We start from the raw sequence: 127,920 nt of genomic DNA on the forward strand, positions 1-127,920 counted from the left end.
AAGCATGTCTCACTTAACATGTAGTCATGCTAGCCATTTCAAACTTTAGAAATTTCTTAATACTTTCATTTTTAGTTATACATTGACTAGTTAGCCTGAAAAGACCAATGTTAAAGCATTAGAAAAGACAGATAAAAATTAACTAAACTTCTTTTAACTGCATCAGATAGAGTTTTTAAATATACAAGAGAAAAAGAATATTATCCAATTAAAAAAATAAAATAAAATGTCAGGCATATTTGACAAAAAATAAAACAGAAGGTTAATTAGAAAATAAATGTACTTGTTATTGAAGAATCCCCTAAATATTCAAACTTTCAGGCTATTATGTTTATTCCTTTGACATAAATTTGTGCCTGGCAGGGTGTGGTGGTACACACCTGTAATATCAGCAGCTTGGGAGGCTGAGCAGAAGGATCACAAGTTCAAAGCCAGCCTCAGCAATTCAGCAATTTAGCAAATCCCTGAGCAACTTAACTAGACCCTGTCTCAAAATAAATAAAAAGGGCTAGGGATGTGGCTCAGTGGTTAAGCACTCCTGGAATCAATCCCTGGTACCAAAAAAAAAAAAAAATGTATCTGCAATTGTCTCTGCTATTGTGAGACCATATCAAGCTATTCTGACTATGTACCCTTTATCAGGAACTGAATCCCAGCCAGAGCCTAACATAGTGCATAAGACATGGCATACACCCAATAGCAGTTTGTTACTTGGTTTGAAATGATTGAATGCTCTGATCTAGTTTCCAAGTGTTAATTTGATTTGAGAGCAACTATTAATTAATTAAACAAAACAGAGTAGAACATATATATCCAATTTAATTTGATGAAATTGCACATCAAGTGTACCAGTTGTCCATTGCTTCAAAGCAAATTACTATAAACTTAATGGCTTTAAATAGCACTCATTTGTTCTATCACAGATAGGTAGGTCAGGAGACTGGCATGACATGACTGACATGACTCTGCTTTGGATTTCCCAGGACTGAAATCAAGGTGTTAGCAGCTCTGTCTGTTATTTGGAAGATGTGGGGGGAAAAAACATGCCCAAACTCATCCAGGTTGCAGGCAGAATTATTTCCTTTGCTGTTGTAGGACTGAGGTTCCCATCTCCTTCCTGATTGTCAACTGGAAGAGCTGAGCTCCTAGAAGCCATCCACATGGTTTCTTCCATCTTCAAAATCAGCAAAGAGCATAAAAATCCTAATCAAGCATTTGATCTCTGATTCCTCTTCTTCGCCAGTCAAACCTTGGTTTTTGCAGGGCTCATGTAAATAGATTATGCTTACCCGGAGAATTTTCCTTTTGTATATAATATAATCTATAGTTACATTTATGGTGTATAATTTATAAAATTAGAGTGGCATTTCATCTTATGCAGAGGTTTTGCCACTCTCAAAAGGTAATGAGATTATACAAAGATAAGGGTCATTAGGTATTTCATAGAACACTATTACACAAGTATATTAGTAGTTATGGTTTATTTTTAAAATTGAGCATACATGTATTAATTTAATGAGCATTTATGGCACTTCAACTATGTACCAGGTACTGTTCATGCAAAGTTAAATAAGCCATAGCCTCTGTCCTTTAAATGATTGATTTATGAAGAAATCTTTGTGGTGAGTACAAAAATAGAGGACTTTAAATGCAAGAGTACATAAAGAAGGGAAGGATGAATCTGGATTTTGATACAGAATTCAGGTGAATGGTAGCATGAGATGATGAGATCTAAGCAGCAGACCAGATGATTGAGGGCCTTGAACATCTTGCTAAGAAGGAGTTTTAACTTTGTTGTGTAGTTCAGATAGAACCATTAGTCATTATTAAGCTAGGGAATGACATGATATTCCTGCAACCATCAAACACCCAGACTTTGAAATTGTCACTAGCAATAAATAGTAAAATACTAGCTACAATATACGCAGACTGACTCACCATTACCATTACTGCATTTAGGAGAAGAGAATTTGATTGACCTACTGGCCAAAAATGTTAATGCAATTTTCAAAGGATTCTAATTTATAACTACATAGTTGCCTAGGCACTGAAGAGATCTGACTCAGCCTGGCATCTCCTCTATCAATAGTCTATGACAAATTTCTAATTTGCCATAATCTACTATGTCACATTTCAAAAATTCCATGGCTTTCTCGCCCACCCTCTGCCAGACTGTTCAACAACTCACAAAATAGAATTTCTTTTATACACTAGAATTAAAGCTTTGCATATGTGCATGTGTGTGGCACACACACACACACACACACACACATACACACACCTGCACTTTTTATACCTGCTGTTGCTTCCTGAGAAAAGGTTACAGGAATATCAAGTAAATTTTAATGAGTTAGCTTCTTGGGTCTCGGAACTGATTTATGTGGGGAAGCATCTGAGATTTTGTAATAAGTACATGGTTGACATGAATTATCACGTAGGTGTACACCATTCCACATACTTAGTCCTCTTAAAGAGTAGCCAAGTTACAGAAACAGAATAATTTTTAAATGTCACTGTTGGATCTCTGCTAACTACAAAGGATGAAGTATCTAGAAAATCAAATCACTGCCTCCTAGAAGTGACTCATCATTACATTACTTATTATCTGTGGAATTATTGTTTAAAGAAGTAAATATGGGTGGAGGGGGGAGGAAAAAATTAAGTAACTGCCTTTCCAGGACTTTGCCCACTGCATATCCACCCCATCTTTCCTCCTGTTACCAGACACGTGCATGACTCATGGATTTCTAGTTGGAGTTTTAACTTAATGATTTTTCCTCCTGGAATGGAGGTTTCTGTCAAAATCCACGAGCTAGAGAAATTGAGGAGCCTGTACTTCCAAGGTTCCTGACTGGCAAAAGGACAGGTCAATCTTTTTAAATGGAAAGGACAAAAATCAAAATATTAGTAATAACTTAAAGATCAAAATATCATCTTCTTTATAGGTACTGTTTTTAAAAATCCTAGCACTGTAAGCTTGTTATGGTTTATCTGCCATGTCTCCAAAGACTTCAACTCCAAAGATTGAAGGCTGGTCCCCAGTGCAGCAAAGTTCAGAGGTGGGGCTTGGATCGTGTCTGTCATTTCATCCTAGACTCTGACCTACCTGTCTGTGATATAACAAACAAGTGCTGTATAAAGTCACCAAGTTATGGTCAGTGGATTAATCCATTGTCACATTAATAATTTCATAACATTATTGGGAGGTGGTGGAAACTGCAGGAGGTGGAACCTACATGGAGGGAATATGCTCCTTGGGAACACATTTTTGGGGACTATAACTTGTTCCCATGATATCTCTCATCCCTCCTTCACCCCCCCTCCTTCTGCTTCTCCTCCTCCTCCTCCTCCCCCATCTCCTTCACCCTCTCTCTCTCCCTCTCCCTGGCCACCATAAGCTGGGAAGCTTTCCTCCATCATGCCCTTCTGCCATGATGCTCTGTCTCACTTCAGGCCAACTATGGACTGAAACCTCTGGAACCATGAACCAAAATAAACCTTTCCTTCTTTAGGATGTTTATGTCAGATATTTTGGCCACATTGACTAAAATATGACTAACACAAAGGCAATGAGAAAATTTAGAACTTCTATAAGTTAACTACTGAAATATCCAAATTTCTCAGAAAGAATTTTGTTTTATTCAACTAAAAGAATTTTTTCTGAGCATGTATTATGTTCAGGCAGTTTAGTTGAATGGAAAACTCTATTTTAATCACAGGATTTGGGGAGTCCATATCCTGTCCAGTTTCACTATAACCTTCCCCTCACGGGAAGCTTTATTAGTCTTCCCAACCACATGTTCCAACTTCTTGCTGTGAGGAATTGATTTTATTTGTTGCCTTTCTTAGAGCCTTTGGCCCTTTTTTCTTCACATTCAAATTATGTATACTGTTGTCCTTTTAATCACTACCATTTTACCAATACATTTCATTAAACCCTAGGCTTCCCTCCAACACACCCCTTCGCGAACTGCAAATCCTTTGCACAGCCCTCAATGCACACATGGGAAGGAAATATTTGTTCCACTGAAATGTTTCAGTTAGTGCTATTTAAATGCCCGAAACTTCAATGACACAATGAAGATCCCAGGTGTGTGATGTGGGGAAAGGCAAGCTCCCAAGGACTGTCATGTCCTCTCACAGCACCTATTCCTGTGGTCTTATTGAGTCATAGAGGAATCTATTATGTTGTCTTTTTCCAGGGTTGGCAAAATTACCTATACACATAAAGGCCATTGAATAGTACTAAAGAATAATATGCTATTTTCTGATATAATATTAGAAAATGGATGTTCTACAATTTAAGGGGTGTCTTTCAGTTCCAAGAAAACCTCCCATTCAGTTGGTTTCATAAAGCAGGCCAGACAAATTTCTATGCAATAAGGCCCCTGTGCAATTTCACAGGTTGAAAATTCAACCTCTTCTTGCTTTAAAAACCTGATAATTAGATAATTTTTTCACAACATACATAGGAATGCCTAAATATTCATTTCAATATATAACCCAAGGTATTGAGTATTTTGGAGAATTTGAAGAATTAACAAATCAAATGCTGCCAGCACTTTGGAGAATTAAATAATAATCTTCAAGAATAAAATTCAATCCATTTAGTCTATCAACATTGTTCAGATTCACAAACATTTAGCACAAACTGGAACACCTGTCTTTTCTTGGGAGTTCTGCTGATTGATAAATAATTTCGACTCTTGCTATCAAGAGCAAGAGAGTTATGGGAGCTGGTTTTTGAGTGATTGTCTTGTTTGTAATTTTTTTTAGCCTAATCATACATTTTGCATGATAAACATAGACATTGAAAATAACAACATAATCCCACACTTAATCACACTCCACTGTTCAAGCATATCAGGATTCTTATTGGATCAGCAAAATTTTTAACAGTGTTGTAATTTAACTGTATTCCACTAAGACTATTCATTATTCATTTTGGGGGAGAAAATCTTCCAGAGCTCCCTCAACCTGATCCTTTATTTTAAAATGTTCAGGGGTGAGAAGTTTCCTTAAAGGTACTCTCTAAGAGCCTTTGGTCCTTTCTTCTTCATATTCAAATTATGTATCAGTTGTTCTTTTAATCACCAATATATTTAGAGAAGAGGGTAGAATCTTTTCTAAGGTTCTAGCAGGAAAGAATCAATACACTCAACTAGTGTTTGCAGCGCAGGAACTTTTCTTGCATCCCAGAAGCCACTGTTTGGACAACTTGAGTTTAGGAAGAGACATGGTGAGGAAGAGTTATGGGCTGAAGTCAAGAGAAAGAAGGACTGAGAGGAACAGCTGCCAGGGGCAAAGACATGTGAATGCTACCCTGGGAAATTCTCAAGCTTCAAGTCCATCAGAGTTTCTCACAATAGTAATAAGTTGTAGAAGTAAATTATAAAACAAAATAAGAAAATCAGTTTTCTTTTGTTAGAGCTTTACAGTTATCCATAGTAGTTGGGGTTCATCCCGACAAACTCACAAATGCATGGAAATTTGTTTCATTTCATTATCTCCTCCACCTTTTCCCTCCCATTCTCCTTTTCCTCTCCTGTTCTCCTTCCTGTGCCACATTAGGCTCCCTTTTGTTGATCTATTAACGTATGTTTGATTGGTTCTTTATGTTATCCTATCCTTCCCTCTCCCTTTTTCTTTATTTTACTCTAGCTTTGGCCCGTGACAGAAAACACTTGACCTTTGAGTTTCTCGGTTTGGCTAATTTCACTTAGCACGATATGCTCCATTTCCATTCATTTACCAGCAATTGCCATAATTTTATTTCTTTTTATGGCTGATAAGAACTTCATTTGTGTATGTATAGGTATGTGTATGTGTTTGTATCACAATTGCTTAATCCATTCATCTATTGGGGCATTTGAGTTAATTTCATAATTTAGATACTGTGAATTGTGTTACCATAAACATTGAAGTGGCTGTGTCTCTGTAGTATGTCAATTTTAGATATCTGGGGAAATACTAAGGAAAGGAATAGCTGGATCATATGATAGTTCCAGCCTAGTCTTTTGAGGAATCTCCATACTGCTTTTCAGAGTGATTATATTAGTCTGCAGTCCCATTAACAATGATCAAGTGTTCCTTTCTCCCCACAACCCCACCAGCATTCATTGTTGTTCATATTTTGTGGTCTGATCTTGTGGTCATTGCTATTCTGACTGGAGTGAGATGAAATCTTGGTGTAGTTTTGATTTGTATTTCTCTCATTGCTAGAGACATTGAACATTTTTTCTATGTATTGGCCATTTGTGGTTTTTCTTTTGAGAAGTTTCTGTTTAATTATTTTCCCATGTTTCAATTGGGTTCTTTGGTTTTGAGGGTTTATTTTTTGAGTTTTGTGTATTCTGGATATTAATCCTCTATCAGAGGAGTAGCTGAACAAGATTTTATCCCATTCTGTAGGCTCTCTCCTCATGTTCTGAATTGTTTCTTTTGCTACGCAGAAGCTTTTTAGTTTGATGGCATCCCACTATTGATTCTTGGATTTATCTCCTGCACTTTGGGGGCCTTATTATGGAAGGCCATCACCTATATGATGGACTTGTGTGACCCTGTTTTCTTGTAGCACTAGTAAAGTTTCTGGCCTAATTCCTGGTCTTTGATCCATTTCAATTTGAGTTTTTTGCAGGGTGAGATATAGGAAGCTAGTTTCATTTTTCTATGTAAAGCTATCTAGTTTTCCCAGAATAATTGGTTTAAAAAAAAAGCTTCCTTTTCACCATATTTTGGCAACTTTGTCAAATATCAGATGGCTACAGGTATGTGGATTTGTCTGTGTCTTCAATTCTATTCCATTGGTCTCCATGTCTATTTTGATGTCAATGACATGCTGTTTTTTACCTCAGTTCTGTAGTATAATTTCAGATCAGGTATTGTGATACCTCCTGCTTTGCTTCTCTTACTTAGTATTGCTTTTGCTATTCTGGGTCTCATATTCCTCCAAATGAATTGTTTTTTTCTAATTTTATGAAGAATGTCATTGGTATTTTGATGGGGATTGCATCAAAACTATTGCTTTTGGTATTATGGCCATTTTACATTATTGATTCTGCCCATGTAAAAATATGTGATGATTGGGGCTGGGTATGTGGCTCAAGCAGTAGCATGCTCACCTGGCATGAATGCGGCCCGGGTTCAATCCTCAGCAAAACATACAAACAAAGATGTTGTGTCCACTGAAAACTAAAAATAAATAAATAAATAAATAAATAAATATTTTAAAAAAATATGTGATGACTTTGCATCTTCTAAGGTCTTTTTTAATTTATTCATTCAGTGTTCTATAATTTTTATTGTACCAGCTCTTTTTATTTATTTATTTATTTATTTTTATTGGTTGTTCAAAACATTACAAAGCTCTTGACATATCATATTTTATACATTAGATTCATGTGGGTTATGAACTCCCATTTTACCCAAATACAGACTGCAGAATCACATCGGTTACACATCCACATTTTTACATAATGCCATATTAGTGACTGTTGTATTCTGCTATCTTTCCTATCCTCTACTATCCCCCCTCCCCTCCCCTCCCATCTTCTCTCTCTACCCCATCTACTGTAATTCATTTCTCTCATTGTTTTTTTTTCCCATTCCCCTCACAACCTCTTATATGTAATTTTGTATAACAATGAGGGTCTCCTTCCATTTCCATGCAATTTAGCTTTTCTCTCCCTTTCCCTCCCACCTCATGTTTCTGTTTAATGTTAATCTTTTCTTCCTGCTCTTCCTCCCTGCTCTGTTCTTAGTTGCTCTCATTATATCAAAGAAGACATTTGGCATTTGTTTTTTAGGGATTGGCTAGCTTCACTTAGCATAATCTGCTCCAGTGCCATCCATTTCCCTGCAAATTCCATGATTTTGTCATTTTTTAGTGCTGCGTAATACTCCATTGTGTATAAATGCCACATTTTTTTTATCCATTCATCTATTGAAGGGCATCTGGGTTGGTTCCACAGTCTAGCTATTGTGAATTGTGCTGCTATGAACATCAATGTGGCAGTATCCCTGTTGTATGCTCTTTTAAGGTCTTTAGGGAATAGTCCAAGAAGGGCAATAGCTGGGTCAAATGGTGGTTCCATTCCCAGCTTTCCCAGGAATCTCCATACTGCTTTCCAATTTGGCCGCACCAATTTGCAGTCCCACCAGCAATGTACAAGAGTACCCTTTTCCCCATCCTCACCAGTAATTGTTGTTGTTTGACTTCATAATGGCTGCCAATCTTACTGGAGTGAGATGGTATCTTAGGGTGGTTTTGATTTGCATTTCTCTGACTGCTAGAGATGGTGAGCATTTTTTCATGTACTTGTTGATTAATTGTATGTCCTCCTCTGAGAAATGTCTGTTCAGGTCCTTGGCCCATTTGTTGATTGGGTTATTTGTTAACTTATTGTCTAATTTTTTGAATTCTTTATATACTCTGGATATTAGGGCTCTATCTGAAGTGTGAGGAGTAAAAATTTGTTCCCATGATGTAGGCTCCCTATTTACGTCTCTTATTGTTTCTTTTGCTGAGAAAAAACTTTTTAGTTTGAGTAAGTCCCATTTGTTTATTCTTGTTATTAACTCTTGTGCTATGGGTGCCCTATTAAGGAATTTGGAGCCTGACCCCACAATATGTAGATCGGAGCCAACTTTTTCTTCTATCAGATGCAGAGTCTCTGATTTAATATCAAGCTCCTTGATCCATTTTGAGTTAACTTTTGTGCATGGCGAGAGAAAGGGATTCAGTTTCATTTTGTTGCATATGGATTTCCAGTTTTCCCATCACCATTTGTTGAAGATGCTATCCTTCCTCCATTGCATGCTTTTAGCCCCTTTATCAAATATGACTTAAGAAATTTATCGATGATGTCTTCACTATCTTCTATTTTATTGGAATATAGGTTTTCAAAATAATTTCTAATTGTCTTCTGTATTTCTGTAGCATCTGTTGTGATATTGCCTTTTTCATCCCATATGTTAGTAATTTGAGTTCTCTCTCTTCTTCTCTTCGTTAGCATGGCTAAGGGTCTGTCAATCTTATTTATTTTTTCAAAGAACCAACTTTTAGTTTTGTTAATTTTTTCAATAGTTTCTTTTGTTTCAATTTCGTTGATTTCCGCTCTGATTTTAATTATTTCTTGCCTTCTGCTACATTTGCTGTTGTTTTGCTCTTCCTTTTCTAGGGCTTTGAGGTGAAGTGTGAGCTCATTTATTTGTTGGTTTTTTCTTTTTTTGAGGAATGACCTCCAGGTGATGAATTTCCCTCTTAAAACTGCTTTCATTGTGTCCCATAGATTCCGATATGTTGTGTCTGTAGTTTCATTTATCTCTAAGAATTTTTTGATTTCCTCCTTTATGTCTTCTGTAACCCATTGATCATTCAGTAACATATTGTTCATTTTCCATGTGATGTAGGATTTTTCCTTCCTTCTTTTATCATTGATTTCCAGTTTCATTCCATTATGATAAGATAAAATGCATGGTATTATCTCCACCCCTTTATATTTACTGAGGGTTGCCCTATGGCATAATACATGGTCTATTTTTGAGAAGGATCCATGTGCTGCTGAGAAAAAAGTATATCCACTTGATGATGGTTGATATATCCTATATATGTCAGTTAAGTCCAGGTTATTGATTGTGATATTGAGTTCTATAGTTTCTTTATTCAACTTTTGTTTGGAGGATCTGTCCAATGGTGAGAGAGTTGTGTTGAAGTCACCCATAATTATTGTGTTGTGGTCTATTTGATTCTTGAACTTGAGGAGAATTTGTTTTATGAATGTCGTAGCACCATTATTTGGTGCATAAATATTGATAATTGTTATGTCTTGTTGGTGAATGGTTCCTTTTAACAGTATATAATGTCCTTCCTTATCCCTTTGATTAACTTAGTCTTGAAGTCGATTTTATTCGATATGAGGATGGCCATCCCTGCTTGCTTATGAGGACTGTGTGTGTGGTATATTTTTTCCCAACCTTTCACCTTCAGCCTGTGTATGTCTTTTCCAATCAGATGTGTCTCCTGGAGGCAGCATATTGTTGGATTTGTTTATTTAATCCATGTTACCAGCCTATGTCGCTTTATTGGAGAGTTTAAGCCATTAACGTTTAGAGTTACTATTGATATATGGTTTGTACTTCCAGCCATGTTTGATTATTTATCTTTTTTTTTTAATTTAGTTTGTTTCTCCATTATTAGCTTTCCCCCTGCCCTCTGTCCTTACTGAGGCACTTCCCACTGATGGTTTTGGTTATTGTTTTTTATTTCTTCCTCGTGTAGTGTTTTGCTCAAGATGCTTTGCAATGCTGGTTTTCTGGCTGCAAATTCTTTTAACTTTTGTTTATCATGAATGATTTTTATTTCGTTGTCGTACCTGAAGCTTCATTTTGCTGGATACAGAATTCTTGGTTGGCATCCATTGTCTTTCAGTGTTTGAAATACGTTGTTCCAGAATCTTCCCGCTTTCAGCGTCTGTGATGAAAAATCCGTTGTTAACCTAACCTTACCTTACCCCTGAATGTAATCTGCCTCCTTTCTCTTGTAGCTTTTAATATTTTCTCTTTGTTCTGTATATTGGATATCTTCATAACAATGTGTCTTGGCATTGGTCTACTGTGATTTTGTATGCTCAGTGTCCTGTATGCATCTACAATTTGTATATCCATTTCCTTTTTTATTTCTGGAAAGTTTTCTGTAATTATTTCATTCAGCAGGTTACTCATTCCCTTGTTTTGAATCTCTTTACCTTCCTCTATCCCGATGACTCTTAAGTTTGTTTTTTTTTATGTTATCCCATATCTCTTGGATGTTTTTCTCGTGATTTTTTGCCAGCCTTTCTGACTTGGCTAGACACTTTTCAAGATGATATATTTTGTCTTCATTATCTGACGTTCTGGTTTCTACTTGCTCCACTCTGTTAGTGATACTCTCATTTGAGTTTTTAATTTGGTTTATAGTTTCCTGCATTTCTAGAATTATTTGATTTTTTTTATAATCTCTATCTCCTGATAAAGATGCTAAACTTCTTCTTTTATCTGTTTATGTAATTCATTTTCAATGTGTTCTTTCACTGTTTGAATTTGCTGTCTCGTATCCTCTTTATGGTTCCATTCCATCTGTCTAAGGTATTCCTTGAGTTCTTTATTTGACCATTTTTCTGATGACTCTAGGTCCTCCTGAATATTTAGGCTGTCCTGCATTGTTTATACTCCTTTTCTTCCTTGCTTTTTCATGCTGCTCATGTTACTTCTTGTTCTGTTTGACTGCTGAGTTACTGTTTACTCCTATAAATTTATTTGATGCTTGGGAGAAAAGGTATTAGGAGGGAAGGGAGGAAGTCATTAAAGAGAATGAGAGTAAGTAGGTAGAATTCAAGGAAGGGGGAATAAGAAAATTGAAAAGAAATGAAAAGACAAAAGGAAAAAAAATAGAAAAGAAAAAAAGAAAAAATTAAAAAAATAATTAAAAAATTAAAATTAAAAGAATAAAAAATTTTAAAAAATTTAAAAAACAACAAAAAATGAAAATAAAAAAAAACCCAAATTTAAAAAAAAATGTAATAAATGCAGTCTTAGAGTTTGATTAACTTCTCTTCCAGTAGGTGGAGCTGTGCCCACTGGGCCAAGCCTCTCCTCTCAATAGGCGGGAACCAATCCCTGTGCAGCAGCACCCTCCCAGACTGGGTGGGTCTCCAATCCTGAGTGCCTAGGGCCTTCTCCTGTGTCTAGTCACTTCCCCACTTTTCCTCAAGCCAGGCCCCACTCACCGGTGATGCTCACCACAATACTGGCTACACGCCAGGTCTGCTGCTCCCGGGAGCCCTGTTTTCATGAATGACTGGGCCCACTCTCCCTGTTTGCCATTCCCTCAGACCCTAAGTTTGTAGAGATTGGGGCTGAGAACCCTCAGCGAATTTTGTTTGCCCTCCGGTAGCCACGCTACCGATAGCTGGTGCAAGAGACCTCAGTTGTCAGCACTGGTGGGAGTGGTAGCCAGGAGTTCCGCACCATGGGTCCCGTGCCACTCCAGATTCCCTCCGTCTGGCTATCCCGCTCACGGTAGAGCTGGGAGGGGCCCTAACGGGAGAGCTGGGAGGGGCCCTTAAGGTGGGAAGGCTAGGGGGTTACACACTTGTCGCCGCTGGTTTCAATGAAGTTATCTCCTCCGCCACATTCTGGTGACGTCAGTTCTCTGCCATGGTGGTATCCCATGCAAATGGCGACAGTTCGTTTCCCTTTGCCGGGTGACCAATGCATCGGGTGGGTCCTGACTGGCTTTCCCAAGCCCCGTTTCAATCCTGTGGCCACTGCCTATGAAGGCTCTGTTGGCATTTACCTCTGTAGGTTCAGAAGGGCCAACCAGTTGTTTCAGCGGGATCGTTTAGTGCTGAGTCACAGCAGTTTGTCTGCGAGAAGCAAGCGAACGGGATCTTGAATTCAGCCAATCCCGGCTCGGTGTGTGTTCTGAGAGGCCCAGACTGTTCGCCCCAGATCCACGTCAGCTCAGCATTGCCTAGTGATCCTGAGCAAACAGCATTTAGACGGTTTACGACTCCCTGTGCCCGTGCAGCTGAAGAGGTCAGAGACTTGATCTCTCCGCGCCCACTGCCTTGTTGGATCTCTTGTAGAGCTCTTTTACCTCCTTGGTTAGATTAATTTTTTGAGGTTATTGTGAATGGGATGGCTTTCCTGATTTTTTCCTTGTCTGAATCACTGTTGGAGAATAGTAAAGCTACTGGTTTATGGGTGTTAATCTTGTATCCTGCTATTTTGCTCAACTCATTTATAAGCTCTGAAAGTCTTCTGTTGGTGTTGCTTGGGTTTTCTTGATATAGGATCATACTATCAGTAAACAGGAATAGTTTGATGTCTTCTTTTTTTATATGTATCCCTTTGATTTGCCTTCCTTACCTGATTGCTCTGGCATTAATATTTTGAGGACTATATTGAATAGATGTGGTGAGAGGGGACAGGCCTTATTTTGTTTCTGAGTACAAAGTAAATGCTTTTACTTTTTCTCCATTTAGTATGATGCTGCATTTGAATTTGTCATAGATGGCCTTTATGATGTTGAGATAAGTTCCTTTGATCCCTAGCTTCTCCAGTGTTTTTAATATGAATGGGTTTTGGATTTTTATTAAAGGCCTTTTTTGCATCTATTGAGATGATCGTGTGCTTTTTGTCCTTAATTACTTTGTTTTTAGAGAGAGAGAGAGAATTTTTTAATATTTATTTTTTAGTTTTTGGTGGACACAACATCTTTATTTTATTTTTATTGGTGCTGAGGATCAAACCCAGCGCCCCGCTCATGCCAGGCAAGCGCGTTACTGCTTAAGCCACATCCCTAGCTCCCTTAATTACTTTTAAGTGATAAATTACATTTATTGATTTGCATATATTGAATCAAACTTGTGTCCCTGGAATGAAACCCACTTGATCATGGTGTATCACTTTTTGATGAGTTTTTGAATGTGGCTTGCTCATATTTTATTAAGGGGTTTTGCATCTATGTTCATCAGGGATATTTTTTATTGGTTGTTCAAAACCAATATGGATATATATTTGTGGTTTCCTGACATTTTGATTTTTTGCTATATTTTGCTATATTTTATCCTGTCTTGATTCTCATTTAGTGGATTATTCTTCTATTGAACTTCCTATCTGGGAGCTTTGGGAATTGTATTTTAGTTCATCTCTGTGAAGTTTATCTTTGAGTATTCTTTGTAATTCTGGCTTGGTGCTCATGAATTCTTTGTTTATTCTTGTCATGGAAAGTTTTTATTTTCCCCTCGAATTTGAAACTGAGCTTTTCTGGGTATAGTAATCATGACTGGCAGTTGTTTTCACTTAGGGCTTGGAATATCTCATTCCAGGCCCTCTTTGATTTTAGGGTCTGAGTTGAGAAATCAGAAGTGAACCTTATTAGCTTTGCCTCTAAATCTGACCTGATGTTTCTCTCTTGTGGCTTTTAATATTCTTTCCTTATTTTCTATGTTAGGCATTTTGATTATGCCTTGATGAGCTTCTTATTTGATTGGGTCTATTTGGGGTCCTATAAGCCTTCTGTATGTGGATATCTATCTAATTTCTGATATGGGAAAAGTTTTCTGTAACTATCTCATTGAAAATATTCTTTATGCCTTTAGTTTATATCTCCACATTCTCTTCTATACCAATGATTCTCAGGTTTGGTCCTTTTTTTTTTTATTAGTTACACATGACGGTATAATGATCTTGACATATCATACATTTGAATCAAATGGGGTATAATTTCTCACTTTTCTGAGTGTACAGGTTGCAGAATCACATTGGTTATACAGTCACGTATATACATACAGCAATACTAGTGTCTATTTTATTCTGCTGCCAGTTCTCATGTATGCTGGTCATATTCTATGGTTTGTTCCCCTTTATTGCCTTCTGTGTACTCAAGAACAATAGCCTGTCTTCAATGTCTGAGGTTCTGTCTTCAATGTCTGAGGTACTGTCTTCAAGGGCTATGGTTCTACTGAGGTTCTATTTTTCTCCACATTTTAATTTGTTAATGATGCCTTCAAGTAAGATTTTAATTTGGTTGATTATGTCTTTCATTTCTAGGAGCTCTGTTTGGATTCTTTTCACCATTTCTATTTTTAAAGTGGCATTTCATCTCCAATAATTGCTCTTTTATTTCCATTTTAGATCTTTTTAACATTTTAACATTTTAATATCCATTTTTTATAATTTTTCTCTAGGTTTTTGTCCACCTCACTATCAGTGGGATCCTTTCTGGGGGATTGTAGATTTGGGGGGAAAATTTGTTTGCCTGTTTTCTCATATTTTCAGAGGTCTTGGCACATCAATTGAGGTGGATTCCACTACCTCTTTTACTTTTTTTTTCCGCATATTTCTTTTTGAGTGTAATTATCTTACTTGTTCTGGGACTTCTATTTTTGATATATGCATAGATATTAAGGGTGTAACCTGAGTTTCCTCTTATTGTTCCTCCTTGGGTCCTTGTTTTGATTTAGGGCTTTTGTCTCCTTATTTCTTTGAGTTGGAGTAATGTCATAGAATGTTAGTTCAATAGCAGAGTCTCTACCTGTGAATTTTTAGTGTCTCTGTAGGTTCCCAGGACCTCACAGAATAAAGTGAAATAAAAAATAGCAACAACCACTACAAAACAACAAACAATACGCAGTATTAAATACCCAATTCCTACTCTGATGTCTTCAACTTTAATTGCCACTGAAAACCAACTAACAGCAGTGAACACAAACACCAATAACTAGATCTGGCTTTAAAGCAAATCACAGGTATCGATTATATCATCCACAGCTGTAATGATTGTATTAGCATTAATGGTAGGGCATTAGTTATATAAGCCAATGAGTTTGGAAGGATGACAAATATACAGTTTTTTTTTATCTTTCCACATGTCAGAATTTAATTGAATAACAATTGAATATTGTTATCAATTTATTTATTAAATAACAATAAATTTGCAAGCTACATCACTTTCATAGCTTTTATTCATGGATTATTCATGGTTCACTTCATATTGGGACTGTGGCAATCACAAATTATTTTATTCCACTCCAATCTTAATTACTAATACCTATAGCACTCAAGTCACACATAAATGATATATATGTAATGATATATACCATTGATATATGCAATCACAAATTCTTTTATTCCACTCCAATCTTAATTACTAATATCTATAGCACTCAAGTCACACATAAATGATATATATATAATGATATATACCATTGATAAAATATATAGAAAGGCTAAGAAAGTGTTAAGGAAATGCACAACATGGTTTCAAGATGCAATGCCAAGAACAAATATACAGTTAATTAGGGAAAAGTAAACATGCTAGGACATTAGGAAAGAGTTTTCAGTTTTAAAAAGTGAACAGAGAATGCAGAAGTGACAAAGCGCATGATCTTTCTATGGGGGGAGGGGGAAAATAGAAGCAAGGTATTGGGAGAGAAGGAGAGAAAACAATAGAATTTGCTCATTATCAGGAGCAATAAGAGAAAAAGAAAAATGAGAAATAAACAAAAATAATACAAAATGAAGCCAAAATATACAGTCTAAAAAAACCCAAACCCTTAAAGACAACACTAGGAAAAAATAATTACATTTAAAAATGCCTAAAAATAAGAGATGAAATAAAGTAAGTGTGTTATTGTGTCCCTGAACCAATCAGCACATACAGAATTCTTCACACACACAGGAAATAAGAATAAAATAAAATATTGTTTTTTAAAAAAATCTAAAGTCTTAGTGAAGAATGAAGATAACTTCTCTGGTGAGATGGTCAAAATAGTTGATCAAATTGGGTGGTCACTGTCTGTGCCCTACAGTCTGCCTTTCCATTTCTTCTCGAGTTAAGTACTGATAGAGCAAAGGGTGGTGGTTGTTAACCTCCTCCTGTTTTGTGTTTCTGTCTGAACTGCCAGTTGGAACAGCTTAAGACTGAACCTCTTGATATAAGACTCAGCTTCCCTTCTCAACAGTAGGAAGTGTAATGGGTTAGGACATCCTGTCAGTTGGCATTTTGTCCATTTGGACCAGTTTGGTGCACTCCCAAGATACCACTAGGTGCAGTGTTCTGAGAAGGGACTTCCAGCAGGTGGTGCTGAGGCTAAAGACCTCAGGGGCTTTGTTGGGTGGTGCCTGCTTGGGAGAGATTAGATTGACCGGGACCTTGGGCTTGACAGTAGCCTGTGTTTGATGTGGTTGTCTGGAGCCTCCCAAGAAATCCAATCATGGGGCAGGAGGGAGCCCAACCTTCACTCACTGCTTCTGGGAGTCAAACATTAATGGGTTTAGTGCCTGAGGCTGTGCACCCTGCCAGCTCAGACTCCCACCTGGCTTCAGCTGGTCACTGAGCTTCCAGACACAAACAAAGAAGAGAGTTGGTCTTCCCTTTCCCCTTCCTACTGGAATCCTCCTGGGTACCATCAACTCTGGGCTTATTTCATTCACATTCCATCAGACCCAGACTTGGGCACTGGATATGTGCCTGCAAAGACATTGGGGCTGTGTGGTGGTGTTGTTTCTGATCTCCTGGTTCACATGGTTGCCAAGATGGCACACTAGCCCCCAAAATGGCTCAAACCTCAGTTCTCCAAGACCACCTGAGGTACAGAGCAAGCTTTTCAAGCACCAGCATGCAGTGCAGCCTCTGGATCAGCCAACATTAGGCAGCATTTCTGATCTCAGGTTTCTCTCTACCAAAACTCTGTTCCCCTTCCCTCTGCCTGCAGTGAATCTAACCAGTGCAGGTTAGCTCCCATGTATTCTTTCTTCTTTGTTTACTGAACCCAAATTTCTGATTCTATAAGCTTCTCTTAGTGTCCAATGTGAAATTGCTCTTTTCCCCACCTCACTAAGAAGCTGTATACCTGCTGCTAATCCAGAGCCACAGCACAGCTTCTGCTCTGCCATCTCTCATCTTTGAAAAACAGCTTTTAACAAGTATGTTAGCACTACATTACTATGAAAGAATACCTGGGATAATCAACTTATAAAGCAAAATAGTGTATTTTGACTGACAGTTCTGGAGGTTTCAGTCCATGATTAAATGGCGCTGCTGATTTTGGGCTTCTGATAAGGCAGCACATCATGGTAAGAGATCATGGCAGAGCAAATCTACTCACCTCATGCTCAAGAAGCAAAAGAGAGGAAGAGGAAGGAGGCTTTGGTGTCATTTAAGTCCCAAACTATAGCAACAAGCAACAAAACTTGCAGTAAGTGGACAGCTTCTAGCTCAGTACATTAATACCATGTATACTGTAATAGTGCATATGAAAATATATATACTTATATATGTAGTACAATGTATGGTATAGCACTTTATATAACAAAAAAGTGGATTTGTTAGTTTTATCCAACTCCTGCTAAGGAAACAGTATTAATTTTTGACAAATTTTGCAAAATAGTAGTAGTTTTTGGTAGAAATTAATTTCATATAATAGTTACACTAGGCCTTTTGTGTTTTAAAATTATTTTAGCTTTGGTTACATGATTTCTACAGACCTATTTGTTTAGGCTGCATTGTAAACTATGAAATTAATTTTATGTATTTGTATATTTGTTCTTTTTAAGATAAATATTTATTAAACCACTACTGCATGTAATTTTGGTAGAGCATTATGGAAAAATAAGTTTGTGATTTACAGGCTTTAATATATTTGGGATAAAATAATAATAATATGTTAGCAATATTAATGAGGATCATTTGTACAAGGTAAGTATCTATAAGTTTGTTTTCTATATAATTCATCTTTTTAATTTTACAACAAATGTGTACTTATTTAAGGATAGGAGAAAAAGATTCTGATATTCTATTGCACAATAGCTATCCATAATGATAATGTACATGTATTTCAAAAAAGCTAGAAGAAAGCATTTTTAATGTTTTCACCCCAAAGCAAAGAAAAGATGTTTGAGGACATTTCACCATAAAGAACTGAAAAAATGAGGAGATATGCTTATCCTAGCTTGATCATTACACAATGCACATTTATATTAAAATACCACATGACACCCCATATGTATAATCTTTATGTTTCAATGAAAAATAATTTTTTGAAGACCTTTAAAAGACCTACAAGAAGAGAAAAACTGGAAAAAACAAATGAGAAAAATTAAATTACATTATAAAAATCATCCATAATCTCACCTCCTGGGGATAATCAGCATTATAACTTTATTTTATATCTTTCAACCTTTCAACCTTTTTTGCATATATATAAGTGAATCATATGCGGGAGAGGAAGCCTATGATGTACCTAATTCTGTGCTGGCTCATAAGGACATGTGTCTGTCAGCAGAGTGACTTTGTGCTTTCTGTGTGGAATGAGATTGCAAGTAATGGGGAGATAAAAGCAGCAGCAAGGCTGGCTTGACTGATTACATAGGTAGGGGCATTGAAAAGCAATAAAAATAGATCTGGAATATGGAAGAACCAAGCGACAGAGGTTGAGAGTAAACAGACGAATGTTAAAGAATTGTATGTTGAACATGTCATGATAAAGATTGAAATTTCTTTTCAATATTTTGGAGGATGTTACTCTTCTAAATTATTTGAGTGAAGACCCATAGGTGATTTGACCTTATATGAATATGTTCACATGATATAATACTTGTGGGGTCTATGCATAGCCATCGTCATCCCTCTTTTCCAATAACAGCACCAACTCCCCAAACCTAGTGGGCTTCTGACAGCCACATTTTCAATGGTACAATTCTATTCTGCTGGCCCCACTTGAAACCCTAAGAATAGAAGTCACATATTCATAAATTCTTGGCCCAAAGTCTTTCAGAAATTTAGAGTCAGAATTTACAGAATACCAAGTGGTTTCTAGATATCTCTTGACTGCAATATATGAAGTTGCCTGGGATCAATGTAACCCACTACATGGATTCTGGAATTAAACAGGCAGAGTAAATAGAGATGAAAGATGAAAACTACTGACAACTTTTTAATACATGGTTTAGCCTTTTTTTTTCCAGATATTTCTCCTAAGTGGCCATGGACTCCTTGAGATATCTCTTCATTTTTATAATAAATTTCATTTGTTTTTTTTTTCTCTTTGCTAGTTCAAATTGGTTCTTCATTTGCCATTACATACATTTTTCACAGGAATCCATATCTTTATCTCATCTACATTAATTACCATAAAATTAGTTTTAGATTGATAAATGCTCTGCAATTTATTTAATTAATCCCTATTATTGTACTCTTGTACATTGTTTGCTCTTATAAACAATCTTTGTGTGTGTGGGGGGCGGGGGGTACTGGGGATTTAATTTAGGAACTTACTCATGCTAGGCAAATACTAGAACACTAAGCTACATCCCTAACCTTTTTCTTTTTTTGGTGGGGAGGCGGGTTTACTGGAGATTGAACCCAAGAGTGCTTTACCTCTATGCCACATCCCTATCCCCATTTTTATTTTTTTATTTTGAGACAGGGTCTCACTAAGTTGCTTAGGGCCTCACTAAATTACCGAATCTGGCCTCAAACTTCTGATCCTCCTGCCTCAGGCTCCCAAGCTGCTAGAATTACAGGCATGCACCACCACATGATCAAAGGTGATCAAAGGTACATTCCTTTGATCACTAGAATAATACAATATTCATTCATATGTGGGTCATTTTATTTCTCCAGTAGTAATAGTTACATATCTATCTTCTTAATTCACTTATCAGAGTATACAATTTTTCCTCATTCATTTTTAAGGTTCTTTTAAATACAAAAAAAATTAGTTGTTTGCTTAGCATATGAGTAACACATATATTTTCTAGCATGTTATTTCATGTTTAGTTTTCAGTATGGCAGGTTTATAACCATTTCGTTTTTAATTTTTCTTGATTTACTTCATAGAAATCTTTACCTTCCACATTTCTACCTTTAACCATGGGCTTAGAAGTTCCTCTGGCATTCCAAGATGATGCAGCAATTCAGTTGGTTCTCTAACTCTTTCCAGGGTAATAATCCAATATTCGTGTCTGTTCTACTATTAAATGGGTTCTCCCCCCTCCCTCCTTCTCTCCGTCCCTCCCTCCCTTTCTTCCCTTCTTCCTTCCTTCCTTCCTTCCTTCCTTCCTTCCTTCCTTCCTTCCTTCCTTCCTTCCATCTGTCCTTCCTTTTGTCCTTCTTTTCATTTCATTGCATTGACTAGAATTTCTAGGACAATTTTATAAAATAGCATAAATAGTAGGTAACTTACATTTGGTTGTATACTTTAGTAAACATTTAACAATGTTTTTCTGTTAAGATCTTTTACCTTTAGACTCCAAAGTACACTGTTTACATTAACAATGTAACTTATTCAGTTTCCTGGGAGGTTTTGTGCAGATTGGAAGCTGACCTTTGGTATAGTTTGATTCTGGAATGTTGCCCAAAGCCCCATGTTGTTAAAGGCTTGGTCCCTAGCTTGGCACTATCAGGAGATGGTGGAATCTTTAAGATAAGGGAGGGGTGGAGTTTAGGTTATTGGGGAATAGTGGAAATATACCTACTTCCTTTCTCCCTTTTGCCTATTGTGCACTCCCACCATGATGTGCTGCCTCACCACAGGCCCAGAAGCAATAGGACCTTTTGACCACAGACTGGAACCTCCAGCACTGGGAACCCAAACAAACCTTCCTTTTTTAAGTTGATCTGCATCAGGTATTTGTTGTAGTAAAGGAAAGCTGAATAATATAACCTTGCTCAAATGCCTTTTTAGCATCTCTGTAGCTATTTTTTTGTCCTTTGACATATAGATAAATTATATTAATAGATTTGCTGATATGATACCATCCTTAAAATAAATAATAACCTAGAATAAATCCAATTTTGTAATTATTTCAATATATGCTTTAGTTCTTTTAAAGAACCTTAATATTTATGTCCAAAATTATATTGTCCTATAGTTTACATTTTGCTACATCTTTATTCAAGTTTATAGTATGACTATATTAGCTACATAAAGAGAATTCAAAAAATGTAATATCCTAAGTCTAATAAGATTCAAATATGGAGTTGAGGTCTGTTGTAGCATTTAACCATATTTTTAATGATAGTTAACTCCCTCTCCCTGTTCTTAACCACGTGGTTTTATGGTGTGTGTTTTTGTTTTTTGTTTGTTTGTTTGTTTACTTTCTTTATGGAAGTTTTACTTTGTTATGGAAATTTTCAAACATACAGAAAAGTAGGGGGAATTATAATCTAAAATACCATGAACCCCTCACTTAGTGCCAATGTCAAAAATGACAGTGCTTTTACAATAGTTTTAAAATCTATCGCCCCTCAATTTCTTGCTGATTTTTATTTTGAAGAAAAATCAGGATACATCTCTAAATAATGCATGAAAATGAATCAAGGAAGCACCTTAGCTACTTAAGTTTCAAGGATGTTTGTTTACTTCCAGCAGAACATCTTAGCTGCTGTAGATAGCACAGATTATGTGCCTAGAACATTTGAGAGAACTTGCTCATACAATTGCTCAAATATGTTTGGATCATCACTCTTCCAAACACTTTTTTGCATTTCTTCTCTAATCATTAATCTATTTACAGTTACAATTATATGTTTTATGTGTTGTTCAAAAAAATCAATCTTTCTATTCACTGCTTTTAGTTAAATATTTTATGCTTTTCTGTTTGTACCTTCCCTATGCTTTTTGGTATATTTTAATATTCTTTTATTAGGACTTTTTGAAAGAGATTTTTAGTTTGTTATGTTTGTGCCTTCTTGAAAAATATTTCCTGAAGTTAGTCCTTTTACTTTATCCCAGAAATTGTATAAAATGTATTCTATATATTTTAAGTAGTAAGTTTTTATTAACCTTTGTTATTAATCTCAATTTTATGGCTTTGTGACTAAAAATGCTTCCTATAAAATTTACACTTACTAAGAAAAACATTTATGGCCTAATATACCTATGACTGTTTTAAATATTCTAAGGCACTGTGAAAGAAAGTACATAGACTTAATTTAAAAAGCAAAGTTTATTATATTCATGCATGCATAAATGTAATTTTAAAGTTGACATTCTTTGTTACATTAGTTACACTTATATTTCCAAAAGTATGATGGACCAGATATCCTGAAAAATTATCCCAAATCAAACCATCTAGAAATTATAGGTAAAATAAAACAACCCTTTTAAATGGATAGCTTCCAATAAAGTAAGGAAAATTCTTAGGAAATAAAATAGGAGGAGTGGACAATGGAAACCAGAGGAGAAGCTTAGGCTAAGATTTATTGATCAAGTGTTCTATGAAAATTTGAAGGGACACAATACAATATCTCACCCTACTCAAGGAGTTAGAAGTTATATACCCACCTCCTACACTATGGAGGGTTTATAACAGTGTAGAAGTAAAAAGTCCAGCAATTATAGCCCAAAGAATAGAAAAGAGAAAATGAAAGTACACTGTTGTGAGATATGAAGTCATGAAAGCAGACTTTGATTGGTTAAAAAAAAACACAGTATACCTAGAAGAGCCACTAAAAGATAAAATCAACTGAGGAGATTAAATGGAGTGCAAAAACAAACAAACAAGATTCAGTTGTTCCAAAAGAAGTCAAGAAAAAAGCCAAGGGAGAACAAAGGAAGGATAGGAGAAATAGAAAACAAATAGCAAGATGATAGATTTAAAACTCATCAAACTGATGATTGCATTAAATATAATTTGGGTGGATCCAGAGAACTCAGAGTGAGACAGGCCTCCACAATGACTTCATTTATTACCTTTCCCTCTAGGTACATGTACTTGAATGGGGAGTGGAGTAGAGTTTAGACTACTTCAGGTCCCTAGAAATTGTCACAAACTTAGGTCCTGTGTCCAACTATTTGGGGGATATCTGAGTATTTTCTCTTCCCAGTGTACATTCCCTAGGTGTCTTTGTTGAAGGATTAAGAGCATTTGTATTTTACACACTTGCTGCAGAATTACAGAGCAATTTCCCATGGGGACGAGACCTCTTTTTCAGGCAATAAGTTCAGAGTCTGAAAACCTGCTCAGGCCTAGATTCCTAATTTCCTAATTAGGGCATGAATCTCAGTTTCTGCTCATCCATGCTTTATGTCTTTTTATTGCATGTAGTAGGATGTGATGCTTGACTCAGATGCTCTCTCCATGAATGGCTTCACATCCCAGATGTGGGGAGCAATGTCTGTACACAATCTTCAGCTGCCAGTACCCTCAGGTGTTGCTTCAACTGCAGCAAGACCATCAGTTGAGTTAAGTTCATGCTCTTTTCCAGAACAGCCAACATCCAATAACTGCTTGGCACAAGACTATAAAGGCAAGGCATCCAGGCTCAACTTGGGACAATTCTGAAGGGTGATTTTGGCTTCAGAAGTCCCAAGTCAGCCAGGACTGGTAAGAGGTCTGCAACACAACTGGATCTCCCTCTGCCCAATCCTGCCTTCCCAACCCCCTTTCCACAGCTGTTGAATCCACGTTAACTACTAAGGAACATACTATACCCTCTGTCTCTGAACCTGATTCACAGAAAATCCAACCTGTAACATTGGAAGCAAGAGTAGTCTGTGCAAGAAAGAGATAAAATATGGAGGTTCAAAGCTGGTACTTGCCACTGTCAATGAGGAACCCGTCACTGGTGTTAGGCAGAGCACAGGTGCTCCCAGGAATGTTCACTGGTAGTGAACTGGGATGACTTATCAGTAGAAGAAAGTGTACTAGCTGGTGTGATATATCAGGAATTTGAAAAATTGTGTAGGGTGTAGCTACAAGGACAACCAAATAGGATGGATATAGTTAAACTGTATTAAACTCTGAAAAAGATGACAGAAATCTGAGAGAGACTGATGGCCAACTGAAAGCTAAATCAGAAAACCAGATGGCATCTGTACCACACCAAGCACAGGGAAGGCTGCGAAAGCTGAGAACTATGACAAAAGATAAATTATTGGGTAACAAAGCTCTAGAGAGAGTTGAACTCAAAACCCAGTCAGAGCCACTATGCTGAAAGCAGGATTTGGGTTGGAAAGAATGGGTCCTGACACATATGAAAGGGATATGTGGCTTGATGTCTCCTCCACATCTTGAATAACTAGATTCCTTTGAACTCTCATCCTGCATTCAGGCTCATCCTCTCTGTTAGAGCTAGAATTTCCCATTTGAAGACCATGAAGAAGTCTCTTCCCTGCAATACAACATGGGCCCCACTTAGGATCTACCTCCTTTCCTGGTCTCTAGGCCTATAACCAAGTTGAAACCACAGCTTCCTGGTCAGGAATATGCTGGTACAGGATAGAGGAAGAAAGGGACTGTACTTGAAAGCAGAATGTTATTGGGTCAGTGGGAGCTGTATTTGGACCCATAACACTCCTCCTCCAATATTCCCAAAGGGTGAGAGTGATGCTGCTTAGAGGAGAAGCTTCTGGAAAATACGTGATGAAGCAGATACAAGAGGTAGACTGAACTGAAAATTCAAAGGCATCACCCATTTGATGAAGGACTCATTGCTCCAGCTCCTAGAAGCAGAACTGGATGACCTCCAGGGTAGGTGGGCATCATCGAATCCATCAAGGGCCTGGGTAGACAAAAAAAAATTTGGAAGAGTTTAAATTTCCCCTCTGTCTGGTTTCTTGAGGTAGGACTCCAGTCATTCCTTAAGGCCCATTTCTAAGGCCTTAAGCCTTGAGCTGGTATACACAACACCAGCTTTTCTGGGTCTCTAGTTGGCAGAATTTCTAGATTTCTGGGCCTCTAGTCTGCAGGTCTCTAGAATTACATCTGCTTTCATAATCATTCTCCAAAGTTTCATAATCATGCAATGAATAATAAATCTCTCTCCAAAAGATAGATTTTTAGATCTCCTTTTGGTTCTGTGTCTCTGGAGAACCCTGACTAATTTTTGTCAAGGATGGTCCACATCCACTGACTCAACAATGTGGGATACAAAGCTCTGCCCATTTCAGCCTAACTGGGGCTATGCAAAAAGACCTTTGTAGTTTCTCAGTTCACAATGGGGTCAGACAAGCCTGTATGCACCTCATCTCCATCTGCAGAATGCTACCTTTCCCCCCTAAATTATCCAAGTTTCAATTTTTTAATATTTATTTTTTAGTTGTAGTTGGATACAGTACCTTTATTTTATTTATTTATTTTTATGTGGTGCTGAGGATAGAACCCAGGGCCTCACATATGCCAGGCAAGCGCTCTACCACTGAGCCACAACCACAGCCCTCCAAGTTTCAATGTTAAGGGCATACCTAAATAAACAACCTGTTCTCTAAATATCACTTTTTTCCTAGAAAATCCCACCTGTGAGACTACTCATCACTCTCTCCCTCAGGAACTCCATGTGCCATCTCACAAGACCCCTGCAGGGCAGGCTCCCCTAGAAGCAATTCCAATCTTTCTATCCATTACAGTAATTATGTATGTAATCTTGCTTCTGAGTCTCATAGGCTGCCTCCTGGTATCTACCTATCTATACCTGGTATCTAGCTCTCCTGGGATCTAGCATCCCTATTGTCACTAAAAAGCTCAGCTCTTAATCACTCAGTTCTTAAGCTGAAGGTACTTAAGTACCTTCAGCCTCAACCTACAAAAGACTGGCACTACTAAGGTTCTCAAAAAGCTGGTACCCCCCCTGATCACTGAGGAATCACTTATAAATCTGGTAAATGTAGTATTTCTAGGCCCTCCTGAGCATAGGGAGTTAATGCATTTTCTGGGATAGGAGACTCATTCTAGCATTCTCATTTCTTTGATCCCATTTATCTCCCACCCTCTTCATGACTTTTCTAGCATCTCTATTTAATGTAGGCCACTAGGTTTTCCAAGCTCAGAGACATGCTTAGTACATAGTAACATGCAAAGCAACTTCATAGTGGAGAAGCCTCAAGTGAACATTGTGGGACTGGGGAACTCACATACTACTGGGGAGGATGCACAGCATCACCTTTGTGATATTCCCTCCAAAGAAGCATAACCCAAATCTCATCCCAAGGAAACAAACTCAAATGAAGCGATATTCTATAGAAGATCTGTCCTATCACTTCAAATGTGTCAAAGCTGGTGTTGATGGACTATATTGTGTGCCCTCTCTGCTACAAAATTCATACATTGAATTCCTAACCCCTAACTTGAATATATCTGAAAATAGGACCTTCAAGGAGGTAATTAAGGTTAAATGAGGTCATAATGGTAGACCCTAATCTGATAAAACTACTGGCCTTATTTTAAAGATGGAGAGAAAGCAAGTGAACTCTCTCTGTGCACACACAGAGGAAAGCCTATGTGAGGCCTCAGAGAGAAGCTATCTGCCTACAAACCAGGAAGAGAGGCCTCACCAGAAACCAACCCTGACAGCACCTTTAACTAGGACTTCTAGCCTCCAGAACTGTGAGAAAAATAAATTGTGTGAGGCTGAACTAGCAGGTGACTGGGTCCATCTCCCTTGCTGAGCAATATGGTATCTGGCAGGGTCATGCTGCTGCTGGATAGATCCAGTCTGTGTCCCCTGCTGGGGCGTGCCTTCCCACATCCCCATGGGTGGAGCTATGCTCACCTGTTCCTTTGTAATATTACCCCTTGCCCTGTTTAGGATAGAATGTTCCATGGAAATGCCTTTTGTGTGTGTCCCCTTCTCTTACTGTGCACTTGGGTGTGGTCTACGTAGTTGTCAGTCAAGCTGCTGACAGCAGACATCATGAAGCTAGACTCAGCCCCCTGAAACCTGTCCCCTTGCCTCATTTGAATAGCTTCTCCTCAATAAAAGGGGTCAACATGTGCTCTCTCTCTCTTTCTGTGGACCCTTAAGGTCAGAGGAGCCTTCACAGCACTCCCAAAGAAAAAGGTATTTCTGTATCTTGTGTGGTTATTTCACACAGCCCAATTAACCCAGTTCCCCTGGAGTGATCCTTGAGTGTTTTAGTCTCCAGCAACCCAGCAATAAATGTCTCTTACTTAAGCCTCCCAGTGAGTGGTATGCTGGGTAACAGCCTAAACAGACTAATACAACCATGAAAACCACAAGAAAGAATTGAAGCCTTTGTCTTTGGAGTCAAAGGGAAAACAGAACTGCTATTACCTTTCTGTTATATATGCATGAATCTTTCTTCAGCAGGAGAATCTTTAAAATTACATCTCTGTTTCATCATTTGTTTCAAACCTCATCTTTTAGTATTTTCTAAAGAACATTTTGCTTAACTCCTCAGAATCCAATTCTACTCTTCTGTCATGCTTTAGCAGAAATATGATTGAGTAAACTGGAACCGAAGGCCAAGGAATAGTTCCTAATTTATGTAAGCCCATTCTTTTTAAAGATTGTTTTCTAACTTCAAGCCTAAGGTAATCTCAGCACGGAGATCCTATGACAACAGTTAGGAGTGGACGTATAAACTGTATTCCAAAATAAACACTTGTTCAGAGGTGGAGGGGGAAATTTTTTTTGTCCATGATGCTAAAAATGTGATAGGAACCAGCCTTAAAGTGAAGTATAAACTAGATGCATTAGAAGCAGAGGGATAGCTTGAATGAGGGTCCTTGATGACATTGTTGAACCACTTGGTGACACTGTTGTCATCCCACTCTGACCTTTGCTCTCCCCTGGACTTCTAGTTATGCAAACCATATTCATTAATAATTTAAGTCACTTCAAGTTCAGTTTTCTATGACTTACAGATGAAGCGTTGATGTCAATTATTTATAGCTTTAAAAAATTCAAACAATTTTCGCTAGAAATATATAATGAGTACTTATGCTGACATAGTACTATCCTATATGCAGTGAACAATTCAGAAATAACTTCTCTCCCTTTGTACAGCTTATTTTGGCTAATCGTCTTTATTTTGACTTTTCCAATATTTCTCTCACCTACCTCCATTTCTCCACTTTATGGCTTACTAGAATCTTTCATCTCAATTCTGGAAGGATTATTCAAATTGGTTCACTTCAGAGCTAAACTAATCTTCTATAGCACTAATTATACTGTTAATAGTTTATACTACAGATCTTTCTTCTGTTTTTAAAAATTTCTTCATCATCCTATCCCTGTCTACCCTACTTTGTTATCTTCCCTCTCCCTTTTCTTCCCTATCTATTGACATTCTACATTCTGTTTTATATCCTTACATTTTTTCCTAAATAAATGGCATGTAGTCTTGTACCCAAATAAGGATGCAAACAATGACTTGAAATTTATACTTTTTGCGGGGTACTAAACATGGAACCCAGAGGTAGGTGACACTGAACCACATCCCCAGTCTCCTTTTTTAAAATTTTTATTTTGAATCAAGTTCTCATTAAGTTGCCAAGGCTGGCCTTGATTTTTGATTCATCTGCCTCAGCCTCCCCAGTCACTGGGATTATAGGCATGTATCACTGTGCCCAGCAATCCACATTTTTTTCAATGAATACAAAAGCATGCTCTCATCCTCAGCAAGAAGAGTGAATCAGGAGGCATTACAATACCAGACTTTAATTATACTACAGAGCTATAATAACAAAACAGCATGGTATTGGCATCAAAATAGACATGAAGACAAATGGTACAGAATAGAAGACACAGAAACACATCCACTAAATACAGTTATCTCACACTAGACAAAAGGTGCCATAAACATACATTGGAGAAAAGATACCTCTTCAACAAGTAGTGCCGGGAAAATAGAAATCCACATGTAGCAAATGAAATTAGACCCTTATCGCTTACCCTGCAGAAAAGTCAACTCAAAGTGGATCAAGGACCCAGGCATTAGACTCAAGACCCTGCACCTATTAAAAGAAAAAGTAGGTCCAAATCTCCATCATGTCAGCTTAGGAACCAAATTCCACAACAAGACTCATAAAGTGCAAGAAGTAAAATCAAGAGTCAATAAATGGGATTGGCATTTTCTCAGCAAAGAAAATAGTCAAGAACATGAATAAAGAGCCTACAGAATGGGAGAAAATCTTTGCCACCTGTATCTCAGATATAGCATTAATCCCCAGGACATAAAGAGCTAAAAAATCTTAACACCAAAAATCAAATAACTCAGTCAATAAATGGGCAAAAGAACTGAACAGACACTTCACAGAAAAAAATACAATCGATCAATATATGAAAAAATGTTCAACAACTGTAGCAATTAGAGAGATACAAATTAAAACTACACTGAGATTTCATCTCACTCTAGTTAGAATGGCAGTTATCAAGAACACAAGTAACAATTAATGTTGGCAAGGATATGCAGAAAAAGGTACACTCATACATTGCTGGTAGGACTGCAAGTTGATGCAACCACTCTGGAAAGTTTTATGGAGATTCCTCAGAAAACTTCGAATGGAACCACCATTTGATCCAGTTGTCCCACTCCTTAGTATATACCCAAAGGACTTAAAATCAGTGTACTATAGTGAAACAGCACATAAATGTTCGTAGCAGCTCAATTCACAACAGTTAAGCTATGAAATCAACCAAGATGTCCTTCAACAGATGAATGGGTAAAGAAAATGTGGTGCATATACACAATGGAATATTACCCAGCCATAAAGAAGAATGAAATTATGACATTTGCTGGTAAATGGATGGAAGTGGAGGCTATCAGGCTAAGTGAAATAAGCCAATCCCAAGAAAACAGAGAATATTCTCTCTGATATGCTGATACTACTTCTCAATAAGTGCTAGGGAGGCAAGAATAGAAGTTCATTGGGTTACACAAAGGAGAATGAAGGGAATTGAGGGGGGATGGAAATAGGAAAGACAGAAAGACAGTAGAAAGAATTGGACATAGCTTTCTATGTTCTTATATGAATACAAGACCAGGCTACCTCCACATCGTGTACAACCACAAAAATGAGAAGTTACAATCTATGTATGTATGATATATCAAAATACATTCTACTATTATATATAATAAAATGAAGAAATAAAACAATTTTAAAAAGCATGCTTTCTATTATCAAGAAATAAAAGACTTAAAGAAAATAAAAAGTTTGCCTTCATTTTAAAAATCATTATTCACCTCTCTGAGATAAAGAATAAAAGGCTAATATACATTTTGCCTCCTGCAGAGTGGACAAGGGATGATATACAATTTTAAAGAATATAATGGCACATGGGAATTGAATATTAACAAAATAAGTCTTGGATTTGCCCTCACCTTTTGTGCCTGGCAAAAGTATATTCTCCATTCCTTACTTACTTCTTCATCTAGAAAAAAATGCCAGGTCTGAATGTCAGAGAACTCCCACTGCTCAATATAAACCCTAAGACAGAACAATATGGTAGCACTATTCATTGAGGGGATAGGTATGCAATGTCTAATGTCAAAATTTAATAAATATAATAATTGTACTATTCTACACACTACCATTTGTTCTAATTTTCTTCACTTGCTCTACCATGAGCAAATACAGTGATGATTAAAATTTAATCTGTTAAGTCCACATTGTGTAACAAAAAAGGCCATATAATTTAGGGAGATCTGGTTTTAGTTTGGGCTCCAATATTTACTTCCAGTCTAACTCTTGAAAATATATCTTAATTGTGAAATAGGAATTGTTACAGAGTTATATAATAAGAACAAATGAGAAATTAATTTGAGAATAAGTTTTTAAGTGTATCTGTGAGGGGCTGGGGATGTGGCTCAGTGGTGGAGCGCTCACCTAGTACATGAGAGACCCTGGGTTCAAGCCTCAGCACCTCTTGGAAATAAATAAATAAATATAAAGGTATTGTGTCCAACTATAAATAAAATATTTTTAAAAAATGTATCTGTGAGCCATAGAAATAAACTATTAAATAAGTGTTACATATTCAAACTTATACTAGAGAAAAGTTATTTTAAGAAAATCTTCTAGCGTTTATAAAATAAAGTATGTACAGTATATTGATAATTACATCATTTAACATATATTCCTTTACTTAGGCTTCTGCTCCCAAATATATTTTGTCTACTCTGAAATTGAATATTCCATCTGCTGACCAATTCAGCTAATTGATCCAAATGTTTCTAAATATGTTTGTTCCATTTCTTAATATTTGTGTTGCTTACAGTTTTAGTATTGCTAAAGAAGTGCGTTATTTTCAATTACTTTTTTTTTAAAGATCATCCACATCAACAACACGGGACTAATTAGCTTAGAAGAGTAGCTGTTTCTGAAATCCCTAAGGACAATCACAAGAAGCCTCAAACTAATCTCTCTGTCATGAGCTGTGCCAACTTCTTATTACCACCTTCTGTGGTCATGCTGTGACTTTGACAAACACCCTTGAGCAAATAAAGTTTCCAGTTTACATAGTGGATCAAAACCAGAGCTAGGAATGGGACAGACCTGCTGTCATTCTCTCTTCATTCCCTTTATGACATGGTATATAGGTTACCCATCCCAGGCTGTCCCTGCATGACTTGGCCACAACATGAAAGGCATCTCATAGTGCTGTTTCATGTAATATGTAACTACAAAGAAATCTCTTGGCATAGCTGTAACCAGTGTTATATTTAATAGCATTTGTAAAAGAAGACACATAAATAGGTATTAGGTGTCATCTTATTTCTCTTGTAATTAAAAAATGTGTTCTTTATCAATATATAACAATATTTTATAATTATAAAATAAATAAAAGAATCATCATATTCTTTATATACCACAATGTGTAGCTACCTATTATAAATATTATTTTAGCTATTAATTGCTTTGTAGACAAAATAGGACACATATGTCATGCAATGTCTAGCATTATACATTTTAAAATAATATAATCAATTTTGTTCTGCAATGCAATTTTAACCCTAGGCAGCTTTTAAACTCTTAAGATCCAAGTTTCTTAAGATTCAAAATTACTGACCAATGACTTTAAAATGTGATATGCTTACAGGTACAACTATTACAAAACAGTTTTCTTTCTTTCACCACACTCAAACTATAATACAATGGCACCATCTGTTGATGGAACGGCAGAATTGAAATTCTAAATGACAACATAATTATAAATATTTATTGGAAATAAGAAATCAAGGAACAGGACATAGGCCATTGCCCACAGAACATGTGACAGAGTGACATAGTTGGACAAGATTTGACTTGATTCCATTAATTGCTTTTTTTGACTCTTTCATTCTGCAGAAGGACACAGAATTTTTTAAGGGTTGATCACTGCATGAACATACAATATATAATTAATATTAATTTTCTCACATATATTTAAATGTAAATTTTAGAAAGAATATATTCCTAACATTGACTTTTTCCATTCAACACAGTTGTGTCAGATTGAACAGTAGGGCTTTGCTATAAACACATTTTTGGAAACACAGACTTCATATTTTCTTTCTTTTTTTTTTTTTTTGGAAACATGCTGAACTGTATAAATGACCAGTAAACACATTTTTAAAATGACTTTAAAACACAGCAAAATACTCTCAGATGCATATTTATACTTGCAAGAAAGTAAGGGAAATCCTCATATGCAAAAATTTTTAAGAACACAAAAATCAGAACAATAAACAATAAGCTGATTTTTTCTCCACTGTTCAAGGGAAAAGTAAAGGGATCCAGATTGGTTTCAAGGGCTCCAATCAAAGATATTAACTGAAACTTATGCGATGTCCCTAGTTAAAACTGAGCCGTTAGAATGGCTGCACCCACACCAAAAGTGTGGAATTGATTAAAATGTCCCACCAACTCAGGAAAATGACAAGCAATCTTGTTTGTCTTGACCTGGGATCTAGATGGATAAATAAATTGTCTGATTTAAGAGTGGTAAAGGAACATTCAACTGGTTTAAGGATGCATCTCTGCATGGAATCACTGGAAATACCTGGATAAACCAAATTTAAAACTATTTGAGAGCTGGGTACAGTGGCATACACCTGTAATCCCAGTGCTCAGGAGACTGAGGCAGGAGAATCACGAGTTCAATGCCAGCCTCAGCAAAAGCAAGGTGCTAAGCAACTCAGTGAGACCCTGTCTTTAAATAAAATATAAAATAGGCCAAGGGATGTGCCTCAGTGGTCAAGTGCCCCTTAGTTCAATCCCTGGCACCCCCCTCCCATAAAAAAAACATATTTGGTGGTGGACACATATTCACTTAGGCCCATTCAGTTATAAAGGATTCCCACAAAAATGTTCCACTGAAAGTGAGTCCATAAATCAAAAATCACAAAACTAAAAAGAAAACCTTTGATCTACCATTCAAAAAATATTATAAAATCTCAGGCAAATTTGGAAAACAATTAAATGGAACATACATGAATTAAAAATATAATAATTGAGATTTAAAGTAAAGAAATATAAAATATGAAAGAGAAATTAGGCGTGGCAGATAGAATGATAAAGCTCAATACACATCTACTCAGATTCCCAATGACAGACGGCAGACGGAATGATTGAGAGAAAATGTTACAAGGGACATGGCTGCACTTTTTCCCAAATGATAAAGACATGAATCCCCCAAATGGCAATATAGCACTAGCATCACGGAGGATAAACAGAAATAAAGCACCTAGATAATCCAGTGGAACAGAAGAAAAGCAAAGATAAAGAAGCAATTTCAAATACAAACAGCAAGACAGACAAGTTTCCTGAAAGGAATGACAACTAGACTCACCACAGGCTTTTCAAAAGTATAGCAAAATGCAGTTGAAGGTATAATAAAGGTCAGAGAGCTTTCTTGCCATTTTCCTGAGTTGTGAGCAACTTTTTTTTTACCATTCCACAGGTTCACTAAGGGTACAGTCATTGGAGGGGCTCAGTTCTAACTAGCAGCATCACACAAGTTTAAGTTACTATCATTTGATTTGAGTACTCTTAAGTACTCAAAGATCTTGTTAGTTTTAAGGGATGAGAGAAAACAACTCTCACCTTATTCTCACATTGTATTTTTATTTAACAGGAATTAATGTGGTATATACTATGAACTCACATTGTTTAAGGATGTTCTAAACATTCACTAATTTAGTTGACATGATTTAATCCCCATAATAACTCCAAAAGAAATAATTTTAAATTCTTATCTTCTTGGTGAGGAAACTGAAGAAAACAGTGGGAATAAAGTAAAATCCACAAAGTCACATAGCTAGAAAAAAATTAGAACTTAGAGTTTTGTCCCAACTAAGTTACCACTTAAAAATAGTGTTAAAATAAAAATGCTTCTGGGGTTGTGGCCAGTGGTATAGCACTTACCTAGCATGTGTGAGGCACTGGGTTCAATTCTCAGAACCACATAAAAATATAAATTAAAAATGCTTCTTTTACAAACATTTAGTGACCATAAAATTTTTGTTAGAATAATTTTTATATAAAGTTATTCCTTAACAAGCAGGAAATTAAATCCAAAAGGTAGAATTGTTAAACAACAATAACAAAAAAGTGGTGGGGATTACTATGTAAACCTAACCATCCTTAACTGTAAGAGCAAGAACAAAAGCAAAAACATGAATACAAGTTTAGGGATTATAAAAATAAGGAGGAACTAAATATTAGACACTACCATTTTTATTCTCATCATATGTTACAGATAAAAGGAATAATTTTCAGATATAATAATTCTAAATCTATAGGCACTTAGTATGCAATATAGAAATATATAAAACAATCTTTGACAAAACAAGAAATATCAATAAGTCAAATTTAACCATGGGAGATCTAACATTCTCCTCTCTAAATGACTTACCAACTAGATTTTTTATAGCTTTAAGATGGCAGATGAATAAAATAATGAGTTAACCTGTTAATGTGTTAGAAATATATTTAAAAATAACAAAAAATCAGAGAGCAAATATTTTCTCAATCATTTACAAAACTTTTATAAAAACTGAGCTTGATTCCAATCATGTACAACCACAAGAGAGGGAAGTTATACTCTATATCTGTGTAATATATCAAAATACATTCTACTGTCATGTATAACTAAAAAGAACAAATAAAAAAATTTTTTAAAAGAATAGGGAAAAAAACTGACCATGAACTAAGCCTAAAAACAAGTTTTACCAAATACTAAGTATAAGGATTAAAATCTGTGTCCACTGAATAAAATATAATTAAGATAAATTTAAAAATAGATACATCTAAGAGGTCTCTAAGATTTTAAAATCACATTTTAATTAACGGGTTAAAAAAGGAAAATAAAAAGAATCCATAAATATTAAACTAAATGATAATTATAAAATATTCTTTAACTTATATGAATCTTAGCAATTTTAAAGCACTAAATGCTATAAAAAGCATTGGACAATTTAAAAAATAATGAACTAAACTTTCAACTCAAGAAGTTAGGAAAAAGAAACCAATAAACAGAGCACAATTTGTACTCCCAATGAAATATGTGATCCAGGCAAGAATTTTCAATGGATGTTAAACCATTAAATAAAAAGGTAATGGATTTAAATTGAAACAGAGTTAATGTAGATCCCATAGATTACTTGCTGGTGGGTTCTTAGACCAGTGATCAAAGGTGGCAACACTAATGATCAGATGGTAGTTTTAATGTGATATAATAAGAAAATCATTGGAGCAATATCATCATCATCATCTTCATCACAATTATCATCAATAGGGATTGAATGCAGTGGCAATTTACCACTGAGCCACATCCCTAGTGCTTTTTAATTTTTATTTTGAGACAGGATCTCACTAAGTTGCTTAGGGTCTCACTAAGTTGTTGAGGCTGGACTTGAATTTGTGATCCTCCTGCTTCAGCCGCCCAAGCCTCTGGGATTACAGACATGTGCCACCATGCCTAGCACATTATTTTTTAATAACTTTCAAAGAAGTGTTTTGCCATCTAATTAAATATAATCAAAACTTTATATCTATATTACCAATTTACAGGAAATTTATAGGAAATATCAAAATGCTAAAGTGCAAATTGAACAACCTCACAGGGAAACAATCAATCATATACACTTAAAAAACTGGGTATTCTAAAGGAAAATCAATCTAGTCTTTTTAACAAATTAATGTCATTAAAGAAAGAGAGAGAAATGTTTTATATTGAAATATTCTCTGGAGAAATGCCATATGTTATCATTGATTAAATCATAGCCTGAAGAAACAATCAAAGGCATTGTGGGACCTAATGAAGACATTTGATAAAGACTGATATTAAATCACTTTAGGGAATTATTATTAATTTGGTTACAAATAATAATCATGGTTTGGTTATGTAGAATAAGGGTTTTAATTTTTAGAGGTACATACTGAAATAGGGGTAAATTGTTATGATATGTGTAATTTATATTTTAAAATTTACCAAAAATAGATGAAACACATGATTTAATAATTAAATCTAGGTGACAAGTTTATTTTACCATTCTTTTCATTCTTTCATATGTTTGGAATTTGTTAAAATAACACATTTCAAAAATAAAAACTTCACTGTCATTTGATTTTGAAGGTACTAATGTGAGCCAGATCTCTGCCTGTCTGTCTAGGCTCTGCTTCTACCAAAGATTGCTTCCTAAATCTGCAGAATGTATGACACAGAAAGATCCAGGCACAGATGTCATTCATCCTGCAGCAAGAATGGCATTCTGCCTGGATAGCACCCAGGCTGGTGACCATGACACTAACTGAACCATGAGTTAATGATTATCAGACACCTCTTTCTCCTCATACTTTTAATATAACATTCCAACACCAACTTTGAGTCAGACAAATTTGGACAGCTCTGTTTTTGTCATCTTGTCACTGCTATAACAAATGCATGGGATAAATCTACTAAGGAGAAAAATGTTTATTTCAGCTCACAGTTTTAAAAAGTTCCAGTCCATTTTTAATTGTTCCTGTTGATTTTGGGCTTCTAACAAAGCAACACCTTATGGTAGAAACATGCAGTAGAGTAAAACTGTTCACCTCAGGAAAAAGAAACAAACAAAAAAAAGAAAGCCAGGAGGGGGCTGAGGTTCCAGAGACTCCTTCAAAGGCACACTCCCAACGACCTAAGGTCCTCCCACTAGACCTCACCTCTTAAAGTTTCCGCCACCTCCCAATAATACCACCCCCGGGGATCAAGCTTTTAACATGTGGACCATTGGAGAACATTTAAAATCCTATTTAGGAGAACCAAGACAGTTTTGGAGACAGTCTGGAATCAAATTGAAAACTTTCTGACCTTATTTATATCCAGTTTTACTGACTTTGTTCCATACTTGCAGAATGTTTTTTGTTGTTATTTTTTGTATCTGTTCAAGTCCATCCAGTGTCTAAGTTTCACTCAACAGAAATAGCTATGCCTCTTCCAGAACAGGGAAGTGGAGTTCGATATTATTTTGGCAAAAATTAAGCAGTTCAATTCCATGTGCATTTACTGGAATCTTGACCTGTTTCAGAGAGGTGGGGTAAAAGTTATGAGGGACTTACACAGATACAAGCCACAGAAGAAAGCATAAGTAGCAGTACAAGAGACAAAACTTGAGCATTACAGGCTGAGAGTAAAACATGGGACAGGCTATGGGTACTGATAGCTTTGTTTCATCTTTAGTAATCCTTTAATTTCTTTTTCAAAATTTTTTGGCCTTATGGGTTGGACCTCCTCTATGATATTGTATGGAAGTGATTATTGTGAGCATCTTTAACTGTTGCCAGTACACAAAAGGAAATCATCTAAATTTCCTCATTATGTTGTTGTATGTTGTCAAAGGCTTTTTTATTTGGGGGACCTGTAACAGGAGCTATGAGTTCTCACCTAGATTCCCATTGATCCAGTGAATGTATCCATTCCTAAGCTATTGTGAATTATGGACAGTTAAAATTTACAACTGTTTCTTCTTACAAAGAATTCCCCTGACCAAACTACAGTCACAGGGGCAACCAGTGGCTAATAACTGATATTCATTACAAAGACTGTTTTTAGTGTTGAAGAAAGAAAATGACAACTGGGCCCAGTGGCACACACCTATAATCAAAGATACTCTTATCTGTGAGGCTGAGGCAGGAGGATCACAAGTTCAAGTTCAGCCTCAGTAACTTAGTGGGAGGATCCTGTTGCAAAATGAAAAAAAAAAAAATAAAAGAGCTGGGAGTATAGCTCAGTGATACAGAGACCCTGGTAACCCAGCTGCATGCACATCCACATGAAGAAAAGAAAATAAGAAAATGCCAGGCTCATATTCTCGTATTTATTAATCAGTAATCTAAAACAGTAGGAGAGTCAAAAATCCTCCTTGGCATTAGCATTTTAAAATCAATTCTTGAAATGAGAAAAATACATGAGTTTAAAAGCCAGACAGAACTTACTTTTGAGAGTAGAAGAATTTCAGAGAAAGCCTAATATCCTTTGCTGGATTAGGGCTTCATTAGTAAGAAGATATGATTGGAGGATGAGATATTTTGATGCAGATCTTTTCTATGTATGCCTGTCACAGACAACCTGAGTATCCTTCTAGTATGGAAGTTGGCTTATCAATAGAGCAGAAGAGCCAGGATACCAATCATAAACTACAATTTCTTTAAGGACCTACATTTGGAAATTATATACCATGATTTGTATGATATTATATTGATCACACAATTCAGTCTTTTTCAGTTATATTTAAGGGCATGACTATGAAGAGGCATGGAGTGTTTGTTGCTTTCTCATAGGCTGACAACCATATTTTTCCTCTGACCTCTAACTATCAGTCTCTTCTCAATACAAAATATACTTATTCCTTGTCCAAGGTACCCCAAAGTTTCATATTATTAAAGTGCTAGCTTTAATTATACTTTAAATCAGGTAAAAGTGTAGATGCACTTCTTTAGATGGGGTTTCTCAAGAAAAAAACTAGTTAGCTAGGCAAGGTGGCACAAGCAATGGTAATCCCAGCAACTCTGGAGGCTGAAGCAAGAGTATCACAAATTCAGTTCCAGCCTCAGCAATTTGGTTTCACTAAATTGTCTCAAAATAAAAAATAAAACTTATTGGTAAGTTACCCCTGGGTTCAATCCGCATTACCAAATAAACTGGTTATCTCATCTGCACACCCATCATAATGGTGGAGCAGGTTGCTTATCAGTTGACCTTAAAGTAAGATTATCTCACAGTAGCTAGGTGTGCTCAATGTAATTACAAAAGTTCTTAGAAAAGGAACACTGAAGAAGTCAAAGTGACCTGATATTAGAAGGCTTCAACTCACTTTCATTGTCTGAGCCAAGCTTATAAACAACAAAAACATCACATTCAGTTTTTATGAGACTGGAAAATCCAAGATTAATGTGCAGGCAGATGTGGTGTCTGATGAGGGCTCCTTTAAGATTCATAAACACCTCCTTCTTCTTGTGCAGTCAGAGTGGAGATGAAGCACTAGCTCTCTGGGGCCTCTTACAAGGGCACTAATCCCAACCATTAGAGCTCCACCTTCATGACTTAATCACCCCCCAAAAGCCCCACTTCTTCATATCATCATTGTGGTAAGACTGACTTTTTGAAGCTGGAAAAGAAAAGGAAATGAATCCTTTCTAAAGCCCACAGAAAGGAGCACATCCCTGCTGATATCTTGATTTCGATTTGACAAGATCCCTTTCACTCTGACCAACAGAACTCTTAGATAATAAGTTTATGTTGTTTAAGCTACCAATTTTGTGATCCTTTGTTTTAACTGCAATGGAAAACGAACATACTTCCCCTTTATACTCTTTAGATCTACACATTTCCTATGCTTTCTTGATTAATAGGGTAATAGTTTTATGTGGTAGTTTTAGCATCTCTGGCTTCCTTACAGGTTCCGGGTAGCTGTTTCTCAAATCCAGCTTTCATGCAATGATTTCAGTAAATGTTAGGCTTCTGAAATTAAACTCCAACTTATCAAGTCCTCTTTCCACACATAGAACCAAGTGGACCTACAGCTTTAATTCCCATTTGTGTTCCAGTTGTTTCTAGTTTGTGTTCCAGTTGTTTCTAGTTGACAGAAAGGCTAATTCAACTTGCTCAAGTTGAAAAAGTTAGAAAACTTAGTGTTGCGTCAAATTTTTATATAATGCCTTCTTTAGGTAGAAAATGCCTTTATTTATGAATATCTTCCATGTGTCAGGAAGTAAGCCAAATATTATGCATGCATTAGTTTTCCATGTATTACTTACAATACATGAAATATATGTTTCCCTGTTTTAGAAAGAAAAAAGTAGAAGGAGAAATTAGTAATGCTAGTAAGTGCAGAAGCTAAGGGTCTAGGTCTGTATGAGCCAGAGCCTGGCTTCCTAATAACTATGTACTGCATTCTAAGGTAATATGGCTTTCAAGGAGCTTCTAAATGTCTCTACTTTCCAAAAACAAAAATACAAATTTTAAAAAGTTAAAGATTTTGTCCTTCTGTTTAAAATTCAAAGAACAAGGGATGTTTAAGTTTTCTTCTTAAATGACACAAATAGAAACGTTCCCAGAAGCTAAAAATAACTGTGCTGGTCAATGAACAAAACATGGTCTTCAAATCCAGGTGTTGCCCACACTCCGTTTTCAAAAATTAAGGGTGAAGATGCTAAACCACTTACAAACAGACTGCTTGGTTTCCTCCAAATAACTTTATAATTCTGCCCTACACCTGGTAGAGTTTTTTTCTAATGCACCAACATACCATAGTTTTTCAGATATTTCCAGGTAGTAATTGGTTTAGGAACAGATAGGAAAGGCTTTTACTCGTGCGCAGTGCGCAGCTCTCTCTTTATAGGAAAGGATGTTGCCTCACCAGTGAGCTAGGTTTGCCTAACTACTGTTACAAATCTTAAGGAATGGGTCAATGTTCTCTACCCTACAGTGCATGCCCCTGACCCACCAGCTGAGGCCAAAACCGTGCCCAAGTGGTGGTGGTGTTCCAAATGGGTAGAGACGCCCACTCCCTCCAGCCCTCTGCGGTAGCGACTTCTCAGTATAAAAGCCGCCGCACCACCAAAATGCTTCGGACAGCTTGAAAGGCCGGCGACACGCCCCGTGCCCTTCCGAAACTCTTCCCACCCCACTTCCGCTTCCGGGGAGGTGACTCCCAGGCCCTGGGGCTTGAGGGGCGGGGTTAGGGAGGAGCCGGAAGCAGCTCCACTTCCGGTACGGAAAACTCTCAGCTGCGGCTCTGACCCGGCTTGACAGGCGCGGTCCTTGCAAGTAGCGCTGCCGCCTTTCACCTCTCGCCTGTCTAACCTTCAAGCTCGTTCGCCGTACCGAAGCCCCTTGTCTTCGAAGTCGCCCCTTCCCTATGTTCCGGGGCAGGAGTCCTGTAAGCAAAGATCCGCCCGCCGGTACCCCATCATGTCCGAACTGACTAAAGAGCTGATGGAGCTGGTGTGGGGCACCAAGAGCAGCCCCGGTCTCTCTGATACCATCTTCTGCCGCTGGACGCAAGGTACCCTGACTGGGTTCTCACTTCCAGCCGCCTCTTCCTTTGCCCTGTGAGAGTCTAGCTGTGACGCCCTTCTCTCCAGACCCTCGCGAGCCCGCACCCTATCCCACTACCCATGCTCAGCGCTGAAACAGAATTTTCTAAAAACGCCCTCTTGCTTTGTGGGGAAGAGGTTGAGCAGGAGAGAGGTTACAGCTGCCTGCTGGAGCGCCTCTTCCACCCACCGGGATGCCCTTCAGCTGGGGAGAAGGGGCGGGTGGTCCCTTGCTGGGATGCAGTGTGTGACAAGGAAAGTGTGCCCTTTGCCTCTTGTCAGTTTCTCAGTGCTGTGGTCCTCTGGATCTTTACTCTGTATATTTATTTTATTGGTCTTTGGTCTGTTTTTGCTCCCGAAGGAGGTGTATGTTATCTGTGTTTGGTCTATTTTTGGAGGGCGGGGAGTCCACAGGAAAGTTAAGGCGGCTAAACCAGAAAGCAGTTTTGTTGTTTGTATTTTAGTTACGTGATTAGGCGTGGTACTTCCAATATAAACAAAAGGCTGCTTGCTACAAAGTTTTCTCTTGGCCCAAAGTATGCCCGGTTTTGAGATAGTATCTATTAGTATCTGATAGTATCTGTTACACTTGAAAAGGACTGTGGATCACAGCACTTCCTGTGCAGTTCTAATGTTATCCAGACAGGAATTTTGCTTATGTAAAAATTCTTAATGATACAAGGAGTATTGAAATAAAAATAACCATTTGATTCCTGCACATTCTGGACTCTGAGCTGGGCCCTTTATACTATTAGTTGTCCTGAATTCTTAAGTCCTGATAGTAAAATAACACCTTACTAAGGTGACATAAATTATGGTGAGGTGAAGAGTATAGCCTTTGGAGTCACCAGTAATGTATGTATGTATGTATGTAAAACACTATTATTATTTAGAGAACACCTTCTCAAAAGATTTGGGCGAATTTTTGGTACAGTAAGTAAAAATCCCTACCTCAAAATGTATGTTTTATAACAAAAAATCAGAATTGAAGAAGTCATCTCTTCTTTTAGATATGCCTGTTTTAGAGTTGGTAAAGTTAAGATGATTTATTACAGTAAATTGGACTAGTTAGCCTACACTTTAGTTTTCCAAATGAGAAAAATGAGTCATGAAGGAATGAATTTCATGTCTAACTCCCAACAGTTCTGATTTCATTATTTTGCTTTGAGTTTCTAAACACATGTATTTAGTTTAGCTCTTTTTATACAGTTATGTCAGCTAACCAATATTTTGTAAATTCATGGACACCTGCATTTGCAGATTAATGTTCCTTTGTAACAGTCAACATTTATTAAGTATTTTACAATGTAGAAGAAGGTAATTTTCAACCTTGATTACATTGTGCAAATTCAAAGAAAATTTTAGGGAGGCAATTCTAGTAGTTAAGAGCACAGTCTTTGCATGTGCTTAGGTTCTAGGTTCATGTTATTTAAATTATTTAGGCCTCAGTTGCCTTCTCTGTAAAAATGCAGATAGCAGTGTCAACTTTAAAGGGTTGTTATGAGGATTAAAAGTCATGTAAATATATTTGGCCACTTAGCACAATATCTAATGTATAGTAAATACTCTGTAAATGATAGTCATTGTTAAATAAAATTAAAAAGCATTTAATTGTGAACTAGGCCCAAGATCACACTGACTTTACCCTGACAATTACAAGAAATTATTTTATGTATAATGGTTATTTTAAATAGGAATTTATAATGGTATATTAGAATGTTCTTCCAGCCAACTTTTAGTTAGGTGGAAGTTGCTTAACAAGATTAAAAATTAGTTCAGTTCAGATTATTTTGAAATCAGGGACTTTTTCCCCCAAAGTGGTTATTTGTATTGTGGATATCTAATTCTTTAAGGTCTTCCATTGGTCAGTATTTTAAGGCAACCAAACATATATTTTAAGTCATCATCTCTGAGTCAGGTGCTGTTCTTGGTTTTGTATGTCGACTGTTGTATTAATTCTGTCATTCTTAGAGGTCATTGTTAAGTCTTGCTGTGGAAGTCATTTGAGAATGTGGGAATAGGCACAAGACACTGCTGCATTAGTAATGTGACATCAACCCTGGCTTTATTTTGTAGTCAGTAACAGTGTTTTGATTTGACAACTGCAGTCTCAGTCCTTTGGAAGCATGATATAAGGGTAAAATATATAGGATAAATGCAAAGCTACATCTAGTTATGCCATATGAGATTATATTTATTGGTCGAGTTAAATTATTTTCATATGTCTGCCAAAAATAATATGCTGTGGGAATGACATAGTTGTTTTTACATTTTTAGATAACTCTCTACTGCAAATCTCATTTTTATAAAATAGGTAGGGTTTTGTTTTTATTTCAAAGACAAGAAGTCACTTAGAGGCTTGAAGCTGGCTTTTTAAAAATATATATATATATATAATTTTTAATATTTTTATATTAAAAATTATATATATATATATATAATATATATATATATATATATATATACACTTATAAATGTATCCTGTACTCCATTTCCTTTCTGCTCCAATTGCCTATAGTACTTTATAAGGAAAAACATTTTTCATTTCTTTAGTACCATTCATTCTTTTCTTTCTGCAAACTAAACCAGAGTTTCAGGGCCTTGCAGTTGAGACTTAATAGATTATGAGGGAAAAATAAACATAAGTTAAGCATATATAGATGGTAAAAAAAAAAAAAAAAGAAATAGAGAATTTGGGGGTGGATTGGCCTGAATGGGCCTAACTTTTAAGATGAGATTCAAACAAACATTTGATGTCAGTGATCTAGTAGTCATGCAGACATAGGAAGAAAGTGTTCCAGGCAGAAGAAATGGTTGTTCTAAAAGACTTAATGCATAATAAACCTTGCCTGTTGCTTGAGGACCAGAAAAGAGGTGAGTGTGGCTGGAGAGGGTGAGGGAAGGCAATAAAAGATGAGCCAAGAAATAATAGGGCCCAAGTATAGCTTTCTAGGGCATTATAAGAACTTTGGCTCTTATTCTGAATGAAATGGAGGTTATAAGATAGTTTAGAGCTACAAAGATTTTAAAGAATTGTTTGGTTACTGTACTTGAAGATAGACTGTAGTGGATTAAGTTAGGCAATAAAGTCAGAAAAGGGACAACCGCAGTAATTCAGGGGGAAAGGTGGTTTGGATTAGGAAAATAGTAATGTAGATGGTAGAATGCGGTCATATTGAAAAATTCCAGCAGAACCAAAACAAACTACATTTAATAACAGCATAATTAATGTTATAAATAAAAAATCTGACTTGAAATTAATTTCAAATTTGGCAGACTTTCTATAAAGGGTTAGTGGCCTTTTCCTCAATACTTTTGTAGCAAAAGCAGCCTTACTGCATTTATAAAGCATATGAAGACTGGAATTTTCCAATTACCAATCTATATTATAAATGCTCAAACTATTTCTCCCTCCTTCCAAGCTTTGTTGTTTCCTTGTTTCATGTGAAGATTAGCCAGAAAGGGAAAAACAGTTTTGCTATTTATAGCAGTTCCATGTTTGGGGATTTTTTGGAGGGTGAGAGGGCAGGTGTTGGGGAGGTGGGGCTGTGTTTGATTGAAATTAGAGTTCTAGGTTTTTAATATTGGGGACAATATTACATAAAATGAAAAAAAAGTAACAAAAGCGAGGGGTAAGTTGAAAATGTAAGTATGAAATGTACTAAGAGTTAATTCCTTTGGGTTCAAATTTGATTGGGAATTATTACAAAGGGATTCAATATTATTCTAAAGTAATAAAATGATATATCAGTATCATTCATTTTTTCCCCTCAAAGTGAGTATAATGCTATGGATCACATCATTTCAAATATTTTATTGTTGGAAGCCTTTTATTTAAGTATAGTTTTTCCTTTCTCCAGTACACCTAAGTCATAATTTATCTAACAGATTTTTAAAATTAATTTATAAGCACATGTGACAAAATTAATTCCTTGATAGTTTTAACACATAATGTATTTTTAATTTTTTTGTGGTTGTAGATAGACAGCATGCCTTTAATTTGTTTGTTTGTTTTTTATTTTTTGTGTGATGCTAACGATCCAATCCAGTGCTTCATACATGCTAGGCAAGCGCTCTGCCACTGAGCTACAGCCCCAGACCCTAACGTATTCTTTTTTATTAAAAGACTTTGAAGTGTCTCATAGCATCATATTTCTATATTATGCTTTACAGTTTTTGAAAATTTATTTAACCCTTACAACCTTGAAAGATAACAGAAGACAAGTATAGTTGCCCTCATATTTTTTGATAAGAAAATTAAGGTCCAGTTCAGATATATGACTTAAACAAGATCATCTAAGCCTGTAGTAGTCCAACAAGTCTTTCTACAGTCATGTTTACGTGGAATACAAAAATTATAGAGGCTATGCAGTTGTCAACTGTTTTGAGTAATGTATAATGTATAATAAGTCATGAAAATGAGGCTGAAAAACTTCAGAGGTTCATGGCTTAGGTTTAAATTATAAAGAACAGACTTTTCTGTGGTTTATAATATTGTGATGTGATATAAAATTGTATATTATAATCAGTGGTTAAATGGGTCATTTCAGATCTCATCAGAAAAAAAAGACAGTTTATGATATATTAATTCCTTTTAAAACTAGGATATAATGTCAATATGAAAACCCTTGACAAAAAAGTAGCTCAGTGTCCTAGGAAGTTCAAACTCAAAATCTTTTAAAAGCCTACTTGATATAGTCTTGTTGAAGGATAAAATACTTAATTTCTATTTAGCTAACTTCATTTCAATTTAGGCTTTAATAGCATTTGTCATTATCAATTAATACACTCAAATATGCATACTGGAATTAAACAGAATTTATGTAAAGCATATCTACCTAGAATTCTCTCCTTGGTGTTTTAATAGCCAGAGTACAAAAGTGATTCATTACTATGTAGTTCGAACTATCAGTTCCACCCATGGATCCTGAAAATTGCATTATATTATTAAGAATTTTAAGGAAGGTTAGAGTCCATTAATAATTCACATTTATTACGTACACGGAAAGTTGAGCAGAGCCTATTTGTTTCGTCTGCACTTAAGATGTGCAACACCAGGGGTCCTTTCCTTATTCTCATTGGGCAAATAACAAAGACCTCTTGATTTCACCTCTTGTTTCTAAGTTGCACCTTGAATTTGATTGTCTTAATGCAGTAACTAGCACCCTTAGTTACACTTGGCCTTGCTAAATTTTCCCATCTCCTTACCAATTTCCTCTTCTGCATTTATCCTCTTATCTAACTCTCAGTCAACTGTGTATTGCTGGAGAAAATTGTCCAGCATTAATATAAATGTAATTAAGTCCAAGTTTAGTCCTTGCTACTTCTTAGTTCTTTAACCTTGTTAGCTTTTTCAGAATTAGCATTTCTCTCAATTCTCTACCCTTCTCATTTCCCTCACTTTTCAGTAGTTAACATCTGTTCACTTCTTTGCCCATGTTTTAATTAGAAGCCTTCTGAAATTCATCTTGTAAGCTAGCAATTTTCAAGTTTTTTGAGCTTACTCAAAAATTATTGAGGGCTTCAATATAAATAATGAAAAATTAATAAGCCCCTGATTATTTTTTGCATTTAAAAAAATCTCTCCAATGTCCAGCTTGCTGGATGACTGCATTCTCATATTTGCTGTCCCAGTTCAGTCTGTTCCAATATGTTGTTTTGATTGAAGTTATGCAGAAAACTCAGCTTCACACAGATATGTAATTGAACAAGTTATAACTGAATAAATTATAATAACCATTGATATTATTTGATACCACACCAAAACTGAACAGGCAGTAGTCTTTGAAGTTGGCTGCAATCTGGAATCTGAAACCACAACAATGAACTTTTCCTACTTAGTTAAATTGAAATCCATTGATTGTCTTGTACTTTGATTAAATCTCTTGCCTGTACACTAATTTGTACCAATGGATTCATTTGGAAATTATTAGCCTATTGGTTATGACAACCTTTTGAATGTTTTTACTTCACAATACCACCACTCATCAGAGAATTCTTTAAGCTTTGAGAAACTGTCAGATTCACACTTGTAGATAGTTTTCCAGGTATTGCTTGAAAACTTGAAATTTTATTACAATACTACTGCCAATTATTTTCCTTAATTTGCCATGCTAACTTAATTCATTTATGAGAAAATATCAGAAACCCAAGTCTGAGTAATTGAATTTTATTGCTGGTTCTTCAAACTAAAAACACAAAAACAAAAAACAACAATAGCAACTGAAACCCTGAAACCAGCACTCATTTAAGAAAGTAGCAAGGTTAGTTTGCAGTTCTAAAAATTACACATGTGCTTTTCCTTGAGGTAAGTGTAAACCATCAGACTTTGTAGATAGCAAAATTGCTTTATGGATAGTTTCCATTTTGTCACACATAATACTAAAAAGAGGTTGCATTAAAGTCCTGATTTTAAAAAGTTAGCTGTTTTTACTATTTCAAGGCATTCTTAAGTTAATTTGACTATGTGTGTAGTTGTATTTACTACTACAAAATTACTAGTACATTTTGACAGCACTACCTTGATATATGCTAATGAACAAGCAGTTTAACCCACTTCCCTTTTGTACCATTACTGTGAATGTCAACAAAGTTAAAAGGACAAATAATGTCTTAATATTATATTACAGGAACTATTTTAACCTCTAGGGAGCCCCCTGAAAGCATGACTTCCAGAAGATCTGTGAACCATATTTGAGAATCTGTCTTTAGCCCACCACTACCAAATTATACTTTTTCATCTCTCTCTTAAGAATTGGAGTCTTTTTTTTTTTTTTTTTTTTTTTTTTAGAAAGAGTGAGAGAAAGGAGAGAGAGGGAGAGAGAATTTTAACATTTATTTTTTAGTATTTGGCGGACACAACATCTTTGTCTGTATGTGGTGCATGAGGATCAAACCCGGGCCGCACGCATGCCAGGCGAGCGCGCTACCGCTTGAGCCACATCTCCAGCCCCAAGAATTGGAGTCTTTAAACTTGCTTTTGCCCATATAAATCATACTCGTGCCTCCCTGCCTTTTTTATAACACATACCCTCAGTCTACATAAATAATAATTCTTTATCCAACCACCCTTTAGTGGATCTTCCTTTTTATCTTCTGCCAATTTTTTTCAACAAATAGCTCATTTTCACTATTTTTCCTTCTAATTTGAATCACACTTCAATCCTTTAAAGTTTGGCTATTCTCTTCAGCACTGCAAGTCCCCCCCACCCCCCAGTGAAAGGTTTAATCCAGTAGGTTGTCTTTATTTGGCAGCATTTATAACAGTTGACTACTCTTTGCTTCTGATTTTTTTCTTCCCAGAACCTATCATGTTTTTCTCTTACCCTTATTTTTCTAATCTGTCAGTCTACATTGCTGACTCAGCCCCTGATCACTTCTTTAATGTTTCCAACTTCATTACCTTTGTGTGTGTGCTCATTCACATTAACTGACGTGTTTCAAAAGATTGTAATTGCTCTTTCTAATTCTAACTTATGTCCTGAGCTCCAGACTACTTCTAAATGTTGCTAAAAGGTCTCAATTTTTTTGAAACTTAAAGTGGTCTTCATAGAAACAACCCCAACTCCATTATCTTCCTTTTGAAAACTTCAGCAAGCATTAGTTGAGTAATGGCAATACATCATACTGTGGAAAAACAGTGTTCAATAAAATGGTCAAAATACCTGTAAGGTAAGGTGGACAATGAATAAATAATCAATATAATTACAGATTACAGTAAATAATCATTGTGCTGGAGGATTATAGAAGAGACTGATTAGATTAGGAAATATTTCTCTGAGGAGTTAACTTAGGTCCTGAAGAATAAGAACGATTTAGAGAAGAGAGTAGGGGAAAGAGCATTTCATGCAGAGAGAACAGTAACCATAGAAGCCCCTGAAAAACACCTTGGGATGTTCTAAGGATCTAAGGTCACTGCAGTGAATGAAAGAGTGAACTGAGGGCTGGTTGGATTGGTAGATCAGCCTGAATCTTTAAACTATTAAAAGGAGTTTCCATTTTATTCTAATTGGATTGAGAAGCCATTGAAATGTTTTAAGCAGATTGTGACAAAATCTAATTTTCATTTCTACAGTATTCTGTCAACTCTGGTGAATAGATGGAATATATGGGATTTAAGGAGGTAGGGAGGAAGTGGAAGATCTGTTTGAAACATATTAACAGTATTTTAGGTGAGAAATTATGGCACTTGAAATGTACATGCTCGAGATTATTCTGGATCCTTGAAAGGATGAAGCCTAAAGAAATCAGAATTTTTTAGAGAAAAGGTTATCAGGTGTTTCAAACTAAGTAACATCATTTACAGAGGGTGAAAAACGGAATATTTGAAGACCTGAAAGAAGCCCAGTGTACCTGCAGTCAAAAGAGGGAGAACTGTCTGGGGTGAAGGAGGAGAGATGGGCAGAAGCCAGTATACACCACCATATTAAGGAATTTAGACTCTGTGTCTGGAGTTCTAAACCAAGCTATGTTTGGGGACTTCCTGGTTACTCGCAGTAAAGAAATGCAGGGAATAGATAAAATGGCCCAGGTAGAATGTATAGGATAAAAAGAGCAGAGATCCTAATGATTGCACCTGGGGGCCTTCCACAGTTAAAAAGAGCTGATCTGAGAGACTGAGAAGATATAGAAAAAGGAAAACACAGAATAAGAGGGACCAAAATTCAAAGAACAATGATATTTCAGAAGTTCTAGTAAGCATTTGAGGTGATTCTCTGGGAGGTTAAGTAAGATTTTTGGAAAATAGCCTGTATTGGTCGCATTGATGAACTTGGGTGAGAATGCCTTTGGTATAGTCATAGGTTAAAAAACAGATTGGTGTGAGTTGAATAATGTGTGAGATAAGACAAGTGAGATACTATATCTAGTTGGGGGCCTTTGAGAGAACAAAAATGAGGAAGTGTAAGCTGGTGGAATCTTAAAGATGTTTGTAAAATGTGAGATACACGTTTAAATGCTGTTTAGAAGAGAGACTGAAGGAAGAGAGAAGGTAGAAAGGAATGAGTATGTCGTGTTTCAATTGTTATCACCACCTTAAACTAGAAACCTCAGAGACAGTTCTAATTTCTTCTGTACCAAGACTTTGCTCTACTTACACATACTAATCAAAACTTAATTTTAATTATCTCACACATCAACCAAATTTTGCCCCAAATATTGTCTAAAATAGTTTTTCTTCTCCACATGAATGTTGCTTTTATTAGGTTGGTATTCTGTAGGGCTCTTGAAACAACCTTATCCCATTCTGGTTCTTCAGCAAACATGAAAAACATTGAGTGATCATGTGACTACTAGAAGGTCTTGCCTGGTTGAATGCTGGTTTGGTCCTTTGCAGTTCGAACCTCTTGTCATCTTCAGCTCCTCCCATTTGCCATCTCCTCCATCCTACCCGATCCTACCCTTTAGCTACATTAAATTTCCCTCTGATTCATAAAATTTCCCAGCTGTTACAATGCTTTTTCTTTTAATAAATAATATGTTTTTACCTGAATTTCATTTGCCCATCCGTTTTCCCCCACCAGAGTCTTATTCAGGATCAGTCTCAAAGTTATCTGTTATGACTTGATTCAGGCAGAATATATTGTATCATTCTTTAGCAAGACACTTTCTTCATTCTCTTGTTACAACATTAACTTATTCCTTTTAGTAATCTTCTATTTGCATGTCTGTCTTCAACTGGATTGTTGTCTTCTCAAGACTAATGACTGTAACATTTATGAATATATCCTAGAGGGTTGGTATAATATCTGATGTTCATTAAATATGTGGTGGGTGAATGACTGAGTTGTAATCAGTAATGAACTTTGATAGATTCCTAGCATGTGGAATTTTAAGAATAAAAACAGAGGCCTAGGGAATTGAAATGCTTTCCTTCGGGTTATCTAGAAAATAACTGGATTCTTCAGACTTCTGGTTCAGGGCCCTTTGAAGAACTTCTGTAGTCACTACCAATCAGTGCAGGTAGGATAATGTTTACCTAAAGATAGAGCTAATATAATCACATTTTATCATCTATGATGACATTATTAATTTACAGAATGTGACTCAAAGATTGAAATAATAAAAAGATATGTTTGGAAGGAGTCCTAAAAATTCTGTTGGAATTCAGTACACTGTCTAGTCTTCCTTAGAATAAATTAAATAATTTAAAATTCAGGGGCTAAAGGTGTAGGTCACTGGTAGAACATGTGCTTAGGTTTCTTCCCCAACCTCAAAAAATAAATGAAAAACTAAAGTCAGATTTAGTGACTGTATGACATTTGCCAGTAAATGGGTAGAGCTAGAGACTATCATGCTTAGTGAAAGAAGCCAGTCCCAAAAAGCCAAAGGTCAAATGTTTTCTGATATGTGAAAGCTAACCCACAGTAAGGGGGTAGGGGTGAGGGAAAGAATAGAAGTTCAGTAGATTAGACAATGGGAAATGGCAGGAAAGGAGTGGAGATAAGAAAAGGAAAGACAGTGGAATGAATCAGATATAATTTTCCAATGTACATATATGAAAACATCACAGTGAAGCCCACCATCATGACCATCCACAATAACAGAATCCTAACTAGAATAAGATATATTCGATACTTGTAGGATTATATCACAATGGATTCTACTGTCATGTATAACTAAAAAGAAGAAATAAATACATTTTTAAAACTTAAATTTAGTGTCCTTTTACTCAGTTGCACACTTCATCTTCCTAGAGTGGTCCCTAGGTGTAAAATTATGTGTGTACACGCATGTGTATAAATTCACTTGCGTGTACTTGGGAGGGCTAACATTGATTGCATAGCTTTTTTCAAAGGGCTGTTTTATGCTCCCAAAAGTGAAGAACTAATGTACCTGATGACATGTAGGTATTTGCTATTCTGATAAGTGAATGTTCTTGAAACAAAGTACATGAAAAATTCGTTTAGCTGCTTTTTGAATTACATTTTTAATCTTTGCTACTTGCTTTCATTTTTAGGGTTTGTGTTTAGTGAATCAGAGGGATCTGCATTAGAACAGTTTGAAGGTGGCCCCTGTGCTGTTATTGCACCCGTTCAGGTAACATAGACTACTTTACCAAGTCCTTAGAGGGACATATTCAAACGTTTCATATTTGGCATTTTGTTTTCTAATGTCTGTACTCTATATAATTACGAGACATGGTCAGTTAATTATTTTGCTCATATAGATTTCTATAAATATCCAAAATAAAAATGAATTCAGGACATGGGTGAGCATGGTGTACAGCAGTAGCTTCTTCTCTGTTTTCAAAGAAAAATAATAGGACTTCCCCAACTTTCAAAAACGTAGGAATCATTGATCATGACACTTTTATGATATAAAGAACCTATTGAATAATAACATTTTATGCCTTACATAGGAACAATCAGTAATTATACTGTTTTCATTTATTCTTTGTATAAAAATTATTTTCTGAAAAAGTTGAAGATATGTTAATATTTTCATAGCCAAAAACTTAAAGTATTCGTGTGTTGGCATTACATACTACTTAGGCTATAGCTTTGGCCTTTCTAAATAACCATAGCATCTGATTTCAAACAGTTTCAGAAATTGTCTTTGCACCAAAGATAGGGCTTATATGAATGTCATTGATTTTAAATATGAATGTTTTTGAATTTGAAAGACTGATTTGTTATAAATTCTAACATTGTTAAAGAATTTTTAGTTTACTGGTAATGCTTACAATATCTGAAAAGTACTGCAACTTTAGAATTGTTAAAAAGAAGCTCTAATTTATTGCTTACATTTTTAATCATGCTTTTAAAATATATATTTAATGTGATATATTTACTACTCACCGGGTATAAAGAATATATTCCTGTCAGCTGCAAAGTAAGTTTTTATCTCAAACATTATATTTCATATAATTTTACATTATTAAATTTAAAATGTATTTCTCAAAAGGAAAAAATTCCCTCATGATGGATTCCAAAATGTGTCCTTATAGCTCATTATTTCTTTAAAGAGTGAAGTTGACTGTAGAGTTACATTAGTAAAGTTATAAATTAAGAAAGATGTGATATCTGACTCTTACCTCAGAATTAACTGAATATTTAAAAAGGAATTCAACCATAAATTAGTGATTATAGCTGTTGTATTGAGTGAGTGAAGCATATTTTGGTCAGTAGTAAGAATCTTACCTGACCTGAATTTGGAGATGCTTTTATAGTCTATATATAAATTAGATTTTATGAACACAGCCCCTCTTGATCAGTAAATACTACCCTTAAATTTTTAGCAAAAGTTTATGAATGTGGAGAAATGCACAGGAGTTTAAAATTCAGTATATATCCAGATGGTAGTTAATTTTATAAGTGGGGTGATTTTATGTAACAAGGATAAATGTAATGTTAAAAATTCTGATGTACTACCACAAGAATGGGAAGTTGTTACTCCATGTATGTGTAATATGTCAAAATACACTCTACTTTTGAGGTAATGATTTAGTTTAAGAGGTACACAAATCTTTTCAATCAATAATATAACTTTTTTTTTATTAGTGTTTCAACGTAAACACCAAAACTAAATCATTAAGAATAGTAATGACAGATGGGGTTGCAATTGTGGCTTGGTGGTAGAGCACTTGCCTAGCATGTGTGAGGCACTGGTTTTGATTCTAAGCACCACATACAAATAAATTAAATAAAGGTTCATTGACAACTAAATATTAAAAAAAGAGTGTGATAGAAATGATTAAGTCTAGATATTAAGTTAGACTATAAATTTAGAATATGATGATACTAGTTTTTCTAGCACCATAATAATAGCATGATAACAGCACCAAACCTACAACTTCTTCATAAATCTTACCTCATTTAGCAGTTTATTGAGTTTATTACATACTATGATTTTAAAAAAGAATTAAACATCAATTTTGAAATCAAATGAAATTTCATATAAATGCCGTCAATATGATTTGTTAGCAGTTTGAGGGGGAAAATTAATTTAGATCTGATACTCTATACCAAATATACTTTGAACTGTTTAATCATAGGAAAAACAAAAAATAATATATTGTCAGTGCTTTAACAGAAGGATTACTTTAAGCTCAGTTATATTTGCAGTGACCATTAGCAATAAGGGGATATTGTCTTTCTAATGGAAAGAACCTGTAAAAATTGGTTAGAAAAACATAGAAGACCTCAGTGCTGAAATGGACATAAATATGTAGTTGTAGCAGGTAGGATTATACTGGACTAAAATCAATCAAACAATCAATCAATCAGTCAATCAATCCCCACAAAAAACAACAAAAAAAACCCGCTGAGAATCCAAGAGAATGAAAATTAAATTGTAACTAGAGCCTATTACCTACTTTTTAAAATTATATGAAATTATAATTGCCAGTGCATATGCAGGTAGGATGATGCTAGCATACTCATACACTGCCAGCTAATAAAAATTTAACACAAATTTGAACTTTGATTTTGGGAAAGAATTTTACACTGTAATTGGAATCATAATCAGATTTTTTTTCAGTAGTTGTACCTTCTGTGAATCTTTGTTAAAGTAATAATCATATGGAAAAATCTGAATTCAAAAATAAGATCATATTTATAGTATCAAAAAATTGCAACAACCTAATGGAAAATGATTTAAAGTAAATTTTGGCAGCTTGATAGGCTTAAGTACTACTTAGATTATATTTATGAATTTCTATGTAAAAATAGAAAGCAATGTGCCCATTATGATTCTCACTTGTAAAAACAAGTGTGGGAAAAAAGACCATAATAGAAATACTGTGCATCACAGTGGAAACAATGGTTGTATTAGTGGTGAAATAATCTTCACCTCACTTCCAAAATTTTATAATGTAGTTATATTAATCCATTTTATGGTGGTTGTCATTTTGGGAAAATTCAGAAAAACTTGATTGTAGTATCTGTGGGTTTTATTGCTATGTGAATGTTATTGAATATTAGTTTTATTGTTAATTGTCTTTCAATCAACAGCTTATTAGGTGCCAGGTACTGTGCTGAGAGTATTACATAAATTTTCTCCTAGAATCCTCACTACAACCTTCTAAAGATTGTACAACTGTTATTTTTAGTAAAGTAATAGAACCAGGATTCAAATCTAGGTTTGTCTAACTAAAAGCAGTCTTTAGTCTGTTTTTCTAATGCTTTCAAACACATATGAGTGAGAATCCTCATAGTAACTTATTTTTCTTGGATCTGCCCTTTAGAGATTCAGATTCAATAGATGCATTTTAAGCAAGTCAGGTGAACTATGAGAGGGAAAATCTTTACTGCACTCAGATGCTTTCTGTTAACTAATCAATTCAGTTGACTTATTGAAGGGAGAGATCAGAAACCAGTTTGTTTTTGCTTTCAAATCTTATAGCTTTTTGAGTTAAACCAGAAAGTTAGGAGAGCTCCTTATGATTAGTTGATAACTCTAACGGTATTTCCTAATAACGGTATTTCTTTTATCACACATCAGAGATAACAGGACCACTTTTGTGCTTACATTTCTTTTACCCCAATGAATCTAAGGGAAATGTAGACTTGTTCCTGTTTTGTAGGGCCCTCACTTAGTAAATGAAACAGAAAGTTTTGTAATTTCTAATTATGTGTCTATTATTTGAGTCTATTGTACGTAGGAGAAAATATGTATTGGAGAGGAATGTATATCTAGAATCAAATTCATAGTAGTATATTCCTAGTAAATAACCATGCACTTACTGTTGAATGTGAAGGGGAATCACTTGAAATTTTTATAGAACTATTCAAAAGATCAGAAGGAAGGGCAAATTATTTTTTTCCCATTTTAAAAATAAATTGATAAGAGGTATGTTTATAATGCATTCTAATTCATGCTTTAATTGTATAAAGGCATTTCTTTTGAAGAAGCTCCTGTTTTCTTCTGAGAAGTCATCTTGGCGGGATTGCTCAGGTATAACAGCCATCTTTTAAAACTTTTATTCCATCCTCTATTTTAAAAAAGATCTATGCAGCATTCATCATCAATATTTTAATTAAAATTATCTATCTTAAAAAGTAAATTATCAGTCAGATATTTTTTCCTGAGGTTTATTTTTATAATGTTTCATGAATAGCAACTCAAAATTTTAAGCTGTTTATTTCCAAATTTGATTTTCCTAATAACTAAGAGATATAAGACAGGGTAGTATGACAGAGAAAAACCTTTGGTCTCTTGCTAAAACATACATTTCCTAGAACTTTGTGATGATAATATACCATAAAGAAAGATCATTATGGCCTTTATATTTTGTCTTATTTAGCTCTGATCGACAGCTCAGAATTATATTTGCTTCCCTACATCTTTTGGTATAATGCCTTACACAATGCAAATACTGCAAATAATTCTCAGTTGAATTGCAAATGGGGCTCTCATAGCATCTGCAACATGATTAAGTCAGAAATCTATAGTACTACCTGATAATAACAAACATTTGCATTCCACTTGACAGTTTTTAAAGATCTTTCCTTCATTTACACAATTTCATGTGAACCTCACAATAACATCTGGAAGAAGGTAGGTTATATTATGATCGCAGTTTTGTATGTAAGGACATAACAGCTTCCATTCCAAACCATGATCGTAGACTGTACTAATGATTTTGAATTTAAGAATTAAGGTGCCATACTATATACATATATACTTTGATTTCTGAAATGCAAAATTTTAGTAAAACTATTTAAGAGATATTTTCATTTATTTTTATTAATAAATCTTTATTAATAAAATTTGTACTTCTTGCACCAAAATATATTCACTTTGATACAAACTTGTAAAGCATTGTCATAAAGGTCAGAAAGGCTTCAATAATTATAAAGTAGATGACATAGTTCCTGTGTTTAAAGACAGTTTAATTCATTAGGAGAAACAGAAAGCTCCTGAGTCATTGAATATGTAAACAGCTTATCCCCTTTATTGGAAAGTTTCAGAAAATTGTACTACTTCTGAAAAGTAGCACAGCTTAAGAAAGGCAGGGTTGGCTAAGGTTCAGAGAAGAATGGTCTGTGTGTTCTAATGCTCAAATCACTACAATATAGTCTCAGTAACTTATGTATTATATAGCATAACCACAATGGCCTCTACTAATGTAATGAATTGTGGTCTTATATTTGCTGACAGTGTGTTACCTCATTTTTCTTATTCCTGTCGGATAGGATGAAAAGACATTAGAATTCAGAAGAAAGGATGAAAATAGAGGTCTCAACAGGCCTTGATGGTTGTGCTTTGTTTTGCAGTAGAGGAAACCTCAGGTTAAATGCTACATTTGCAGCTTTAGAAGCATGATCAGAATCAAATTATTCCAAGTGGCATATTCTTTCTCATAATGTTTAATTCTGCATTTTCCAGGACTTTTTCTATGAATGATAGTATGTAAAGTGATGATGTTTTGATCCTGAAGCACACCATAGAATAATTTACCATCTGTTATTCTTGGGTTTTCCACATTCTTACAATGTTTGATTTTCAATATTAAATCAAAACATTTTTACTATTGTTATTCATCATGGGATTTTTTTTCTGAAAAAGCTATTATAACTTATACTTTGATTATTTTTAGAGGACGAGCAGAAGGAACTTCTTTGTCATACCTTATGTGATATTTTAGAAAGTGCTTGTTGTGACAACTCTGGATCATACTGCTTGGTTTCATGGTTAAGAGGAAGGACAACTGAGGAAACTGCTAGTATTTCTGGGAGTCCTGCAGAGTCTAGTTGCCAAGTGGAACATTCTTGTAAGATACATTTTTATTTCCTGAAATAACTTCTTATGCTTTTGTTTTAATGAAACTTGAATTTTTTGAAGAAAATCTTTTTTAAATTTCATAACATCTTTCTAATCGAAGCTTAATTAATAAATCTTAATATTTTCTATTTACCTTTTGATTTTAACTACTAGTAGATATATTTTTGCAAAATTATCTCATAATAATCTTTTAAAGTTATAGATAACTTCTGCTTGATAGCAATCTCCCTTGAGCTTCAGAACTCTTAAGAAAGTTAAAAGAATAAAAATTTGTATACCTTAATTTCAGACGCCTTAATGTTTTTCTTTAGCATTTAAAGTAAAGAAGACATTTGATATCAGTACATTCCTTTTCTTTAGTTGCTTTCTAGAGCAAAGATGGGGACATTTTTTTCTTAATTACATGCTGTTTTTTCTCTCCTGAACTTTTTGGTCATTGTTATATATGTGGATTATTTTAAGGTAATTTTAATTATTGCTGAAGTTTTTCATACAGCTATTCTTTTTCCTACAAATTATGTATTCTGTGGCATTTAGCTTTTAAAATTTTTTATGTGATTGACCTAAAAACTGTCAGAGTAATGGGTGGATTCTTCTAGTGGTGTGGAAACTAGATTACATAAGAGTTGTTTTCTGATTTGCAATTGAGGAATAAACTAATAGGTGATTTTTGATAAGTGCTTCTATTGGATAAGTGATTTATTTTACATGTAATGAATTCCATTTACTATAATCTCTATAGAAATTACTTAATAAAATTTGATGGCTTTATTTTAGAAAGTAAATTTCAATTGCTTCTAGAGACATCTTACCTTCCATATAGGATTAGTTGTGAGGCACCTTTGCGTCCTAGACTAAAATGTCCATGTGTTGTCATTGTCTTCTTTCTCTCACCTGTGCAATTAAAATGACTTAAGCCTGGGAAATTCTAATAGAACATTTGCAAGGAATAATTTTTAAAATTTAAACAGTTGAGTCATGTACCTTTTTGGGCCTTTCCAACAGAACTTAATATTTTTACGGCTGATAATGACATTTGAAGACAAGTTGAAAATATTCACAAGGATTATAGTAAAACATATCAATTAATATTGGTTTTGGAATATTTTCTACATTTCACCAGGTTGTACGTAACATGTTTAATAGTTCCAGTTAGGATATTAAAAATTTGAGAGGAGAATAATTGAACTATTTAAAAGGCATTTTAAGGAATATGTACTTAAAGTCAGTCTGTAATTATATGAGAAACTGTTAAGCACTTTTTAATGTGATATTTTTCATTAGAATCTTAAAAATATGCTGTGTGCTCACCATGGACTCTGCTGTGCATCCTGTAGTGATAGGTTAAACTGCCCTGATTATATGCCCTTATCATGCGCGGGGTTTGCTACTTTAGTAACTAATTTAAGTGGGTATTATCATATTGAATTCCCCTTCAAAAGACAGGCTACAGTAGTTTTCTAGTTTGCTTTGTGCCTCATTAAGTTGACTTGATATAAAACCATATTTGAACTCCATTTTAAATTTTGTATACATTTGAACCATTTTGTTAACTGAAAATTTGAGAGCTTACCTTAGATAATGAACTGAATTTAAATTAAAATTTTTATTCCATATAACAATCTATTTTACCTGTTCTTTATTCCCAGTTCTCTTCTTCTTGTGTTTTATTTTTCACCATCCCTGCCTGCTAAGCTTTTTATTTTGCTTGCCTTTTTTTCCCTCTAAATTACTATCTTTATGTCCACTTGCATAGTATACCTAGTAAAATTATTGTGATAATCAAGTCCTTTGGAAAAAGTAGTCTAGAATTTTTAATTTATCCTAAAATTGCAAATGTGAAGTGTTTTCCCCTTCATTAATATTACATTCTATACATATACAAACATTAATTTCATTGGCTTATGTGGTGTGTATATTTTTGGCTTGTTGGTAATGCACACTTGTTTGCAGTAGTGAATACTTGGGTTCAATTTCAGTTTGTTTCCCATATAAACCTAAAGATTATTTAAATTAATCCATTTGGCCTTCTAAATATTTTTAAAAAATTACTTGAAACATTTGAAAATTAAAACTGTGCTTTGTAAAGCTAGCATAATGTGATATTTTTAAATTGTCAGAAAATTTTTAAAATTTTGAACTTATAATGAATCAATTTCCCAAATTCACAAGACTGTATATTTGAAGCTATTAAGATTCACTTTATAAAATTCTAAAATTATTCATTGTGAAAAAGTAGTCATTGTATTCAGTTATTTTGAAAGACTTTATCTTGAAAGACTTTATCTTCCAGGAGCCAAGACTGAGTTTAAATCTCAGCTGTGTGTTCTTGAGAAAAGTGTTCTCCTTACTTCATATTCTTCTTCTGTAAAATGGAGAACAGAGGGTTCTTATAATGATTAAATGAGGCCAGACCTGGCACTTGGAAAGCACTTACGCATCACTTTTGATTAAAATTCTTTCTTTGATTTCTTGGATATTTTAAATTTATACTTGTACTATATTAATAGTATAATCTATGTTACTGAAAACTTCTCAAGAATTACATGAATGAATACAGAAACAAACTTAAAGCTGTTGTTGAACCTGTGTAATTTCAATGCTATGCCTTTTTATAAAATTTTCTTTAATAATGAAGCATTAAACTTAAAGATCTTATAAAGGAGGAAGTTGATGATTTTACGTGGAACCATAAGCTGTAAGATAATTTGAAAGTGAAGGGCACATGACAATGGTGTATGAAGCACTGATTGTCATTAGTTTCTCCTTTTTTATAAAATGTCCTAGTGTAACTGAATTGAAAATAAATGTCTGTTATTTATCCTTCTACATTCTCAGTATTATATCCATTTTAGTTATAACCATTGTAACTAAGACGTTGAAATATAAATTCATGTTATAGTAGACACTAAACAGAACCTTAAGGGAATAAAAGAAATAGGGAAATTTTTTTATTGCTTGAAAGTATTTACAGCCTGCTGTGTGTATCTTGTGTCATTTATTTGCCATGTGTAGTGCTGAAAAGTGTCTTTTATGTATAGCTGCCTTGGCTGTCGAAGAGCTTGGCTTTGAGCGATTTCATGCATTAATTCAGTAAGTAACATTGGAACATTTAAAATACTTACTTTGTGGACACATTGCCATTCTAAGTCTGTTCATACTGTGGATTCTTAGATTGATATAGCACTGTGCTACTTAAACACAAATTTAAAATTCCTTGCTTAAGGATTTTTTTAACTGAAAAATATAATTTATGTGTATATTAAATTATTTTAAGTCCTGAATTAGCTATCCAAGCACACTTAAAAAAATTAAAAGCTTTTTCATCATTACAATGAAAAAATATGTTAGCCTAATGTTTTTCTGACTTGAATTAATATAAAATTTTTTAGTGGATAAACACTAGAATTACTGCCTGTGTACCAAAATTTTTCTTTAATATTCAAAATGCCTATTTCATTAAAGTGTTTAAAATTTTGTTACAAAATAAAAGATAAGGATGGCTATGTTGATACAATTATAGGTGGCATTGGGAATTAATTTATTAGAAAAGAAGCCACAAATGCATACGATAGTTTTAGCATTGAGATAATTGTTAAATAATTTTCAGGCTTTAAGAGATAAAATTTTCATCATTATTAAACACTTCTTTAAAGAGAGCCACTCTATTCTCTAAAAAAAAAAAAATGTATATTAAAGAATTTTATTGATGCCAGGCATTTCACCTAAAAGATGAAGAGGGTCCCCTACCAAGTAGATGGTTTGTTTTAATGGTATATACTGTATAGAGTGGGAGTTGGCAGAAATAGAATTTGCTTGTAATAGCTAAACTTGTATTTGAAAGTTCGAATACTTACAAAAATCTCCTGTTTATATGTATGTTTTAAAGTATAAAACAATTTAAATTTTTCCCATTTGTGAATGTAGTAGATCTCATTATGTTACTAATACTTAATTATTTTTCCCCCCCAGAAAAAGATCATTCAGAAGTTTATCAGAATTAAAAGATGCTGTCTTGGACCAGTATTCAATGTGGGGAAACAAATTTGGAGTATTGCTTTTTCTGTATTCTGTGTTACTGACAAAGGTTTGTTTAAGAAGATGCTTCTTCTGCCCTTTATTAGTTTAGTACTGTTTATCCTGCTGTGATAAGTAATTTTTTGCCTGCTGCTGGTGCTTCTAAATCTCAAAATAAAAATGACTTAGGCTGATAATAAGAAATCAACTCATATTTTCTCTCCATTCACTTATTACTTAACCACTTTGAAACTTTCACCTCTGCTTTTCTGTACTGCAGAAGTTAGCAATGATAATCTTTATGAAATAGTGTCAGTTCTTATGAATTTTGCTTTCTTTGATCTTAGCAGTTTTTAGCATTGACCCCTTATCCCCTTCTGGGACTCCCACTTCTTTTCTAAACTTATCGATCATTGTGCTAGCTTTCTTCTTATGCCTCACAATTCTTTTTGTTATTGTTGCCGTTGTTATTTTCTTCGATAGCTTCTTTCTTTCTTAGGTGTTTTCTGCTTTCCTTCTGAATTTTGGTATTCCCTATATTTCATTCTCTAGATTCTGTATGCTTTTTATTTTGTGAATATCTCACTCTCTCAGCTTTATATGTTTCATTCCAATATCTATACTTCTAGTCCTGCCTTTTTTCCCCAAATGCCAGTTTTATATTTCCAGTCACTTGTTAGTCTCAGTTGAATATCCTACTAGATATATAATGCCTGAAATCAATTTTTTTCATTTGAAAAATGTTTATTGAGCATTGACTTTATGCTGGGACGTGTGCTTATTATAGTATGAGATATTTTTAATGGCTCTATTCAATGTTGTAAAAAAATTACATGTAAATAATTATTTTCCGGGACTGAAAATTGGTGCAACCACAATGGAAAGCAGTATGGAGATTCCTCAGAAAACTGGGAATGGAATCACCATCTGACCCAGCTATCCCACTCCTTGGTTTATATCCAAAGGACTAAAAATCAGCATACTACAGTAATGTCAATGTTTATAACAGCTCAATTCACAATAGCTAGACTATAGAAGCAACCTAGGTGTCCCTCAATAGATGCATGGATAAAGAAAATTGGTATATATACTGAACAGAATATTACTCAGCTTTAAAGAAAAGTGAAATTATGGCATTTTCCAGTAAATAGTTGGAGTTGGAGAAAATCATGCTAAGCAAAATAAGCCAATCCCACAAAACCAAAGGCCAAATATTTTCTCTAATTGTGGAAGCCAATTCACAATAAGGCAGCGGGCACTAGGGAAAAATAGCATTATCTTAGATTAGGCAGACGAAAGTGATGGGAGGGAAGGTGAGGGGAGGGGATATGGGATAGGAAAGATAATATAATAAAACAGACATTATTACTGTATATATATTTATGACTACATGACCAATATGATTCTGCAACATGTACACTTAGAAAAATGAGAAATTATATCCCACCTAGGTGTGATATATCAAAGTGCATAAATGCATTCTACTGTCATGTATAACTAATTAAAACCAAAAATTTTAAAAAACAATTATTTCATTTTGGCAATGGGTTTGGTGTATATTTGCATGTGCAAAGCGTGGTGAGAAAATAGAAGATATGCCCAAGTTTATGAAGTTGAATAATAGGCACACATTTTATAGTAGAGATCACTGATGGATGTAGGAATTTTATGAATGAATAAAAGTTTTGTGTAAGGAAAAGCTGTAATAATTTCCAAGCAGTTAGAGCAGAAAGTCTCAAAGCATAGGTTTGAGACAACATAGGTTTAGGAAACTGTAAATACTCAGCATTACTCCAGCATAATATGCCATATAGCTAATGTGAAAGATGAGACTGAATACTTACATAAAGAAGTCTCCAAATATGAAGGTCCTTGTGTATCATTCAAAAAATACTTCAGGTTTCATCTGCTCAAAATTGGCAGAGAAAAAAATTGAAAGTGACAAAAAATCTTTTTATTGATAAAAGAACCCTTAAATTGGAATAAGAGTTTAATGAAAAGATTTGTTGTATGAATATAAGTCTAGAATAAAAGTAACCATAAAAGTAGGTATTGGAACAGGTGAAGCCTAAATCAGGACAATGACCATAGAATGAAAAAAAGAGTATATTTAGAGATGAGTAATACAAATAAACCAAATATTTAACTTACTGAATATAAATGAAATAACCAAAAGTACTTGGGAATTCGGTAGTTGTTGGGAATGGCACTAATGGTGATGTCTAAGATGATTGGTTCCTTCTTAACAGTACATGGTATATATATATATATATATATATATATATATATATATATATATATATATATATATATAAATATAAAAATCACCAATAATGTGATAGAACCAGTGGTTAAAATTAGGTGAATAACACAATGTGTATCAATTTACCTGTGTCAATTTGGGGTTGATGAGGTTAAAATACCTAGATCTTATACTCATCTCCCATCTCATATATATATATATGAAAACTTTGGGTGCTTCCTCTCTCTCACCTTTTACAGCCAATAAGTTATCATGCTAGTTGTTCTTTGAGCTACTCTTTGAAATGATACCTCCTTCCACCCCAATGACTGTGTCCCTCGTTCCTGTTATACATTTTGACTCTATCATAACTTGCTTTGTGTTGTTTACAAGGATGGCAAGTACAAGATCATACAAACTTTTGTTTCCCTACAATCATTAAATGTTTACACAATCATTAAATGGTCTGATATTTGATTAGTCAGTTATGTATATAATTTTTTACAACCAATAATGTGATAGAGCCAGTGGTTAAAATTAGGTGAATAGCACAATGTGTATCAGTTTATCTGTGTCATTTTGGAATTGATGAGGTTAAAATACCTAGATCTTATACTCATCTCCCATCTAGAACTTTTGCAATTTGGGTGTCCTTTGGGGGGATTAAGTGTAAGGAAACTGGTTTTCAAGAAAATAAACTTTGTGTCCTCCTAATTTATATTTTATTTTGTTGCTATACATTTGAATTGCCAATATTTGTGGAAAAGCCTGATCAGAAATAAACTTTCCATTTTCTTATGTGCCAGTTACATCTTTTGTATATTTAATTTATATCTGTTGACAATAATATGTAGATTTATTTAGTACTGATAAGTTTTTTAATGACCTAAAACAAAATGAGTTGTTTTAGTGGGTATACTAGGTTTTAATTTAATTTAGCCTAAAGTAAATATTAACTTTTGTATTAAATAAATTTTTTCTTCTTCTTGAAAGTTAAATATTCTCTCTATCCTTTCTAATGAACAGTGGATTTATTACCTATGAGTCTATTAGTGTTCTTTATGTAGAGCCCATGAAAGAAAATGTTTTGAGGAACTAGTGCTTATAGTTATCTCAAATGTACCCCCAATTCAAAGCTGGGTAATTCTTTGAAAGAAAGATTATGTAAATGTATTTTATTAAAATTATAAACTGGTCATTTTTTAAACTATTGTAATTTCCATTTTTGTTTTTAAATTAATTCTGTGAATTCTTGTTTTTTTAGGGCATTGAAAATATAAAAAACGAAATTGAAGATGCGAGTGAACCTTTGATAGATCCTGTATATGGACATGGCAGGTAATTAACCAAACTCTCTGATCTCCTTGAGAACTTTATTTTTAGGAACTTAAGGTAAAATGTGAGTGAGGCAGATGAATTTCTTGTTAGCAGTGTTGACAGCATGGAGTCTGTGGGTTTGAGCAGTCTTGGGCTTTCTGCATTGCTTTCCTTCGTGCATTGCTTTATGGATTAGATGTTAGCTTCCAGTTGACAATGCATTATGTCAAGTTTTTAAGATAATAAGAGATATTTTTAACAAATTCTGCTTTGTTTCATTTATGAAATTTTTTTAGAAGATAGAATTTACTATTTTGAATTCGAAACAACATCCTTACCTATTTGAAAATGGTTTCTTGTTTGGGAGGAAAAAGAAATCCCCATTTCCTCTGGGGCCACCTTCCTCTCAAGGTTTTTTAATAGCCCATTTTTAACAAAATTAATAAAACATCGATAGATCATCTGCCCTTCCTTCCTTCCTTCCTTTCTTTCTTTTTTCTTTTTTCTTTTTGTAATGGGGAACGAACCCAGAGATACTTTACCATTGAGCTATGTCCCTAGTCCTTTTTATTTTCCTATTCAGAGTCTAAGTTGCTGAAGGTCTTGCTAAATTGCCTACCCAAGCTGGCCTTGAATTTGCAATCTTCCTGCCTCAGCCTTCCAAATTGCTGGGATTACATGTGTGTACTACCACACCCAGCTGATAGTTAATTTACCGAATCCACGAGTCCTTCTTTTTAGACCATTCTGCCTCAGAGGTTAAATTTACATATCTTCAATCAAAGACAAAACACATTAATAATTACATATTTTTAAAGATGATAGTTAATTATCCATCATTTTTATTCGTTGAAATATGATATCTTAAAAATTTGTTGAATTCATATGATTATATAGAATAATAGTTACCATTGTAGTAATGCATTTAACAAGACTAATTATATAAAATGGAAAATATACTCCCCCTAACTTTATTTCTTAACATGATTTCATGTAAAAAATTACTTTATCCCTTACCATAGGAATTATTTAACTTGAAGACTAGCTTTATCCATATTTTAATTGCCTTTTAATTTTTATTAATAGCCAAAGTTTAATTAACCTCCTACTGACGGGACATGCTGTTTCTAACGTATGGGATGGTGATAGAGAATGCTCAGGGATGCGTAAGTATATTTGTTTGTGTTTGTTTTATTATTAATACTTCAGTAGAACACGGTTGATTATTATTCATCTATGCAGTGGCTGCACATGATTTAGAAGTTAAGGTAAGTGCTTTCTGATAGAAGAATTCTCTACAGTTGCCAAGACACCATGGCATCAAGGATATAAATTCAGAGTCAAGCAATATTGGGGTTCACTTCCAATCAAGTATGGCTTTAGTCAGGCTGTTGAACTACTCAGGCCTTTTATATTCTCTAGTATGATATTGGGATTGTAGGACTAACTTCTTGAGGAAAAAAATAACAACTCTATACAGATAGCACAGATTTATTTGGAGACATATTGTAATTGTTGCTTAAAATGGAGGAAAATTACAGGTTATTGTGATTTGAAATATTTGCCTGAAGGGCCTAGTGGGTTTTCCTATTACTTTTAATAAGCATAATTTCCTTTAAAATGCTGGGCAAATTTCATTTTATTACTGGTCAATATAAATTTTTTAATTTACCCATTCACCTTATATTAAATAACTACTGTTTGCCTCTTATTGAAGTGTTTAGAGTAGGACGTGAAGCCAGATAGTTCTTTTAATTCGCAGGCAAATTTATTATACAATTGTTTCAAATTTATAATTACATAAAACTCATCAAACAGCAAAGCAAATGTTATGATTGAGAAAATAAGTTACTACTTTTTGTTCCCATTTAAATGATTCTTAAATTTTAGTTTTTCTCAATTTTTAGAAATATGTATAGTTAACAGAAGCATAAAAGGATACAGTGTTAAGAAAATTAAAATTTGGGGCTGGGGATGTGGCTCAAGCTGTAGCGCGCTCGCCTGGCATGCGTGCGGCCCGGGTTCGATTCTCAGCACCACATACAAACAAAGATGTTGTGTCCGCCGATAACTAAAAAATAAATGTTAAAAATTCTCTCTCTCTCTCTCTCTCTCCCTCTCTCACTCTCTCTTTAAAAAAAAAGAAAATTAAAATTTGTGGAATGTCAGAATTTAAAAAAACTGTAATGGAATCCAGTCATTTTTCTATTTCAGAAACTTAAGAACTTGAGAACTATCTTCATTTCCATTTTAGTCATATTTTTAGTTGCTATGACCAAAAGACCTTTAAGAACAATTTTAAGGAGGAAAAGTTTATTTTGGGGGCTCAAGTTGCAGAGCTCTCAATTTATAGAGGGCTGATTCCATTGCTCTGGGCCTGAGGCAAGGCAGAATATCATTATGGAAGAGTATGATGGAGGATAGTGGCTTAGAGCATCCTACCAGGAAGCTGAGCTCTAGAGAGAGCTCTCTTCTCACCAAGGATAAATCATGTTGAAATAGAGAAAGCAATCATGAAATTCATATGGAAAAATAAAAGACCCAGAATAGCAAAAACAATGCTAAGCAGGAAGTGTGAATCAGGCGGTATAGCTATACCAGACTTCAAACTATACTACAGAGCATTAGTAACAAAAACAGCATGGTACTGGTACCAAAACAGGCGGGTGGACCAATGGTACAGTATAGAGGACACAGAAACCAATCCACAAAATTACAACTATCTTATATTTGATAAAGGGGCTAAAAGCATGCAATGGAGGAAGGATAGCATCTTCAACAAATGGTGTTGGGAAAACTGGAAATCCATATGCAACAAAATGAAACTGAATCCCTTTCTCTCGCCATGCACAAAAGTTAACTCAAAGTGGAACAAGGAACTTGATATCAAATCAGAGACATGGCGTCTGATAGAAGAAAAAGTTGGCTATGATCTACATACTGTGGGGTCGGGCTCCAAATTCCTCAATAGGACACCCATAGCACAAGTGTTAATAACTAGAATCAACAAATGGGACTTACTCAAACTAAAAAGTTTTTTTTCAGCAAAAGAAACAATAAGAGAAGTAAATAGGGAGCCTACGTCCTGGGAACAAATCTTCACTCCTCACACTTCAGACAGAGCCCTAATATCCAGAATATACAAAGAACTAAAAAAATTAGACAATAAGATAACAAATAACCCAATCAACAAATGGGCCAAGGACCTGAACAGACATTTCTCAGAGGAGGACATACAATCAATCAACAAGTACATGAAAAAATGCTCACCATCTCTAGCAGTCAGAGAAATGCAAATCAAAACCACCCTAAGATACCATCTCACTCCAGTAAGATTGGCAGCCATTATGAAGTCAAACAACAACAAGTGCTGGCGAGGATGTGGGGAAAAGGGTACTCTTGTATATTGCTGGTGGGACTGCAAATTGGTGCGGCCAATTTGGAAAGCAGTATGGAGATTTCTTGGAAAGCTCGGAATGGAACCACCATTTGATCCAGCTATTCCCCTACTTGGTCTATTCCCTAAAGACCTAAAAAGAGCACACTATAGGGACACTGCTACATCCATGTTCATAGCAGCACAATTCACAATAGCAAGACTGTGGAACCAACCTAGATACCCTTCAATAGACGAATGGATAAAAAAAATGTGGCATTTATACACAATGGAGTATTACTCTGCATTAAAAAATGACAAAATCATAGAATTTGGAGGGAAATGGATGGCATTAGAGCAGATTATGCTAAGTGAAGCTAGCCAATCCCTTAAAAACAAATGCCAAATGTCTTCTTTGATATAAGGAGAGTAACTAAGAACAGAGTAGGGACGAAGAGCAAGAGAAGAAGATGAACATTAAACAGGGATGAGAGGTGGGAGGGAAAGGGAGAGAGAAGGGAAATTGCATGTAAATGGAAGGAGACCCTCAGGGGTATACAAAATTACATACAAGAGGAAGTGAGGGGAAAGGGGGAAAAATATAAGGGGGAGAAATGAATTACAGTAGAGGGGGTAGAGAGAGAAGAGGGGAGGGGAGGGGGGAGGGGGGATAGTAGAGGATAGGAAAGGCAGCAGAATACAACAGACACCAGAATGGCAATATGTAAATCAATGGTTGTGCAACTGATGTGATTCTGCAATCTGTATACGGGGTAAAAATGGGAGTTCATATCCCACTTGAATCAAAGTGTGAAATATGATATATCAAGAACTATGTAATGTTTTGAACAACCCACAATAAAAATTAATTAAAAAAAAATAAATACATCCTAAAGGCACACTCAAATGACCCACCTTCCAGGCATATCCCATCTGTCTACAGTTACCACCAGGTTAATCCTTATTAAGAAGTTCATGTACTCATTCGGTTAGTACTCATAACCTAATCATGTTACCTCTAAACCCTCTTTCATTGTCTCACACATGTGCTTTCAGGGGCATCTAATATCTAAACCGTAACTATTACCGCAAAATTATTCACTTAGAGGTAAGGTTAGAATGAGAGCCTAGTTTTGCTAATTTTTGGCAAGTGTCACAGCATAAGGAGTGAAATTCATGGAGGGAAATAGTCATTTTGTTGCTCTGTTATCTGTAATTAAGCTTATCCTCCTCTTAGAGCTTTATTCTGACATATAGCTGAAAGCATTTCATCCTGCCTATTAAAAATCTATCAGTCTCTCTTGATTTCTTTGTCTCATGTGGGCTTCTGCTCATCCCCACTTTCTTCTTGTTTTACAGAATAAGTTTGTTAATTATGTAAGTTTTGGTTCTTGATATATGCAGATTCATCCTTTTCTGATTCTTCAAATATTGCCATTCAAGGCTGTCGCCTTGCTGTGAATACTTTTAAGTATTAAACCAGAGACTCTGTATCTAAGAGAAGAAAAAGTAGGTCCTAATCTTCATCATGTGGGATTAGGCCCCAACTTCCTTAATAAGACTCCTATAGTGCAAGAATTAAAACCAAGAATCAATAAATGGGATGGAAACAAACTAAAAAGTTTCTTCTTAGCAAGAGAAACAATCTGTGAAGTGAACAGAGAGCCTACATCCTAGGAGCAAATTTTTACCCCTCACACCAGATAGAGCATTAATCTCTAGGGTATATAAAGAACTCAAAAAGCTAAGCACCAAAAAAACTAAAAACCCAATCAACAAATGGGCCAAGGACCTGAACAGACACTTCTTAGAAGAGGATATACAATCAATCAACAAATATATGAAAAAATGTTCATCATCTCTAGCAATTAGAGAAATGCAAATCAAAACTATTCTAAAATATCATCTCACTCCAATCAGAATGGCAGCTATCATGAAGACAAACAACAATAAGTGTTGGCGAGGATGTGTGGGAAAAGGTACACTCATACATTGCTGGTGGGACTGAAAATTGGTGCAGCCAAAGTGGAAATCAGTATGGAGATTCCTTGGAAATCTGGGAATGGAACCACCATTTGACCCAGCTATCGCTTTCCTTGGTCTATACCCAAAAGACTTAAAAACAGCATACTGCAGGGACACAGCCACATCAATGTTTATAGCAGCACAATTCACAATATCTAAACTGTGTAGCTAACCTAGATGCTCCTCATTGGATGAATGGATTAAAAAAATGTGACATATATACACAATGGAATATTACTCAGCAATAAAAGAGAATGAATTCATGGCATTTGCAGGTAAATGGATGGTGTTGGAGAAGATAATGCTAAGTGAAGTTAGCCAATTCCAAAAAGATGCCGAATGTTTTCTGTGATATAAGGAGGCTGACTCATAGTGGGGTTGGGAAGGGGGAGCATGGGGGGAATAGATGAGTTATAGATAGGGCAGAGGGGTGAGATGGAAAGGGTGAGAGCAGGGGATTAGCAAAGATGGTGGAATGTGATGGTCATCATTATTCAAAGTATATGTATGAAGACACGAATTGGTGTTGACATACTTTATATACAACCAGATATGAAAAATTGTGCTGTATACTTGTAATAGAATTGTAATGCATTCTGCTGTCATTTATTTTTAAAAAAATTAAATAAAAATAAAATAAAATAAATCAAAGTTTAGCAATAACTTTGAAATATCCTTGAAAAGAAAATAGGCAGAGTATATTTTTTACATTTTTCCTTAATCATTGGGAATATTGACTTGAAGTTCAGTTACCTGATCTTAAGATCAAAATCAATACATTCATTTGGCATTTATTAGATTTGTTTCCTGATAACATGGTTGGAGATATGTACTGTAGGAAAAATTAGAGTTACTACTTTAAAATGCTTAGATACATCACATTACTTCTCTTGGCTTTAGTTATTTTTTCATATAATATGAAAGTAATATCTTCCTCAAAGGTTTGTAAAAGTTAAGATCAGATTTCTAAACGTCTTCGCCGGCTAATAGAAAAAACTATTTTCCCTCAAATGCTTATACACCTTGTTCTAGGACTAGAATATGTAAGCAAGTAACTGTGCAATAAGGTCAAATTAAACATTTTGAAATTAAGTACCACAGACATTCAGAAGGAGAAATTTTCTGGATTTAGCTTGTGGGAAAGTAGACTTCAGTAGTGAACATTTTAATGGCCATACAGAATGAGCAGAAAGGCATTTGGGAGAAAGTGCAGTTATATTTAGGAATGAGGAGGCAGAGCAGTTAGAATACAGTGTGTGATTTTCATTTCTAACTACACATCATCATTTGGGGAGCTTAAAAATATATGAATATTGAGCATGGTGTTGCATGCCTATAATTCTAGCAGATTGGGAGGCTCAGGCAGGAGAATTGCAAGTTCAAAACCAGCCTCAGCAATTTAGCGAGACCCTAAGCAACTCAGTGATATAAATATTAAAAAAGGGCTAGAGATGTGTGGCTCCGTGGTTGAATGACCATGGGCTCAATCCCCGGTACCAAAAATAAAAATATATGAGTACTCAGAGTCCAACACAGAACAGTTATATTAGAATCTCTAGGTGGTAGGCCATGGGGATATAATTTAAAATTTATCCTAGATGATTTTTGATATGCATCCAGGTTTGAGGAAAAAGTGAATTAGAGCATTGTTTATATGACAGACTAGTAAGAGGCAGGATTATCAACCTAGGTTAGGGTAAGAACATAAAATTTCTAGAAGGCTATAAAGTCTAAGCCTTTGTTGACAAGTATTAGAAGAAGTCATTGAAAGCATTGAACAGAGAAATAACATAAAACTTATAAATCAAAACCCTTAACCTAAGACAAGGTTCACCTGATTATCTCAGTACAAAAGCATTTGACCAAATACAGCATCCATTCATGTTCAAAACACTAGAAAAACTAGGATAGTAGCAACATACCTCAACATTGTAAAAGCTATGTACATTAAATCTAAGATCAACGTCATTCTGAATGGGAAAAAAACTGAAAGCATTCCCGCTAAAAATGAGCAAGATAAAGAGACCCTCTTTCATCACTCAAACTATTTCTGTTTGCTGATGACATGATCCTATATTTAGATGATCCAAATACTCTATTAGAAAACTTCTAGAACTTATAAACAAATTCAGCTAAGTAGCCGGATGTAAAATTAACAGTTTTAAATCAGTTGCACCAATGATGAATCAACGGAAAGAGAAATTAGGAAAACTATATCATTCAAAAAAATATATATATAGCCTCAAAAAAAAAAAAACCCTGGAAATCAATCTAACAAAAGAGGTGAAAGACCTCTACAATGAAAACTACAGACCAGTAAAGAAAGAAATTGAAGACCATCTTTAGAGGATGAAAAGATCTCCCATGTTCTTGGACAGGCAGAATTAATCTTATTACTATAGATGCTATACAAATGTAATGCAGTGCTACACAGATGTAACACAATTCCTATTGACATTCCAATGATATCCTTCATAGAAATAGAAAAAGCAGTTATGAAATTTATTTGGAAAAATAAAGAGTCTCAGAATAGCCAAAGCAATCCTTAGTGAAAAAAGTGAAGCAGGATGCGTCATAGTATCAGACCTTAAATTTATACTATAGAGCTAGTAACAAAACAGCATGGTACTGCCACCAAAACAGACATGAAGACCAGTGGTACAGAATAGAAGACAGACACACCCACATAAATATTTATCTAATACTAGACAAAGGTGCCATAAACATACATTGGAGGAAAGATAGTCTTTTCAGCAAATGGTGCTGGGAAAACTGGAAATTCATATTTAGCAGAATAAATTTTAATCACTGTCCATTACTCTGCATAAAAATCAACTCAAAGTGGATGAAGACCTAGGCATTAGACCAGAAACTCTGCACCTACTAGAAGAATATGTAGGCCCAACCCTCCATCATGTTGGCGTAGGAACCAAATTTCCCCAAAAGACTACTAAAGAACTAGAAGTAAAATGAAGTATCAATAAATGGGATGGTATCAAACTAAAAAATTTCTGACAGCAAAGGAAACAAGAGTATAAAGAGACAGCCTAAGAATAGAGAAGATCTTTGAGCCCTGCATCTCAAGTGTTAATCTCTAGAATATATAAAGAACTTAACACCAAAAAGACAAATAACCCAATCAATTAATGGACAAAAGAACTGAACGGGCACATTTCATGGAAGAAGAAATAGGATCAGTCAACAAATATATGAAAAAATATTCAGCATCTCTACCAATTAGAGAAATGCAAATTAAAATTATACTGAGATTTCATCTCACTTTAGTTAGAAAGGCAATTATCAAAAGTACAAGTAACAATAAGTGTTGGCGAGGATGTGGGGAAAAAAGTACACTCATACCTTGCTGTTGGGACTGCAACTGGGTGAAAGTACTCTGGAAAGCAGTATGATGATTCCTCAGAAACCTTGGAATGGAACCACTATATAACCCAGTTATCCCACTCCTTGATATATGCCCAAAGGACTTAAAATTAGCACACTGCAGTGATGCAGCCATTTTGATGTTTATAGCAGTTCAATTCACAATAGCTAAGGTATGAATTCAACCTAGGTGTCCTTCAACAGGTGAATGGATAAAGAAATTGTGGTATGTATACACCACAGAATATTACTCAGCCATAAAGAAGAATGACTATGATATTTTCCGGTAAATGAATGGACCTTCAGACTATTGTGCTAAGTGAAATAAGCAATCCCAAAAACCCAAAAGTCATAGGTTCTCTCTGATATGTAGATGCTAACACACAACAAGAGGGCAAGAGGAAGAATGGAAGTTCATTGAATTAGACAAAGGAATGAAGGAGGGGGGGACAGGAATAGGAAAGACAGTGAAATGAATCTGACAGAACATTCATAGGTACATATATGAATACACCACAGTGAACCTCTACAATTGTGTACAATCACAAGACTGGGATCCTATCTATAATAATATGTACTCCGTTTTTGTATAAATATGTCAAAATATAATGTACTCTCATGTATAACTAAAAAGAACAAAAAAATCTGTCTGTAGGATATACTAGAATGGATTCACAAATTGAAAGTTATAGCACATAGCCTAGTCGGATGAGGGGTAATGTGATGACAGAAGATACAGCAAAGAGGGAATACAGAGCAGCTAGTATTTGTGTACTTCAGTATGTTAAGCAGTATGTTTTGGATATATTATATTTTAAACCTCAGTGTAATTAAGAAAACTAAAGCCAAAATACTTTACTTCCAAAGTCAATCACCAGAGGCCTAAACTACCTGTACTTTTGACCCTTGCCCCAAGGCCTGTTCCGATTTACCAAAACATGTTCCCAGGTACCACTTTACCTCTGGGATAGACAGTACAGAACTGTAGTATCTCTGGGATTCAGCACATTCTGTATATGAAGGAAAGGTGCGAATAACTACAAATAGTGGGTTTTCAAATAAAACTTGTTGACTAAATTAACATAAGAAACATGACAAGTTGTTTAAAAGCACTTTATATGTTTTTATGGAGGAAAAAGCAATCTTTGCCTTCAAGTGTTTCATTTGAAGTGAATGGCAACTTTTTGATGTTGATAAGAATGTTCATTATACAGTGGTGACAAACATTGAATATTCCATCAACTGTTAAGTATTTGAATATCTTTTTTTCCTTTTGCTCACCTCATTAATGTAACTACCCTATGATCATACTCATTGTACAGATCAGGAAACTGAGACACTGGGTGGCTGAGTATCTTCCTTTTAATTTTGCATAGCTTAATTAGTAGTATAACTGAGGCTTGAAGCACAGTTAGTTAGATTCTATACAACAGCATCCTTAATCAGTATGATGTAATCTCTATTTAACTATGTATATTTTATGTATATTATCTCATCTATATGTGGGATGAGAGAAGTTTATCTTATTTAAATTTCATGATAACCCAGAGAGGCAGATGTCTGTGCCACTGATAAACAACTGAGATTGAATATTTATTCCATAGGTTCTTTGGATGAAGTTAATAAATGAGCCATGCACATATATATCTCAGTCAAAGAGAATGAAGGTGAAAAAGAGACTATGAAGTTATCATCAAGGTTTTTCTTTAGAAAAATAATTGAGATAGAAACCCTAATGGGAGAATTATACATAATTTTCAAGAGTTAGAAGTCACCTAAATTGTAGACCAGGAAACAGCCACTTTTAGTAGAATAATAGGAAATGGGGTCAAGAGTGTCACTAGCCTAGGGGAGGTGCACAGTTCTTTGAAGAAATAATATCCTGAGAAAAGACAAAGGCATTTTGACCTGTGAAAGAATTGAAACTTGACATTTTTGAAGATTGCTTAGAATGTGTATGCAGAAATATATTAGAGAAGAATAAAAGAGAGAAAGGGTTTAAATCAGTTGCTGTAAAGAATATAGAGATTATGAGAAAAATTTAACAATGTGCATTCAGCAGCAATAGTTTAGATGAGATTAACTAGGATTATTTTAAAGTGAATCTGACCAATAAAGTTTATAATTAGGTTTTTTTCCCCCCTAGCAATAAACTCCAATCTGGCAGTGGGAGAAAAAGTGAATATTTTATATTTAGCCCAGGAAAGGCCAAGAAGTTACAGTGAAAGATGAACAGGGTATTTTCTCGCCTTTATTTTATCAATGTTTCATCTGTCATGTGTAGTAAACATTTTTTCTCATATGGGCTTTTGCATTGAATCATGTTGAACATTTAGACTGTTTATAATTTTGGCTATTATAAATAATGCTGTAGTAAGTATTGCATATGGGTCTTTTCATATATTACTACCAGTTTGATTTCTGAAAGTTGAATGTGTATTACATATTTAGCCTTTTGTTAAAATTTTTATTTACAACTTTATTAAGATATAATTCACATACATGTTTAATACTTAAGATGTACAATTCAGTGATTTTTTTAGTAAGTTCTCAAGAGTTGTGTAGCCACCAACACAATCAATTTTAAAATATTTTCCTCATCCCCAAAAGAAATCTTGTTCCCATTACCATGTTTCTTTCCATTCCAGCCTGGTGACTACTAAAATCTACTATTTGTCTCTACTAAATTTTCATGTTCGGGACATTTTGTAAAAGTAATACAATGTCTGCTCTTATGACTGGATTTTTTTCATATATCATAGTGTTTTCCATATACCAGTTCTTCTCTCTTTTTATTGATAAGTAACATTTAATCTTACAGATATACCACATTTATTTCTTCATCAATTAACAGACAATTGGAACATTTCCACGTATGTATAATACTATTAGGAACATTAATGTGCATATTTTTGTGAGGACATGATTTAGTATTATTTACTCTCTCCCTGGGAGTTAAAATCTATATCATACAATAATTCATAAGGTTTAGCCTTTTGAGCAACATGTTAAATATTGATAATGACAAATTTCCTTCTGAAATTTGCTACACCAAATAGTAAAGAATAAACTTCCATCTATGAAAGAGAGGTCCCATTTTCTGCATCCTGGCTGACACTAGAATTGCCAGAATCGTCAATCTTGAATATTTGTTTGGTCAGTTTATTTACCGGTGATAGACTTTTAATTTATACTTCTCAGATTTTACTAAGCCTCAGCTTGATTATATTTTTTCATGTATTTGTCAGCATTTAGAATTTCTTCTTCTGGGAATTTCTGCTCCTCTTTCTATTGGCATTTTTGGGTAAGGAGTTATTTTCTTTCATTCATTTTCTAGGACTATTTATAAATTCTCTTTTAATTGTTTGTATATTAACTGTGTTGCAAATATTTTCTTCCAACCTTTCCTCTCTCATTAGCATTGTTAATGATACCTCTTATTATACTCAAGATTTTCATTTTTTTGAGGTTAAATGATTTGTTACAGCTTGGTTTACTTTTTTTTTTCTCTTTGTATCGATTTTATATTTCTACCACCCCAAGATTAAACTACTATTCTTTAATATTTTCTTCAAATGCTTTTGTGGGCCTTGTTGTTTCTGTTTCTCCTTCTTCTTCTTCCTCTTCTTCCTCCCCCTCCCCCTCCCCCTTCCCCTCTCTTTAGTCTGTCTGCATTACTTATGAGTAGTATGAGACAGGGATCTACATTATTTTTTTTTAACTTGTTTTGCTTGTTGGTGATCAAACTCAGATCCTTGCATATGCTAGGCAACCATTCTACCCTTAAACTACATACACCCTCAATCCTACTATTATGGTCTAGATATGAGGTGCCCCTAAAAGCTCATGTATGAAACAATGCAAGAAAGTTTGAAGTAGATATAGAGTTAATCCTTAACCTAATTAGTGAATTAGTCCTCTGATAGGGATTAACTGAGTGGTAACTGAAGTGGTAGGGTGTGGCTAGAGGAGATGGGAATTGAGGTGTGGCTTTGGGTATATATTTGTATCTGGCAAGTGGAGATCTCTCTCTGCTTCCTAATCACCATATGAGCTGCTTCCCTCTGCCACACTCTGCTGCCATGTGTTCTGCCTCACCTTGAGCCCTGAGGAATGAAGCTGTCTTCAGTGAACTAATAAGACCTCTGAAACTGTGAGTCCTCAAATAAACCTTTTCTCCTCTACAATTGTGCTGGTCAGATTTCTTAGTCACAGCAATAAAGTAGCCTACTAAAATACTTACCTTTTTACTTTTTCTCAAAGAATTACCCAAAGACCTGCTTCCGTTCAGTTCCCCCCTGGTAGGAAACAACTACATAATCAAAAAACAAAATTCCCATATTTGTTAGTCAATCTTCTAGCTCATCTATTCTACTGATGTATTTGTGAGGTAATATGTAAAACTATGCTATTACACGATATTATATTTTGATGTTTGTTAGTACATGTTTCTTGATATTGTACTTTTCAAAATTATCCATTCTGGGGGTTATAGATCCATAAAGTACATGCTTAGACACTAGTTTCCCTGGGTTCAACCCAGCATGTGCAAACACACACAAATTATAGTAATTTCTACGCTGAGTTTTTCAAATGAACTTTTCCCCATATTTTCTGGTTTTTGTTCTAAGAAATTTGTGAGGACTTGGAGTGAAGTCATATTGAGTTTGTAAATGATTTTAAAGAAATGACACTCTTACAATATTGAATCTTCCTATTCTTGTTCCATATGCCTTTTAAAAAATTTAGTGTTTATCACATAAATCATATAGGTCCCAATTCCCCATGCCTCATTCTAACCCAAATGTTAAAGCTATCTTTTGCTTCTGTAATAGATAGAAATACACTGCAAGCTGGGCTTGGTGGTGTACGCCTGTAATCCCAGCAGCTCAGGAGGCTGAGTCAGGAGGATTGAGAGTTCAAAGTCAGCTTCAGCAATGGCAGGGTGCTTAGCAACTCAGTGAGACCATCTCTAAATACAAAAATAGGGCCAGGGATGTGGCTCAGTGGTTGAGTTCCCCTGAGTCCAATTCCCAGAACCAACAAAAAAAGAAATACACTGCAATAAAACTAATTACCCTCTTTGCATTCTTGCCCACTCCTTCAGACTTTCACATTGCCTAGTGTGTTATTTTTCGATCATGTTTCTCTCACACTTAAAACCATTTACTGGCTGCTTCCCCTTTCAATTAAAATAAAACCCAGATTCCTTTCTAAGACTGATATCTTTCCATGGTCTATTTCCTGTCTGTCTGTCGTCATTTTCTACCACTGCTAGTCTTTTGATCTGCTTTGTTTTCCTATAGATGAGTTTTCCCATGAACGCTTTTCTACCTTAAAGGAATCCCTCTGTATTTTACACTCTTTATTGTTTATATTGTACATTTATTATTTTTGTATTTTTATTTTATGGTTTTTTAAAATATTTATCTTTGTCATGAGATTGGTGTAGAAGTGTCAACTGTTATAAATCAGAAATATAGAGTCTTGTTTTTAAATTAAAATCACTATTGTAGTCTATCAAGGCATAGTTATTTCAAGTTCATGAATTCGTGATACATATCAAATAATAATATAAACTCTAAGGAATAAGATCATTTTGAAATTCTATTATTAAGTAATGAGTTGCAACTAAGTGGCTAGGTGCTATACAAATTTGAAAAGTGTTTGGTTTATAACAATAGGAGAGCTGGGCACAGTGGTGCATACTTAAAACTCCAGTGGTTCAGGAGGCTGAGGCAGGAGGATTGCAAGTTCAAAGCCAGCCTCAGCAAAACTGAGGTGCTAAGTAACTCAGTGAGACCCTATCTCTAAATAAAATATAAAATAAGACTGGGGATGTGGCTCAGTGGGCCAGTTCAATTCCTGGTATTCCCCCCGCCAAAAAAAAATTAACAGGAGAAAGATCAGAAATGCTATTTTTGTCAAATCTTATTTGCAAAAATAAGTTTAATCGGAACCAGGTTACATTTCACATTTAAAAGATTATCTTTAGTATCAGTATGTTCCCATACAAATTTTAGTATACTTTTCAATAGTGTTTTTTATCTGAAATTTAAATTTAACTGGGTATCTTTATTTTACTTTTTTTGTTAATTTTAACAGTGCTAGTTGGATGCCCAGTTAAGCAATCTAACTTCTTAGGAATACAGCAGACTACCAGTAAGAGAGTTTAAAAAGCTCTTCATGCTCATATGTAGTTCAAACATGGCTCAAAATTATAGGTACCTTTACCTATAAGTGAAATGCTGAAACCTTTTTCATTATATTCGTTTATTTTAGCTGTCCTAACATCCTTATTTTAAAAAATTTGTTTTTTCATTTTTAACTACAGATTCTTTATTTACTCAAAAACCTTATATAATCTCATCCCAATTTAATTCTTCCCCATCACTAACTTGTGCTTAAGCAAAATAATGCTACTTGCATTCAGATCTTTGTTCTTGCTTGTTGCTGTGCCTAAAGAGCCACATCACATTTTTTAAACATTACCATCTAAACTAGATGCCTCTTATCTGTGCCTGTCCTATCCTTCGGTGAACACTTCATATACCAGCTCTTCCAAGAGGAGCTTCTGATTCTCATGTCTGAAAGATCCTACCTCTAAGTATTTTGCTTTCCTGACACTTACCACATCCTGCCTAGTCTCTTAACTGCTTATTACTAAATTGCCCTTTAGAAAATCTTATCATCTGTCCTCTCTGGGATACCTTTGTAATTTTGCACTATGCTTGGCATGTTCTTTTCAATACTTGACACTCAGGTATGTTTGTTAAATAAATGTAGGACAGTTGACTGGTTTCCAAGAGTATATAATTTGAATGTTCCAAGAGAGATTCCTATAGACACCCTCACAGCATAATTGATAGTGGAAGAGAGGACTATAAAATAGCAAATTCAAGTACTTGGAATATAACACTCTGCATAGAAATATAGTTAATCTCATTGAATTAATCAGATATGTTTAGATACGGACTGATCTTGATTAATCTTTAAGATGCAATTTAATGCTAGGGTAAAAAAAACAGACAGAAAATTCTAAATATATACTCATAATTTTAAAAAAGTGAATTCATAGAAGCAGAGAGTAGAATAGTGGTACCAGAAGATGAGGTAAGTTGGAGAGATGTTGGTCAAAGGATACCAAATTTCAGTTAAAATGTTGGAATAAGGTTAAAAGGTCTGTTGTACAATATGGGGACAGTAGTTAAAGGCAAACACTTAAAATCATAATTGATTTTAAGTGTTCTCACCATAGAAAATAAATATGTGAGTTAATACATTTGTTAATTAGTTGGATTCAGCCATCCGACAGTGTATACATATTTGGAGACATGTTCACTATCAATATATACTACTTTTATGTGTCAATGAAACATAAAAGACAAATGTATATTAGTTAGGCTGAAGAAGAGTCATTTCTTTGATGCTATGTATACTCTCATATGTAGCACTCCTAAAAATTCAATTAGAAATTGGGTAAGTCTTCATGGTTGGTTTGTCTTTTTATTCTTTTAAGATAATAAGCCAATAATGGAAAAAAATATATATATATATATATAAAACACATAATTATTAGAATTTTCTGCAAGTGAAGAATAAAATATATAATCTTTGAAACTTTCTGAGAGTCTTTACAAATAAATTCTATAAGTTGTAATTTGTGAGAATATTATACTAAAGCCTTAATGATGTTTTTTAACTGTCAAAAGAATATAATTTTAAATATATACTGTTTAATTTTAAGTATATACTCTTTTTAAGGAAATAGGCTTAATATATTTTTTAAACATTACCATCTAAACTAGATGCCTATGCATGGGATTACTGATCTATTTTGAAAAATTCACTATTCAAGATTTATGAAAAGCTATTTGGTATATTTAATAAAATATTATATACTATTCTAGATATTAGTTTAAACTCAAAGAAATGGATGATGTAGTAACAAATCATAACACTAGGTGGTAGTAATTGATTTTAATTATAAAATGTTTCTCAACATGTATTCTTTCTTGAACATGTAAACATTTAGTATTGCTTACTTTTTTTTTTTTTTTTGGTACCAGGAATTGAACTCAGGGGCACTCGACTACTGAGCCACATCCCCATCCCTATTTTGTATTTTATTTAGAGACAGGGTCTCACTGAGTTGCTTAGGGCCTTGCTATTGCTGAGACTGGCTTTGAACTCAAGATCCTCCTGTCTCAGCCTCTTGAGCCGCTGGGATTACAAGCCTGTACCACCACGTCCAGTTAGTACTGCTTACATTTCATTGGAAAAAGGAGAGATGTTTGCAGAGTATTTATCTACCTATTTGTCCTACTCACCTGCACTCTGTTTTATTTCCTTTAATGGCTCTTTCCTAAATATTCTCAAAATTTTGGTCCTAGGTCTTTCATATTCTTAAAAATCACTGAGGATCCCAAAGAGGTATTACTTATAATACTTATAAGCCAATAATAATTTTTATGTTAGAAATTATAACTGAGAATTTTTTTAAAGAGAGAGAGAGAGAATATTTTAATATTTATTTATTTATTTTTTAGTTCTCGGTGGACACAACATCTTTGTATGTGGTGCTGAGGATCAAACCCGGGCCGCACGCATGCTAGGCCAGCGCGCTACCGCTTGAGCCACATCCCCAGCCCAATAACTGAGAATTTTAAAAATATGTACTAATTCATTTTAAAATAATATGACCATTACTGGTAATACTTTTAATTTTAAAAAAAAAAAACTTTTTTGAAACAAATTAAGAACAGTGGAATTGTTTTAAATTTTTGCAAATTTATTCATTTATTATTTGTTATTTTTAGATATGACAGTAGGGTACATTTTGAGATATTTTCCATACATGGAGTGCAACCCATTCCAATTTGGATCTCATTCTTGTGATTGTATATGATGTGAAGTTGCAGTGGTCATGTATTCATAATTGAGCATAGGAAAGTTATGTCCAATTTATTCTACTGTCTTTCCTGTTTTGTGTCCCTTCCCTTCCCTTCATTCCTGTTAGTCTAATCCTATAAACTTCTATACTTTCCCTACTTACCCTTCCTTGTAATGGGTTAGTATTCACATATAAGACAGAACATTTGGCCTTTGGTTTGGGGGGACTGGCTTATTTCACTTGGCACAATAATCTCCAGTTCCATCCATTTACCAGCAATGCCATAATTTCTTTTTTTATTGCCAAGTAATAGTCCATTGTATATATATGACATGTTTTATTTATTCTAGGTTGATTCCATTGGTTGGCTATTGTGAATTGAGCTGCTCTAAACATTGATGTGTGTGCATCACTGTAGTATGCTGAGTTTAAGACCTTTAGATATAAGCTGAGGAGTGAGACAACTGAGTCAAATGCTGATTCTATTCATGTTTTCTGAGGAATCTCCATACTGCTTTCCATAGTGATTGTACCAATTTGCAGTCTCACCAATAATGTATGATTGTACCTTTTTATCCACCTTCTCGCCAATATTTATTTTTGTATTCTTGACAATTGCCATTCTAACTTGAGTTTGCTGGATTTTTCACATCTGTTTATGAATTCAATGTATTGTGATATAAAAAATCACTTAGGTGTGTAAAACTCCAATCTACATTCATGAGAGAATAAGAATAAAATAAGCAGTTAACACCATATTATGAAAATCATTTGGATCTCTTCCTGGAAAGGATCCTTTGGATCCCAAAAACTCCTAAATCATACTATAAGAATCATTGTTCTAACTCAGCTCTGCCTGGAAGAAGCTAGTGACAAAATACAAATTATATTTATTCATGCCCTCTATTAATTTTATTTTTTAAATTAATTAATTTATTGTAATTTTATATTTATGAAACAGAATGCATTTCAATTCATAGTACACATAGAGCACAATTTTTCATGGCTCTGATTGTACACAAAGTATTTTCACACCATATGTGTCTTCATGCATGCACTTAGGATAATGGTCCATCTCATCTTCTTAGTGCCCTGCCCCCTCCTTTTTCCTCCCTCTACTTTGTCTTATCTAAAGTTCCTCCATTCCTCCCATGCCCCCCATCCCCATATGGATCAGCATCCTCATATCAGAGAACACATTCAGCATTTGGTTTTGGGGAGATCGGCTTACTTCACTTAGTATAATATTCTCCAACTCCATCCATTTACCTGCAAATACCATGATTTTATTCTCTTTAAGGCTGGGTAATATTCCATTGTGTACATATACCAGGGTTTCCTTATCCATTCATCTACTGAAGGGCATCTAGGTTGATTCCACAGTTTACCTATTGTGAATTGTGTTGCTATAAACATTGATGTGGCTGTATAACCTATAGTATGGTGTTTTAAAGTCCTTTGGGTATAAACCGAGCAGTGGGATAGCTGGGTCAAATGGTTTTGATTTACATTTCCCTAATTGCTAGAGATGTTGAACATTTTTTCATATGTTTGTTGATTAATTATATATCCTCTTCTGAGAAGTGCCTGTTCAGGTCCTGTCTTCTACTTTTTTGATGTTGATTTGTTTTTCTTTTTCTAGGGCTTTGAGATGTAATGTTAGGTCATTTATTTGTTGACTTCTTTTAAGGAATGAACTCCATGCAATGAACTTTCCTCTTAGTATTGCTTTCATAAGTGTCCAGAGATTCCGGTATGTTTTATCGGTGTTCTCATTTACCTCTAGGAATTGTTTAATGTCCTCTTTGATGTCTTTTGAAACCCAATGTTCATTTAGTAGCATATTATTTAGTCTCCAGCTGTTGGAGTACCTTCTGGGTTTTTTTAAATCATTTATTTCTAGTTTCATTCCATTATGGTCTGATAGAATGCAGGGGAGTGCCTCTGTTTTTTGGTTTTTTGTATTTGCTAAGAGTTGCTTTGTGGCATAATATATGGTCTGTTTTAGAAAAGTATTCATGTGCTGCTGAGAAGAAAGTATATTCACTCATTGATGTATGAAATATTCTGTATGTTTTTGTTAAGTCTAAGTTATTGATTGAATTATTGAGTTCTATAGTTTCTTTGTTTAGCTTTTGTTTGGAAGGTCTAATCAGGGGTGAAAGAGATGTGTTAAAGTTCCCCTGAATTATTGTTTTGTGGTGTATTTGACTCTTGAACTTAAGAAAGAGATGCTAAATTCTTTGGGGCATATACATTTATAATTGTTATGTCTTGTTGACATATGGTTCCCTTAAGCAGTATGAAATATCCTTCTTTATCCCTTTTGATTAAATTTGGCTTGAAGTCTACTTTATTTAATATGAAGATGGAAACCCCTGCATGTTTCCACAGTCCATGTGAGTGATTTGTTTTTTCCCAAACTTTCACCTTGAGTCTGTGGATATCTTTTTCTATGAGATGAGTATCTTGAAGGCAGCATATTATTAGGTCTTTTTTTTTCCCCCTCTTATCCAATCTGCCAGTCTATGTCTTTTGATTGGTGAGTTTAAGCCATTAATATTTAGAATTATTATTGAGATATGATTTATATTCCCAGTCATATTTGTTTATTTTTGGTATTTAACTTGACTTGGTTTCTCCATTGATTAGTATTTCCTTTAGTGTAATACTCCCTTTGTGATTTTCATTGTTGTTTTTCATTTCCCCCTCATGTAATATTTTGCCAAGGATGTTCTGTAGTGTAGGCTTTCTAGTTGTAAATTCTTTTAACTTTTGCTTATTATGGAAGGTTTTTATTTGGTCATCAAATCTAAAGCTTAGTTTTGCTAGGTATAAGATTCTTGGTTGGCATTCATTTTCTTTCAGAGCTGGTATATGCTATTCCAGGATCTTTTAGCTTTCAGGGTCTGGTTGAAAAATCTGCAGATATACTAAATGGTTTCCCCCTATATGTAATCTGATTCCTTTTTCTTGTGGCTTTTAAAATTCTCTCCTTATTTTATATGCTAGGCATTTTCATTATAATGTGCCTTGTTGTGGATCTGTTGTGATTTTGTGATTTTGGTGTCCTGTAAGCCTCTTGTATTTGATCTTCCAATGCATTTTTCATATATTTTCATATATGTTCTGATATTACTTCATTGTATAGATTGTTCATTTCTTTGGTTTGGAACTCTAAGCCTTCCTCTATCCCAATATTTCTTAAATTTGGTCCTTTTATGTTAACCCATAATTCTTGAATATTCTGCTCATGATTTCTTAACCATCTTCACTGTGTGGTCAACATTCTTTTCAAGATTATATATTTTGTCTTTATTGTCTGAGGTCCTGTCTTCCAAGTGATCTAATCGGTTGGTGATGCTTTCTTTTAACTTGGTTTATTGTTTCATTCATTTCAAGGATTTCTGTTTTTTGGGTTTTTTTTTTAGAACCTCTCTCTCCTTATTGAACTAATCTTTTTCTTCCTGTATTTGCTTATGTAGCTCTTTATCAAAATGATCTTTTGCTGCCTGTATTTGTTCTCTTATATCATCCTTTAATTCACAGAACATTTTAATTATGTACATCCTGAACTCCTTCTCTGTCATTTTTTCTGTTGTGCTGGCCATGATTCTAATAATGTAATATTTTGGTTTGTTGGGGCACTTTCTTCTCTTGTTTTTTCATGTTGTTCATGTGTCTTCCCTTCCAGTACTGCAGATCTGAGGTGTTACAGTTTTTACTCTATAGGCTTATAGTGTGCCTGCATGTTTCCAATACCTCTCCTTTAAAGGGGGAACAATGTGAACAGATCCCAATACAAACAATATACAACCTTAAACCAAATAACTGCTATTAGGATATTTATGGTTTTGTCACAATATACAGAAATGAAAAGTTCAATTATTATTTACAATATAAACAGTAGGTTTGCAAAAGGGTCTACAGTTTCTGATGGTGGACAGAGAACCAGGGGTTAGGTATAGGATGAGATGTTGAGGGGGTAGGAGGTGAGGATATAGAGTTATTAGAATTTAGAAAGCATGAAAGAGGAATCTAAAGAAGTTGGTTAGTAGCAGGAGAATAGAGAGAAAGTGATTTGGGCAGACAAGTGGGAATACAGTAGAGTACAAAAAACAAACAAATATTAAGAAAAATTAAAAATGTAAAAATAGGAGATAAAAGAATATAAAAGACTACTGTAATATGCTATTCAGACATCCCAGCCCTCATTAGCCTAATTCATGTAAAGTACATGGTTTCACAAATGTTGGAGATGTGAGGGCAGGAGAAGAGAAAGAAAGAAAAAAAAATCGAAGGAAGATACAAGGATTGTTTTTGTAGGAGATCAGTATCTTTCCAGCTTTCCTTCTTATCCAGTATTTGGGGTTATCTGTTGTTTGCTGGTATCTCCACCCTCAGGATAGTGAAGGTTATTAGGATGGGAAGATTGGTCTTCGGGGCATAGCTCCTGGAAATGGGGTATAGCACTTTCCAGTCTCCAATGGAGACTGTACCCCAAGTATCTCCTTTGGGACCCGCTCGTGTGATGTGGGCACCTAGTCTTATCTTGTTATATCACCTGTAGACCTCACAATTCCTGGTCTCTAATTTAATTTCTAAACTGTATCTCACTCATCCCAATCACGAACCTCTCTATCCAGAGATCTTATGGGCTGCATTCTGGGGGTTGTGCACCTGTTGAGGAGAGCTGTTTTATATTGGGCAGTTCAGGACCTGGTTTTACAAGCTAGGGACTAGGTGCTTAGCCACAAGCACTGTGCCGGGTTAGCAGCTGCCGGTGAGGGAAGAATGGGGACTTTCCATACCTTGATATTGCTTCTGAGCCCCAGCTGGTGTTCTAAGCTGGGAGTTTCCCCAACTAAAGATGACACCAAAGGTGTCCCAAGATGGAGGCGACTGCTTTCAGCAATGGGGTGTTGGGTCGGGTGCTGCCAGAGGTGACATTGAATGGTGTGTTCAGAGATGCAGCTCTGTGGCATGCAGTATTGTGGCTGCCAGCTTTCTCTGGACCCAGTGCAGTATCTCCAGGTGCAAACTCCCATATGTAGAGGACTATGGCAGTGGTTGCAGTGCCCCAAGATGGAGGCAACCAGGAGAACTTGATGTTGGTAGATGGGAGTCCACACGGGAGTAGCAGCCAGAGTTCCTACACATGGGCTGCAACTGGGTGTCCTACATGGAAGCAGCAGCCAGGATTCTTGCACAGTTGGGCAACCAGGAATCCTGCACAGGTGCTAATTCCAGTGGTCCTATTCGGGCATCTGGAGGTCCTACGTAGATGAGTAGACGAGAGTCCTGCATTGATGCTGAGGTATGGAGACCTGTACCATGGTGGCTGTGATTTCTGTGCAGGAGCAGCTGGAGGTGGGGGGCAGCAGAGGGGTCCTCTAATCACTCTCAGAGAAGCAGTATTCCCACTATTGAATCCCAGAGGTCCTGGAGTGACACAGAATGCAGCCTCCCTCTAGCCCGCCATCTTGGATCTTCCCTATTAATTGTAAATTTACAAATCCAAAAAGTTAAACTAATATATATATATAAAATATATATATATATATAATATATAAAACTATATTTTATATATATAAAATATAGTTTTTCAGTGAACATAAATTTTAACCAGGAAAAAATTTTACAGACATAGGGAACCAAATGTATTTATTATATTTCTGCTTAATATACGCAAGGTAAATGCTACAGTCTCTGAAAAGATTTTATCATCACTGTTACAACTCTGTGAAGTAATCTGTTACTTCTTCATTCTTGCCATGCTTTCTTGTTTCTTTCCACCTCCATGACTTTAAATCTAAATCTAACTTCTGTGCTGATGATTCCCAAATCTCTATATCTAACCCTGGCTTGCCTGTCTTATGCCTTCCAGTTGTTTGTCTCAATTTAGAAGTCCTAAAGATACATGAGTCCCAGCTTGTCTAAGGACAAAATTATTTTTTCTATTCATACAATACCAGAATATACTTCATAATCCTTTTTAAGTTAATCTCTGTTTCTCAGGTTCCCCAGGCTAGATGCATTTAAGGAAGCTTTGGCAAACGTTTAACTTCTTAAATACATTCAGTTTTTCATACCTCTGCCATTTCCTCTGCTTTGAATTTTCTTCTTACCTCTTTTTGGCCTGGAAAACTCCTGCGTATGCTTCAGGATACTGCTCCTGTAAGTCTTCTGTGACACTGTAAGCAGGTGCTTGTATACTGCAGTGTGTGTGTGTGCCTGCGCATGTGTATACACAGCACAAACATTTTTTTTTCATTTGTTTCTTGGTAAACTCTAAGCCTTTATAGAGCAGAGACTATTTTTTTCTTCATTATTTCTCCTATCTTAAGCATACTACCTGTGTCCATTTATAGGAGAGAGGGATAGCATAAAATATCCATGTTTTAATTGTGCTACCCAGTGATAAATTTTACTAAATAAGCATGTCCACTTTTTTTCAAAATCAACTCAAGTGAACCTTTTTGCATGGATATTAGTCTTTACTTTTACTAGTAATTCTTTGGATTTCATGGAAGAAATTATTAAACAAATTAACATTGAATATAAAGTTTTATAAATACATTTAAGATACATTACCCTTATTCATCACAAAGATAATCTAGTGGTATTTTATAATTAGTGATAATACAATGATTTGATTTTACCTCTTAATACATATGTGCTGAGTTTCAAAGTATATTTCCAGGTAAAAGTATTTTGATATAGTATAAATATAAATATTTAAACACATATATATGTATTAGTACTTCTCAGGTTTATATATAAATACAATGCTAAGTTTTTGGCTTTGCTTTTTTATTTTGCAGAACTTCTTGGTATACATGAGCAAGCAGCTATAGGATTCTTAACATTAATGGAAGCTTTAAGATATTGTAAGGTAAATTGATTTTTAATATATTTTGCAAGTGTTTTATTCACATGTTCTCTGTTGTAGATAATATTTTTGTTCCTGTGATGGTACATTTTAACTTATTACTATGCCATTCTCTTCATTTTCTTTCTGATCTCCCAGTCTAAACTGGCAAGGTGAAGGATGGTTAAGCTGACTGATCCTGAGATTGCTGTGACAGGAATAGGGACAGAACTCAGAATAAAATAATATATAAAATATACAATATGGCTTTGAATTTGAGGTGCCAAAATCTTAGAAGGAATCATTCTATCTAGGACCTCTGCCAAAGCCTAAGAATGATTCTTGGGGCTAATCTAGTTATTTCTAGATGTATTAAATTTACATAACTATTATTATAATATAGAGGTGCAATATAAGTTTAAAAACATTTTGTGTATACATGGAACATTTGATCTCAATGGATAAGGCATTCTGTTGAAATATGTAATTTCATTTAATTATGAATTAGAAAATATGCTTTGAATATTTATGTGTTAACAGTTATTATAAATTTTTCATTTATTTGTTTTACTTTGCTGTATTTCTTCCAGGTTGGTTCTTACTTGAAATCTCCAAAATTTCCTATTTGGATTGTTGGCAGTGAAACTCACCTCACCGTATTTTTTGCCAAGGTATACTTCTAGCAGGATTTTTTCTTTAAATATGACATCAGAGAAACAGGTACTATAAGTCCATAAATTGTATTTTGTGCAATGTCAGTCTGTTTTCACTAATAAATAGATTGTTCCAAAAATCTAAGAAGTTAATACTACAGAATGTATTATATTGTTCCAGTATTGGGATCATTTCAATAAAATTTGTCACTCACTTGTGTTATGGAAGAGTCACATTTTGATTTGCTTTTTTTGGTAGGGAGGATTTAAAAAATCTCACTCACATGATCTAAAATAACTATATCTCCTTAGAAAATAATTTAAAAATCTGTTCAATGGTATTAAAGTCAAGTGTTCATTAAGATAGAATATTTCCCACAGTTTTAATTTGTGCTTCATTATAGTTTTGAAATAAATGAAATGCATTTGTATTTCAAAATGCTTATATAAAATTATCTTAAGTCTTAATCGTTGACTACATATAATATCTTTTCAAAATTAAGTGTTTAAGAGCTTTGGTATTAAACTTCGTTTAAATTCCAGCTTGCCATTGCCACTTACTAACATTTCTTATCCTTTTTTCTATTTGTAATGTAGAGATTAATTAAAGTACCTCACTCTTAATTGTCAGGCTCAAATATAAAACGTTTAGCAGTGCCTACTACAATTTAAATGCTCAGTAAAGCTTAGCTGTTTTCATTATTGTCATTTTCATAACAAAATTTAAACATCTCTGTTATCATAAGGTCGAATTATTAGTTTTTGAACTGAATGGGAAAATATAAAATTGATCCTTTGAAGGTTTTTAGTTCTAATGAATTTTTTGTATTCCTCCTTGAAATTTTTAGCAAGTATTTATCAATGTAAATTTACTTGTTTCTATGAATTGTATAAATTGTACCAAAAGCTGAATTGATAGACTGTTAAATTTTGTAGTTATAATTTATTATTTATTCTCTTATTACTTTTATTGTGCTAGCAAAAGTTCAGTTAGAAAATTTAGAACAATAAACATATTAAGTTTTCTTAAACTGGGAAAGTTATCATGTGCAACTCTAAAAGTACAGGCCTTTGTTACTTGTTACTTTTAATCAGAAAATTTTTGCTGTTTACTTCCCTCCCAAAATAGGGATGAAGAAGTTGAAAGCAAAATGTAAACTACAGAAACAGAACATCTTCTAATTAGTGATGATTTCATTGTTAATATATTTCCAGAAAAGAAAAATTAATTTACATATGTTTTTTCAAATGAACTATATTTATCTCCAACCCCACTCTTCAACATTAGGAAGATTAACAAATTATACCAAACTATATGTTATAAATGTAAAAGAAGATGAGATGAAACTATTTTAAATCTTATAATTGATATTTAAGGAATGATTTTGTCAAAAATAGATTTAGTGGAAAGTTAATGCACATATATATCAACTGAGCTCTGTGAGTTTGCAGAATCTTATATTTAAGCATCTGAGTTAGAACTTCTGACAGAGCAAAAAGAACAAATTATGCCTTCTTGATGAAACATACACTTTTTGCCTACTACTCCTGGTATTTATTATTGTTTCCATACTCTTGGTTTATTGTGCCCCATTGGGTTTATTGCATAGCATAGAGTTTCCAATTCCCACTGTCTTTTTGCTTGTCCCATGGGAGGTAGTGAGCCTTATCCAGGACAGATCTTTCATTTATCCTATTTCTCATTCATAGATCCAAGCCACATGCAATAAAATATCTTATTAGGGATGTATAATTCATAAGAGAAACACAGGTCTAGGCCTGACAAAACCTAAAACTTAGTGTGTGACTGTCATTAAGATCACACATCGGATATTTTAAACCAGTCTTCATTTATTTGCATCCCTGACACTCCATAGTCATGATAGGAAAGTGCACATATACAAAGTAAGGTGATTATAGAAATTTTTTAAGTTTTAGAGTCTTCAAATTTTTAGATCTTCAATATTGTTATATCAAATTCCTCATCTATTATATAGAACTCTTGAATTTTATACTAATTTTGTTTCAAGACTTACCTTTGTAGTCTCAGCACCTAGCACATAGTTTGGCTCATCAGATAGAGGATTCATTAGTTGAATGTATAAACCTTTTGCATGTATTTTCTACACTTGAGTTCCAATGATATTGGTATCCCCTAACTATATCTATTCATGACTTGTTTTGAAGCTTCTTAAAACTATAGGTACTTCCCTTTCAATATATTTTAGAAACATCAAATTTGGATTGTTCAATGTGTTATTTTAAAAAGAGTTGCAAGTAAAGATTTCTTTTTCCTTTTGAAATAAATTGACAAAGCTAGAAGTTCATTCAGTGATGAATGAGACTGATAATATATTTATTGGGTTCAATTTTAGGTATTTTTAACTATAAATTAGTGTTTATATATTCTTTGCCATATAGAAAACACTGAAAAGTTTGCTGTACTTGGAATTAATAACCACTGATTATTTAGTCATTCTTTAATATTTCTATATTTGAGCTATCACTTTTGGCCATTTGTTTGTTTTTATTTTTGAGTTTTGATTTGGTTTTGGTAAATTTATTCATTCTGTGTTCCATTGCCCTAAACAATCTGTTTCCCTACCCCAGCAGTTTATTGTAGAAATTGATGTTTTTTTTTGTAAATTCAGTTAATGTGTTTGATTTAAATATTTTGTGTGCTGACTGTTCCAACTGGTTAAAATTAAGTTAAAAAAATTCTATACTTATAATTTTTAAGGCAATCTGTACTTTAGCATTATGAAATGCCAGTGAAAAACAGTGGAATTCTTAATGTGCTTCAGGTGATCACAGTTTCAACTGTCTTTAGGTATTCAGAAACTCATTTATCAAATTTTACTAGCATGTAAAGTACCTGGCATTATGCCAGATATTGTTAATATAGTGATAAGCAAAAATAGATGTGGCTCTTGTTCTTATGAAGCTATGCATTCTAATTAAGGAGGCATTCAAATTTTCACACTTACAAAATTAGGTCTACAATGTTGTAAGAATCTCTTACTTTTGGAGGATTGCGATGTTTCCTTGAAGAATTGATATCTAAAATGAGCACGAAAGGCATAAGAACGATTAAACTGAGGAAAAAGGGAAAGCCATTCTCAATGGAGGAAATAGTTGGAGCAACAAATGCCTGCAAAAGGAAAGATTGTGGTGAGAACAAAAACTGGGAAGAACAGGAGCACTGAGAATTAGTGGTATGAAGTGAGGCTGGAAAAATAGGCAACCATGTTACTCAACATTCTAGTAATGGCAATCACTAGACTTGGTAAAAAATTGGGGGTGGGGGCTAGTTTTGTGGTAGGTAGGAAGGAAGGGAGTGGGATTAAATTTACATTTTGGTAAATTCACTCTGGTTAATTGTGGAACAGACATAATGAAGAGGATATACCCTGTTCATATAAGATAGGGGAGAGTGAACAAGACTTGTCATATTTCAAGTTAATGAAGAATAGAATTTGTCCAGGGTAGTTATGTAAGGAGGAATAAAGTACATAAATTTGAGAGATTTATTCCTAAAGTAAAATGTCAACATTTGGTAATACATTGGATTTGGTCAATGAGGTGTAATTTTTAGGTTATAATTATTTTCACTGTTCTATATTCACATGATAGATTTTTGTAGAATGAAAGCTTTAAGTATTAGACCCTGATAAGTAGAAATGGCAGGTGTTAATTTTCATCTTGAAAATTAAATTTAGACAAATAATGAGTAACATTAACTACATGTTTAGAAGATAAAGCTCAAATTGATATTTCATCAAAGAATTAGTATCATTTTGGTTTCTATACATTTTGGTAATTTAAAAGTATTTACTTCAAGTCAATGACTTTCAAATATATGTGAATTGGAATTTGAAAATAATTTATATTGTGCCAAAGAATGTAACTTCTAAATTTTCAAATATTCTTATGTAGGTAGTTTCATGGCTAGCACTAAAATATTTCCAGGGTCAAGTGGTTAATGACTTTAGCTCATTTTTCCAAATTGTGCAGATAAATCTGCATATTTTCCAAATATATTGATATGTACAAGCAGAAGAAAGCTCTTACATTTGAAGAAAGTAAAGGTGTATTGTCCAACTTTTAAAATTCTAGAATTTTCTTTTCCATAAAGATAATCTCTCACATTCCAATTTCCGTTTTGCTTTGCAAATTATATTTATTTAAATCTGTTTAATATTTTTTTTACCTTATTTCCTTCTTCATCCTTCTCCTTTCTAATCTACTTTCCTTTAGAAGTTGAATCTCTAACTTTCGGAATAATCCCAAATTTTCTTCCCCCTCCCTCCAGCTTTTTTCTCTCCCAAACAAGAATCCAGTTAAGTGTTCTCCATTGTTTGTTGTTTATCTTTTTTTAATGCAAACCTTGACCTCAAATTCTTGATGTTGATTTTTTGATCATTTATGTTTATTTATAGATAATCCATTGATCAAATTATAGTTATTTCCAAGGGGTGTTTGTCAAACAGTTAAAATTTCCTTTTAACAAAACGTTCTTCGTTTGATGTATTGTTTTCTGGTACATAGTGGAAAACTAAGATTTTAGGCCAGAGAATGCTGTGTGTTAAGCATTCAAGATATCCTTTAATTTATCATGGTACCTTTTGAAAATACCTATTCTAGTACTTATCACCATTTAATTTGTCACGATTTTAAAACTTCACTAACGTTTAAATTTTTCTCTTAATTGTAATATGAGAAAGAATGTTTTAGAATACCCTACTTCTTTTGAAGACTTGACCCTGTACCATTCTCTGTGGAAGTAACTATTTGATATTCTCTTACTTGGTACATTTATCTCTTTTTTAATTTTTTTTTTTTAGTTGTAGTTGGACACAACACCTTTTTAAAATTATTTATTTATTTTTATGTGATGCTGAGGACCAAACCCAGGGCTTTGCACACATTCTACTGCTGAGCCACGCCCCCAACACCGTGGTGCATTTCTCCTAAAATGACTTAGCTAGTGCCAATAAATTGTTTTTATGTTTAAGTAGTTTTATAAAAAGTAGGTGTACCATTTAAAAACCTTGATATGGGTCAAAATTGCTTTAATATGATATTATCAAGCTTTAGAATTTTTTGCCTTAATAGTCATCATCTTAATTACATCATAAATGTTTGATTTTTACCTATGCCCTTTCACATATAAGAAGAAAAGAAAACTGATTTGCTCAGGGTTATAGGGCAAGGCAACTACAAACTTGAGATAAAAATCAAGATTGACTTCTTAGAATGTTATCACTGATTTTATGAAGATAGGCCTCCCACTAAGGGTTAGGATTTAGAAATGAGAGAGTCCTTTGGCAGTAGAATTTTGGGCAGCCTGGCATGCAATTAAGACATTTCCAGACAATAGAACAAGATTCATGGTGAGTTGGTTGGTGGAATCTCAATTAGGAAGACTAAGAGTGGGAAACTAGAGGATTTTACTTTATGCATATTGACTAAGTCAAGAGATAATAAGAGACTACAGTTTGGGTTACCTTATTGAAATGGCCCCATCAAACAGTCTCACAGTGAGGTTTTACAAGTCCTGCCCACATAGACAGCATTTTCTGGTTACTTTTAAGTATGAGCAGACCAAGAATCACCAGATTGATCTTACCAAACACTGAAGATTGATCCTAATAAAAATTGCGATAAATAGCTGTGATGAACATGGTAGGAGGGATTTTAAGATTACTAAATACTCTTTGGTTATGAGAATTTAACACTGCATAGCTACAGTTTAGAAGTGGCTAGTTCTCCCAAAGTTTACATGCTATAATCTTGGTCCCCAGTATGTCAGTGGGGAGAGGAGGTGAAACCTTTAAGAGAAGGAGCCTGGTTGGAGGTAGTTAGGTCATTGGGGGCATCACTGTCAGCAAGACTGGGGTTATTTCTGACAGGAGTGAGTTGTTACAAAGCAAGGCCATATTGCCTCCTTGGCTCCTTCTGCATGCACTCCTCTACTATGTTGGGAGGCAGACAAGGAGCCCTTGTTAGAGACCAGACAAATGAACTCTGGCCCCAGAACTTCAAGCCAAATAAACTCCCATTCTTTGTAAAGTACCCAGACTCAGGTATTTTGTTTTACCAATGAAAAACAGGCTATTATGTTAAGCTAATGAACCAGGAAATAGTACTTAGTACTTATTATATGGAAGGAACATAGCTGAAGAACTAGCTTTTTTTTATTTTACCTGATCAATTTAAACACTCATATAAATTGAATAGACCAGCTTTGTTTAATATTTATAAATAAACATTGTAAATCTATATACTCTTATGTTTAAGATTTACTTTCATGGTTTGAACATGGATAAGAATTGTTTCCCTTCAGTGAAATAATCTCATCTATTTTGGCTTTCCCTTTTGAAATGAATGGTTTACTCTTAAAAATTTTAGGAATTTTAATTATTTAAAAAGCACTAATTCATGATTTCAAATTTGAGTGCTGAACTCTTTACTTTACAGTTATCACTTCCTATGTGAGAGGTCCAGTGGCCCAGAACTTAGCTTCAATTTTATTAGGACCATTTTCCTGACCTATCAAAAATCATTAAACACATTAATCAGATTGGAAAAGATTTTCACAAGTCAGTTTTTTGAAAAGTTAACAATTAAATTTTATGAAAAGGTTATAAAACTTCTGGTTGATCAGTTATTACCTAGTTCTATCTTTATGAGAAATTTTTCCCTAAAATTTTTAAATTGTCTTCCATATTTATAAATCATCTTTTCTACTTGGTGATATAAACAAAGAGATCTTTTGATCATCTAAACATTACCCTCTGTGAAACAACAAGACTGATACTGTACTCCTCAACATAGTATCTTAAGGAGTTGACTTATGAGTAATGCATACAAGCTGTCCTTTGTAAATGGGAGTTTTATAGCTAGCACCGAGGGGGAAATATCACAGAATCTAACTGTAGGAACCTTATAGGGAGTGCAAAGTCATCAAGCTGGAAAGTTCCCACAGAACCTTCTAATAAGAGGATGTGGAAAGGTGAAAGGCAGTTGAGTAAATGGACCTCTTCAAAGAAGGAAACTTAATTCCTATTAGGTAGGATAGAAAACTTTCCAGGCAGGTCATCTGAGCTATGGCAAAACAAAATCTTTAGATCTATAATATGGAGTGGGAATGTATGCTCCAGGCATGGGTCTTAAGAAATCATATTTTTACTGAGATTAGTTGAGAACTTGCAAACCTACTGCAAGGGTAAAAAATGTATTTTGTAAAGAAGGTGCTTAATTTAGAACCTATTCTTATACTTATTTTTCTTTGTGAATTGTTTTTCTTGAATTTCAAATGATAAAATCAGTTCTTATATAAGAAGATTGTGTAATGTACATCTTCTGATACATTTTATTTCTTTTTTTAGGAATCCAGTCTGGTCTTGAATACATATTTATATGCTTTAAAGGATTGTTGAATATTTGCTTTCTTTTTCTTCCATCATTTTCCGTTTTGATTCTTTGAATTTCTTGGTATTTGGGCTTTAAGAATAAATTATTTGGGCCATTTTCTTAGTTTTTCCTTCAAGAACTAATTATGAAATTTGTGAGGCATACTTATGAAATTGGAATTATGAAATTCAAGATGAGGTGCCTTTATATATAATAATATAATTATTATTATATATAATATAATTATATTATATTTAATATAATGGTGCCTTTAATATTACAATGATATGAGTAAAGGGGTAGACGAAATGTCTTTTTATCCATTTGAATTTCAATCTGGGATGACAGCTGCTGATCCAATACATAAAATAGTTGACACGTACCTATAACACCTAGTTTTATCTTTAGAAGTTCAGTGACTAATTCCCTTGATGATGCATTTCAGACTTTCTTTTGAAGTTGGGAGATGAGTTTGACATCCCTTTTTTGTCCTCTTTTATGGACTCTGTATGTACATAACATTACCTTTGACTTTTCCTATAATAAAGCAGTTTTCAGGTGAGAACATTTACACATTTATGTGAAAACATATTAACATTTAAACACAAAATGTATAGAGAAGCAATTTAATGTGAAGGATAAACAAAACATTTACCTCTTTCTCTTGGAAATGCTTACTGGGGGTGATAAAAGGAATGTAACTAAGTCTCTTATATTTAAATTCTCTACATTATAACCCCCCACACTTTTTTTTTTCTGCCTGAACTGGGAACTACAACTCCCTCTGCACATCACCCCAAACACATACCCCAAAGTTTATTTCTCTCATCTACACATTGACTGGGGTGTGCTCTGTGTGCATCCTTTACGGTAAGATGTGGCTTGAAGGAAAATGTAGTACTCCTGACAGAAGGGTAAGAATGGGACTTCCACAAAACTTGACAGAACTCTTATAGCTTCTGTTGGGAGCTAACATAATGGCACTTCCAGGTGCATGTCTCTGGCCCAAACAAGTCACCAGGCCAAAGATGATATCACTGCAGCAAGAGAGTTGACCCTTCCCATAGAAAGAGACTTCAGGATCTCAGCAATAAGCAGTGAAGCAGTGATATTTAAGGAAGGGGAGGAGCAATTAATTGGAAACAACAATGTCATCCACCACCGTAGATTACTTTGTGTCCTGGTGACTTAAGAGAGTTTAATTCTGATGATCCAAAGAGTCTTTACTTAGAAATAAAGAGAAACTTTTTCAGATTTAGTATGCCTTTTACCTTTGTGTTTGTATAACACTAACTTCTGCCATCTGTGAAAGTCATTTTTCTTTAATTATGTTGGATATTCATATGCTCAAGTTAGCCTTTTCACTACTGTATTTCATTAAGAAAACAGGTGATATCTCTTAAATGGCGTTTATATAAACGAGAGTAAACAGTGATTTGAAAGACTATTTTCCCAGAGATGTTCATAATAGCATCATAGATGCATAGGAGAGTAGTCACAAAGTAGACACTTGAGGCATTAATTGTCCTGTGGCAGAAATCAGTTGAGAAGAGCTGTAAGGATTTTCAAAGTAAGCTGTGTAGTCACGATAGTGGGAGAAAAGGCCCACTCATTAATAACTGTAATGAGTATAATATAAGAGTAGCTCATATCCATCAGACATTCCTTCTACTGCCTTATTTCCACTGTATATTTAGAGTGTTTTTCTGGATAAAGATCTTCAAAGTGTTTTTCATTGTCGCCTGCCCTGATGACTTTACTGATACAACACAAATTGTAGTTTGCTATGGAGATGGCCTGGGGCTTTTGTACATTTTGGAAAATAATGAAAATAATGGAAAAAGTGATTCTGTCCTACCTACATTCAAATGATATTTTGAGAATATTTGATAAGTGGCTTATAAAAATGATGGGAATAAATTCTAAGTATAGTTGGTGGGCAAAAAGTTAGTATTAAGCAGAAGTGATTATAAAGTAAAATTTTACTTAAAGGTAAATTATACACCAATTAGCTTTTTTTTTTTTTTGAAGAGGCTTTTAGCACTATAAAAAGTCTGCAAGCTAAAATGTCATTTATTTATATGTTTTATATGCCTGAAGTTAGGTTAGGCTTTTGGAGGTTCTTTAATTACTCATGACAGCAGATTGTTCTTGATAATAGTCAAAAGTATAATGAATAAACTTTAAAGATCTTTTCATTAATAATCTACTTATATCTAGCTAACATAGTCCTTATGTTTCACTACATGTTCAAAAGGATAGCTAGTGTTACACATTTTCAAAGGTTTATGGTGATCAGTAAATAATTATCTTGATAGTACAGAGAACTACATGAAAAAAGGATACTTCATTCACAATTATAGGATATAAGATAGTCCCATTATGCCTTGGATTTAGCCCTCCTTCTCTGGCACTTTACCAATTAAAGGTGGGTGAGGTTAGATAATGTGTAAAGCCTTAATTTTTAGCAATCCCTTTTGAACAATAAACTGGCCATATAGAAAGTGTTTATCCTAACATTCCTCTGACCAAAGCATCTAATTTTTATCAGATTAATATAGAGAATTGCTTTTAGGATAAAAATAATTTTGATTGTGAGTCAGCTTATATAGCTAAGAGCAGGCAGTATTTAAATATTTATCTCTTACGTTTTGGATGTTTTTCTATTGATAGTAACTAAAAGTTTAGATGCTTTACTTATTAAAATTTTCTTCTAAATAGAACCAGGGATGAAAGTTACTACTGACTTCAGTAATTTAGAATTACAGTTTTGGAATCTTAATTATAATCAGTGGCTAATTTAAGCAGAATAAAGGATTAGTGTGCATTTTTTTGAACTTCATATTAGATAATAAGAAAATTATCTAATTTAAAAATTTTTTAAAGATAATTTTTAAAATATTCATGAAAATATAGCAGCATTTTTTTCATGTGTTAAACTGTGATCTTAAGTGCATCAACTAAGTTTACCATTTAATAAGCTTGACTGTTAAAAATAAAATTTACGGCTGCATGGGTAGATTGGGAAATCTAAAGCTGTTACTATATTAAGTTTTAGAAATGGAAAATCTGAGGAGTAGAATATTCTTCATATTCTTCACATTTACATAGGTATTACATGAAAGTTTTATTTCACTTTATCCTTTGTAATTATTTCTTTTATGTACCATAAGAAAAATATGGGAGCTATAATACCTCTCCAAAATATTTTGCTTTAGCATTGTAAAACACACTGAATTAAATGAAATTCTGTATTTCTGTTCACACTTGCACAGCAAATCACTACATTTATTATTAGTGTATTACCAAATTTGCAACATGGATCATTCTACAAATCTTTGTATTAGAAAGCTTGTTCGCAGATGTTTAAATTAATTAGTAAAAATTTTTTACAAATAAATTGGTAAAAATTAGTGCTGCAATTTATATTAAATAAAAACTTAAAATTTCAGTATGAAACACTTTAGTGGAATAGAGGGTGGTCTTATAAATTCTGATTTCATCAATAAACATTTAATTATATAAACAAACTTATTACTTAGACCATTTTCTATAGTAATCTAGAAGGCATTGTAAACACTCAAAATAAGCAAGCCAGGCTCACTTTGGAAGACTTGTGGGTGAGAACTTTTGGAATATTTTCATTAGCATTTACTATTATCCCTTCCACCCTCCCTTCTTCTCCCTTCGGGTATTAACCACATCTTAAAATAAGTGGTACGATTAAGAAGAGTTAATTCCCAAGGACTTTAACAAATTGCCTGTTAATTCCTAAGGAATTTAACAAATTGGCCTATCACTGAGGTCAACAGAACAAAACATGATTTTTCAATTCTTCAAGACAAAATTTTCTTTATTTGAAACACTTATATTTGGTGTTTTTATTTTATGGGATTTGGCCAGTACAATTGGGATGTTTTGGAAGGAAAAGGGGAGTTTCTGTTAGGTTGGTAACATATGGTTTTATAGTTGTTACCCACATATGGAATTTTGAGATACTTGTTTCACATATCACAGTGTGCCATGCATGAAGATAACTGCATTTGTTGTACATGGATATTTAACCATTACCTCAAAACTCTGAAAGTCACAGCCATTCATTCTTCCATCAGAACTGATTTCCCTTTCTAGCTGTGGCTCCTTTTCTTTTCAGTTCCTATCAGTCCTCTTCTCTTCCAGTTTCCCCACCTTCCTACCTTTCACAGTTCTGTTCTTTCTACCTAGAATTCCCCACGTTGTTTCTTCTTTCTGACAATAGCCAGTATCATCTTTACAAAGAAGATATTTTGGCTCTTGAGGATGATTAAGACATATTTACACCCCAATATCTGTAGAATAAAAGGAGGCATGTTTAACACTTAACAAATGTTATAATTCAGCAAACTTTGGCTCTCAGATCAAATCAACCCACTACCTATTTTTGTAAAATGACATTTTATTGGAACACAGCCACAGTCATTTGTTTTGCTGCTGATTTTTTTTTCTTTTTACATAGTCACAACCAGAGGCAATAGATATATAGTGCACTTTTCATTAGCATTAATTTTAATTAATTCCATTCTAGATTAGCAAAACATATTTTTTTTATTTGTAACCTTTGGAACTTAGACACAAAGTATCAGGCAGTTCTCTTAAGTCCATCTTCCACTCCTGCATTTTCTGAAGCATTTAATGCCAAAGTATTTGATATAAACTTTTTTGTGTGGCTAAAAATGTGGAATCTTCCTGGCTTCTCTCAACTTTTTCCAAAACATCACTTTGTAGGAATATTGAAGAAATGCTTTGATAATATTGTCCACCATCTCATCCCCCTAAAAGGTGTTTTGTTTTACTTATATTCTGAGAGTGTTTTATTGTTTATTATAAGTTGACATATGAATTCCTGGGATACAAAGTAATGCAATGTGGACTACAGTGTGGAATCATTAAATCACATTAATTAATATCTGTCACCTCAAATACTTAACTTTTTTGGTGAAAACATTTGAAATTAACCTTCTTAGCAATTGTGAAATGAACAGTATTTATTATCTGTATTCACCATGCTATGTAATAGAAGTTTTTTTAAAAAAAATTACTCAGGCCTGTAATGTTTATCCCCTTTGACATTATGCACCCATTTCTTCCAGTTCTATAACCACCACTCTACTCTCTGCTTCTGTGAATTCAGTTTTTAGAGTTCATATATGTGAGGACAAAAAATATTTCTTTCTATGTCTGACTTATTTCATTTAGCATAATGTTCTCCAGTTCTTTCCATGTTGTTATAAATAATAATTTTCTCTAAAACTAAGTAGTATTCCATTGTCTCTATATAATACATTTATGCATTCATCTGTTGAGGGACATTTAACTTAATTCTATAACTTGACTATTATGAATAGTGCATCAAAGAACATGGGAATGCACACATCTCTTTGATTTCAGATCTTTTGGGTAAGTACCCAGAAGTGATATTGCTGGATCTTATGTTAATTCTCTCTTTTTTTTTTTTTTTTTTTGGTGCTGGGGATCGAACCCAGGGCCTTCTTGTGCATGCAAGGCAAGCACTCTATCAACCTGAGCTATATTCCCAGCCTGTTATTCTATTTTAATTTTTCAAGGAACCTACGTGTAGTTTTCCAGAATGGTTATGCTAATTTACATTTATTCCCAATAACATAAAGAGGTTTCCTTTTCTCTGTTTACTCATCAACGCTTGTTATCTTTCATCTTTTTATAAAAGCCATTGTGGGGCTAGGCTTGTGGCTCAGCAGTAGAGCACTCGCCTAGCACGTGTAAGGTCCTGGGTTCGATCCTCAGACCACATAAAAATAAGTAAATAAAATAAAGGTATTGTATACAACTACAACTAAAAAATAAATAATTTTAAACAAAAGCCATTGTGACAGATGTGAGATATTATCTCATGTGGTTATAATTTGCATTCCCCTAATGAATAGTGATATTGAGTATTTTTTTCATATGTATGCTGTCCATTTGTCTGACTTCTTTTAAGAAATATTTATTCAGATACCTTGACCATTTTTAGTTGAGTTTTCGTTTTCTTCTGAGTTTTTTGAGCTCCTTATATACTTATATTTGGATAGTAATCCTTTAGCAGATGTATAGTTTATAAATATTTTCTCCTGATTTGTAGGCTGTCTTTATACAGTTTCCTTTGCTGTTTAGAAGGTTTTCAATTTGATGTAATTCCATTTTTCTGTTTTTGTTGCATGTGCTTTTAGGATCAAATCCAAAATAATCATTGCCCAGACCAATGTCATTGCTAGTTTTCCTTTGTTTTCTTCTAGTAGTTTTACAGTCTTTGGTCTTACATTTAAGTTTTCTTTCATTTTGTATATGGGATGAGGTAAGCTTCCAATTTTGTCCTTCTATATGAGGAAATCCAGTTTTCTAAATACCCATTCATTAAGACCTCCCTTTTGACATGGGAGGGTTAATTTCTGGGCTCTCCATTCTGTTCCATTGGTCAATGTGTTTTGTTTTTGTTGTTTTGTTTCTTTGCCAATAAGATGATGCTTTAATTGCAATAGCTTTTAATACATTTTAAAAACAGATAGTGTCTGGCTTTGTTCTTTTTGTTCATGGTTGCATTGGCTATGTGGGATCTCATGTTCTATATGAATTTTAGGAATAAGATTTTTCTATTTCTATGAAAATTGGGTTACAATTTTAATCAGGATTGCACTGAATCTGTATATCACTTTGGGTGATATGAACATTTTAACAGCGCTAATTCTTCCAATTCATGGTCCTAAGAGACTATTATGAACAATTATACACCAGCAAATTGAATAACCTAGAAAAAATGGATTTCCTAGATAAATACAACTGTCAAGACTGAATCATGAAAAAATAGAAAATCAGACCAATAACACATGAGGAGATTGAATCAGTAAAACAATCTTCCATCAAATGAAAACTTGACACCTGTTGGCATCACAGCTGAATTATACTAAGCATTTAAAGAACAACTAATACCATTCCTTCTCATATTCTTCCAGAAAATCGAAAAGGAGGGAATCTTCCAAGCTCTTTTATGAGAACAGCATTACCCTGATACAAAACCAAACAAGGATATTACAAGAAATGAAAATTATAGGCCACTATTCTTATAAATATACATGTAAAAATTTTCAGCAAAATTCAGCAAACACATGAGAAGGATAAATCACTGAGACCAAGTAGGATTTATCCATAGACACAAGGATGGTTCAACATATATAAATTAATAAATATGTCACATTAACAGAATGAAGGAGAGAAGTTATATAATCATCTCAGTAGATGCAGAAAAAAAAAAGCATTTTACATTATTCAGCATCAATTCATGATAAAACTCACCAAATTAGGCATAGAAGGAATTTACCTCAGCACAGTAAAGATTGCATATAAGAAGCCCATGACTTCTCAACAGGGAAAACTAAAGTCTTTCCTGTAAGGTTTGGAAGAAGACAAGGACATCCATGCTCAGTTCTATTCAACAAGGTATTGAGAGTCCTTGCCACAGCAGATTGGCTAGAAAAGAATTAAAAGGCATTCAGCTGAAGGAAAAATTGTAATTGTCCGTGTGCTGATATTGTGATTTTATATATAAAACTAAAGTCTGAATGTTTTCTCAGATTAGTGGATGCTGATCTACAATGGGCCGGGGGAGAGTGTATGGGAAGAATGGAGGAACTCTGGATAGGGAGGCTGTGGCCCAAAGTTACTGAGCAAAGGCTATATTTGTGATACATTAGAAAAAAGAAAGAAGGTTTTAAGAAATATTGTTTGGAAATAGGTTAATAATCAAACATTAACTCAAGAGTATGGTGACACATACCAGAATTATAAAAGCATTCTTCCTTTGACCCAGCAATCTCACTTTATTGATACCTTTTAGTGCAACTACAAAATATATGAAATTACATTTTCTTATTTATTTGGTGCATTGTTTATAATAGCTGAAGATTAAACACAATTGAAGCATCCAGCAATAAAGGAAATCTGAAAGGCATTGAAAGTTATATCAAAAGTAAACTTGTCCCTCAACATGTGTATTATCAGTAAAATAACATTGAAAATGCAGGAAAGGGGATAGCAACAAGTTTCTATCAAGGTCTGGTAAATGGGAAACAATATACATTACCAAATTTTATAAATGCCAAAAAATCTTTTACTGAAATACATAAAAATATGCAAAGCTTGCATAATTTGCCTTGTTTTGATTTCTATTTCTAATTTTTCATAAAAACCAAATGTGCTACTAAGATTCTCAGGAACCTAGTCCTCATGGTCAGGTAAGAATTACTGTAATTCTTAGTTTGTTCATTTGTCTGTGAACAGAATAAAATTTGATCTGCTGTTGAGCTTCTCCTCAATCAGGAGTTCAGTTACGCTAGTCATCCCAGAAGAGAAATTGAAAAAAGAAGTAGGGGTACAAAAAGTTAAGGAAGCTAAAGTTGAGACTAGAACATATGTAGAATTACAACAAAAATTAGTACATTTCTTAGAAAAATTGTTTCCATAGGAGAACACCTTTTTAAATTTTATTTAACATTATGTTCCACAACTTCTTTAAAAGGATTTGAGATGGTGGGAAGGGAAACTTGTTCTTTGAGTTTTATCTCAGCATATTTATAGGTAAAGGCATAACCAAAAGCTATGACCAGAAGACAATAGGAGCCTAGATTCTACATTCATGCCAACCAAGTAGTAAAATTTTACAGTGACTTGGGTATTTGGAAGAAAACTTTTGTGAATCAATCAAAGATAACACTGAAAGTTTGTGCTATAGAATTGTAATAGTAATGCTCACTGTGATAAATTAATTATGATAGATCATTTGTTTTATGGGGAAAAGGAATAATTCTGCCTTAAGATGTTCCCTATGAGTTAGAATAATTAAAAATTTGTTTATGCAGAATTTCATTTATTATTCTTTGGTTAGGTATTACTGAGTCATGATTTTACCAAAGTGATGAATTTCAAATGCATTACTATGTGTAATTCTATAAATCTTTGCTGCAAAAATCTTAGTTTTGAGTGTTGAAAACTAGAATGTATTTGTTATAGTTCTTTTTTTGGGAGGGAGGGGGGTTACCAGGGATTGAACTCAGGAGCATTCGACTACTGAGTCACATCCCCAGCCCTATTTTGTATTTTATTTAGAGACAGGGTCTCACTGAGTTGCTTAGCACCTTGCTTTTGCTGAGGCTGGTTTTGAACTTGGAATCCTCCTGCTTCAGCCTCCCAAGCAGCTGGGATTACAGGTGTTATACTTCTTAATACCTATCTAATCATGTAAAGAAATTCATGAATTGATTTTTTTAGATTGCATTTTTATAGTAACTACCTGTATAATGTTACTCTTCAAATGTTCATATAAACCTTCACATGTATTTTCTCAATGCTTTTCTGTGTTTGAAGTATTATTGCCATTTTTCACACGTACAATCAAGGCCTAGGGAGTTTGTAACTTATCTAGTCATACACCTATGATACATAAGTAGATCAAAATCTCCTGACTTTTTATCATTTCTTCTCCCTGATCTAGTGTTTAATTTTTATTGTGATGATGATATAGCAGGTTGATAGCATGTGTTTTATCTTTTCAGGATATGGCTTTAGTTGCTCCTGAAGCTCCTTCAGAACAAGCCAGGAGAGTTTTTCAAACCTATGATCCAGAAGGTAAAAGATCTGATGTATTTGAAGTATATTGAGATGTACCTGAGTTTTATTGAAAAGAAATATTGATTAAATTTATGAAAAGTTTTAAAGGAAAATGATGAAAAGAGAAACCAAAAAAATAACATGTTACTTACCATTATGTTAACTTTAATGTTAACTTTTCTTTCTTTCTTTCATTATACCTTTTCTCTAACTTAAGAAACATCTAAGTTTCCCTTAGAATTCATAATCTTTTAATCTTTTGATAATGTTTCATTCTACTTCTTTAGATAAGGAAGTGAATGGAATTTATATCCTCAAATTTTTCCTACCACTGAATCATGTTAAAGAATAAATAAATTCTATTAATAAAGTTTTAAAATATATTTTGAGCTAATCATCAAACTTAAGATGGATTGAAAAATAGTAACAATTTCATATGGAAATAAAATCAACATAAAAAGTATAGTATAAGATTCAAAGAAATGTTGTGATTAATTGAACTGAAATTAGAGAGCTGTCATGAAGACTTTGGAGGGAAAGAGCACTTTTGGCAAATGGAGGCTAATAGAAAAGAAAGTGATGGGTCTGAGATAGTAACTATTGTCTGGCCTGAGTAGAAAGAAAAGCTATAAGAAAAATAATTAGGTAGAGTTTACTATTGCGAAGTGTTCCTAGAGACCCAAGGTTAGTGTAATAACTGAGAAAATTAATTATATTAAGTGTTGGATTTATATTTTAAAGAAATGTATTTCAGGGCTGAAGATATGGCTCATTTGGTAAAGTGCTTGCCTTGCATACACAAGACCCTGGGTTCAATTCCCAGCACCATTGAAAAAAAAAAAAGAAAAAAAAAAGAAATATATGTCAGAGAAGTTGAGCATTTTCCTGGAGTATACCCTCTTGTAGATTTAAATACTTTGTTTCCTATCATCTCTAACCTCCATTTAGATACCTTACATCTCAATGGAAAGTGTCACTTCACAGTCATGCACATACACACATATGCCTTTGTTTCAGGACTTCTGTGGGGGCATGTTTCTATCCATACTGATGTTAATTACAGTATAAGAGAATTCCTTGTAGCATGGAATACATTATAACCTGAGGTATGCAGGATGGCATGACAGATTAAGTGGGCATCTTCCCAGAGTTTCTAGTCAGGTCTTTATGGTTCAGATTTTTTTAAGTGATTTTACAAAATATGAATCATATTCTTACACCAGGTAACTATCCAGCACATTCTAAAACCAAACATATGACTTCATAGTCTGCTGTGATAGATACTGCTATGTTTGTTTCACTAGTGAAAATTTTTGAATCAGAATTGAAACTATGGGTGAATGAGCTTCTTAAGAAAATGATCATGCAGTGAGAAAATTAGAGGATCTTGAAGATAAGAACCATTAATGAAAAAGGGCACAAGAAATACCTCACAGCAAGGGGTGTTCACAAACAGAGGAGACTGAACATTCAAAAAAGCTCATTAGAAGGCTAAGTGAAAGAAACTCAACAATGCATACACTAATACTAAGGTTTTTAAAGTAGGAGACCTTGTCATAAGCAATAGATTTGTGTGTTTACTTTTTGCAATTTTTTAAATCATAGATGAGGTACTTGAACTATTCATTTTCTTTTGCACATTTACCAAAAAAAAAAAAAATCGAAATGTCTTTTATTGCCAATAATCACAATTTATAATCAGTGGCAATTTTTTCAAATTGAATCATGAGAGATGCAATATGAAAATAAAGTTGCTCTTCCTACTAAAGACAATTGTTGATTAAATAAAATTACTTTCATCTACAAAGTTTCGTTTGTGTCAGCTTAACAGGACTATAAACAATGATTAAAAAGCAAGGAAAACTTGTTCAGGTACCTCAGAATAGAGATCATCTTTATGATAAATCATGTATATAAAGATAAACTTTTCTTAAAAACTGAAATTTTTCTTTCAGCCTTTACAAATAGTCATTTACAAACTAATCTGCTCTTCTACTAATTTTGATGTTTTTTCCTCCTAAACATAGTATACCTTGCTTTCACGATATAAGCAAATCAAGCCTCTCAGAACACTAAGTATACTGTCTTACAAGCTTCTAAGTAGTTTTCAATTTCCATTTAGCAGAGACTGGTTTGGGGACAATTGTCCTTTGTCACTCTCCTTAGATACTTGAAGAATAATTGATCTAGAGAGGAGCTAATGAAAAGGGAACTGGAGTTCTAGTACCCATGAGTATTTTTGTATCTTTATCTCACTCGCCATACCACTTTGTCTCCCACTGTTGGATGCTACTCAGGTATCTGACAGTTGCGTTAACCTGTAAGAACACTGTTCACACACTGTGCTGTAGGCATATTGGGAATTAAATTAATGGACTGGTGCAGGCATCTTGCATATTTTAAGCAAGTGATTCTAGGACATTAATCTGGCTTATAAGGGGGGGACCTGTCTAAAAATAACAGTGACCGGCATTTGCATGGAGCATTACAGTTCATATTACATTTTTGCATCCATGATCCCATCAAACTTTGCCATAAACCCAGGAGATAGGCAGGGATTCTATCCTCATCATTGTTCTTCAAAAACAAACAACTTTGTGACACTTCTCCAGAACTACATACCAGAGAGTAAGAACTAAGACTGCAGTCTAAGTGTTCTACAAGATCAAATACTTTCTCCCCCTCAGTATTCCCAATGTCTTTTTTTAAAGGCTAAAATCTTCAAGTAGTACTTTTTAGCTCAAGTTTTCTTTGAACTGTTGTTATTAATTTAGTGGAATAAGGATTTGATATTGACTTTCATTCTACTTGAGTAACTTCCATTTCTTAGAAGCTAACTTAGAAGATCAAATTCATATTTTTGTACTGTTAATTTTGGTAGCATTCCAAATGAGAAACTTTTATTTTAGCAGGACCTTGATATCTCACATCTAATTACTTGGCTCAGTTTATTGATCAATCCCAAGTCAAGGAACGAAAATAAACACTAGTATATGTGCTCGGGGTCTCAAAATAAAGTGAATCAACATCAGGCCAATGCAAAGCATCATGCGTGCATTTTTAAGAAAGTTCACATTGCATTTATTTATTGCACCTTTTGTGGGGGGTTGTATGTGGCTTTGTACTCAAATGTCTGTTTTATAGGAGTTTTTATAAAATAAAAAAATAGTAATGGAGGTAGATTGATCAATGTGATCAGATATTGGACAGAGGAACTTTGTAGTGCCTCCTAAAGAACCTTGTAATACCAAGTAGATCTACATGATAGCTTATAAACTTATTCAAATAATTTTTCCTATCTCCTGAAAAAAAATAAATTTGCATTTGGAGATTGTAGATTTTAACTGTGGCTTAACTAAGCAACATAATTTTTCTCTACCTTTCAAATTCATCAAAGCTATGCCCACAAAACTTGCAAGTTTTCACAGGTGCCCTCAAACAAATAATTTATTCTATCTGCTTCAAATTATCAGTAACTTGACAAATTAGAATTATTCTAAACTCTTGCCTTAACAATTGTACTTTTTTTCCTATATGATTTGTAGCCTTCAAGTTGAGACTAATCTGTCTTCAGATGGGGATGAAGATGCTTAATGATGTTTAAGAACAGAAAAAGACCTTTGTGTTGTTATAACTTCATTTCCTTTTTGATAGACAGTGCACACTGTCTGAATGAGCAACCACACACTTTATTCTGTAGTTTGATTATAGGAGCAAGGCTTTTGACATCTTGTTCTCCTTGGCAAGATTTTTTAAAAATCAACTAAAGCCTGAAAAAAGACATTTTGTGGGATGCTTATTTAAAGCTGAGACAGTCTTTAGGAATGAGTAAATAATTGAGAGAACTTGAGCACTGTACATTTAAGGCAATAAACAGTTTGCTTGTTTAAAACTACCATCATTTCTAACTACCCTACAAGGTTTTTTCTGTGTCATGTACTATTACATCATCAGAGTTTGAGCCATTTGGCAATGCTATTTCCTCATCAAGCCAAAAAAAATTTTTTTCCATAGAATAGCCATCATCAATATTTGATTCTACTCTACATTTCAACTTCAATTTTTTTTCCGTTAAATCTAAAGCTCTTATTTTAGTCATCAAGCCTCTTATAGGGTATCTCTTCCTAAGTTGTCTATTACCTAATAGTCACTACATTCTTTCAAAATAGTCTATAACATTGTGACAAAGGGAATTATTTTCTTAATGGGAAATACTTTGTTTATTGAAAGATACACCTAATAAGTTGTTATAATTTTAAGTAGAAAAAAAAACTTTTACCCATTTTACAGATTTGTAAGACTGCTTAAAGAAGAAGTAATTTGACTTTAAGGTTTCATTGGAGTTTTCAGGTAGAAATTATGTGGTTAACTTTTTTATTTGAAATCTCCCCCAAAAAAACTTTTGTCCGTGTGCCTTATAAATCTAAAATAAAAGAATCTGGAAATAATAGGCATTGTTATAAAAAAAAAAAGTAAACTTAATATGCTATTCCTTAACTTTTTGTATTCCTTTTATATGATTTTCCCCCCATGAAATCTGATTAACAGTACTAGTATTTCTTGAGGTAAACTGTTATTTGAAGTTTATTCTGATATTTGTTTTTTTCCAGATAATGGATTCATAGCTGATTCACTTCTAGAAGACGTAATGAAAGCATTGGACCTTGTTTCAGATCCTGAATAGTAAGCTAAATAGGGAGTGCCATTTTGTAAACTCAAAAAGATTCCATTATATTTTAAACATTATATTTATCTTTTTTAAAAAAAATTTAAGCCTGCATTATAAAAACTAGCAATTTATATAAAATAAAGATTTAGAAAGAAATCAAACTAATCCATTATGATAGTAGAGACTTAACATATTTAAAATGAGCTTCCTTTCCCACCATGTACTGCTGCTTTTTCTGAAGTGCTAAAAATGTCTTTAAGTTTTAAGTACAGGTATTCCATTTAAAGATTTTATTTCTTTTGTGGTTTCTGTGAAATAATAAAAGAACCAGCAAGCCTCTAATTTTCAATCTTAAATAAAGATGACTAAATACATTGCACTTTTCTAAATGATTAACTGATCTTAATCCTTTGTGAATGACTTCAGTATATTCTGGGGTACAGAATTTTAGTATTACCTTTGTCTTTTCTTGTTATTCCTCTAAAATTAACAATATATAAAACATAACTTTTTTATAGATGTAGGATCTTTAACAAGAAATATTTTCTCATTGATAATAAAGTGGTTATGTGTATTAGATCTCCTAATTTTTCCCTTTTTTTCTGCACAATTTTTTCTTCAAGTTTTTTCTGACAGTGAATAAACTTTAGCTTACAGAACAGTAAAAACAAAAGCAACATGAAACATTGGTATATACAGTTTTTAGAATTTGGTCCTATTTTTAAATAAGTTCAGGTCTGCTTTTTTGAAAATGTGGATACTTATAAAACTAATCACATCTGAATTAATGTTTCAGTCGTCTTAAAACTTTTAGAAGAAATTCAGAGTTGAACTGGTCTGATAATTCATAAAATAGTAATTACTGTTTTTCTTCCAGACTTATTTCCACATAGAGACTATCTTGTTTGCCCTGCTCTAATTTACAAAAGAGAACTGAACTCAGTTTTGGTTACTGGTAGTTCTTAAGATGGGATGATGAAGGAGAAAGGGTCTTTTTTTGTTATTTTCAAATTCTTGCATGGATACATGCATATGTAATTGCCCTTTTTTCATCAGAATACATAGTATGCCTTGAATTATAGTTAGTATAGATGATTCAATCAGCTTGTTTTCTTAGAAGTAGCTGAAAGACTAGATTAAGTTCATTCTATAGTTTGGCCTATTCACATAAAATGTGATAGCCGATAATCTAGAATACATTAAAAATTTAAATATTGTAAATATAAAATGTGCCCACTTGTTTCATGCCATAACCTGGCCTTGCTCAGTCCTGCTAAAATATCATGTCCTTTGTGTAGTGTCCTAGAAGAGATACGTGGCTGTAGGATGCAAATAGCCCACTCACCATACCACACATAAAATATAGCCTGCCCTGGAGTTTACAGGAGACATGGCTACTGCAGTGCACATATGGCTTTCTTAAACCTTAAAGCAAAACTTACCCTTACAAGGATAGCTTAAACTCTCTTTAAGAAATAAACTCCTAGTCATTGACCCAGACAAAATACCCACACTCCCAGTCAGGAAGTCCTCAAACCCCCTGACTATATCTGGCCTATGTCATGGGCTGCATCTGCTGCCCATCTCTTGAGAGTTTGAGCCACAGAAGATGTGCAGATTCATTTTGACTTGAATTGAACCTAAGAGGAGAAGTGCCCAGTGAAACCCCAAGCACAGTGTTTTACTTGTTATATAATGAGCTAAATTTAACTTGGAATTATAGTTTGAGATAGCTGAGAGAATAAAACTTTTCTGAAAAGACCATTTTTATTTCTTAAAACCCTCCAGATTTCAGTCCATTTTAACATATCGTCTTTCTAATCATATATAACACTTTTTACTAACCTTGACTTCACCTAAATGGTAAAGGTTATATAGAGTTCTATTTTCTTTAGACTACTGCTAGACCAATAAAGTACTTGCCATTTACTCTAATTCACTGTACTTCAGCTCTTTGGTGATTGTCTTTCCTCTTTAACCTTCAAGTAAGCATTTTTTTTTCATATTACAGAAGACATTTATTTACCTGAATAAATAATTCATTTAGCTGAATTACTAACTGGGGAGAAAATCACATCTAAACGTCATTTAACTAATGTCCTGTTGTCTAAATTTCCATAAGGTGGACTTTACTGAAAGTTTGCAACAAAAATCTTACAACTGAATTTTAGGGGCAATAAAAGGTAAATGGCACAGGTCAAGGAAAGGAGCATGTCAAAATGACTAAACAGAGTGCTTAAAAACTCCCTACTCTTATCTCTAAATGTGAGAGGAGTCTTCGGGGTCCTGGATACCTCTAGCAAGGGGTACCCACCAAACATCATAATATCCAAGCTGGAAGGCAGGTCTCACTGACCAAGCTGCTCTGTGTTAAGATTGAAGTATCTAAAGGCAGCAGCCCTCCCTGGATACAATGGTGGTTCACTAGTTGAGCTTTGTTGTAATATGTTGTCTTTGTTATAATCACACGCCATTACCATTTCACTGACTAGATAAGTCAGCTATAAGGCACTGCCATAAATTTGCTCTCAGTAACTTCTGAGTAGTCCTAAACACAGTTGATCTCATAACCATCTATAGGGATTCCACAAATAGCAAATCTAAAGCACTGTTCCTGACATACCAAAACAATCTACTGGAGAGGCTTTCAGGAAAAAGGTGTTTGGGCTCTGATGATCAATAGTATTGTCAGGATGCATTACCAATGAAAAACTCTACGTCCTTATAATGTTGATTAAACTATTTCATTGATACTTGTTATACAATGTCACTGCCTAAGATTTTGCTGCTTACTGAAGCCCTAATCAAGTAAGCATTTTAAGACTGTCTCATTTAGATCTTAAAAATAACCTTTTTAAAAAACATTTTTCATTATCTGATGTACCACTGCCTTTTGACATGTTTTTCTTCTTAAGCTGAACATGAACTTTTTTTTTTTTTTTTAAGTTAAATGCTTTATTTCATTGTTAAATTCAGGTTTACCTGTGAAGCAAGAAAATTTGCCTTTGGGAGGTAACAAGACTGAGTTTTTAAGCCTTGGTTTTTAAATTACCTAATAAGGAACAAAAATATTCCAAAGTCATCATAATTTAAATTTTAAATAGTAACAGATTACTCTAGTTTAAAAATAACCAAGTTTTGGCAAATTAAATGTCATTCTTGTGTATTTGTCATTAAGATTCTAAAAAGAACAGCTTTTAGAAGTTTTGGCAGTCAAATGTGTTACAGTACCAGTAATTTAATCATAAAAGAAAAAAAAATTAGACCTTCTCCCTTTGGTATTCACTGTTTTCCTTTTTTCTCCTATAGTATAAATCTCATGAAGAATAAATTAGATCCAGAAGGATTAGGAATCATATTGTTGGGTCCATTTCTTCAAGAATTTTTTCCTGATCAGGTAACATAGTTGAAGAAATACATTTATTGTTATGTTCTGTTGGAGGGGCATCATCTGTCATGGTTTGGGTATTTTTTCCTACTTCTTTAAAATGTCGTAAGGTGTGTATGAGAGACTGAGAATACTCTGTTATGTAAAGAACTTCTCCATGCAGAGAGGTCAGAGCCCTGTGTACCAATACATTAATGCAGAGCTTGGCAGTGCAGTGCTGGTATGCCTGGGGTATACACACGTGCCAGTAGTGATGGTTGCTTGGAGCAGGGAAGGTGGCAAAGGATACTGCAGACACTAATATTTATACATAACCATACTGTTTTTTCTCAAGGATAAAATTCAAAAGTATATGGAATAAAAAAAGATCCTCCATTCCCTCTCATCCCCATGTTCATTCTCATGTGTAACTATTATTAATAGATTAGTATTTATCTTCTAAGAATTTTTTAAATATGGAGAAATGAGGGTAAAGGTACCTATAGGTAATAGGAGCCACTACTAGTTAACCTAAATTCCAGGAGAATCTCAGTTGTATCAAAGAAAAGGTGGTGTTTTGTTTCAGTGGAGCTGTGCTTTTTCATACTGGGACATGTCTTCTATAGGATGTTGATAATAGTTCAGTTATTTAGAATATATGCATGTTACAAAACCCTTGAGTTTTGTCTGTGTCACTGGCAAGCTAATTCTATATCCTATGTTGTCTTCTTATCTAAGAATTTTACTACTGAACTGAACTACTTAGATAGTTACATGGTGGCCATTTTATCAGACAACATGTTGTAAATTGAGATTCATTGTTTCAGTTGAAATTCCAATTTCTTTTCTACCTCTATCATAAAAGAAATGTATTAGTACCAGTAATTTAATCATAAAAGAAAAAAATAAGACCTTTTCTACAGGTAGAAAAACTGTAAAAATGAAAAAATGGTTGAAGGAAATTTGTAAGATATAATTATTAAATTTATACTTCCTTCTTCCCAATCTCTTCTCCAGAAGCACCTGTTGCAGCTTTTTGGTTTTCTGGGAATTACTCCATTTAAGTTCTTTGCTTTGTCAAATGATTCCCCAGTGAAAGGATCAGCATTTAAGAAACTTTTATTTCATGTTCATTGCTAATTACAGATTGCTTGATAAAACGATATAAAGTTTTAATAGTACTTTATTTATGTAGGGCTCCAGTGGTCCAGAATCTTTTACCGTCTACCACTACAATGGATTGAAGCAATCAAATTATAATGAAAAGGTAAGATAATTCACATAGCAACTTGTCTTCAACTGGGTTGATGAAATAAGTACATATGTATATTAGCAATGTCAGATTCCCATAAAGTGGTTACCTAAGGTTATTCCAGGAGTCTCTTTACTATCAAAACATATTTTAGAATTGGTCATATTGATTTGTTCAACATGATATGGTACATTGGAGATCTACATTGGAGCAGTAGTTTCACTGTGACAAAATAACTGCATCTACATGCATAGTTTTACCCTTGGCTTTGTACATATTTCTAAATTGGCATTATGGTTAGTATAGTGAATGACCTTACAGATGCATTTAAATGCAGAAGGAGGTGACAATAGAATTTAAGAAAAATATTTTAAAGGGTTAAAATAACCACAATGTCTAGCATTTATTGAGCATTTATCAAGAATTATATGAAGTATTCTGTTTATACTCATTTTATAGAAGAGGGAACTGAAGAACAGGTAAGCAACCTTGTCAGAGGACAGACAGTCAGAAAGTGGCAGAGCTGGGATTGAAACTTAAGGAGTCTAGCCCAGAACATGCCCTCTTCCCCATTATGTTTGCTGTTTTCCTTTGTAACTCAAAGGCATGAAGGTGACTCACGTGTTCTAAGCAAAAGTTTTGTCTCAGCACTTCATTGTTTTGATGAAATACCACTTTGTGTACACATGTAATGTCTATTATGTTTGTATTTATTCAAGAAACAGTTGTGGTAAATAAAGCTAATATTAGAAAGAATAATCCCTAACATGCCTTTTTAATTTGATCTATGCATGCTGGTTTTATAACTATTTAAATTGGAAATGGCAACAGAAAATATATTATAATGTAAATACATAATTTTGGTTAAATCTAAAATACTAAAATTTACTTTTATTTTCATAATATAAAAGTAAAGTTCCATTAGGTCCAAAATATACATTGTCAATAAGAAAACTTGGATGTCATTTCTTAATGTGTGTTAATGAATACTTCATCTGGACTTTGAAGTTTTGCATAGCTTTGAAATAGAGGTGCTTTATAGTCACTAGTTATTCACCTACACAGTTCCTGCAAGGTAGTCAAATATTATCCATATTTTACAGATAAGACAGGGAGATTAAGTGACTCACCCAGGGTCACACAGCAAGTCATTGACAGAGCAGGGATTGGAACTGAGTTCCTGATTCCCAATCCTGTCCTTGGTCTGCTTGGCCACGCTACCTGTGTATAGTAAGTTTTCAAATTATGCTTGTGCGAAGTATCTGGCATACTAACAAAGATCAGAAATCAAAACAGAGGGGATATTAACATGACAGTAGTATATAGCAACTATAAAGCAAAGCATGAATGTCATTAAGTTGCAGAACTATAATGTTATGCAGTTACTTGGGAGCTAGTGAGGTGCTATTAAAAACATCTGGAGGAAACAGGGAAGGGAACTACTATGCCTGATCCTCCAAGCAACAAAAACTAGTTGAGGTCTCCAGAAGTGGGCCACAGTACTCTGTCCAGGCCCTTCTGCTCCGTGTTATGAGCAAGTGAAGTTCTTTGTGAAAATAAGTCTTACTTGTCAAGTATCATAACTTGAGAGTTATATTCCTTGCAGAGAACTCCTCAGGAAAAGACTCTTTTGCTTTGGGGAATTGAAAAGTGAGAGTTGTAGTTTTAATAGTAAGTTTATTTCATCAACACTAGAAACAAACTTACATATTAACCAAAATAAAGTATTTAAAAAAATTTCTCACAGAAGAAAATGTCTTTAGAACTTTCTAAAAAAAATAGATATATGAAACCAAATTATCTGGCCTAGCAATACTTTAGATGTGGAAATAATGTGTCTTTTAGGGAACTATCATTTAAGGCTGATATTTGACTCCTTAGTCAAATAAGTTGTGGCTTTTATATTGAAGGAACATTATTATAATCGTGTGTATCCACCAATGAATATGTAAAAGTCATTATATATACTTTAGAAGAAGGCAATTTATATATTCCTATTAAATTATATAGTTAGAATTTCTGTTGGTACAGAAAATAAATTAATGACCATTGCTTTCATGTACACAGAGAACCCTTTGTAAAGAGTTAGGGTTTTCACTGGTGCAATATGTCATAAAACATTTTATGTATTTTATTTGAAATGGAAGAAATAAGAATACAAATTTTCTAGTACTTAGTGACCATTTTTATATGCAGTGGCAATGATCACATAAAACATAAGTGCTGACTAGTTTGATCTATCAGCCTCTTCCTACTATTTGATTGTACTACATGAAAAATCATGGAGAAAAAAAAATTTAAAAAGATGTCAGAACAAAGTACATTTATAAGCTGAATTTTGGCAATACTTAATAATAAATTTAATTTCCAAACATGCAAATTGTCTTCAGCTCTGGAAATTTAATCTTTAAATTGAAAGGAGCAAATGGAATCCTCCTTAGAGTGGATAGCTATATTTCTGTTATGGCTTTCCATTTCATGAGATTGGCATGAGTGTCTGAGTGCCTCAATATTACAATAATAGAAGTGATGTAAATGAGTATAATAATTGAAATTTTCTTTAAATAATTATTTGAAGGATGGTTTTCTTATTAAAAACAGTCTATATGTGTCTTGTGATTCACATATACTTTTATTCTAAACATCATCAAGTCAGCTAGCAATTAAAATCTATATCACTATCTCTTTGCAAATTTATTTTCACATTAATTAAGCAAATATTCTTACTCATAATTTCTATCAAAATAGATGAGAAGTTCCACATAAAACCCTATATAATAACTTGCTAGTCTATAAAAATGTTCTCACAGAAGAATTTACTAAGAATATTGATTGAGCTTGGTGGCTTTTCTTTTTTCAATAGGTAATGTATGTAGAAGGAACTGCAGTCATTATGGGTTTTGAAGATCCCATGCTACAAACAGATGACACGCCTATTAAACGCTGTCTCCAGACCAAATGGCCATACATTGAGTTACTCTGGACCACAGATCGCTCTCCTTCACTAAACTGATTTGCCTAACTATTTGTAAGGAAGATTGTAATAACAGATGTTGAGAGAGGGATTTATGACTGGCAATTGGCTAAACACTGGTACCATTGATTAACTGTAAATAACAATTAAAAACACATTTTTGTGTTTAAAATGTTTTATTATTTGTTTTAAAGGTTTACCTTAAAGCTTATCCTATTTTAACCCTTTGTGTTGAAATTTACTAGCAAAATTAAGCTTTAATCAAAGTTCATCACTTTTGCAATCAGATGAGTATCAAAATCACTATGTATAAACTTTTGGGTTTATTTCATTCAGGCACATTTTATTGTTTGATCGATTCTGGCTTATAATAAATATATCAGCTTTCACACTGAAATGCAGAAGTTAATTTTTTCTTTTCAAAAATCTTTTCCATGAGAAATTCTGATAAATAACAATTTATCAGTCCAGATCCTTTGATAATTGGTCTAACTCTGGCATGTTTAAAAATGTAGAAACTATCTGAAACCTTCCCACTTATTCACAGGTGTCTAGGGGATGTATTTTTTAAACTGATAGAAAAGAGAATGTTTGATAGTCTTAACACTGTTAACTTTCACTGTGTTGCCAAATGCTTTTCCAAATTTGTTCCAACAGCCCTGTAAGCCAGCTTTCTTGTATATTTATAAATGTGATAAATGCATGAGAACATCTGTTACTACATTAGTATATTCCATTATTTATTATGATCCTAGTTGATAGCCTAAATAAAAACTTTTTTCTTTAACTCTATCCTTGCATTCTTACATTAGTGACAAATAAACAAATACTTTTAAATGTTACTGTCTAGACACCCTGAAAAACACAGCATCCAAAACTTTTCTAATGATCCAAACTTTACCTAAGAGCTCCGCTAACTCACACAGCTAGAAGCACAGAGCCTGAGTGGTAGCCATCTAAACCAGTGAGCAAAGATGCAGAAGCCTCATCCTGTTTACTTGAGAGAGATTTGCTTTATTCTAATAGTTTGCTCCACAGAAGTTTGAAACCTGAACAACCAGAGCTGGTTTTGCCTTCACATGTGAAGCAGTCAACCATTTAGTATTTTCTTATATATTTTGGAGCTGAACTTTACCTTCAATAGCATACTTCCTGTGTGAATCTATTTGGGGTTTTATTTCGTTTTTGTACAAACAGTTACAATATAGTAAGTAAATTTTAGCACAAAAAAAAAAGCGGCATGAGATTTTTATGTATAAGTTGGTGACATTTTGTTTCAGAATTATGACACAATACTAGCTACTAGAATTCCAGCTAAAAATATTTTTAAAGTATTTTTGGCTGAATCTTGGCTGCCTCAGATGTAATATATGCACACGTGCACACACGCATGCGTGCGCACATATATACACACACACACACATTGTTTGAATTAATTTCTCTAACTCCAGCTTTAAATTCCATAAGGATTATGAAAACATAGATTCTCTCATAATCATCTACCCTACAAAGTAGTAGGATGCTCTCACTGTGCTATGCAACAAATCATTCCAAAACTTCATGGCATAAGACAATCTTTGTATTAGTTTCACGGATTTTGTCACTTAGAAGTTCAAATGGCACAGTGGGGGGATGGCTTGCCTGCTTCTCTGTCTGGAAGCCCAGCTGAAACACTTAGTGGCCAGGGGCTAGAATCATGTGGCAATGTCTTTACACATATGACAGGCATGACTGGGACCTTTGCTTGATATTATTGATAGATGTAGACACACTGTCAAACAACTACAGGTATTTTTTTTTAACACATGAGGGCCACTTACCAAAATAGATTAAGCAAGTCTAGAAAATGCTGAGTAGAAATTAAGTAACACACTTCCAAACAGTCCAGAGGCCAAAGAAAAATTGCAATGGGAATTACAATATCCCTTTCCCTGAATGATAATGAAAATGACCTAATAAAATTAGTTAAAGCAATGCATATGCAAAAAATAGTTTTAAAATAAATATATTAGAAAAGTAGAAAGTTTGCAAATAGGAAATCTAAGCTTGTATCTCAACAATATACACGAAGAAAATAAAAGGGTATAAATAAGGTAAAAGAAGTATCCACAAGTAGAAGAATGAATTTGGAGCTGGGGTAGCTCAGTGGTAGAGTGTTCGCCTAGCACATGTGAGGCCCTGGGTTCTATCTTCAGCATTACATAAAAATAAATAAAAGTAAAGATATTGTGTCCATCTACAACTTAAAAAAATTTTTTTAAATAATTTGGACCCCTACCTCACCTTATGCAAAAATTAGTTTCCAATGATTACATATTGAATTTTAAGAACTAAGACTCTGAAATGAATAGAAAATAGGAGTGAATCTTTGACACATGCCGAAACGTAGGTGAACCTCAAAACGTGCTAAGTAAAAGGAGTCAGTCATAAAGGACTACATTTATGATTTCATTTTTGTGAAATCTCTAGATTAGGCAAGACTGAGACTTAAATGCATTAGCAGGAGCTGGGATGGGGATGGAGTGGGATAACAGGATTGGGGAATGACTGCTAGTGTGTACAGAGTTTATTTGGGAGTAATGAAATAACCTAATATTAAACCATGGTGATGGTTGTAAACCAACTGAACTGTGAGGCTAAAAGAAAAATCAGTGAAATAGAAAGCAGATCTATAGGGGGAAAGCACTCAGCAAATCCAATAAAAAATAAAAGTGTTAAACCTGAGAAGACAGATCAAGATAAAAAACAAGACAATGTGGAAAAGGGGGAACATAAATTCTCTGGATATTAATAAATTATGGAAGGAAATTATGAGCTGTATTATGCCAATGGATTTAAAAACTTAGGTCAAATGGACTATTTATTTTAAAAACAACATAGCAGAATTGACACATGAAGAAAATCCCATGTTCATTAAATTTAGTAAGAATCTTCCCGCAAAATTCTTGGCCTAGATGGCTTCACTGGCAAATGCTTCCCAACACTTAAGGAAAAGGTATCAATTTTTTAAAAAATTCTCCCAAGAAATAGAAAAAAAAAATACAACACCATTCAATTTATGACTCCAGAATGACCTTGATTCAATACTAAAACCCAATGAACAAGAAGGAAATATTATAGATAAATATTTCCCAGGATCATGGGGGAAAAACTCCCATACATATTTGAAACACATGAATAAATTATACACGTGTGGTTTTCACATTAACAGAATAAAGGAGAAAAATTTTTTCAATAGAGTATAGAAAGCATTTGATTAAAAACTAAAATAATAAGCTCAGAAGGGAATTTCTTATGTAAAGAACATTTACAAAAAAAATTATTCTTAATGGTGAAATAGTAAACACTTTCTCCCCAAGTTCAAGAGACACTATGATCTTTCACCTGTTCTGTATAGTATTGTCCCACACAGGTCCTAGCCATTGTAATAAAGCAATAAAATAAGTAAAAAGCAATTAAAAAGTTAAAATGTGGTTCATAGATAATACACAAAATACTCTGTAGAAACATTTAGAATTCTTAAGTTAACTTAACCAGTTGCTGGATACAAGACAAAAGCCCATTTTTATAGACATAACATAGGCAATTAAAAAATTTTGCTTGGAAAATCATTTCCGATAGCATCAAAAAATACCAGATACCTAAGAAGAAATCCAGTCAAAGAGATGCATATTTCTATGCTGAAAACTAGCAAACACTGCTAAGATATGAAGCAATAAACAAATGGAAAGACAGACCATGTTCATAAATTCAAAGACAATTAGCCAAATCTTCCCAGATTAAGATTAAATTCAGTGAAATTCTAATCAAAATCTCTCACAAGTTTTTTTTTTAATTTATAGAATTTTATAAACTGATTACTTTATATGGCAAACAAGGGAGATTGAAAGTAGCCAACATAATCTGAAAGTAGAAAAACTAATTTAGAGGATTTAATCAAATTTCAAAATGCTTTATAAAACTACAATAATTAGATGTGGTAGTGAAACAAATCACTGGAACAAAATTCAGGTTAAGTATTCCTTATATGAAATTCTTAGAATAAGAAGTGTTTCAGATTTGGGATTTTTTCAGATATTTTAATATTTTTATATACATAATGATATATCTTGGGAATGTAACCTTAGCCTAAATAAAATTCATTGCATTTCATATATACCTTATAGCTAAAGGTAATTTTAAATAATATTTTTAATAATTTTGTGGTGTGGAATTTGGTGCTCAAAAAGTTTAAGACTTTTGAGCATTTTGGATCTCTTTCAAAACAGTCTCAATACAACTGGATTCTCTTTAAAAAAATGGCTCTACAGCTAAGTAGAAAAATGTTCTAGTTAATAATTAGTGTTTATTGATTAGTGTTTATTTGAAAATTATACTTAATCCCTACCTCACTTCATACACAAAAATTAATTTGAAATGGAAAATGGACCTACAGTGAATTTATAGAACTAAACTTCTAGGGACAAACACAGGGTAATATTTTTATGATTTTGCAGGAGTCAAAGATATCTTTAAAAGAAAACATATAAGATTCATTTAAAGATTGATAAATTGGACCTTGTTTGGGGGCTTCTGTTCATCGGGCATTAAGAAAGGCAAAGGTAATACAAACATCAGAAAAAGATACCTGCATTACATACATCTGACACAAAGGACTGTATCCAGGACTTACAAGGAACCAATCAAAAAGAGAAAGATAGCCATATTTCAAAGTGGGCCAGAGACCTGAATTTGCCCTCTGAACTCGCATGAACAGTTGTGCCAAACATCAAGAACAGTCAATGTCACCCACACCTTCAAAGATCCAGAGACTTGGCACACAGCACAATAAAGACTAGGACTAGTCTCCCCCCACCTACCCCGAGACTAACTGCCCCAGTATGTATTGAGCAATGTACCAATGTATTAATGTACCAAGTCCCTTTTATATATAATCTGGGCTGAAAATAATATTCATCTTCATTCACAGGAAGTTTTTGAACACTGTTATATGCATTAAGCAAGCTATTCAGCATAAAGCATCCTAGCACATATACGATGATCAGCAAACGTTTATTCTCTCTGCTGGCCTCTTCCTGGCACTTAAGTATACCCTAGACTGAATCTACTTAAGATAATATTTTATAATTATAATTTATTGTAAGTACCAATTTAATTAAGAAAAATACACAAATGGCCCTCTGCCATATAATATAGAATTTACTGTATCAGGTTATGTGTCTTACAACAATTTTCTAAGCATAAGAGTTTCTTCCATGAAGGTATTTTGATGTAAGACTGACAGTGAAAATATTTTTTTTCACTGTGTTCTGAATCAGAGTTAATACTAAACATCTCGACTGGAGAACACTAACCCATTCTATCAACACAGTGGTTACATTATGCAACAATATTTTCTTCCCTATCAATTGCCCTTCTTTCCTTGCTCACACTAACTGATGTTGCATATTAAATCAATTCACTAATTCTAAACAAATATTCTGAGTGAAAAAGCAAATGTGAGCAATTTCCTGCTGTCTTGGGAAATTAAATTAAAACATTTTGTCTATAAATACATATATGATCTTGTTAAAATTTTAATGGGGAAAATATGTCAAGTCAAAAATCATGCTAATCTGAGAAAATAAAACAAAATTATGTTTCTTTTTATTTACTACATTTCCTATATTGTCTTATTTACTTTCTGTCACATTTTACTCATTTTCACAGTTCCAAGAAAGTCAAATGCGTTATTTCCTCACCTGGCAGAGTCCCCAAATTCTGACTGGATTACACAGCATTTCTTAGCCAGGATGAGAACCCAGAAGCTAGCACGTGGACATCTCTGATTCTAAACATCACCAGTTACGTGACCTTGGACAACTTACTTGGTTTCTATTCTGTTCTCTATTTCTATTCTGTGAAATGAGTAACTGAGCTTTCTAAATATTATGTGTGAATTATCTTACTCAAGGTAAATATTTAAAAAATTGTGGGGATTATAATCATCATTATCAATTTACTCACCAACAAATGACTCAATATTCTGGACAATCAAAAAATTCTACTAACTCAACTATGATAGATGGGAGAAAAAAATATCACCTCACCAAAGGAGATGGTACACAAATATATTGTGTACCAGACAAATAGTAATAACTATTTAAAAGACGCAAGCCCCCAAATAATCCACCCTTTTAGGGAACAGGATCAATGGGGCAAGCTTTCAACAGGGATTTGTGTCCTTCCTGATGGTATTAATAAGCACTAGTATAACCTTTATAAGCTTTTCAGTGAGCAACCAGACCTTACTTCTGCCTGCAGAAATTATGGAACAAAATTGGGACCCGGCAGTGGTGTGTTGAATTGTTACTGAACATAATACTCATTTGTCATCTACTATAATTTTCAACCACTAAGGGAAATTTCATGAGTTAATTTTTCTCTTAAGCTGAGGGGTTTTAAAGAATCGTCCTCTATTGTCTCAGTAAATTTAATATGTACTCTAATGCCTGCCTACGTAGATGAATATGAGGTATCAGACTAAGCTTCCACTGACCAGAACCCCTGTGCACCAAGAAATGTTGACACTGAGTGACCCAAAGAAATCTTCACTGGTGCAATTTGGACCAAATTAAGATCCATTGTCTTGCACAATGGGGACTTCAACACAAGTAGCACCTACTTGTCCCTGACCCTAGGGCGAGGCTAGACTGACAGGAAGTGAGTCCATGGTCTTCAGGGACTGGAGCCAATAAGATCATCACCCTTGGGCTGGGGTTGTGGCTCAGTGGTAGAGCTCTCGCCAGGCATGAGCGAGGTGCTGGGTTCGATCCTCAGCTCCACATAAAAATAAATAAAAGAAAGGTATTGTGTCCAGCTACAACTAAAAATATATTAAAAAGAAAAAAGGCTATCACCCTTCCTTCTGCCATCAGATCCTTGTTCCCTAGGTCTAAAATATTCTAGTTGGCTGATCTAGTTCAGCTCTGCTGCTATGGTTCAGCAACCATGGTCTCCCACTTCCTGTCCCTCTTGCCTTGTAGAAGAAAATGACGGTATAGAGGCGGGCAGAGTCCTGTGGTGGTCATCTTTGTACAAGTGAAATATTCATGCTGAGAGACCACACCTTCCTCATCCTGGGCTTGGAAGTAGGTAGAGGGTCTCCCCTTCCACCAGGTAAGAAAAAGACTAAAAGAAACACTTTTTGAGGTGGTAGGCTGTTGCCTGTATGAGAGACCTCCTCAGGCAGCAGGGACCATGACATATAGATATGGCCTGCTGAACGAGAAGAGAACTGGAGCAGGTGGCAA

At 34.2% G+C, this 127,920-nt stretch overlaps 1 protein-coding gene across 5 annotated transcripts; it reads left to right on the plus strand.

The window, feature by feature from the left end:
- Positions 1-41,450: 41,450 nt before the first annotated feature.
- On the plus strand, positions 41,451-121,420 carry Mindy3 (MINDY lysine 48 deubiquitinase 3). Of its 5 annotated transcripts, none has more exons than XM_076873133.1 (15): positions 41,451-41,762; positions 52,751-52,830; positions 56,628-56,688; positions 58,334-58,507; positions 61,560-61,611; positions 62,491-62,605; positions 66,042-66,115; positions 67,181-67,260; positions 90,594-90,664; positions 91,231-91,311; positions 108,312-108,384; positions 112,977-113,049; positions 116,345-116,432; positions 117,598-117,669; positions 120,518-121,420. In XM_076873133.1, the coding sequence occupies exons 1-15, from the start codon at positions 41,669-41,671 to the stop codon at positions 120,665-120,667; spliced, it is 1,338 nt and encodes a 445-aa protein (XP_076729248.1). In that variant the 5' UTR covers positions 41,451-41,668; the 3' UTR covers positions 120,668-121,420. The 5 variants fall into 5 exon arrangements, with proteins under 5 accessions (XP_076729248.1, XP_076729249.1, XP_076729250.1 ...); XM_076873134.1 differs by having other exon boundaries at positions 58,382-58,507; XM_076873135.1 differs by lacking the exon at positions 120,518-121,420 and adding an exon at positions 118,758-118,882.
- The last annotated feature ends 6,500 nt before the right edge of the window (positions 121,421-127,920 follow it).

Source organism: Callospermophilus lateralis, chromosome 13 (genome assembly GCF_048772815.1).
Source record: "Callospermophilus lateralis isolate mCalLat2 chromosome 13, mCalLat2.hap1, whole genome shotgun sequence".
Lineage (NCBI taxonomy): Eukaryota > Metazoa > Chordata > Mammalia > Rodentia > Sciuridae > Callospermophilus > Callospermophilus lateralis.

What these genes read in the sequence shown, in the direction of transcription:
- Mindy3 (XM_076873133.1), top strand. Translation starts at nt 41,669, where the DNA reads ATGTCCGAACTGACTAAAGAGCTGATGGAGCTGGTGTGGGGCACCAAG. An exon ending in CTTCTGCCGCTGGACGCAAG is followed by an intron (nt 41,763 to 52,750) that starts GTACCCTGACTG and finishes TTTCATTTTTAG; the next exon opens with GGTTTGTGTTTAGTGAATCA. An exon ending in TAGAGAATGCTCAGGGATGC is followed by an intron (nt 67,261 to 90,593) that starts GTAAGTATATTT and finishes TTTATTTTGCAG; the next exon opens with AACTTCTTGGTATACATGAG.